The sequence below is a fragment of the Schistocerca serialis genome, chromosome 10, assembly GCF_023864345.2.
Source record: "Schistocerca serialis cubense isolate TAMUIC-IGC-003099 chromosome 10, iqSchSeri2.2, whole genome shotgun sequence".
NCBI lineage: Eukaryota > Metazoa > Arthropoda > Insecta > Orthoptera > Acrididae > Schistocerca > Schistocerca serialis.
The window spans coordinates 167,737,190-167,881,368 of NC_064647.1; the positions used below are offsets into that span (position 1 = coordinate 167,737,190).

Below are 144,179 nucleotides of genomic sequence, written 5' to 3' on the forward strand. Positions count from 1 at the left end.
CCCATACACCTTTTTCTTTCCCTGATTGATGTCTGACAATGTTTGTTCTTTGGCGTCCAACAAGAGAACAACAGCATGTTGCTCCTGGTTGGACACATTTGGTAATAATGTCACCATACTTCACATTTACACATTTACTGCATGTAAATTGGAAAGATGCAAATGCCACACTAATCCTTGGCTCTAAGTTGGTGCTTCATTAACTGAATTGGAGTAACATTACACTGAATATATGCTGCAGCAAAGTTCACAAAGAGATACTTTTTGTTAAATCTTCAAAGTTAACACATATATTTTGGACAACACAACAACACATATAAGTCACTGAGTAAGTGGACCTGTGAACAAGTCAGCATTCGATTAAACACTGAGTCTCAGTATAGCGACCGCTGCTCGGCTGGCCGCTTAGGTGGCGCAGCTGCTGCATGGCTGGCAGACAGCGCCGCACGTAGAGGACGTGCGTAATTGCGCGGCGGCACTTTGAATAATCGGCGAGTCACAACACTTTTCCCCCCTTTGAAATGGTTGCACTGGTCTTGATGGAGGTGTCCTGGAGATGGCTAACGTCCATAGGCGTTGTTTGACTCACCGTAAAGTCTCAAGGAGGAGGCTTCCCGTACGGACGGGAGTGTCCCTAATGATAATGGGTCGAGATGACAGGAGACGTAGGGGGCGAATCTGCTGGGGCCCCATGCACCAATCCGCCCATTGCGGCAAGTCCAGTTGATATGACAGGAGACATGGGCGATGTGTCGGCATCTGTTGGAGGAGGAGGCGAGTAGATGTACTCTGACAGAGGATGGTCCTCCGGTTCCTGCATGGGCACGTCTCCTGGTGGCGTCCGTTCTGGTGCTGGCATCACGATGATGGTGAGAGGGCTGCGTTGTGAGTATTGAGAGATGCCAAGATCCCGAGCATCAGGTAGAGCCAAAGGTGGTGCGGCAGCATTCGGAACAGGCGTTGCTGACACCCGAGGCCGAAGCTGGTCCGAATGACGCACTGCAACACCCGTGTCCGTCTGGATTTCATACAGGCGTCTGCCACGGTGTCATAAGATGCGGCCCGGGCTCCATTTTGGCCGCCTGCCATATCCCCGTACCCAGAGGAGGTCGTCGGCGGTGAACCGGCCAAGTGAAGGCACCCGCGGCTGTGAGGTGGGAGGCTGCAGAAGATGAAGTAGCGTGCGGGGCTGTCGGCCATGTAAGAGCTCAGCCGGGCTGTGATCGCCCATGGGAGTAAAATGGTAAGACGCCAGGAACTGGAGAAGCGCATCATCAGCAGCAGAAGAAGTCAGAAGTTTCCCCATCTGAGCCTTAAATGTGCGGACCAGTCGTTCAGCCTCACCGTTGGATTGTGGATGAAACGGCGGGGCTGTGACATGCGTAATGCCGTGACGAGCACAAAAATCCGCAAAGTCAGAAGAGGCAAATTGCGGACCATTATCAGTAACAAGAGTAGAGGGGAGGCCTTCCAAAGAAAAAATGCAGGTGAGAGCACTGGTGGTTGCCGTGGTGGTAGGTGACGTGCAATGGACAATGAAAGGAAAGTTAGAGTAGGCGTCAATTACGAGGAGCCAATAAGCACCTAAAAAGGGTCCCGCAAAGTCAGCATGAATGCGCTCCCAGGGCTTCTCAGGCGAAGGCCACGGTGACAAAGATGACTTCGGGGCAGCGGCCTGTGACGCACAAGGGCCGCAGGCAGCGACCATGTGTGCAATTTCAGAGTCGATGCCAGGCCAGTACACATGATGGCACGCCAGAGATTTTGTGCGAGACACACCCCAGTGCCCCTGGTGAAGGAGGCGCAAGACCGAAGCACGCAAAGACGCAGGTACCACAACACGCGGCGAAGCATTGTCAGTGGAGAGGAGGATAACACCAACCCTAGCCGTGAGGCGGTAGCACAAAGTGTAGTAGTTCCGCAAAGGATCAGAAGTCTTAGCGGACGGGCGATCTGGCCAACCCTTCTGAATACAGCGTAAAACTCGGGAGAGGGTAGGGTCAGAACCCGTAGCAGCCGCCAGCCTGACCCCAGTGATGGGGAACCCGTCCACAACCCGCTGCTCGGCAACATCCAGGTGGAAACACAAAAGTTCGTCCCTGTCAAATGCCTGATCCGGACCCATGGGAAGGCGAGACAAAGCATCAGCATTCGCATGTTGAGCCGTTGGCCGGAAATGAATCTCATAATTGAAACGGGACAAGTAAAGAGCCCAACGCTGGAGGCGGTGTGCAGCCTTGTCAGGAAGTGACGTTGATGGATGAAACAAGGAAACAAGTGGTTTGTGATCCGTAACAAGATGAAATTTTGAGCCATAGAGGAAAACACCAAACTTATGAAGAGCATAAATGATGGCCAAAGCTTCTTTCTCAATTTGAGAATACTTTTGTTGGGCAAGAACAAGATGTTGGCCAGGTCGATAAGTAGCCAGGCACGGGGCCTGTTTCAGCATAGTCTTTAATTTCCGGAAAGCCGCGTCACATGACGCAGACCAGTGAAAAGGCACGTTTTTATGCAACAGGCAATGCAACGGCTGAGCCACCGACGCCGCAGATGGTAAAAACTTGTGATAGTATGCTATTTTCCCCAAGAAGGCCTGCAGTTCCTTAACAGATGTAGGGCGAGAAAGGGCATCGATCGCAGCAACAGTGTGTTGAAGTGGACGAATACCATCCCGAGAGAGTTGAAACCCCAAGTACATGATTGATGCCTGAAAAAATTGTGATTTCTGAAGATTACACTTAAGACCGGCAGTCTGTAAGACATTAAAAAGTGTGCAGAGATTTTGAAGATGTTCTTCGGTGTTGGAGCCAGTGACAACTATATCGTCCATGTAATTAATACACCCCGGGACAGGGAGCAATAATTGTTCCAAGAATCGCTGAAAAAGAGCAGGGGCGCTAGCAACCCCAAATGGTAAGCGTTGGTATTGATAGAGGCCGAAAGGCATGTTAAGGACCAGAAACTGCCGGGAAGCAGCGTCGAGAGGAAATTGATGATAAGCTTCCGACAGGTCAATTTTAGAAAAATACTGTCCTCCAGCGAGTTTAGTGAACAGTTCTTCAGGACGGGGCATAGGGTAAGTGTCGATGAGGCATTGAGCATTTACAGTGGCTTTGAAATCGCCACAGAGACGAATATCACCATTGGGCTTAGCAACTACAACGACAGGAGAGGGCCACTCACTGGAAGTGACAGGAAGCAAGACCCCTGAAGCAGTGAGACGATCCAACTCCCGTTTTACCCGATCATTAAGGGCCACAAGAATGGGCCGAGCCCGAAAAAACTTAGACCGAGCAGTGGTTTGAGCGTGATATGAGCTTCAAAGTCGTTTGCATGGCCCAACCCAGGAGAAAAAAGGGATGAAAATGTCGTCGACAAGGAATCCAGTTGAGCATAAGGAATAGCGTCAGAGACAATATTGACAGAGTCATCTATGGAAAACCCAAAAACGCGAAAGGCATCGAAACCAAAAAGATTTTCTGCGTTGCTCTGGTCGACCACAAATATGGAAACAGTGCGAACAACGGATTTGTAAGATACCTCAGCATTAAACTGTCCCAAGAGAGAAATCTTCTGTTTATTGTACGTCCGTAATTGCCGAGTGACAGGGGACAGGAGTGGAGAACCCAGCTGAAGATACATCTGAGAATTAATTATAGTGGCAGCAGAACTGGTATCCACTTGCATGCGAACACCTCGACCAAGGATTTGGACAGTGAGGAATAACTTCCCTGAAAGGGAAGAAGTACAATTGACAGACAACACAGAATCAGAATCAGCATCATGTTCATGAACATCGTGTATGCAGTCAGATTTACAAACAGAAGACACATGACCTTTCTTCTTGCAATTGTGACACACAGCCCAACGTTGGGGACAATCCTCGCATGAATGTTTCGTAAAACACCGCAGACATGAAGGAAGTTGCCGGGGATTTTGTTGCAGTTTCTTAGTGGGTTGTTTACGGCTAGGCCGAGGCTGCACCTGGGATCGTACTGTGGCCACGTCGGCCGGCAGGAACGCACCGCACGCGTCGTCGACAGCGCACAGAGGTTGTATTTCCCCGACGTCACCCCACGCTTCTATTTGCGCCCCAGCGGCGTGAGAAATTTCAAAAGACTGCACAATGGAGAGAACTTCATCTAGAGTCGGATTCGCCAACTGAAGGGCACATTGCCGAACTTCTTTGTCGGGTGCCGACCGGATAGTTGCATCCCATACCATGGAATCGGCATAGGATTCTTTGTGAACGTCAGTAACAAATTGACACTTTCGACTGAGGTCGTGAAGTTCAGCAGCCCAAGCGCGATAGGACTGATTTGATTGTTTTTGACAACGATAAAAGGCAACATGAGAGGCTACCACATGCGTTTGCTTTTGAAAATAGACAGACAGAAGGGAGCACATTTCAGCAAAGGACAAAGACGCAGGATCCTTCAAAGGAGCCAATTGCGACATCAACCGATACATTTGAGGTGAAATCCAGGAAAGGAACAGAGACTTACATGGTTGTTCGTCGGTGACATGAAGTGCTGTTGAAGACGTTTTTCATAATCAGACTAGTCTTCCGCCGTCTCGTCGTAAGGTGGAAAAGGAAGTACAGCCAATGACGAGAAACGCCCCGCATTTGATGCCGCGACGAAATCGCGAATCGCCGCTGTTAGAAGCGTTTTCTGTTCAAGGAGATTTTGCAAGAGCTGCTCGACAGTAGCCATGGAACCCTGTGAGTCAACGGTGAAAAGGAAAAATCCCATCTCTGTCGCCAATTGTTAAATCTTCAAAGTTAACACATATATTTTGGACAACACAACAACACATATAAGTCACTGAGTAAGTGGACCTGTGAACAAGTCGGCATTCAATTAAACACTGAGTGTCAGTCTAGTGGCCTCTGCTCGGCTGGCCGCTTAGGTGGCACAGCTGCTGCATGGTTGGCAGACAGCGCCGCACGTAGAGGACGTGCGTAATTGCGCGGCGGCACTTTGAATAATCGGCGAGTCAAAACACTTTTTCATCATGCTCTACACGTATTGAAACTATACAATAACTAAATGAAAACAAACTCATCTAAATAATTCTTGTGTAGTACTGATGGCTAGGAAATGGTTCAAGTAGTCACTTATTCAGTAAGTTCTTATCAACACATTTTACAAACAGAATAGAATGACCTATCCATCAGAAACTGACTGCAGACAGCAGCAGAACTCCTCTAAAAATCAGTTATTTTACCTCTTGGCAGTCTTCAAACATATGAAACATGTACATTAGTTAAAAGCAACACTGACAAAGTCAGCAAAAATGTGAATATCTGAGATCATGTTACAAAACATGAATATTCAGACAATGCATACCTGCTTTTAAAAAAAGCACAATTTAAGCAGCTATACAACAACCTGCCAACAGGTATAAAAAGAACATGAAGTTTCTCTCTTTCTTAACAGGAATCTCGAAGCTATCATCATTGATAATTGCTTTATCACTGCAGCTGAATTTTTGGTCCATGTGTGCACAAAGAAATACGAAGTCAATTACAAGGATGATCTTTGTAAAAGAAAGGAGTACTGATGTAAAATCCGTGTAAAAAATATTTTGTGTTTATACCATCTCTAACTCTGCCAGTCATATACAGATTTTCCAGTTTTGTTAAACTAAAGAGCAGTGCGTGTACCGATAGACCCAAAACTACCAAAATACTATTTGTACAATATTTTACATAACCTTATTATTCATCTCATAATTTCCAGTACACTGAAACTAGTGCCGCATTTAGTTTTGTTTCAAACATTGCTAGTTAAGAGAAATTGATAAATGAAGTTCTTGCAACAGCATGCAATGGTAAAATTAGTGTAAGCTAGTCACTAACTTTCAGAGAATTGGCATAGCTAGTTGTATAGTCCTAATTTCAGGCTTTCCAGTAGTTAGTTTCACTTTTCCAAAGACTAACTACCTTAACTAATATTCATAGTTAAAGTTTAGGCACTGCTGACCAGAGAGTATTCTTATATTAACCAACAGCTGACACAGAGCCCCCCCCCCCTCCCCCCTCCCCTCCGTACAGAACACTGGGGGGGGGATTAACACTTCTGTTGATTTCTTCATGCAGGCATGCCTGACCAGCCATGCCATGGCTAGCTGCCTAAGCATGGCACAGTTGGACAGTTTCTTGGTGCAAGTGGATGAGTGAGGTGTGATTGCTGCTAGTCAGTAAAGATGATATTGTATTAGGTGAAGGGAAAGTTATTGTGGTTGTCCATAATGAGATTGCTTATCAGCACTGGAGTGGGGTGGAGCCTTAAATGGTGGAAGTAGTGGAACCATAGCTACAGGTGTATCCTGCTATGCTGGCAAATGCTGAAACTGTGGTTGTTTCCTAGTAACTGTGAAAGTGTGGGTTCTGTCTGCTGATAACCAGGTAGTGACAGTACCTGGTCAATATCCTGTGGAAGTCTGTAATGGCAAGAGAATATTCCAGGAGATATCCATTCATTGCACCAACGTTCCCTGTGACATTCTCCGTGACAAGAAGGTCATTGGTTAGTTTAACTGAAATCTCATCATAATGAAACTTTTGCACGTCTGCTCACATTACAAATATGTTGTCATTTAGACTGATGCAAGTACTGTCATCTGTGCAATCAGTGCTATTTACAGATGTATTGGAGGTATTCTGTAGGATCCACATGGGCTCAAGTCCATTGATGGTAACAGTCATCGGTTTCCCATGCAGTAAGATGTTAAACATGTCTTTTCCCCATCTAATCACTCTTGGCAGGCCTGAGTAGGGCAGTTCCAATGCCAGGTGAACAGTGTCATCTGTCAGTATTATGTAGGTTGCAATCCTTTGGAGATTAATGAACAAAGATTTTGTGTGCTTGTCGTGGTATCTTAAGATGAACAATGTGCTGCTTCACCTTGCTGTTGAGCAGAGGAGGTTCTTTCTCTACTGGTGGTTGAGGTGATTTTGTGAAGTACACTAGTAGAATTAGTGGTTTCCTATTAAGGATTTCTGTTAGGATGCATGTAGAATTTCCCTTTATCTGAAAGCATACCTAAAAGTGATTGTGACGCGGCTTCTGCTGGCACATGAGAGCTGTTTTGACTGTGGGGTGCCAATGTTTCACTGGTCCATTACTTTGAGGTTGGTAGGTTGTGGGTAGTTGGAGTATCAATGTTGTAGTATAAGAAAGGCAGTCTTGAATTTGCTCAAATTCCTCTTCTATCACTAACTTTCGAGAACTGACATAGCTAGTTGGATAGCCTTACTTTCACGCTACCCAGTATCTGCTTTCATTTTTCCCAAAACTAATTAACTTCAGTAATATATTTAGTAATTAAGTAATTTAGTAAGGATAATTTCATCATTTGAGTCCATGGAGAGTGTCCAACTAACAATGCTCCCAATAGACTGACTGAGACCACAAATGCAGAATAAGCACACTTTATTGCTCAGCAGCAGTACATAAGAACATGTGTGCTTACTACAGAAGCTCAGAATGAGCTGACTACAAAGACAGTCCTGAAGCAGAGAGCTACACAGTTGATTGGAGAGTTTTAATATATTAGCTGATTCAATTACTGTGGGGTTGCCACAAGATCTTTGGTGAGTTTCAGTACTATGTGTGATATCATGCTTTTGTTGCCCTAACTTTTCTAAATCAGATATACCACCATACGTTAATCCAATAAACATCTAATTAAGAATTTAACAAAATTATCAAAATTTCAAATATGGCAATTTTGGATGAAAGTGGGGAATCCACTATATGAGCATACAGTGTATTACTAAAATAATACCTTAAACTTTAATAATTTTCTAGTCAGATATAATTCAGTTAAATCAGATTATTTTTGGAAACAATAGGTTTTCAAAACCACTAAATATTCACTTTGTAGTTTTATAAACTAAAATGTAATTACCAAAAATCACAAAATATACATATTCCAGTCTATGTATATTCCACACCACCCAGAAATCTTCAGTCTACAGCCAGAAAGGAATCAGTCAACATCTCCATGTCAGTTTGTAGGTTAACATTATGAAGTTAAAGAATTATTGGGAGTCCAGGCTTGGCAGTCATCGCAGTAACATCACATAGTAACTTTGCTGTATTTTGTTAATTTCTTAGTGTAAGTCTACAATGAACAAGCATATGATTAACACATATGTGAAATTTTACACTCCAAACCCACTCAATCATCATTTCTCTGTCAGAGTGTGCATGAAGATCAATACTTCATTCAATGGGTGTGTAATGCACTATTGAAATTATATCTAATTGTCTGTTGTCTCATGAACTGTGATTTGTGGAAATTCAAGTATGTGTTGACAATAGCGTTAAATTTGTTACAGAACAGTTAATGTAACATGTTACCTCTGCTATTAATCGTAAAGTATATGTGCTAGTCTAGTGTTTGTGAAATATAAAAGGAAGTGTAAGCTAGAAAATGTTTAATTTGAATAAATTTGAATATGTGAAAATTTGAAGTCAAGTACGTTGTGTTTGTCATTGAACTGTATCAATTCCAATAAAAGTAATTTCAGGTTATGAGATTTCATTTCTGGTGCAACACCAAGGAATTTTGATCCACCACCAAGTTAGTACCATTACATGTGGTAAATTCTAATCTGTAATAAAACTGTAGTATTCAAAGATATTACTACATGCATTTATGTAAAATATGTTAGTGTATCACTTTCACACCATGTCAGCATATTTGTCAAATATAATCATGGAGGCCCACCTTTTGTACACCATCCTTCAAATGCCTTGTACAAAACTGATTCAGCTACAGAAGGGAACTCAGAATTACTAATAAGACTGCAAAATGCTATTAAAGCACAATAGACACTAAGAACTGTAACGTAATACTCATACAGTTCTGTCATGTAAAACAGTTACTCAATAAGCACATTGAGGTGACGTAAGTCTTGGGATAGTGTTATGTTCATATACAGTTGGTGGTAGTATCATGTACACAAGGTAAAAAGAGCAGTGGATTGATGGAGCTGCCATTTTTACTGACATGATTCATGTAAAAAGGTTTCCAACATGATTATCACTGCACAATGGGAATTAAAAGACTTTGAATGTGGAAGGGTTGTTGGAGATAGATGCATGGGAAATTCAGTTTTGGAAATCATTATGGAATTCAATATTCTGAGATCACAGTGTCAAGAGTATGGGAAGAATACAGATTTCAGGCATTGCCTCTCACCACAAACAAAGTAGTGACCAACGGCCTTCACTTAACCACCAAGAGTGATGACATTTGGATAGAGTTGTCAGTACTAAAATACAAGCAACAATGCATGAAAGAACTGCAAAAATCAATGTGGGCTATATGACTAATGTATCCATTAGGACAGTGTGACAAAATCTGGCATTAATGGACTATGGAAGCAGATGAACAATGTGAGTGGTTTTGCTACCAGCAAGATCTCATCTGCAGCACCTCTCCTGGGCTTGAAAGCATTTTGGGTGGACCTAGATGACTGGAAAACTGTGGCCTGGTCAGACAAGTCCTGATTTTACTTGTTAAGAGGTTCAAAAGTGGTGCAGACCCCACAAAGCCATAGACCTAAGTTGTCAACAAGGCACTGTGCAAGGTGGTGGAGGCTCCACAATGGTGTGGGCTATGTCTACATGGGATGAACTGGGTCCTCTCGTCCAACTGAAGTGACAACTGACTGGAATTTGTTATGTTCAACTAACTGGAGACCATTTGTAGGCATTCATGGACTTTATGTTCCCAAACAATGATGGCTTTTTTAAGGATGATGGTATGCCATATCACTGAGCTACAGTTGTTCCTGATTGATTTGAAAAATATTCTGGACAATTTGAGTGAATGCCAAACATGAATCTCATTGAACATTTATGGGACAGAATCAAGAGGTACTGGCAACAGTTTTACAATTATGGACGGCTATAGAGGCATCATGGGCCAATAAATCTACAGGGGACTTTCAATGACTTGTTTGAGTCCATGCACTACACCAGGCAAATGGGAGTCTGACATGATATTATGAGGTATCCCATGACTTTTGTCACCTCAGTGTCTAATAGTAAGCTACAAATTTATCTGTTTATCAGTTCATTCTGTGAGAAACTTACTGTGTTTTACCTCCGATTTATATTATTTCTGTCAAATGTAAGATGAAAACAATAAAATAATGTTACTATCTGGATCAAGAACAGATTCTCTGAATTGTCCAAGACACATCTTATGAGAAGAATAAATCCATTTCAACAACTCTTATTTAAAACATTTTTGGTTGAGGAGTACAATCAGAACATGTTGGCAGTTTATTAGCACTTGATTTCAGGACTTTATATTTGCTAAAGTACTGGCTTTGAAGCATTACACATTCTGTTTATTGTCTGAGATACATATTTACATCTTATGTCACCTTCTAAATTTCAATGAAGTCATTCACTCAGGGCTCTCCTCCTCACTGCTGGAAACATTAGGCAGATGTTCACATAAGCCACTACTGCTGCAGACAAGACCAGGACCACACAGTGTGTTTCCTTGAAGGAACTTGCGACACAGCTGTCCTTCATCTAAACAAGCAAATAGAATGCCACTAAGATGTGTGCATTAGAGCAAGGCCTTGGTCAAAGCAGGTAAGATGCTTGATGTCATTAAATAGTTATTTACATGTTCTGTGGAGCACAACTGCAACCTCTTGTTATGGAATGAGCCAGTTCTGAAATTATAGTACAGCTTCTTGCCAGAAAATATGCCAACATATATGAGTTTTTTTATTCCTTTCTCTTTATATATCTATTTATTTTACACACATATGGTAATTTATATTTAACTATGTTCAGTCTCTCTCTCTCTCTCTCTCTCTCTCTCTCTCTCTCTCTCTCTCTCTCTCTCTCTCTCTCTCTCCTTTTGTAGTATTAAATATTCAGAACCTCTACAATTGAGCAGGAGTTGTTGAGCAGACATGATTTCAGTTTTGGTTTGAAGTTAATTTTATTATTTATCAAATTATTTACGTCTCTGAGTGGGTAGATGACCCAAGATTTTTATCACCAAATGCCTCACTCCTTTCTGTGCCACACGAAGGTTGAGTGATGGATAGTGCAAGTCATTTCCCTTTTTAGCAATATATATTGCCTAAAAAAAGTGTAGCACCCAGAAGATATGGTTGGATGTCAGCATAACATTGTAATCTTATGCTCCATTGATGGATATGTAAGTGACTGTAGTTGCATTTCTTTGTGACTTGTAGAATGGCCACCAGAATGCTTTAGTGTTGTCTGTGTTTAGTGTTATTGCCAGGCCTGGTATGGTGTATAAGGGGTGTGTTCAATCTCAGATACTGAGTGAGTCATATATCAAGTGATAGCTGTAAAAGACATGGAGTTGATGCATATTTGTGTGAGGCAGCAGTATCGGCAATTGAAAGTGTGTGAAAGGGGCCTCAATTCAATTCAATTCAATTCAATTTTTATTATCACATAACATGCCTTATACAATCAAAGATTGTGACATAGGTGACTTGTCAGTTTTTACACTATATATAACAATACTAAAAATACAACAAACTAATAATATACATGGTGTAACATCTTCAAAGAGGTATTTTAATTACAATTATAATGCATTGTTACCATTCATGAAATCTTCTACACTATAGTAACATTTATCTTTCAGATATTTTTCCAGGTCTCTTTTGGTGCCTTTTACATTTGGGTCATCCATATCTTTCCATATTTTATTTACAAATTTCATGCCCATATAGTATGGGGTTTTTTCATATGATTTTAAACGGTGGGTAGGTAACATGTAGCTCGTTCTATGTCTTGTATCATATTGATGCAAGAAGAAGTTGCCCTCAAAAAGTTCTGGGTTTCTTTTCGTGAAAGTGAGAGTTTCATAGATGTATATGCTTGGAATGCTCATTAGATCCAGTTTTACAAATAAAGGTTTGCAGTGTTGCTTTGGTTTTGCTCCCACCATTGCCCGGATGATTCTTTTTTGTAGTCTAAAAGCTCTAAGTAAATTTGTTTTTTCAGACCCCCAGAAAATTATACTATACCTAATGACTGAAACAAAATATGCATTATATACAGTTTTTCTTACAGCTAAATCAGTAATACTATACAAGATATTCATAATATATACAAGGCTATTCAGTCGACCTAGTATGTTGTCCACATGGCGACTCCATAACAGGTTTTTATTGACTAACACGCCAAGGAATTTGACACAGTCTGCAGTCTCTAATTTTTTGTCCATATACCTTATTTCACTTATAGACTGTGCAGATTGTTTTGTGGTAAAATGAACAATTTCTGTTTTTGTAAAGTTTAATGTTAAGTTATTGTTTTTGACCCATGCCTCCACTTCCCCAAGTGTTTGTTCAATATGACGAATTAGGTCTACCTCATTTTTACAACAGACTACGGCTGTTGAGTCATCTGCATAGAGGATAGTATCAGACTGGACCTGACATGGCATATCATTAATATAATATAGAAAAAGCAGTGGCCCTAATATTGAGCCTTGTGGAACACCTAATTGAGTGTTTTTCCAGCCAGAGAGAAATTTCTTGCCGTTGATGTTAATAAGTACTCTTTGTTTTCTGTTTGCCAAGTATGATGACATCCAGCTAAGAGATTTGCCTTGAAAACCATAGCGTGCCAATTTTTGGAGAAGCAGGTCATGATTTACTGTGTCGAAGGCTTTGGACAGGTCACAAAAGATGCCTGACACACACATTCTATCATCAAGACATCTGCTGACTTTTGTGACTAATTCATTTATTGCATGGATTGTGCTGCGGCCTTTTCTGAAACCATATTGATTGCCTAAGATAATGCTGTTAGATGAATTGTGATTTTCAATCTGATCACATGCAGCTCTTTCAAATATTTTTGAGAAAATTGGTAACAGTGAGATTGGCCTATAGTTGCCCAATTCATCTTGTTTGCCTTTTTTGTGTATGGGCCGAACTTCTGCATATTTTAATCGATCTGGGAAACATCCCTCATCAAATGATTGGTTGATTATGAAAGAGAGTGGATATGCAATACTGTGACGGACTATTTTTATTATTTCAGTGGGGACCTCATCCCACCCCGCAGATTTTGAATTTTTTAGGGACATTATGATTTTGATGACATCTGAGATGGAAACACGAGAAAACTTAAAACATGTGCAATTGCTATCTGTCATATTGGGCTTTGTATTTGGTGGTGAACAGTCACCAAATTTGTTACAGTTTATGAAAAAGTCATTGAATGATTCACAAATGGCACTGGGTTCTGTAACAGCTCTACCATTTATCACTATTTTAGAAGGGCATTTTCTCTCTGCCTCACTGCCAACTTCACTTCTTATAACAGACCAAACAGCTTTTGATTTGTTTTTTGCATTTGAAATGAAGTCGTTATTTGCAGTACGTTTTGCTAGTTTAACTATTTTGTCAAATGTTTTTTTGTATGTGCTTACATACTTAAGAAATTGAGGGCTTTGATTTACTTTTGCCTCCATATGCAGTTTCCTCTTAGTAGTACTAGACACTCTAATTCCTTTTGTTACCCAGGATCTACTTTTTTGGGACCTGGTCCTCACTGTTACATAAGGGAAGCATTCATTGAATATACCCAAGAATTCACTTAAAAAGTTATTGTAATTGTCACTTGTGGAAGTGTGTTTGCTGACTGTCCACTTGGTTTGGCTTAGTTTTTTGCAAAATACTTCCACATTTTCTTGACTGAAATTCCTACATCTTTTTGTTGTGCAGACTGAATTTTGCTTCGGTAGTGATACAAATAGTGCTTTATGGTCTGATATTCCTAAATCTAGAAGAAACTTTTCTTTTACATAATAATTATAACTACTTACAATATTGTCAATACATGTTGCAGAGCTTGCTGTAATTCTTGTATACTGATCGAAATTGAGATTTAGACCATTTGTGGCTACCAGGTTCTTTAAGTGTGAAGAAAATCACGGTGGATCCCCATTTGATCAGTCAGTTGAACGCAACAGTATCCAGATTTGTGGGGTAATCAGATATGACAGCGGTCTGAAGTCTGACTGCACCATTAAGTGAGGGTCTGTAGTTTGACTGCACTGTTAGGTGAGGGTAGGCATACTTGTCATTGAGATTCGACCAACTCTGACCGTCATGAGAGAGAATTGCCATATTGTCAACTGAGCACATTGTTAGCCATTCACAACTGTGCCTGCTATCCAATTACAAGTAATGAGCTCCTGACAATATTCTGTCACCTCCCACCATTGGTTGAGTACTAGAAGTAGCAATACTACGGAGCTGCCATCCTGGCTCACATTAACACCACAACACAAACTACTGTGTCTCGAGTGGTGTAGTGATTAGGAAATGTGGACTGCTGACGAATGGTGTTGCATTAATCCCTAACATCCCAAAATCCCATGTGATCCAGTTCAGAACAAAACAGTCAACATCGCAGGAAATTAAAATAAACTATAAAAATCGAAATCTGGAAGACATGGATTCTGTGAAATTTTTAGGATTAAACCTAGACATGAATTTAAATTGGAACAAATATGAGGAATATCTGGTAAACAAACAATGTAGCTTTGCATTTTCAAGGGAAATATTGGAAAATGCCACTGACATGGACACAAGCAAAATTATGTACCATAGATACTTCCAGTCAGTTATAAGGTATTGTTTTGTGTATTGGGGAAATTTGAGCAACTTAATATGTGCACTGAAACTATAGAAAAGAATTATTAGGAACGTGTGTGTTATGCATCCATGGAAGTCATGTTGTCCATTATTTAAAAATCTGAAATAATTATCAATTCCCTCCCTATGCACCCATAATATTAACATTCTTTTGTATAGTAGTTTAGCATTATCCTAGGAGAACTGCTTACATCACACTTATAATACAAGAAATAAAGAAAATTTCATGCTTCCTGCTCATTGTTTAAATTCATATGGTCAGACTTCCCAGTATATGGAAATGAAAACTTACAACATAGTAAGAGCCAAGAACATTCTGAGTATGAACCTAGATTCACTGAAAATCAACCTACATGATACTCTGCTTCAGTGATGCTACTGCTCACTTGAAGATTTCATGAACAACGAACTGGATATCTGAGCAGGATGCAGCTTATTAGTTGTCTTGTTATGTGAATACATAAAGGTATTTTTCACAAAAAAGTTATATCTATGTCTAAATACAACTCCATTTTATTAACTATAGCTTTATATGAGTAAATTGTATTAACCATATTTTGATGTATCTCCAGTACTCGAATCAAATGATTACCATATGTATGTTATGAGAGAAATAGATTGCAATTCACAAACCACAACTGGAGGAGTTGAGAACAAAGTCACTGGGTCTGGATGGAATCCCAGTCAGGTTTTTGTAATGGATCATATTATTTTTTTTTCTCTTGTTCTTTTCTTTAATAAGTTATTTTGTACCAGCGATAATATTATTTATCAAAAATGTGTATTATAACCATACATTAAAGCAGTGTTATTAAAGTTATTATGGAGACGCAGTTTATATACAACTATTTATATAAATAACTGCCCCTGTTCATCATTTTGCCCATGCCAAGAATCCTGCAAGAGGACAGACAAGAGGAATTTGCATGAGCAGGGGAGGGGAACTCCAGTAACAGCATTGGGGGGAGGGGGGGGGGGGGGGTAGTGACCAGCTCTATGCACAATGGTGATAACGAGAAGTATGTAGATTTAAATGATGAATGTTGACCTTAAATGTATTGAATGTTGAAGGTCTGTTGATGCAGGGTGTTCAAAAAGACTCTCCACAGTGCTGTATGATTGTTAGCCGTGCATGTCGCATGATTGTTCATCTGCTGGGTTACTTCTCTTCAAGTGGACTCTCCCAACATTCCACTGTTTCATTTATATTAGCCAGCATCAGTAGTATCATTGGTGCATTTCATTATGTGTTGACATGAACATTTAAGTTTAGTTTTGTTGTTTGTTTGTTTGTTTGATTTTTGTAAGTGTTAAAGTGCTAACCATTGAAGATCATGTGTTTTTAGTCAAACAAGTGTTCAAAGCTGGTGGTAAATACACAGTTTCAGTTCATCAAACATGTAATTCAGTTTTCCCAGAGACAACACTCCCACATCACAAAACTGTGCAAGATTTGACTAACAAATTTTGAGGTACGGGTTCAGTGTCACATACACTGAGAATTAGTTGTCCTAGTGTTCTGTCTGAGGATAAACTACTCAATATTTCTGATAAAATGTCTATGAGTCTGAACAAGTCAGTAAGAAAACTCACCCAGGGAACTGATATTAGTGTCAGAATAGCCCACACAGCTGTAAGGAAAAAATTAGGACTTTTCCCATACAAAGTGACAGTCGTGCAAGAGCTGAAAAATACTGATTATGGCAACAGACTACATTATTGTCAATGGTTCAAAAACTTTGTTCAACAAAATGGAAGGGATATTCTTAATTAAACATTTTTCACTGATGAGGTGTGGTTTCATTTATCTGGGTACATGAATACACAAAATTCTCATATGTGGAGTACTGCAAATCCATTGTTTATCATGAGGAACCACTTCATTCTGTGAAAATAGGAGTTTTGATTGCAATTTCTAAATGTCGGATTGTGGGTCCCATATTTTTCAATGAAACAATAAATGCACGATACTGCAGTCATATTCTGTATCCATTCATAGGAGAACTTGTTTTAAGTGAAATACTGAACGGTTATTTTCAACAAGATGGTGCAACTGTGCGTACAGCTTGCATTTCAGTGTCACTGCTTGCTGATGATCGCATTATTTCGCAGGGACTTTGGCCTCCAGGATCACCTGACCTAACACCACCTGACTTTTTCTTCTGGGGTGCAGCAAAAGCAATTGTGTATAAAAACTGTCCAAAACCCATCAATGAATTGAAAACTGCTTCTGTTACAGAAGAAATGTTACAGCTTGTGTTTAGAAACATGATTAGATAAATTGAATTGTGTACTCAACAACAGGGGGGCACTTTCAACATTTAATGTGAAAATTTGTAAGTAAAAATGAATATTCAGTAAATTAATAACTTGTATTTCAATGAGTTTCATTTTGGTATATTCACTACGGCATATGGCACATGTGGCTAACAATCATATGGCACTGCAGAGAGACTTTCTGAACACCCTGTATTAGTGCCAGTTAAATTTCACTTTGGATATGTGTACCTTCCAATTTCTTTCACTTACTCTTTCCAAATTCTTTTTACTAATTCAAGCAGCAATTATTAATCAGTTTCCATTATATATTGTATTTTATGCCTGTCCCCTGTTCTGCCACTATTCATTTTTCAAAGAATACTCTTTGGCATTGGCTCCTTACCTAGCTTGCATTTATCATGAATCTCTCACCCAGTGCATAGTCTAAGCAATGGGAAAAAAGTGCAGATGACTTCTGTGTATATGAAGGTAAAAAGAATATACCTAGAAAATTACAGGCCAAAATCCTGATCATTGGTTTGCTGCAGAAGCCTTGAACTTATTTGCAGTTTGAATATAATAAATTTTCTTGAGCCTGAGAAGCTTATGTGCACAAATCAGCATGGTTTGAGGAAGCATTACTTGTGCGAACTCAGCTTGACCCTTTCTCACACAATATACTGTGAGCTATGGATGAAAGGCAACACTTATATCCATATTTCTAGGTTTCCAGAAAGCATCTGGCATGGTGCGATGTAGAAGGCTGTTAAAGAAGATATGAGCACATGGGACAGGTTCACAGATATGTGACTAGCTCAAAGACTTATAGCACCCAGTATGTTGTGCTAGACAATGAGTGTTCAACAGAGGCAAGGGTATCATCTGGGGTGCCCCAAGGAAGTGTGACGGGACTACTATTATTCTTTATATACATAAATGACTGGCAGATGGGATGAGCGGCAATCTGTGGTTGTTTGCTGTTGATGCTGTGGTGTATTGTAGGGTGTTGAAGCTGACTGACCATAGGAGGAGACAAGATGACTCAGACAAGATTTCTAGTTGGTGTGGGAGCAAGCTTTAATGTAGAAAAATGTAAGTTCATGCAGAAAAGCAAACCAATAATGTTTGCATACAGCATCTAGTATCCTGCTTGACAGTCACAGTATTTAAATATCTAGGTATAATTCTGAAAAGTGATATGAAATGGAATGAGCATGTGAGGCTGTGATAAGAAAGACAAATGGTTGACTTTGATTTATTGGGAGAATTGTAGGAGAGTGTGATTCATCTGTAAAGGTGACCACCTATAGGTCTCTAGTGAAACCTGTTCTTGAGTACTGCTTGAGTGTTTGGAACTGTACCAGGCCAGATTAAAGAAAGACATCAAACCAATTCAGAGATGGGCTTCTAGATTTGTTTCCTGTACATTCAAACAACACACAAGTGCTACAGAGGTGCTTTGGGAACTCAAATGGAATTCCTAGAGCGGAGGCAACACTCTTTTCCAGGAACAGTATTGAAAAAATTTAAACTGGCATTTGAAGTGGACTGCAGAATGATTCTGCTGCCTCCAACATACATTGTGTGTAAGGGTCATGAAGATAAGATATGGGGAATTAGGGGTCATATGGAGGCATACAGACAGCCATTTTCCCCTCATTCTATTTGCAAGTAAATGGAACAGGAAAGGAAATGACTAGCAGTGGTGTGGGGTACCCTCTGCTACACACCATAAGTTGGAATGCAGAGTATCAATGTAGACATAGGTGTAGATGTAGAACCGATGACGTTTCATTTTGTTTCCTCCTCCTCTTCTGGGTGTTACACTTCTTTTGTCATACAATATATTTATGATACTAGAGTTGTTTTCAAATTGAGTGATTGTTGACTACATATTTGACCTAAACATGAGAGGGGTCAATTGTTTTGCGTATTTTCACTTCTATTGTTTTACAGAACTGTCTGTTCTGGAAGATCAGCTAAAGAAATGAAAATGTCTGTTTAACAAAAATGAGCTGTAAGAATATTGTGTAAAGTAGGTAACCATACTCTTGCTGAAACATTTTTATGGATGTTGGAATTCTTGCACTCATTTCCCATTACATGTATTCCTTAATATTTTCTGTTGCCAATAATAAAAATTAGTTTTAGCCACACTGTGAGTTAGACAGTCACAATGCAAGACACAAAGCATACAGCTTGCGACAAAGCAAGCTGGGACCTTTATACTTCTTCTCTTGCTTTGCCATCTGCCCCCTTAAAATTACTGTTAACATATATGAGTATAATCTGCATTTTCATAAAAGAAAAAGGTTGGCCCTCAGTCTTAAAAAATATAGTACCACATCTAATTTTGTGCTTAACTTTGTGTGTGTCATCAATTTACTAATTTATTTTGACTATTCCTAGTTAATATCTTCTGTTATAGGGTAAAATCAGTAATTGTTTTGTAATTTAAACTCTAGTGTTGAGTAATAAACAAATATAAATTCTGTATTAATAGTAAACATTTGGAATATGAAACACTGGCATTCCTTAAGTATTTATTTGGATCTATTAGAAAACATGTTAGCAAATCCAGCCCTTAATTAATTCCAAAGTAATTACTAGGTTTGTCAAAAGTCGTGTTTGTATATTTATATCTGTTAACTAAACAATGGAAATCCAGGATGGAATGTAACAATACCAGAGAAAGAAAGTTTCCACTCACCATATAGCGGAGATGTTGAGTCATGATAGGTACAACAAAAAGATTCTCACAATTGTAGCTTTCAAAGGCCTTTATGGCCAAAAGCTATAATTGTGTGAATCTTTTTGTTGTGCCTATTGCAACTCAGCATCTCTGCTATATGGTGAGTGGCAACTTTCCTTCTCTGGTATTGTTATATCTGTTAATTTCATGACTTAAACAAATAATTCACCTTAGTAGAAGAAACTGTTAAAAAGATGGACTTTTTCTATATATTCAGTTAATTTAATGAGTTATGTTTTAATTGTAATTTCTGAAACTTAAACATCAAACAATGTGTAGTTTCAGTAGCTATTATTGTGATGATATAAAAAGGTCCAATTTTTGGTCTCGAGTCAGTCAGTCCATGGCCGAGTTTCAGACGAGGGACTCGAATTGGTTCGACCAACAACAATTTATCAACTTAACTGTGAAATAAGTGTTACACGAATAGGCCTTATGTTAAAACAATGACAGTGTCTGTTCAATATGTACTGTATTACTGTGCAAGAACTGTGAACTGTGTGGTTCAGTTTCTCCTGCTCATAGATATTCAATAGTAGCAGTATGCTGATGTTAACCTGCAACCTATTATTGAGGCTTATCGAAAGTTAACCAACAGTGAACTGGCCTTATTAACTGTGTAAGATTGTGGTGTTGTGAACAGGGAAAGTAACGAACTGTGAAATGCAACTGTGCACTTGTTGGTTACATCATTTACAGGAGTCAGCATTGAACTTCCACCACCTTTCTTCAGCCAGTATAGCAATGCAGTATGTCGACACTGAGGACACTCAATGAAGAAACACTAGCAACAATTTTACAAGGGTCATCCACAAAGTAAGTTCCATTTCTATTTCTATCCACAGCAGCACTATGGTTGCAGTTCCGAGCATGTGCAGCAGTTACTCTGACTCAAGGAGGAGACATGTATGCCATTTTCAGATTGCTGCTGCCGATGTGTACTTTGTAGTGCTTATTTATAATGTCAGCCATAATTGAAAATGCCACCACATGTGAAATCAGATCTGTAACCCATTTTCTAAATACAAAGAAAGTTAAACCAAAGCAAATTCATCAGCAAATCTGCAAGGGTTATGGACAAAATGCTATGAGCGATTCAATGGTTAGAAGAGGGGTCAGACTGTTCAATAAAGAATGTGATCAAGAGAAAGATGAAGAACGAAGTGGATGCCCATCTGTGGTTACTGATGAACTGGTTCACACAATTGAAGAGACGATTAAGCACAACCATAAGTTTACACTTAGTGCCCTTGCTATGGAAGTTCTGCAAATCTCATGATCACTAATTCATGAAATTGTTACTGAAAAACTGAAATTTCGAAAACTTTGCTCATGATGGGTACCCAAAATTCTTACTGAACAACAAAAAAAAACAATAGATGGGCAGTGCACTTCAGTTTTTGACATGCTACAATGAAGAAGGAGATGGTTTTCTTTCTTGTATAATCATGGGGGATGAAACTTGGGTATCGTATGACACCCCTGACACAAAACGGCAATGACGATTAAGCCTAAGCAAATCTTGACACCTTGAAAAGTCATGTGCACCATTTTTTGGGATAAAAAAGGCAATTTGCTGATTGATATCTTACCATGAGACCAAACAATCTATGCACGTGGTTACTGCGAGACCATTAAGATATTGTGTCACGCATTACAGAACAAATGCTGTGGATTACTGTGAAAATGTGTTTCCACTATAGTGCCCAATGTTACACTGTGAATGTGACCAAGCAACTCTCATGGGAATTTCACTGGGATGCGTTTGATCATCCTTCATACAGCCCGGACCTCACTTCTAGCGACTTTAATCTCTTCTTACACCTAAAATCTGTCCTTGGTGGTAAACATGTCAATGATGATGATGAGCTGAAAGAACATATTACCACATGGTTGAATCACAGGCAGCAAACTTCTATGAAGAAGGCACACAAAAACTTGTGCCACACTATAAGTGCCTACAAAATTTCAGAAGCTTTGCAGAAAAGAGTTTAAAAGTTGTAGATCTTTCTAAAATAAACATTTTTTCTGTATCTGTACATGTTTGTTTTGTATAACCAAATGGAACTTACTTTGTGGACATACCTCGTATATTGTAGTTTTAATTGGGATTCCTTAACTCAGTCAGTAAAAATGGAACTCATTGTATCACTTTGTTCTCCATCTCTCTCCTGTCTGTCTGCTCTCTAACCATTAAAAATGCTTTTCCTCAAGAATGGGCAGACATGTCTAGTTCAAATCTGTGTTGTATACTAAGGTCTATAGTCCCTTGGCAGTATAAAAAATTGAAGCTTCAAAGTTAATGCACTTAAAAGATACAGCCATTCATATCACATATTTTTATATGCACAAACTCACTCATAAAAACCTACAGGGTGCTTCCCATTGGCCTAGAATCATGAAATTTGGCAAGAACCAAAAGAAAATAATCTGATAAACGTATTTTGTAATTATATCACACAAAAAAATATTTTCTCATTTATTATAGACTGTCTGTCTGTCCGTCAGTTATGACCCCATTTTCTCAGGAACAGGTAAATGTACCAAGTTAAAATTTAGGTCACATACTAAGATCTATAGGTCCTTGGTGGCATAACAAATACAAGCTTCTAAATCAATGTAACCAAAAGATAAGCCTAAATATGTCACACATTTTGATACTCACAAACTCACTCATTAAAATCTATAGAGCACTTCCTATTGGCCTAGAATTATGAAATTTGGCAAGAAGTAATGTTTAAAAGTACAACCAAAGGAAAAATGTTGATTTGTGATTATATCACATGAAAAAATATTTTTTTTTGCCTTCATTTATCTGATTAACAGTAGCTACCAAATGGCAAAGGAAATTTTTTTTCTTTTGGTGATATTAATACAAATCAAGACTGACATTGGATAACAAAAATAGCAAAAGAAATATTTTTTTCATATGATATAATTACAAATTACCATTTCTTCCATTGGTTGGGCTGTCAAAAATTCCTTCTTGCCAAATTCATGATTCTACATCAACGGGAAGTGCTTTATAGGTTTTAATGAGTGTATTTGTTAGTTTGTGACATAAATAGTCTTCTCTTTTGGTTGTGTTGACTTAGAAGCTTATATTTTGTTTTGTTTTCAGCTCCTTCAGTTGTTGAAGGAGTTGTGAATTATGATTTATTCATCTTGTAACACACATATGCTAATCATTTGATTGGAGTACAAAAGACATGTTAAAATGTGATTTATACAGTTTCATTGATATAAAACTATACAGTGCACAGATTATGTATATAACATTTTATTGTCTTTTGTTAATGTATACCTTGCCACATTCCACATTCCTGAAACTGCTCCTTCTTTTTGGGAGGGGGGGGGGGGGGTCTATGGAACACATTGAATGAATGACAGTACTTCTGAGTGTGTCTGTGCGTGTGTGTGTGTGTGTGTGTGTGTGTGTGTGTGTGTGTGTGTGTGAGAGAGAGAGAGAGAGAGAGAGAGAGAGAGAGAGAGAGAGAGAGAGAGATAGGAGGGGGAGTGGAGGTTAAAAAGACAAAAGAGAGGGGAGGGGTAGGTGTCCATTTTCTGAACTGTTATATGTACTCATGCGCCACCCCCCCCCCCCCCCCCCCCCCACTCGCCACCCACCTGCCCAATCACCTCCTGAGGAATCTTTTCCTCTCCCCACTTTTGTCTGTATTATCCATTAAAGCACTGTGTTACTTACTCAGGTATTTCCAGCAAACGTCACAGCAGCCACACTTCTTGATGATGCCAGAGGGACAGCTGGGTGGAAGTGTGGGACATGGCTTGTCACACTCCAGCGTAGCACATGCCACCCAAGGAACTTCCTGTTCTGGAGTGGATGTTGTTTGATTATCTTCAGCACCTGCGTGGGTGGCTGTGACCAGGTAACCAGCCAGTAACAGTAAGCTTATGTGGAAGGGTGACATCTGTAACCTGACAATATCAGTATGGAATATCATCCTGATAGAGACTTTAATTCTGTCCTCTGCTTCTTCCACACTGTGAAATCTAGCATGTGGAATATCTCCAATTGAAAGGTTTGGTGCAAGAGGGGGTAACTGTAAAATTCACATATGTGTGCAGTAAAATTAGTTGCATCTTTGATGCAAGAATGAGGTACATCCACAGGAAACTGATCGTAGTATGTGTGGTTAAGTCTTTACTCCCTCTTACACATAGCATTGTGAGGTGCTAGACCAACAATGAGGGCTAGGACTTGTCAAGCTTGCAGTTTTGAATATAAAGTAAATGTGAAATGCAAGAGTTTCAGAAATGTATGCCTCTTTATATGTTACCATATAGAATAGTGGTGTTTAATACTATATTGTTTCTTTTTAGATTAGGATGGGACCAGAGGAATTTAAGCTATGCAAAACATGATTCAGTCTACTATATGAGCTTGCCAAAAACATGTGTAGAGTTCATTGCAAGTTACATAGCTGCAAACATTATACCTCTATATGACATGAGAGATAAGCATGAAACCAGGTCCAATGCGATTCTGGAAATCATTAGACAACAGATAGACTGTCATGTTTAAAGTTTTCAAAAAGTACATCCCAATACTGCAGGAAAAGAGTAATAAATGTTATTTGTCTCCTGAGTTTAATGTGAGCAATATGTATGACACACGTATGAAGAAATATGAGCAAAACCAGCACATTTTGAAGGTAGAGGATAAAAGGTATAAACCTATTGTCTTGTATAATTACTACTGCATTTACTTTCAACAGAACTTTCATTATGCATTTGGGAACCCTTTAATGGACACTTGCAGAATCTGTGACACAACTGCAAATCAAATGAAATGTACTGAATCTGAGGAAGAAAAGAAAAAACTTGCAGCTGAGAAAGAGTTGGATCTTAGAAAAGCTGAATGTTTCTGCAATGCACTGAGAGATAAATCTGGAGAGACATGGAAGGAGGCTTCTACTGAAACACTGTTTATTGACTACCAGCAAAACATGCCACTACCCAGGTATCATCTACTGATGCATTTGACAGTCATTAACCTTAGGGTACACAACTTCTGTGTCTTATTCTATAAAGTCAAGAATAAGACAGCACAAATTTATATGTATATGATGAATTGACTGGGAAGAAAAGTGCAAATCAGGAAATCACTGCTTTGAGAATATACTGAGAGGAGATAGTAGGCATCTATACCTATTCTCAGACAGTTGTTGTGTCCAAAATAAGAATATGGCACTAGTTCAGTTATTATTTATGCACGTTAATGTTGGCAGACTAGAAATCATTACCCACCAGTTTCCTGAACTGGGTCATAGTTTTATGGCCTGTGATAGGTAATTTGGTCTAATCAAGAAGAACACATACAGAACAGATACGATTTTTCTGTCACAGGAATATTAGAAAATAGTGAAAAAGATGCCACCATCAAAGTCCCATGTAATCAGCATGAACACTGCTATGATAACAGACTTTGTGAGTCATCTAAAACCTTACTTGCTAAAAACATTTAAAAGTGATACCAAAGATAGATTTCTAGTGTCTATTTTTTGAGAGTTTTGTTACATTCACAATAGTGACATGACAGAATGTAATGTATCTGCAAGCATGTCTACCTTCACCTAGTTCAGGCTGCTGAAAAAGTCTCAGAATATTACCTTCACTGCTCCATATGTATAACAATAATGTAGAATATAGAAAGTAGCTTATTTGTCTCATAACATACAGTTACAAATCAAAGATTTTTGTACTGGAGACATGTAAATTTACTTTAAAAAAAATTTATAGTAATTGACATATCTAATGAGGCATTTCTGAATTTTTAGATATGAACAATTAACAAGAATATACATAACACTTATGGTAATTTTGCATCTTGCATTACAATTTATACAATATATTAACAATTTATTATACAATACACAATCTTTACAGTTTCTTTTCTTTTGAAATTGCCAAATTGTCCTGCATGAATTCTTCAATTGAATAACAATATTTTTCCATTAGTTTATTAAATAACAATGTTTTTAGTGGGTCAAACTCCATATTTAACAGTTTTGTGTTATTTAATTTATTGTAAATTTTTAATCTCTTGTACAATGATGTTTGGGTGTAAAGTTTTAAATTATGAGACCGAAGTTTGAAACTGTGTCTGTGATGAGTACTGTAATTGGGGTTGAAATGAAAATTGTCAAGTGAGTTTTGATTTTTATACATGAAAATAAAAGTTTCATTGATGTGCAAAGAAGTAATGGTTAGTATTTTTTATTTTTTTAATAATGGGTGACATAATGCTCTTTTTTGGACTAAACACATTTCTTATGATTCTTTTTTGAAGAGTAAGTAATCTTGGGCTGTTCATTGAGTTTCCTCAGAAAATTATTCTGTATCAAATCTCTAAGTAGCTGTGGTAGACTACCTTCCTGGTGTCCATAAGTGTGGAACCAGATAAGACATTCATCACATAAGCTAGGTTGTTTAGTTTGTTAGCTAAGTAGTTTACATGTGCCTATCATTTTAAATTTTTGTCAAGATTTAGGCCTAGGAATTATACATAACTTGCTTCAATCATTTCCTGATCACCATGCACTATTTTTATGGGAGACGCTGATGTTGTTTTAGCACTGAACTGTACTAATTGTGTTTTTGTGACGTTAAGTTTTAATCCATTATGCTGAAATCATTATTGTAGGTTTCCCATTACATTTTCCGCAGTACCATGAATTTGTTCTAAATTGTCATTTACAGTTAAAATCAAGGTGTCATCTACAAATAAAATGGAGTGAACATCAATTCTTAGAGGTAAATCATTTATGTACGGCAGGAAAAGATGGCGTTGTTGTTGTGGTATTCAGTCCAGAGACTGGTTTGATGCAGCTCTCCATGCTACTCTATCCTGTACAAGCTTCTTCATCTCCCACTACCTAATGAAACCTACATCCTTCTGAATCTGCTTAGTGTATTCATCTCCTGGTCTCCCTCTATGATTTTTACCCTCCACGCTGCCCTCAGTACCATGCTGCCCTCCAATACTAAATTGGGGATCCCTTGAAACCTCAGAACATGTCCTGCCAACCAATCGCTTCTTCTAGTCAAGTTGTGCCACAAATTTCTCTTCTTCCCAATCCCGTTTGATACCTCCTCATTAGTTATGTGATCTACCCATCTAATCTTCAGCATCCTTCTGTTCTCTTCTTGTCCAAACTATTTATCATCCATGCCTCACTTCCATACAAATACTTTCAGAAAAGACTTCCTGACACTTAAATCTATACTCGATGTTAACAAATTCTCTTCTTCAGAAACACTTTCCTTTCCATTGCCATTCTACATTTTATATCCTCTCTACTTCAACCATCATCAGTTATTTTGCTTCCCAAGTAGCAAAACTCATTTACTACTTTAAGTGTCTCATTTACTAATCTAATTCCCTCAGCATCACCTGATTTAATTTGACCTTTCTTTCAAGACACTGTCCATTCCATTCAACTGCTCTTCCAGATCTTTTGCTGTCTCTGAGAGAATTACAATGTCATCAGCGAACCTCAAAGTTTTTATTTCTTCTCCATGGATTTTAATTACTACTCTAACTTTTTCTTTTGTTTTGTTTACTGCTTGCTCAATATACAGACTGAATAACATCAGGGATAGGCTACAACCCTGTCTCACTCCCTTCCCAACCACTGCTTCCTTTCATGCCCCTCGACTCTTATAACTGCCATCTGGTTTCTGTACAAATTGTAAATAGCCTTTTTCTCCTTGTATTTGACCCCTACCACCTTCAGAATTTGAAAGAAAGTATTCCAGTCAACATTGACAAAATCATTCTCTAAGTCTACAAATGCTAGAAATGTAGATTTGCCTTTCCTTAATCTATCTTCTAAGATAAGTCGTAGGGTCAGTTTTGCCTCACATGTTCCAACATTTCTACGCAATCCAAACTGATCTTCCCTGAGGTTGGCTTCTACCAGTTTATTGTACGTAAAGAATTCATGTTAGTATTTTGCAGCTGTGACTTATTAAACTGATAGTTCGGTAATTTTCACATCTGTCAACACTTGCTTTCTTTGGGATTGGACTTATTATATTTTTCTTGAAGTCTAAGGATATTTCGCTTGTCTCATACATCTTGCTCACCAGATGGTAGAGTTTTGTCAAGGCTGGCTCTCCCAAGGCTGTCATTAGTTCTAATGGAATGTTGTCTACTCCTGGGGCCTTGTTTCGACTTCGGTCTTTTAGTGCTATCATATCTCTCATTTCATCTTCATCTGCATCCTCTTCCATTTCCATAATATTGTCCTCAAGTACATCGCCCTTGTATAGACCCTCGGTATACTCCTTCCACCTTTCTGCTTTCCCTTCTTTGCTTAGAACTGGGTTTCCATGTGAGCTCTTGATATTCATGCAAGTGGTTCTCTTTTCTCCAAAGGTCTCGTTGATTTTCCTGTAGGCAGTATCTATCTTACCCTTAGTGAGATATGCCTCTACATCCTTACATTTCTCCTGTAGCCATCCCTCCTTAGCCATTTTGCACTTCCTCTCAATCTCATTTTTTAGGCGTTTGTATTCCCTTTTGCCTGCTTCATTTACTGCGTTTTTATATTTTCTCCTTTAATCAATTAAATTCACTATTTCTTCTGTTACCCAAGGATTTCTACTAGCCTTCATCTTTTTACCTACTTGATCCTCTGCTGCCCTCACTACTTCATCCCTCAGAGCTACCCATTCTCCTTCTACTGTATTTCTTTCCCCAATTCCTGTCAATTGTTCCCTTATGCTCTCTCTGAAACTCTGTACAACTTCTTGTTTAGTCAGTTTATCCAGGTCCTATCTCCTTAAATTCCCACCTTTTTGCAGTTTCTTCAGTTTTAATCTACAGTTCATATCCAATAAATTGTGGTCAGAGTCCACGTCTGCCTCTGGAAATTTCTTGCAATTTAAAACCTGGTTCCTAAATCTCTGTCTTACCATTATATAATCTACCTGAAACCTTTCAGTATCTCCAGGCCTCTTCCATATATACAACCTCCTTACATGATTCTTAGCTATGATTAAGTTATGCTCTGTGTAGAATTCTACCATGCAGCTTCCTCTTTCATTTCAACACCGATTCCATATTCTTGTACTATGTTTCCTTAACTTCCTTTTCTTAATGTCAAATTCCAGTCACCCATGACTATTAGATATTTATCTCCCTTCACTATCTGAACAATTTCTCTTATCTCACCATACATTTCATCAATCTCTTCATCATCTGTGGAGCTAGTTGGCATATAAACTTGTACTACTGTAGTAGACGTGGGCTTTTTCACTTCTTGGCCACAATAATGCGTTCACTATTCTGTTTTTAGTAGCTCACTTGCACTCCTATTTTTTTTATTCATTATTAAACCTACTCCTGCATTACCCCTATTTGATTTCGTATTTATAACCCTGCATTCACCTGACCAGAAGTATTGTTCCTGCTGCCACCAAACTTCACTATTTCCCACTATATCTAACTTTAACCTATCCATTTCCCTTGTTAAAAATAAGGCCCTAAAATTGAGCCTTGTGGGACCCCTGTACAAATCTTTTTCTAGTCCAAGAATGATTTTTTTCCATTTTAATTTAGAATAATTCTCTGTTTTCTTTCTGACAAATAAAATTTGAACCACTGCAATGCCCTGTCCACAATCCCATATCTCTCTGACTTGTGTAGAAGTAGCAAGTGATTGACTGCATCAAAAGCTTTGATCAAACCACAACATTTTTACTCTTGTCTAAAGCAAAGCTTACCTTTCCAGTGAATTCCCTGATAGCATTTATTGTATTTTAATGCTTTTGAAAACCAAATTGATTTTAACTATAATATTGTTTTCTTTATGAAAGTTTTCAAGATGTTTTGCAAAAATCCTTTCTATCACATTAGTAAAAACTGGCAGGAGGGAAGTAAGGCAGTAATTTCCCATGTAATCTGGTGAGCCTTTGTTGAACAAGGGTCATATTTCAGCATAATTTAACACATCCGGGATACATCCTTCCTCAAATGACTGATTAATAATTTTAGCCAATGGATGAGAAATAATGTTATAAACAGCCTTGACTACAGTGGTTGGAATTTCATCCCACTGAGCTGATTTCTTTTTTTTTCAAAGACACAATAGCATCTTCTACATCTTTTGAGACAATTCTTTTGAATGTTTTAAGGCTTGCATTTTGTTTTATGTTTACAAAGTTGACATCTACCTTGTCCTGAACAGCTGTGATAGCTACTTCTGATTTAGCCACATTTATGAAGAAATCATTGAAACAGTTTGACATTTGAAAAATGATCTATAATTATATCATTTTTAATTTTTATTTGGACAATTTCTTGACACTTGTTCTTTACTCCCAACTCGATTTGCCTTTGATTTATTTTCTTGCTTACTAATACATAGGTTGTTAGCCAATTTTTTTGCTGCCTGTACAACTTTTTTGAATGTATTCTTATATCTCTTTACATTCCCCACAAAGTCAGAATTTTTGTTATTTTTTAACTCATTATGAAGCTGCCTTTTCCTGGCACTAGAAACTTTTATTCCTGGTGTAATCCAATTTATTTTATTGGCCATTCTTTGCTGCCAGGCTCGAGGGGGAAAAGTTTCTTGAAAACATAAGGAAACAATTTAAGAAAGTTTTGAAAGCTTTTTCACTTGACACACTATTATCTAGAGGGCAGTTTGTAGTTCTTAGTTTGTTATAAAATATATTTACATTCTCTTTGCTAAAGTTCCTTTTAGAAGCTGCCATTGAAACTAGCAATACTAAGAGGCACAATGGCACTGATGGAGCAGTACATATAATGCATTGACATGTGGTACTATGCAGCACGGAAGTGATATTACATGATGGAAGTGAAGATTACACTGACTCTCTTACAGAAGACAAATGCAGTGCATAAATATTGAACATTCAACTTGCTACGGTGACTATATTTGTGTTGTTTTGTTTGTGTATTCAGATTCAAAGAGCACAAGTCTTTATTCTACGCTTGCTTGTTCATCTTCCAAATTAATGATTTAAATAAAGACACATTTCAAATATTTAAAAATATTAATATTTTGGTGGAAGTCAAAGATAACTCCATTTTAAAATTATATTAATATAAATAATACTAATCAGTCTGAACTTTTCAATTGTACCCATGCATTACAGCCTTAAAGTGGGGGCTTTAAGAATATATCTCTCTGAACTATTCAAGAGAATACATTGATTAGTTTTGTGTCTCTCCTGAAAAAAATGCTAAAATGGAGTTGCCTTTCTCTTGCATCAGACCCTTCAGCTGCTTTTGCATCACTTTAGGAGTAAATAAATACTTTTTTTTTCTTCTTACATTTTAATTTTGGGCAACAGTTATCTAAAAATATGTAAATTACTTCATACACTATTTTTCCCAAATCCTTATTATTTGTACAGGTAGGAATTTTCATTTCACTTATAAGTGTATAGAATCATGTGCTCCAAAAATCTCAAACCCACTAATAAACTGTTGCTGGAACATAGATCTACACTGATTTAATATGCTGTGTCCTGAATTTAGAAATCTGTTTGAGTTTACTTGACAAGTGGAAATTTATGAACTGACTGCATTTTCTGTAATTATTATTTATTTTCTGTTATTTAAAAATTCATTGTAGCTGTCACTAGAAAATTACATATCAGTTGAAATTGGCAGATAACAGAAAATATACAATACTTACAGTCAAAGGCAAACATTTTTCTTATTTATAAAAATGTACATAATGTGGTACCTGATGAAATGGAAATAATTTGAAAATTATTTTAATTTTTTATGTATAAATGTACCAATCAATATTGCTTGAACTTTGCTTAAAAAGGGAGAACATGTTTAGTTACTATTTAAAATGGTGTATGAATTACTGAAACATACAGGCAACGTTTATTTATTATGTTAACAGCAAAAAAAAGGTAGCACAAACTGTGCAAAATAAGTTTGAACACATTCATATCAAAATCAAAGCAGATCTCAATCAGTATACTGTAAACTGAGGTAATGTGAGTAAAGTGCTCGGGAAATTATTAATGGCACCATAAGCGCAAAAGACAAGCTAGATCCACGTGAGTACCTCCACCAAACAGCAACAAAAATTACATGATGAGTGAATTATTTATCCAGTATTTTTAAAAGATTACCAATAACCTACTGCCATGTATCACTGTACCACTACAACCATACTTCCAGCAACAAACAGGTCAATTTTTCCAACATCCAGTAGGTGAACAAGAGGTATTAAAAATCTTAAGAGCCACAAGATCTTCTTACTCAGGCAGAAATAATTGTATCTTAGATTGCTTATTTGAGAATTTTTCGGTGGAAGTTGCCACACTCATACATAATGTGATAAACAGTTCAATAAACAGAGGGTGTTTACCAGAAGCTTTAAAGACCTCAAAGATAATTTCAGTCTTCAGGAAAGGAACACACATCACATAAACAATTATCATCATGCTTCTAACAGCTATATTTAAATTGATTGAACTAACATTAACAATGAAAGCAGCATTTCTCAGTCAAATGGAGTTGTTCACCAAACATCAGTTTGAATTTCATAAAAACAGTAGTGTTAATTATGCACTTTTCTGTTTCCCCAATAAAAGTCTTAAATCCTTCAACCAAAAGGAATTTTTCCTCTAGACTTTTTACTGTCTTTGATGTCATTTATAATTCACTGGTGCTTCAGAATCTACATTCATATGGTTTCAGAGACACAGCAAATCTACAAGTACATCTATGCTCTACAAACCATTGTCAAGCAAATGGCAGAGGATATATCCCATTGCAGAAGTTATTACAGTTTTCTTCCCATTCCATTCACGTATCGAGATTGTGATGAATGGTTGTTTAAATGCTTCCAAGAATGCTGTAATTAATCTAATCTTGTCCTCACAATCCCTGTGTGAGTGATATGTACAAGGTTGTAGCACACTCTTAGAGTCATCATTTAGAGCTGGTTTTCGAAACTTCATAGGTAGACTTTGTTGGGGTAGTTTACATCTGGCTCCAAGAGCCTTCCAGTTCAGTTTCTTCAGCATCTCTGTGACACTCTCCCACTCAGGGTTTATACGACCCGGGACAACCGGGAGATACAGGAAAAACCCAGGAATTTTTTCATCCGGGTGAAAATAGGGAAAGCCCCAGGAATTGTCTAGAATTTCGGGAATTTTTCATTGTTATAGTTTTCAGTTAAATTTTTGTGATTTTGACTGGTAAGAACCAATACACTAACAAAGGATATTACTATATCCTGCTACTGCTGAATAATACTGTACCAACAAAACATGAACGAGAGAAAAAAAACGAAAAAAAACTTAAGTTGCAAAGGAAATGTGCCGTATACAACAAAACAGTGCTCATACAAGCGTCTGCCAACAGCAAAGTGTGCCTAAGGCTTTAGGAAGACTATGCAATGCTTTATAACAACAAATTGCCTCCAATGAATGTGACAAGACAACTGTTTAAATTAGATTAGTTTGATCTGTTGCGGGCGGGCTCTTGGGCATGCGCAGTTGAGTCATGTATGAGTAATGCCTTCTCCTGCTTCTGGTTACAGAGGTGTGGCTGGGTGCCACTACTTAATATTGCCCCAGTTCGGAAATATAGTAAATCGGGGCTGATGTACAGAGCAGTCTGAGTTGAGGTGGGGAGTCTCCACGTGACCTGTGAATTTGTTGTTTCCTTTTCGTTAATACTCTCATGTTAAATGATAAACAAATAGATTGTTGTGGCGGGGAGCTATCAAATGAATTAAAATACGTTAGTATGATTACAGAAGGCTAAAATATGCTATTAGTTCCAGATTTTATTTCCACCTTTCTGAAAGTCAAGAATTAATCTCGTTAGAGAACAATTTGGCTTAAAATTAATCTTTTCTGCTGAGGCAGTCAATTTATTTGAAATGAAGTGTTTAATTTCACATGAATGGCTAGTTTCAACTATTCGCTGCATTTCAAGTGCATGTATGGCATCATGGCATAATAAAGAACCAAACATGAGATAGTACAGTTCTGGTACTCCAAGAAAATTTACATACGAATGTGCATTTTCAGCCGAATTCCGCATTTTAGTATGGTTCACGAAATTCCGGTGCTCTTGAAGTATCGTCTGATGTCTTGTTTCTTTTATGACATATATAAGATCTTTTAATGTTTTACACATACAACATATGGGCTTCCTGCGTCATCGTAGCTGTGCAAGTGCAATGACGCCTCTTATCTGGCGCTCTCTTGCAACTGCTGAAACGAGCCTGTTTCTAACAGGTCACGGGAAAATATTGCGAATGGTGGTTTGAAAAGCATTACATTAAAAGCAGATTTCCTTTTATGCAAGATGAACTATGTGTGAGAATGTACGATGAATTTCTTAAATCACAAAGCGTTTGACTCTCATTTAAAAATCAACGACCATTTAGAAGAATTTCGAGCCCAGAAGATCAGACTTTTATGTCGTTATTAAAAATTCTACTGGCACATTTGTGTGATGTTCTTAAAGTGTAAGACGTGCAAAAAGAGATCAGCATTATACGTGGAAGCTTAGCTTCTCTTCCAGCTTATTAATCTTCGAGACCAATATTATATGTGAATACTATGTATATTAATTTAAACCAATAACTTTTCTTATTTGTGTGTTCATGCTACTGAAGAGTGATCTTGCTATTGGCTTACTACATCACTTGTCATCTGCTGCCATCAGCTGGCGAAATCATGTGACATGAGCTATGACTGTCTTACAAAAGTGCATCGCAATCTTGATTTCAAAGTTTCGGAAGTAGCATGCGGTGTTTGGTGGAATTCAAATTTATACATTCATAATACCAAAATATGCAGTGTACAAGCCGGCTGAAGTGGCTGTGCGGTTCTAGGCGCTGCAGTCTGGAACCGCGAGACCGCTACGGTCGCAGGTTCGAATCCTGCCTCGGGCATGGATGTGTGTGATGTCCTTAGGTTAATTAGGTTTAACTAGTTCTAAGTTCTAGGGAACTAATGACCTCAGAAGTTGAGTCCCATAGTGCTCAGAGCCATATGAACCATTTTTTTACAGCGTACATGTTGCAGCACATCAAATGTCTTTCAAAACGTGTTTTCCCCCCTGAGTTCCATTTTCTAAAGTGCCGGCAAATTCTACTCCGGTGTATAGGCCTAAAACATTAACATTCAAAGGATTGATGAGTTTTACTGTACTGAGGAAGAGTATACTGTCACTTAACACAGAAAAAATGTATTTTCAGTGTGGGGGAAAGTGTATTTTTAACCGGGATATCCGGGAAAAATCCAGGAATTTTTTTTCCTTGTCCACGTATACACCCTACCACTGAACACACAGACCTGTAGCCATTTGTACTTTTCTTCTGCATATATGTTCAATATCCCTACTTAGTCCTATTTGGTATGAGTCACACACACTTGAACAATATTCTAGGACAGGCCACATGAAAGATTTATGACATATTTTAGTCTGACTGAATTTCCTCAGTATCCTGCCAATAAACCAAAGTCTGCCACCTGCTATAGCCACAGCTGAGCCTCTATGATTACTGCAATTCATTTCTCTAGAAACTGTTACACCAAGCTATTTGTATGAGTTGACCAATTCCAACCAAATTCATGGTTTCAATCCTATCTCATCAACCAAAGGCCCTAACATTCACCAATCAACTTCTATTAAACCTCCCCAATACCTCTTCTGTGTTACCTGTAGATGATACAAATTTGTCCTTTCAGTCTTCTGCAATAAAAGTACAAGATTAATGAGACAGCCAGTAGGCTCCTCTTCTGGCTACAGGAGAGTAAGTTGTTGCTGAACACAAGCAAGACAGTTAATATATTCTTCTGTCCATTCAGAAAACATCCTGCCTAAATGGAGCCCTTAAAAATTCATGGTATAGAAATTAAACAAGTAACAGAGACATTTTTGTGGGTGTGGACTGATAGTAGATTTCAGAGCAGAATTACGCCATGCACTCAGAATTCTCAAGCAATCATGTGATCTAACATTCTCAAAACTGGGTATCATGAAGTTAAACACTCAATAGTGACATATGAGATCACTTTTTGGATGACTGTTCACAGAAATAATTTAATAATTTCCTTGTAGAACTCATGCTAATAAAAATAATGAGAAAATACTAATGCAGCTAACCACCAGTCCTGCACTGATGAGCTAAAAACACGACTACCTGCTTAATAGGTGGTTTGTCCATTTTTGGAACAAAATACATCACTGCTTCTGTATATCAGGCATCCAACAGTTTGTTGGTAGGCTTGTGGAGGTATGTGCCATTAGATGTCTTTGAACAGATCAAGTAATTTTTGTAAATAATGGGCCGCTGATTTTTGCATGCAGTGATGGCGGATGATAGTGACCCAAATGGGTTCCGTTGAATTTACATCAGATAAATTTGGTAACCGAGACATCAATGTGAGTTCATTGTAATGATCTTCAAGTGACTGTAGCATGATTCTGGCTCTGAAACATAGACAATTTTACTGCTGAAAGATGACATTTTCGTTGGGGAAGACATCGAGCATGAAGTGATGCAGGAAGTTCACAGCAGTCAACATGTCTTCAATTACTACAACAGGTCCCATGCAAGTGGAAGAGAATTTCTCCCATAGCATAACACTGCTCCCACAAGCCTGTGTCCATGGTGCACCGCACGTTGTGAGCCAACATTCATTTCAGTGACGGCATATGTGTAGATGACAATCGGCCTACTGTAGCAAAAATGTGATATACTGAAAGAGTCAACATATTTCCAATGATCAACAGCCAAATCCCAATGGTCTTGGGCCCATTGTAATCATAATTGATGATGTTGTTGGGTCAACATTTAAACACATAGGGGTGGTCTGCTGTGGAGCTCCATGTTCAACAATGTATGATGAACAGTGTACTCCAAGACACTTGTGCATGCACCATCATTGTGCTCTTTCAACAGAGATGCCACAGATCTCCATCTATCCTTCTTTACAGAGCAGATAAGTCTCAAAACCACTCATTCTGTGAATAAACGTGGACATCCAATGATTTAGCACCTAATCGCAGTTCCATTGTCCTTCTACCTCTTTCTGTAGATGCTCACGACAGTGCCACATGAACATTCACCCAGGTTTTCTGTTTTTGAGATACTCATTCACAAGCTCTGCCTAATAATAATCTGTGCTTTGTTGAAGTCCCTTATCTTAATGGATGTCCCCATTTGCAGCCCACATCTTTGCTAGGGTGATCCCTCATCTGTGGCTGCTCCACTTACATACTTCTGTTATGTCACATGCACACAATGCCACTGTGTGGCATCCAACATCATGGTGTGCAGTGGTTATAGTATTTTGGCAGATCATTGTACTATAAACTGTGTTTTACTTATGCAGAGTAGGATAGAAAAGATGATCCAAAGGCTGAGGACAAAATATTAATCAGAAGTCATGTTGTGGAAAAAATATGGCAACCTACTCTTCAACAAACTACTCCTATCCACTAGAAACAAAAATGAAAACATTTAGGAACACTGTAAAGAAAATGCTACATTTTGTATTCTGCTGATGAGTATTTTAAGGCAAACTTGCACTGTCTATATGTCCTCATTTGCTCCCTCACAAAATTAAGTTTTTTATTTTTCATAGTTTGTCAGGTAACAGAACATGTAGACATCAGAATAGGAAAATTAAAAAATATCTGCATCATATGTAGAACATAATACATACCGCTAAAATGTTGTTGAAACACATCTAAAGTTTTCATTGTAAACTTAAAATGGTATCTCTCCCAGGATTTATATTAGGCAGTCACTTCTGCAGAAAAGCACAAAATTGTGATGACAGCTGTACCTACATTAAAAGTGATGTAATATTTGTACCCATTCAGTTCCCAGAAGATATTCCCAGATAAAGAGATCCAGAAATACAAGAACTTGAAATATGAAATGTGAATATAGCCATACTTTTGTTAGTACAGGACCCATAGTAGGGATACAAACACTTTGCTACAAAATTTATAATCTCTCCTTTACAAGTTAACAGAAAAAAACAGATGTCTGATTCTATGTGATGACTTTAATATTGATTTTTCCGTTTAACCTAAGCAATAAACTGAATGACTGAACCTCCTCTTCATATTTAACATGAAACCTACATTATAAACAGCAGCACATGTAAATAACACATGAGTTCCAGAATACACCACATATTTACTTTTGTTCTTATGAAATAGGTTTTGGGGATCACACTGTATGAATGATACCACCTGCCTGGTTAGCCGAGAGTGCTAATGCACTGCTTCCTGGACCCAGGTAGGCCTGCCGGCCCCAGATCGAATCCGCACAGTGGATTAACGATGATGGCCCGTCTGCCAGCTAGCCTGGATGTGGTTTTAGGTGGTTTTCCACATCCTACTAGGTGAATACTGGGCTGGTCCCCATGTCCCACTTCAGTTACATGACTCACAGACATTTGCAAGATGTTTACACTATTTCATGATTTACACTAGATGCAGGCAGCCAGGGTACACTGATTCCATCCCAGGGGATACCACAGGGTGGCAGCAGGAAGGGCATCCGGCCACCCCTTTAAATTAACCATGCCAAATCCATTGTAACTTTCCTGATGCTGTGGCAATTGTGGCACAAAGATGAAAAGCAAAAGAAAGACTGTATGAATGATACCAAGAAACCAAATCATTCTGTACATCCCAATGAATCATCAGTAACTACTGCTAGAAACTTCAGTGTTCAAAACATAAATTCACATAAATTTGGTAAATTATTAAGCGCCTTCCAATGCTATTTTGAGTTTTGATTTCCACTCAGAGAAAGTAAAATCATAAAAAATAATACAATAGGTAGTTTGATCACTCCATGCATACAGGTTTCAAAGAAGGAAAAAATATTTCTCAATCATGTACACACAAGCAAACTGAAATCATTCCAGAATTTGATGTTTATTTTAAAAGATACAAACAGATCTTTAAGAAAATTATCAGAAAGGGCGGGGGGGGGGGGGGGGGGGGGAGGTGGAACATTGTCAGGAGAGAAACTGGCAACACACAAGAAAATCACTGCAACATTAATCTGCTTAAAGGTGGAAACAAAATAGCTGAGGTATTTAATGCATGTTTCACACATGAAGCATGTAATCTGACAGAGAAACACCAAAGAACAGCTTTTGAAAACAGAGACCAGCCCAAAACTTATTTCAATGCAAGAACATTCTTTTTTTTATCCAACAGATGAAAAGGAAATACTGAGATAAAATAAAAATTTTCTTTGGGCATAGACAATTTGTAACAGTGCTAACTAAGCCCCTAACTCATCTCTGCAACTCCTCATTATTTAGAGGTGTTTTCTAGAAAAATTAAAAATGGAGAAGGTAATATTTTACAAAAGGCGCATTACATTCAAAGAGAAAAATATTATTGTAGTAAGTACCCCACACGGAATCAGGAAATATAAGAGAACAGACATTGACAATTTTGATTTTGTGAATGAACCCTTGACTGCAGTAGACCAGAAGGAACATGTATGAGCAATATTTCTGTGCCTCAAAAAATCTTTGATATGATAGACCACAACTTACAGCATTGAAAATTTGAATATGTAGGTATTAGGGAGATGGTACATGAATTAGTGACATCATTCCTCAAAAGCAGAAAGCAGATAGTAGAAATCACATACCAGGAATAGAACACTATTTATACCTACCATTATAAATGAAAATAAATTATGTATGATGTGCCTGAAGGTTCAGATTGTGCTAAGAGCTGTTCCTGATATTTATCAATGACTTAGGCTCGTCCAGCAACTACCAGATGGCTACAACATTTGTAGATGACCTGAATGTATTGATAAAAGGCAAAACTGCTGCAGAACTGCAATGTAAAATAGTAAACTGCAACTCACATTTTGCAGAATGGTTTACCACTAGCAATCTTGTTGATGATGCAGAGATAACTGTCACAGTGGACCTTTATACCACACAAAACAAACATTTATTAACACTCCCCTCCCTATATATCTCTTTGGTAAACAATTATAAATGGTAAATTTCACAAAATTTCTTAGAAAACGGATTCAGGGAAACATGAAATGGAACATACATATCATTTACATAAGTTAGAAGATAAGCATGATTTACTAAGCCATAAAAATACCTGTACTGGGTGTACAACAAAAGAAACAGTAAAAATGTGTGTTATACCCAAGCAGAATAACTGTTATGATATGGGATAGTGGGCAACTTGCCAATTAGAAAAAGCTGTTTCACAGTACAAAAAGAGGATGATAATAGTGATTGAAAATGCAATTCTCAGAAACGTCTGCAAACTGTATTCAAAATACTCCAGATACTAGCACTGACCTGCCCATATACTCATGAGGTATTACTTATGTTAACAAAATTTCAGAGGCCAAAGAAAACTTAGTTCGTAAAACTCAAGCAAATCAACAGGCAAAAATTGGATCTTCACAGTGAGTATGCAGACACAACCGTCAGACAAAACGGACCACTGCAAACTGGGAAAAAACTTTACAATAAACTTCCCCACTGCATCAAGACAAAAAAGAAATATAAAAATTCAAAATGGCTCTAAAAATACTTTTGCAAGATAGATACTATTTTACTGTAAGTGAATATTGTTGGCATAAATTTAAACTATTTCCCTCTTTCTTTTGTGTGTATAAATCACTTTTGGTGTATAAACTGTACTATTATGTTAATGTTTTATATTATACTGTTTTATTGTACTGTGTACATGCTTAAAATTATTTATGGTATTGAATTAATTTTACTGTTGAATATCACTTATTTAAAACTGTGTTTTAAGGTACAAAAAGCCATATTATATGTCAATGATTTAATGAAATGATGCTTAACAATTTGCATGATAATATAGCAGCTACACTGTTATCTACAACCACCATTAAAAGACTATGCACTTGAGTGTATGTGAAAACTTAGTGTATTAAATAAAGATTTTATCAGTTTTACAGACACACATTTTATCAATTTTACAAACAGACATGTAGTTAAAATGTTGCTGCAGTTCTCAGTGAGGGGTAACCTACCGTAACATGTGGTACAACTTGTTACTATAACAATACAATCCCTCATGCATTACTTTTTGATTCTTGTGTCATATTATGTTGATTCATGAGAGCAGCAAAACTGTTCAAATGCAAGGAGAAGGACATCTAAATTAAAGTATATAAACACGAAATAAACTTTCCATTTGCTTGGTCATACAAGGTATGTTCGAAAAATTAATTAACTACATTTGAAAAAGCTTTATTAACAGCGTCTGTACAAAGGGTTGATATTCTTGAAAACCCCATCCATGACCATAAACAATTTTTTCCACCGATTCTTACATGCCCGTAATGTTCTCTCAAATGCCTCAATAAGAATACCCTTACTGCAGTTGTCACAGCCACTTTGATAGCCCGATGCTGTCAAAATTGTGTAATTTGAGCATGTTCTTGAACTTGGGGAGCAAGAAGAAATCTGCTGGAGTAATGATCTTGATTATAGGGTGACTGCAGTACCTTTGCCATTTTATGCTTTGCTGGGAACTCAAGGATGGAGAGAGATGTGTGACTGGGCTCAGTATCATGAGGCTGCAATGAGATAGCAGCAGTGTCTTTCCATGCATCAATGACCCTATTCCACAATATTTCCAGAACTCCTATGTAGTATGTAGCATTAAAGGTCTAGCACCGAGGTACAAACTTTTCAAGACCCCACACCCTCGTTGTCGAAAAAGACAATTTAAATCTGCTCATACCAATCTTATTCTGCACTACTACAAAAATGATGGATTGCTGCTCACTGTAAAGATGAACCATTGGGTTGCAGACAGGTACAACAGAAAGACCGCCACACAATACAGCTTTCAGCCAAAAACTTCATTACCCAATAAAACACACACACTTTCATAGAAGCAAGCACACCTCACACATGACCACTACCAATGACAGCTCTGATTAGAGCTGTCATAGCTACCATGGACAGCTCTGACCGCAGCTGTCAGTGGCAGTGGTCATGTGTGAGGTGTGCTTGCTTCTGTGGAAGTGTGTGTGTTTTCTTCAGTTATGAAGGTTTTGGCTGAAAGCTGTATCGTGTAACGGTCCTTTTGTTGTATCTGTTCTAAGCCCATTGGGTCATCTTTACAAGCAGCAATCTATCCTTTTCGTAACACTGAGGGTGTGGTTCTTGAAGAGTTTGTGTGTTTTCATGCTGAATAAGACTTTGGCCGAAAGCTATAATGGGCAACTGTCTTCCCCTGAGCCTATCTGCAGCTCCACAGGGCCTCCCTACAGTGAGCAGCAGTCTAACCTTATTCTGTTTTGAGGGTGACAGGGAGTGTCATTTGGCACACTGAACTTCATCTCTGGGTTATACTGAAATGTCCATGTTTCAGCACCAGTAATTTTCCTTCAGCTAACTCATGATCAGCATTCAACTGGCCTTTAGCTAATTCATAAATAGTTTGGGGACCAGCTTAATGCACATCTTTTGCATGTTCAATTCCTATAAAATGATATGTGATGCACAATGGTTTTTGGGACACTCAGAGTGTTAGCTAACACTCTTTTGATGGTCAGCATTCAACAACCCACACACATGAGTCACAGTTTCATCAGTTTGACTAGTTGGTGGCCATCCATAGTGGGGAGTCATCATCCACCCCTTCCTGATGTCTCCCTTATAACTTGCACTTATGGAAGACAAGACTCCTTGTTAAGCAGTTTATGACTTTCTGCAGCTTTTTTGCTAAGTTTTGTGCAGAACTTGATTGTCTAACATTGTTTGAAAGTACTTCCAATACATGGCCTTCAAATAGAAGTGCTCTAAATTAGCAAACCTGACAGCACCAGTGCTTGGAGCAGACTGACCTAGTGTGTAGTGTAAAGCTGAAGGTTCCCCTGTCCCCTGCTAACTCAAATGGCCCAAACATAGTGCAATCAGTTGGGAAATGGCAAAACAATATATTTCATGACCTTTTAGACATTCTGTATAACAGAATTTATTCAATAATTCATGCATCATGTTCTATAAACCCCAAATAAGGCAGAGCAATCTTGTAAGGTTTTGCATTAACAGAGCCATTGAAGACTACTATTGTAATCTATATTAAGAAACATTTAACAGTAGTCTAATCTGTGCACACTGATAATCACATTTATTGCTTTAAATACTTGTTAGAAATGCAGTTACTTCAAAAAATTGGCCATTATGCTACTCAACTGCTGTTTTTAATCCTATTTTGCGGTAAACATTTGTGTAGCTCTACTGATTTCAGTCAACACTGTCAGACTGTATGCTGGAAAAGCTAAAAGTGTGTAATGTGAATGTTAGTATTAACTGGAATTTACAAGAAATGAATGACTTGGAGCATATGTGTGAAAATTGCTAGAGACTTCTAAAAAAGTTTGGTTATGAACTTTACACTATAACCTTATTGCACACTTTTGTGAAATAAATACTTTTATGCCTTATTTAAAGAGCCACTTAAGATTTAGCCATAGAATGATATTGAATGATTGTAATAATATTGAATGATTGTATGCTAGTTATGCTAGGAGTACTGTACTCAGGTCAACACAAAGAGAGAGATTTTTAAGTTCAAAGCAGGCAAAACTGAGCTCCTTTTGTTAACTTATACTTTTGCTGGTGCCACTCCAGTATGCCTCCCTGCTTTACCATTGGTATGAATATTGATTTATCAGCAGAAAATGTGTGTACTACCAGATATTATAAAAATATCTTACCACTCCATGGATGTAGTTACAGAAGAAACAGATATTGTCCTGCAACTACACAATCAGCAGTGCACATGTGCAGATAAGACTTTGACACTTTGGCCTGACCTGCACCTTTAGCCTCACTCACATTTCAAGTGTCACAAGCCATAATAGATCAATACAGCAGCTGATGCATATGATATTTGTCAACAGTGTGTCATAAATTCTCTATTTTTTTTTTTAAAAAAAAGCAAAAGAATACCTCATCAGGCATTACTTCTACAACAAGTCTAAATACTTGCACTGAGGAATGTAAATTCTGCCCAACTTTAATATTTTTATCAGATAGCTCTTCATTTTGCAAGTACATAGACAGCTAATAGTGGTCTGTGTGAAGTTAAAGTGCTGTGTTTGAAGTATTAGATAATAATAGCAGCTGAGTAATATAGCAGGTGAAGCAATAGCTTTTTTTCAGAGTAGCAAAATGTGTAGTACTAAATTCTACACAAAACCAACTGTTCACTATGGAGTGAATTGAAAATTGGATATGTCAAAGATTCTACATGCCAAATCTCACATTTGTCAGGAGATTAAGAAAAACAATATATCTCTTTTTGTACATAAATAATTTGAATCCAGAACATTCACCTTGCAGTATTGTTCTGTATCCAGAAAATTGAGAAAGTATTCTGATGGTACAGAAAAGAAAAGAATATTTATTAACCTCATTCAATTACCTTTGTCAAAGTTTACATTTGGACCAAGTTTTATAAATAATAAATTACATATACAGAAAACACACAGTAAATAATCAGTTTATTTAAGAAATATAAGGTTTTATCATCACTTAGACTAAACAAATTATATGATGATTAGTGTTTATGAATTCTTCAACTGAGTAGTATTCATGGTATTTGAGCCAAGTTTTAATATTCTCTTATATTTATTTAGTGGTACTGTACAAGCTGAGTCTGGTAACTTACTGAAAAATGCTTAAGCAATTATAGTTATTATGGACTATGGACTAGAGCAAGTCTTGGGAAGAAAAATCTGAGTAACTGTTTCTGGTATTGTGTACATGCACAACATATCTCTTGTTGATTTTTTTCATATATTCTCTAGTAAAAATTATCAATTATATATGTTCAGTTTATGCGCTATTATGATGCTGAGAGATTTAAAGTAGTTTCTGCAGGTGCCTGTGGGTGTTAATCCTACTACGCATCTGATTGCTTTCTTCTGTTATCTAAAAATATATTTAGTACCTAGTAGCCCAGTCAATGAAGGAAAATTAGGGGAAAAAATTGTGTAGTCACAAATTTTTGCACCATGCTAAGGGGGAGTGTCCTGAAAACATTAAAAATTCTGAGTGGTTGGCTGTGAACATTGGAGTTAATGGTCATTTAAAGCTCACTTTTTTATGTTCCTATCAAATGGCTCAAGAACTATGGCTCCTAGTGAAAATGTTCCCTAGAAAAAAATTAAACTATTTTAAATTTATACAAAATGGTCCTATTCATTTCTCCTCTAGACCTAGTAGCTTCCATGTTGCAGGGGATGGAAAAACCACAGATAATTTATAAAAATAGTCCTTTAAGGGGATAAATTGGTGTTTATTGTTAAATTAAATGCTTAAGAACTAATAAATATGTGTGTCACATCTAAGTGCACTAGAAGTATATTAAGGAATAAATTGTGTTATGAGGGTGTAACAAGGCAGACAGACACTCCTGGGGAGTGGGCAGGGGGGGGGGGGGGGGTGAGGGGGAGGTCCACAAAGTGTGATAACATAATACAAGCACTAGAAAAGCATAAGGGCAGATTCTACATAAATCACTGTACCCTGTTGTACACTGTTGGAGGAAAATTGAGTTTTGTCATTCTGTATGGCAGTTGTAGCGTTCTTCCAGGAAAGGCAACTTCCCACCAAGCGTGCTGCTTGCTCTTCAGTTTACAGACGGACTATACTTCACCACCTTTTCCTGTCCAGTTCTCTTATGTGAGTGGACAAAATAATTTGACTGGGCTTGTTTTTATATAATTGAGTTATTTTCAGTATATTAAGTGACCACTTTTTTGCAACTGTTAAGACAGCTTTCATGTAAAATACATTTCCGTAAACAATGGCCAAGAAGTGCTAAGTCATAAGTGTGATGTCATCAGTGACATGTGTAGTGTTGGTGGGAAAGTGGTTGGATTGATACTCCATGAATGTGTGGTAAGTGAATCAACTCATTGCAGCCCACTTTGAAATGCCAGCAGTTCCTGCATGGAACCAATTTATGCAGTCTATCAGTAACAGAGTTAATGATGAGAGAAGTACAGTAACTTTCTGATCATCCATTAATTCACTGCCAAGTGACTACAGTGCAGTTATGTAGCTTTACAATGTGCTGTCAATGAAAGAAACAGCAAGAGACCAGCCTTGGCAGCCAGAGACTGTAGTCATGTGTTTATGAGTTGCGTGTGTGTGTGTATGTGTGTGTGTGTGTGTGTGTGTGTTTGTGCTTTTCAGGAAGGGGTTTCAGGCCAAAAGCTTCTTGTTTGATGATCTTTTTGTTGTTCCTATCTGCACTTCATCATCTCTGTTATGTGGTGGGTAATAGTCTATTGTTTTCATAATTTTGTCATTATACTATCCCGATTTTTCCATTGTTTAAAAAAACAGAATGTTACATATGCAATTGCTGAGCATTGCACTGGACACTCAATGGAGTATGAAAAGACAACAATTTTGGCCACAGCAACATCCTTTTGGGATTCCATCATAAAAGAATCTGTGGAAATTCACAGACCGACAATCTTATCAACCATGACAATGGCTACCAGTTAGATAATGTGTGGAACCCCGTCATCTCTAAGATCTGCTCCAGATGAAGACGTCAGAGTACTCCGATGGCCGCGGCAATTGACAATGCCGAAGACAGCTGAGTTCAGCAGATCCACCAGCGAGGGCGCTGCTGGTGGGCGGTGTGGTTCGGCTGTCCATATGATTTTGACACATGTGCAGAATACTCGTTGCACGCTATATATTACAGAATGGAGGGCATCATTGTCAGTCTTTGATGCCTCACCTGAGGATGGCTGGCAGTTGTCCAGTCGAAATATTGTGGTTGGAAGCTAACGACAACCGACTGCAAGCCCAAAATCTTTTTGAATATTTAGTTCGCTGGGAAAATTTTAAATTTCACAATGTTACTCTTATCAGCACAGAACCTACTTATGTAATTTAATGATACAGAATCATGATCTGAGGATGGAAATACTGTGACATCACATGATTCTTCCGTAGTATTGAAACTGACAAAGATATTATCAAGACATACTTCATCTCTTGTGGGCCAATTATTGATAAAGTGCAGATTATACTGTCTAAGAAGATTTTTGAGCTCAGTTACACTATGTTTGGCTGCTGTTACATCAAAATCTGCATTCAAATCTCCACCTATTACAGTGTCATAATGTAACCATTTTGTCTTTCTAAATACATTTAACAGCATGTCCAGTTTTTCTAAAAATACACTAATCTACCCTTAAGTGATCTGTATAAGGCTACTATCACTAACTTAAAATTGTCACTAACTATACCAGTGGCTTCAAAATTCAGTTCGCCACACAGCTAGTCTTGATCCAACCTATTGATGGAGTGGCTGAGGGACTGGTTAGTATACAATGCCACACCACCCCTTTTCTATGGTAACCATTTTCTATTTTATAGTTAAATTTGATAGCTCTAAGTTCACCTCTGTTACCCAGTGTTCACTTAGAAAAAAAAAATCAAATTTTTTACAATAAATTCTTTGTCTTTTACTCCTTGAACATTCAGACAGCAAATTTTAAGAACAGAATTGTTATTGTCTTTAGAATGAACAGTTTGGTTAGGAGCCATAATATCTTTTACACTACCTATTTTATGGGCTTCTTCATCTTGCTGTGTTCCACTAAAAAATCATGTAAATGGAGAGGAGGCACTGTTTTCTGCTTACCCACAACAGTTTATACTGCTTCTTCTGCTGTAGTTCTCTTCCTTTCTTTCAGCAGGGATGTAGTTATTGTTGCTGGTGTAACTTCTGCTGTGGTTTGTGGAAGTGCTTCTATAGCTGATACATTTTCTACTACTGCTTCTGATGATGCCAATGGTAACAATGATGGTTCCCATTCTGATGCTGATATAGGCCTAATTTCTTCTAGAGATGTAGCTAGAGATGTTTATTCCTCATGTGTTGTTGGTGGATTCTCAATTTGTTTTGTCATTGGCAAGTTATTTACTTGCAAGAGGAGATGTCTGTCTTGATACAGTTGTTACAAATCTAAATAGTTGGGGCTACAAAGTAAGTGTGGTTGACACTATGCTTGAAAATCACAGTGCAGTAATCATGAAGTTATGGGCAAATCAGCAAGTATTCAACAAATTTCCAACCGGCATTCAAATTATGTCTTCAGAAGTAGGGTTATTAAAAAGAAAAAATTAGATGATTTCAGAACTGCAGTGTCTTCTACAGATTAGCATCAAATGTATGAAGAATTGACACCAAGTGATACATTCACTTCCAATTTCCAGGCTCTTAATGCCAAATTTGATGAAAATTTTCCACTGAAACCCAAGAGATATCCACTTACCAAATCAAAATACATACAGAAAACTTTCAAATTAAAGCACTAGTGTACCTCTAGATTAGCTAAAATAAAATGCATTGCTCAACTACTAAATCATAATTTGTGTCAAAGCCACTGAAGTAATTGATTTTAAGGACAGATTATACTGCAGTTATTTATAAGCCAAAAGGATTTACAGAATGAAGAAGAAAAAGGAAGGGAGTAAAGCACCAGATTTATTGAAGAAACTCACAATCCTTGCAAGGCAGCATGGGGTCTTGTTAATGAACATAGGATAAGGCTCACCTATTGCTTTAATCCAGAAGAATTTAATGAATATTTTATAAACACAGTGGAAGCACAGTAGGTGAATTTCCTGACTTCAGAACAGATCCTGCAGTTGCTATGAAATTTGAAAATAAACGGAGCATGATAATGTGGAAGAGATTGTACCCAAAGGCATAATAAAAATAGTAAAAGACTACAAAGACTCAGAGAGCCCTGTACTACATTAAAAACTATAATCTGTAAAATTGCTCAGTCACTGTCAGCAGTAATAAATAAATGCTGCCACACTGGGGAATTTCCAGACTTCCTGAAAGTAGCATGCACAGTAGCAGTTTAAGAAGAAGGGTAATCCAAGTGAAGTGCCAAGTTGCTGGCCTATACCTATAACAATAGTGCTAGCTAAGGGGATGTAGTCCATAATGAAAGCTTAGTCATTAAGTTATTTTGAAGGAAATAACTTTTATGATACACAGCACAGCTTTCGGAAGGGCTGGTCAACTACAACAACAGCACTTGACTTAGTTACAAATATAAGTCATGGTGTTAAAGACAAGGAGTCTATAGCATTGGTACTCTGTAACCTTGGTAAGTCATTTCATGTATCCCACATAAGGCCATTCTCAGCAACCTAAACTCATATGGTATTGGAAGAGCTGTTCTACAAACACTTGAGTCCTACCTAAATAACAGATGGCACATTGTGTCAGTGCAAAAAGCAGAATCAGGGATTCATAATTGGGCTCCTGTTGTTCTTAACTTTTGTTAGTGACATAGGTTCCAATTGGCACACCTTGAAGTTTGCAGATGATACAACTTTGTTCTCAAAAGGGAACAATGTATTGCAAGCTGTTCAACAAGCAGAAGTCCTATCCACTGAAGCCAAAGCCTGATTCATCATGAACAAGATGCAAATTAATGAAGACAAAACACAGGGTATGGTATGCAGTCTAAGTGATATTGGAGCACTAGGTGACACAGCAGCTGTTAAGTTTCTGGATTTTTTCATTGATACCAAGTTAACCTGGCAACAACACACTGAACATGTATGTTCCGAACTCTTGTGAGTCCTGTAGCCCTTGAGGAAACTAGAAAGTGTTATACCACAGTAGTCCCTAACAGTATACTATACAATGTTCCAAAACCACACCTGCTATGGGCTGTTACTGTGGGATCATTCTGCAGGCTGCAAGAATGTGCTTTAGTTGCACAAGAAAGCACTGAGGCTCTTATCAGAAGCAAAGAAACTGATCACTGCAAACCAAATTTTTCCAGATTAGGAGTTTTGACTGGTTTTAGCCAATATATTTTCACTTGCCTTATTCACACAAAGACAAATTGTGAGACATACAGAAGGAGAAATGAAGTTCATCAACACAACACTCACTATAAAGACAGTATAGATAGGCCAAGATGTCAATTAACTAAGATGCAGAATAGCTTCCCAATGGTGGCTCTAAAGTTATTTATTGCTTTACCTAAGGACATTCACTCATTACCAGTTGAATAATTTGGAACTATAATCTTATGCATACTAAAAGAGCAACCTTCATACAGTATATAAGAATACTTCTCTAGTGACAGAACATTGTCTAACTGAGCTGTAACTCAGTTCCAATGAAAACAGCAGCAACTCTGCTATTTTACTGCACTGTGTTCTAATATCAATTGCCTTATTGTTGTAATGTATGTTGTAATCTAGTTCTTAAATATATGTTTTATAGTAGCCACTTTAGTATCACAGTTTAACATGCCCGGTTCGCCATGCAGTCTAATGCACTGCTACCCGGGCAGAAAGGCATGCTGGTTCCTGGCATGGATTCACCCAGCAGATTAGTGTTAAGGTCTGGTGTGCTGCCCAGGCTGTGGGTGGTTTTTTAAGGTGGTTTTCCATCTGACTCAGCAAATGCCGGGTGGTTCCCCTTCTTCCACCTTAGTTACACTATATTGGCAATTGGTGCGCAAACACTGTGTCCATGTACACACACACACCACCATTACTCTACCATGAAATCATTTGGGATTACACTCATACGGTGTGAGACATTCTCAGGGGGGTCAACTAGGGGCTGAACAACACAATAACCCTGGGTTCGGTGTGGGGTGGTGGTGGGGTGAGTGGACTGCTGCAGCCTATTGTGGGGTTGTGAACCACTGAGAGCTACAATGGGGACAAATACTCTTCATTATTCCTAGGTCCTCAGTTCAGTACAATACAACCACAGTTTAAATGTAAATGTAAACACTGTTTGGCCTTTTACATTGCCATGACAATCACCAAGTTATCAGTTAGGATGAATAGGCATAGGCAGAGGCTGTACACTAGCAACACACAATATCCTGTTGCAGTGCATGCACTATAACATGACAGCCATGACCTTGGTGCCATCTGCATTCTTTTCCCAGACACCAGTTTCTCAGAACTCCACAGGTGGGAACTGGCACCACAACATGTCCTTGGTTCTCACCACCCACCCAGCATTAATTTATGTCAGTATCATTGGTCTCAGCATTTCTTCAAATTAACAATTCCTTTCTTCACTTCTTTTTAGGTTTTTACATCTGCCATTTTCTTACCTGTCTATTTTTTGCCATCTCCCTCCCACCTTTATCACATAAAATGCACTTAGCTATTAGGTCTTATTAACTCATGTATGATGTTTCAGCAGTAATATCTCTGTCTTGCATATTACCTTACTCTTCTCCATTATGTTCTTAGGTTTGCAAATCTAGTCCTGTGCAGTCCCTAACAGCCTAAACAGTCTATCTGTCCTTCACATCCCACCAGTATGTCTCCATGAGCTGGACTTCCGGGTGACTTTTCTGAACTCTATCTATCTTCCTAAACCTCACCAGTCCTTTCCATCATCCCTCTTCCTTCCCCTTCAACCCTTCTGCCAGAAGGAGCCACTGATTCCAAAAGCTTGCATATGTAATATTTTTTATAAGTGTTTTTTACTGCTGCTGCTTGTTGAGTAGCACTTTTATCAATCCAATTACATTACAGTTTAAATTGAAATATTTTTTAAATTTTGCTGTAGTAATATTATCGTAAACTTGGCATTGTCTGTCCAGCCATGGCTGGAGAATAGCATAGAACTGGTGAAACATTCTTAATATATTCTTGCAAAGAAGTAACTTCATACTGTAAAGAATTACTGCTACACTATTTAGTCATTCATTGATTTCTCAACACCAATTGCTAGACATATTATTATCTGACATCCGGATAGTAATAGTGATGTTTATTTTGAAAAACTTCCCATTTGGTTATCTAAAAAACTGAATCTCCATACACCCATAAAGACTGCAGTGTTGAGCTGAGAAAAAGGATAAGATGTTAAAAAATTAGTTCATATGCGTGTAATGAAATGTCAGAGGGATTTCATTATTTTCACTATACTCACTGTGGATAACAAACTGAAACTGTTATTTAAACTTCTAATTAATGTGGGTATAATGAGCAACCAGTCACTTGTTTTCTATTTTGATATGATCTGTTGTACCATTAACTAGTTTTCAAGCCACTGCAGGCTCATCATCAGATGGAGGTGTAACAGTATCATTATCTGGACCACATGCATCTAGATCAGAGCCAGCCACAGTGTGTCAAACTTCACTCACACAGGGTGTGCAGGCCACTTGCAGGCCAAGGCCCAGCCTGTCTCGTCTCTCCTTAGTCCTTCTCAGAAGTATGCAGAACAGCGTAATATTTCGTTTAGTAATGTGGTGTGGCATTTTCCAATGAGCACAACTCTCTTTAGTTTGGCAGAATCCTGATGCCAGCACTCTTTACCATTTTGTATTTGTTGTGGCACAAAGGTTGTTCACAGTCCCAGTGGCTGTCTGCACAAAAAGAGACAGTCCAGCAATATATTGTTACAAGCCTTTAAAATGAATAGGAAAGACAGAAGAGAGGGATGAGAGTTGTCAATATATACTACACAATTGCATCAGTGGTATGTACTGCAAATTTCCAATGGAACGACATTAAAATAAAATGCAAAAAGAATATAAAGATTTACTTGACAATCAAAGAGCAAAAAATTGCAATAATTGACAGAGGGATTCATCGTTCGGTACATCAAGAAGCACTTTGTGCTAAAGTTGCAGCATGGAGCACATGAAAAAATTTATGATGTGAATAGTAAAGTTTCTGCAGGTATATGCATTATTCTACTGTCAGTTGCAATAGTTTTTGATGGAACTGAACAAAGTACATGAAGACGTTATATATTACTGCAAAGTACATTGGCTAAGTAAATGGGAAATCTTTGAATGAGTTTTCAGTTTAAAACTTGCTATTCTTCAATTTATGAAGGAAAATCAAAATGCCGTATGACTAGGGCCTCCTGTCGGGTAGACCATTCGCCTGGTGCAAGCCTTTCGAGTTGACGCTACTCCAGCGACTTGTGTGTCGATGGGGAGGAAGGAAAAAGGAGTGCAGGAACAAAAATTAGAACATCTGGAATGGATTGCAGACCTCTCATTTTAAATGGACTTGACTGCAAACTGCCCACAGTAAGCCAATACAAGGCGAGAAACAACTTCTTTTCAATTTAATGGGGATGCATTACAACAACAAAAAAATCACTTTATAGGGGGAATACATTCTGACGAACGTAGACCAGTTCCCTAAGATTACTGGTATTTATGAAAACATGAGGTCTGAATCGTTTGTTTTGGCCTTGAAAGAATTACAAGGATAGTTGACCAAACATTTGGAGGACACTGCCTATCTTACGTGTCTTTTCAAAACTGTTTTTCATTTCAGTTACAAGTGCCCCTGTGCATGCACAAGTGTAACTGACTGATCTGCACAGATGTAACTGACTGATCTGCAAGGTAATTGCCATTTTAAAGGCAAATCCCTTTAGTGTTTGTTCAGGCCATGTATTTTGCTTTCCTAAAGTTGAGTTTTCATGTCTCTGTGATAAGGTTTCCAATGCACAACAATATTTTGATCAATGCGCACATGTGTGTGTGTGTGTGTGTGTGTGTGCGTGTGTGTGTGTGTGTGTGTGTGTGAGTGTGTGTGCAGGTGTTTGAGAAAGACTTCTTTTTTTATTATGAAACTAATAAGCCACAATTACATGGTGACCTGAGTGCAAAAATATGTGAAATTGTCTGCATCCATCCTTATGTTCACAGTTTGTACCAGATAAAAACTGTATGTTGTCTTCAGTGCAAAAATAAAATAAAATAAATAAATAAAAAAATAATAATAATGAAAATTTGCCTTTCTTTTAGATCTATATTGTTGAGAAATTTGAAATATAAAATAAAGTTCTATGTAGTGCAGTGAAGGTCTATGCAGTGCAAATACATTGCCATCTGCATGTCTTGTGTGGTGTGTTCGAAGTTTCTGCTGTTTCTCCTCCTCACGTTCAGACCATGTGGTATGGTGGTAGGGGAAGTGTGCAGTCAGGCTGAGCACTGTGGTATTTGTGCCACAGCATGGCTTGTGAGCTGAATTGATGGCCACCACTAGCTGTATGCTAGCTCCAGTATTTGGATTACCAGGCTGTGCATCGGATGTAACCCTTTAACACCTGGCTTCCTCCTCCAGTGGGAAGATCCATCACTCTGTGCCACTTTCAGTTCAGCAAATTTGGGCAATATATTGATATTAGGGCAGCCATTGGTCTCGAAGGAGATCTCCCCATCATCCTCCCTGATACTGATTCCAGTTACAAGAGTGGTGAAATTTTGTGAACTGTTAGTTCTCATCCCTAAATTGGTGGGGAAGGGAGGCAGACTTTAATGCATTACAAACTGCTCCACATGCAGGGACAGCCTTTGTCCCTACCCATGACATTGGCATGCTGACTTTTCACCAGGGCACCGATGCCCATGATGTTGAGTGCCCCTCACCTCAAATCATCATCATCCAGTATTTGGAAGGAAAAAGATTTGTGTTTATGTGGCATCATGACCCTAGTGCCTAGCTGCACATGATACAGATAGTGTTCCTGCAACATATCCACCTCATTATGAGACTACAGTGGCTTGAAAATTAGTTAACGATACAGAATGTAAATCATATTAAAGGACAAAAATGCAACTGGTTGTACAATATACCCACATAAACTACCAATATTGATGATTTTTTTTGTGTAAATGCACACACACACACACACACACACACACACACACACACACACACACACACACACACACAAAATATGCTAAATGTAATATTTCATGGTGAATATCACATGCCCACTGTTTTAAATTGTACTCTATGATTATTACATCTTAAAATGTTCTCAGATGCGTGCAATCCATACCAAATAAAATTAACAGGGGATATTGAATATATGTACAAAGAATGAAATCACAAATAGTCATAAATTTGGTTGACGCTTAGGAGAGCACAATGGAATAGTTGAAAAATTAAACTGGCAGATTCTCAAAGATAGGTGGAAGCCTACTTACAGAGTTTCAGGTACTAGTGTTAAGCGATCCATCTAATAAAATACTGAAACCCCCTTCACATCACTTCCACAGGAACCCCAAGATAATTTTAGACTGATTACAGCATCCCCAGATGCACCTAAGCAATCACTCTTTCTGCACATCATAAGTGAATGGAGTGCAGAGTAGCGATAATACAAAGTTCAATGTGATGTACTATCTGCCAGTCACCACTCAACAGTGAATTTCAGATTATGGATGTGGAACAAACTCTCAAAAAGTAATGTTTCAGGTTTCTGTGACCAGTCGTAATCATATATCTACATTTTACTTAATATATATAAATCATTTTAAATTAATTGAGAGATATTTCTTTCATTATTTCCATTGGCTTATTGCAATCTTTATGTCTCCATCTATTTACACTGCCAAGCTGGAATGCTGAACAACAATGTGTGCAACATTAGAAATCAAACACAATAGCTCTCAAATTGGCAACAATAGCTCTTGCAACTGCAGCAGCATTTTACTTGTTTGTATTTTAATCTGAATATGACTAACTCAATGCTACACGTATTATGTAGAGTTCATTTAAAACTGTCAGATGTACATTATTATACCTTACTACTGCTATATCAGTGTAACCTCTGATGGGAGGGTAAAGTGGCACACTTAAGTCAGCACAATACAATCTGCTTTAGCACAGGCAGCAGCTTCTTGTCTCACAGCCATAAGCATTTCTTTGTAATATCTGCTCACATGTGCCACAGTGCTGCTGATATAAAGGTGAGGCAGAAGGCAAAATCTCTTCACATTAGCCACTGAATAAGTAGATTTCTCATAGGAGCACAAACAACAGTGCCAGAAATACAGCAAGGTGAGACTTATCAAACATGGCTCTGATTTCATTTATTTATCTATTTATTTAGTCTGATTATATGAAGTACAATGTACTAGATGATGTAGTAGGTTTCCAAGGAAAAAATATTTATGTCTATTTGAGCATATACTAAAGTGGTATTGTTAGATATTTTGTAATAAATCTGTCAAATGCATTGCTATTTAGTATAATTTTATAGTTAGTTAGTTTCATGTTGCACAGATCATTTGTGTGATAAATTGTAATGATGTGGAAGGTTTAAGTTTACATTCACTTAGCAAATTAATTTCTGAATATGGCTACATGCTGAACATCTAACTGTCAGACATTTTACACCTCTGGGTAAGTGACCAAAAATTTTAGTTGCAGCACTGTGATCAACTACTTAAACAGATGTCTGCAAGATGACTGTGGGTGAGCTCCATATGTTACTCTTACAGCACATTTTTGAGCAATGTAGACTTCCTTTCTTAAAAGTTAGTTACCCCTTCATATTTTGTAGCAATTTCCTGAACACTTTGATTTGCATTTACAACATACATGTCTGGCACATGCTTGTCTGTTGATACAACTTCTACATTCATACTCTGCAAACCACTAAAAAGTGCATGGCAGAGGGTACTCTACATTGTATCACAATATTAAGACTTTCTTATTTCATTTACACACAGAGCATGGGAAGAATAGTTCCATAAATACCACTGAGCATGCAATTGTTTTGTGGTCCCTACAGAAGTAACATACATATAGCTGTTGTATATTCTTGGATTCCTCACTTAATAACAGTTCCTGAAACTTTCTGAGTAGGCTTTCTTGGGATAATTGGGAACTATCTTCAGTCATCTGCCTAGTCAGATTTTTCAGCTTCTTCAGAATGCTGTCCTACCTATCAAACAAAGCTGTGAACATTGGTGCTTTCCTTCTGTTTCTCCTATTTGCTCAGGGTCCCACACATCTGAGCAATATTTTAAGATGGTTGCACATAAGCTGTCTCCTTCAGAGACTGTATTTTCCCTGTATACTGCCAATGAAGTGAAATCTACTGTAAGAAATGCAAAACACAAATGCTAACTCTAATGCAATTTATTTACCAACCAGTTTCAGACCAGGACCATGTTCACATTAGTAAAATATGCAATTATAAAACCAAAATTACACATCATACATTTTTTGAAATCTAATTTACATAATTTAAGCCAAGCCAGCTGGTGAAAATTACTGCAAATGAAGACATTAAACTGAGCCAGTTTAATGTTTTCATTTGCAGGGATTAGGACCTGCATTTCACAGAGTTATTGCATTCAGAATTCTTCTGCTTGACTTAAATTATTTATCTTGGATTTCAAGAAATGTATGATATGTAATGTTGGTTTCATAATTGCATATTTTGCTACTGTGAACATAGTTCTTGACTGAAAGTGATCAGTAAATAAACTGCATTAAAGCCAGCATCTGTGCTACACATTTCCTACATTATATGTATACTGATACCTGCCAATAATGTTTTAAATGAAGCCTGCAACCTTTGTGATTGTTCCATTTCATTTCCCTGCAAACTATTACATCCCGGTACTTGTGTGACTTGACTGATTACAAATGTGACTTATTGATATTGTGGTCGTAGGATGTGATTTTTTTTTTTTTTTTTTTTTTTTTTTTTTTTTTTTTTTTTTTTTTTTTTTTTTTTTTTTTTTTTTTGTGAAGCACACAGTTTTTCTTTTCATTCAAAACAAGTTGCCAGTCTTTGCACTATTTTGAAATATTATCAAGAACTGACTGAATACTTGTGCAGCTTTTTTCAGATAACACCTCCTCACAGATAATTGCATCACAAAGTATCTGAGGCTTTATTTATTTACTTATTGGTCCTGTGAATCTAGGATTGAACAAAGATATTAGATAATTTGTTAGTTACTACACATGGTTCTTGTAGTTTTTTCCCACATTAGTTTAGCAGAAGTTAATATTACACAATTTTTTATTATTAAATACACTTTACAAAAACAATCTTAACTGGTTCTGCAGTTTTGTTTTTCTCCATTACTGTATAGAAACAGTGCTCCACCAAGTAATCTTCCACTGTTGATTTGAAATTGTTTCTGTTCTTCATTACTGTTTTGTATTTTGGTAATGCATTATATAGTTTGATGCCGGGATAGGGTATGCCTTTATGAATGGTACTGTATTTATCTATTAAACATGTTGTGCAGAAGCAGTGTACACATTGGTTATGTGCTATGCATGGACTGCTGCTGTTTTTCTTTTATAATAGTTGCATTTTCTAATATGTAAAGATATGAAAGTGGTAGCAATTTATTTTTCTTAAACAGCAGCTTGTGTGATGATCTTTGGTCTACCTCTTCCACTAGTCTAATAACCTTCTCCTGTAATCTAAATTATCTCAGACTTGCTCCACAATTTCCCCAAAATACTAAATCTTAATTCAACATTGAGTGAACATAAACAAAATATATGGTCCTGAGCTTACCTTGTGATATACAGTTTCTTAGTACTCTTATTTGGATACATATTTTGCTCAGTTTTTGTTTATGTCTATCCCATTTCATATTCTTTTGTATCCATATACCGAAAAATATTGTATATTCTGTTTTTCTTTCTTTTCCTTTTTTTTATGGTTTGTCCATTTATTTTGATATGTGGATTAGTTGGAATCCTCTTCTGGTTGGTGAATATAACTAGTGCGAAAGTTTTTTTCATTTTATAATCAAGATGTTTGCATAAAAGTATTCAACTACATTCTTTGTGACAACCTTAATGATGTTGTTTTCAGAGGTTTATTTGATAAAAAGGAAAATAAGAACAGGATTAGACCCAAAATTGGAACCTTGGAGAACTCCACAATTGACCATTAATAAATCTGACTGATGGGCACTGACTGCCCCCTTTACATTGTGTGTTATCTCTATGAGCCGTTTTGTCATGGAGGTATGATTTAATCCAGTTATATGCTGCTCCCCTAAACCTCAATGCTGATTGGTGATATCAAATACACTACTGGCCATTAAAATTACTACACCAAGAAGAAATGCAGATGATAAATGGGTATTCATTGGACAAATATATTATACTAGAACCGACACGTGATTACATTTTCACACAATTTGGGTGCATAGATCCTGAGAAATCAGTACCCAGAACAACCACCTCTGGCAGTAATAACGGCCTTGATATGCCTGGGCATTGAGTCAAACAGAGCTTGGATGGCATGTACAGGTACAGCTGCCCATGCAGCTTCAACACGGTACCACAGTTCATCAAGAGTAGTGACTGGGGTATTGTGACGAGCCAGTTGCTCGGCCACCATTGACCAGATGTTTTCAATTTGGGAGAGATCTGGAGAATGTGCTGGCCAGGGCAGCAGTTGAACATTTTCTGTACCCAGAAAGGCCCGTACAGGACCTGCAACATGCGTTCGTGCATTATCCTGCTGAAATGTAGGTTTTCACAGGGATCGAATGAAGGGTAGAGCCACGGGTTGTAACATGTCTGAAATGTAATGTCCACTGTTCAAAGTGCCGTCAATGGGAACAAGAGGTGACCGAGACATGTAACCAATGGCACCCCATACCATCACACGAGGTGATACGCCAGTATGGCAATGATGAATACATGCTTCCAATGTGCGTTCACCGTGATGTCGCCAAACACGGATGTGACCATCATGATGCTGTAAACAGAACCTGCATTCATCCAAAAAAATGACTTTTTGCTTACGTGCACACAAGTTCGTTGTTTAGTAAACCATTGCAGGCGCTCCTGCCTGTGATGCAGCGTCAAGGGTAACCGCAGCCTTGGTCTCCGAGCTGATAGTCCATGCTGCTGCAAATGTTGTTGAACTGTTCATGCAGATGGTTGTTGTCTTACAAATGTCCCAATCTGTTGATTCAGCCATGCAGATAAGATGCCTGTCATCTTGGCTGCTAGTGATACGAGTCTGTTGGGATCCAGGACGGCATTCCGTATTACCCTCCTGAACCCACCAATTCCATATTCTGCTAACAGTCATTGGATCTCGACCAATGCGAGCAGCAATGTCGCGATACAATAAACCACAATCACGATAGGCTACAATCCGACCTTTATCAAAGTCGGAAACTCGATGGTATGCATTTCTCCTCCTTACACGAGGCTTCACAACAACATTTCATCAGGCAACACCAGTCAACTGCTGTTTGTGTATGAGAAATCAATTGGAAACTTTCCCCATGTCAGCATGTTGAAGGGGTGTCGCCACCGGCGCCAACCTTGTGTGAATACTCTGAAAAGCTAATCATTTGCATATCACAGCATCTTCTTCCTGTTGGTTAAATTTTGTGTCTGTAGCATGTCATCTTCATGGTGTAGCAATTTTAATGGCCAGTAGTGTGCTTTTGATAAGCCTATTAATGTCATTTGCCATGTCATGATATACAGTGAAAACAGGAAGTGTCCCACATACTCCTCTGGGGCATGCCTGATGATGTTTCCACTTCTTTCAATGACTATGCCCTTCCTGCCAAGTAATCCTCAATCCAATCACAAAGTTTGGTTGATATTCCACATAATTATACTTTTGCAAATAATTGTTTGTGTAGTATCAAGCCATATGTTCTTGGAAGTTGGGGAATACTGAATCCATCTGACCAGCTTCATACATGGCTTTCCTGGTGTCATGTGAGAAAACTGAAAGGTTATAACTACAAAGCAGAACTGAGGTCTTTGGATAACTAATACATGCCAGAGTGGCAGGTGAGATTGATATCTATTTGCATGCTTAACAATTTCATGTAGTGCGTCTCTCTTGAACTTTACTTCTGGTCTCTGAAAATAATTTTTTTGTAAGATTAAGGGCTGATTATAAGAAGCTGTTGACCATAGATTGATATGTAAAATAAAGGAAAGGAAGCACTCACTACATCAGACTGATGTGTGGAGCACAGAAATATTTGAAAGGAAACACTGTTTATGGTAGCTTTTGAGTTTTTGCTCTTTTTCTGGTAAAGGTACACTCATTCACACACACAGACACCCAAATGCGCACTCCTCTGTGGCCACAGTGGTGTGGTCTCACTGTGGCCATGGGAGTGAGTGTTTGGGTGTCCATGTGCTGTGTACCGTAAGTAAAGTGTGCTATAAAATAATGTCTACTATAGAAAGAAAGAGAGCTTGAATGCTAGTATGAATAGTGTTTTCTGTTACATGATTCTATACTCTATACACCAGTCCATTATATATGGGTGGTTGCCTTTTACTTATTTTAGATATTGTTCCATCCAGAAATTTCCATTATTGTTGCACTTTGATCTTAGATTAACATAGAAAATAACCTCAGATCAAGAATTCTGTGTTGTCTAAAAATTAATCTCAGACTTGGACTTAAGTCCTCTTTGGCTGGTGAAATTTCAGAGATCAGTCAAGCTCAACAGTAATCATCAGTTTACAACCTCACAAAATTGAATAACACTTATATTTTATGCAAGTATGAGTTAAAAAGAAGTAACAGGAAATAATAAAGAATTTGTTCTCAATATAAAAATGTTAAGTAAATATGTGAATACACCAACCTCACACTGCTGAAGCTCAAAAAAAAAAATTTTATTTGTTCAAGTCTGTATGGTTAGGGTATGGAAATTACTGCCTATGTAAATAAGAACTGCAGGTAATAACTGGTCTCATAACAATTCTTGAATATGACTCGTAACTAATAAAATTAGTTTAAGACACTTACAGCCACTTAATGACAGACTAAGGAAGGGAAATTTGAAAAATAATAGACAATACTGACTGACCACTGCTTGTAAAAATGCTCCCTAGTGTTGAATAGTAGCAGTAGCATTTTAAGTATTCAGTTTTTAACTACAGAACAGCTGCTTAAACTACTGACTGACTGACCACTGCTTGTAAAAATGCTCCCTAGAGTTGAATAGTAGCAGTAGCACTTTAAGTATTCAGTTTTTAACTACAGAACAGTTGCTTAAACTACTGTGGCAACTGCAATCATGTTGCTGGACAGAAATAGTAGTATGAATATGTAAGCCAACAAGTAATCATCTATTCTGGTGGTAAGATATTCAACAGGTTCTCATCTAACATAAAACAAGAAATTGGGAATACCCACCATGTCAGAAAAAATTGGAAATAAACTTCATTAGCCACTCATTCCACAACTTATGTGAATATTTAGATTCAGTACAGAGGAGTCTGCCTCCGTAGCTGAGCAGTCAGTGTTGGTGACTGCCATGAGGAGGACCCAGGTTTGATTCCAAGTACTGTCAAGGATTTTTCCTTAGTGGAGGGATCAGTACAGCACGTATTCAGCTCTATAATGGCAATTGACAAGCTACTTGACTTAGTGATAGAGGCTCTATCATGTGAAAAGTCTACAAAATGGCTGGGAGAGTGGTGTGCTCACCATGTGCCCCTCCATACCACAACTGTATGATGTTTCAAAGCAGAGGATGACACATTGGCAGGTAGATATCTTTTGGGCCTTCATGGCCTGGATGAGGAGCTCATATTTATACTGCTGCTTACCATAAAAAGAAGACAATACAAGTTGCAGATAGGCACAACTAAACAATTAAAAGACACACACATATAGCTTTTGGCCATAACTTTCATCAGTAAACACACACACACACACACACACACACACACACACACACACACACACACACACACACACATCCATGAATCCAAACCACACTGGGTATAAACCAGCAAAGTTCTATCACATGTATTGAGTAATTATAAGAAGCATCTACCTTTAATCAATAGTTGTACACTCTCCTTGAGTACACACACAAAGTCACGATGACCAGGGGTACCCAACGCAGAGTCAAGCATGAGCTCACCCACACTCAAGTTCTAGTCAGATACAATATGCAGTACTCAGGATAAATACAGGTAAACAGAGTCATAAATATCTTTGATTGACGACATAATTGAGTACCTTGAGGACCAAAATCAGTGTATGAAAGCAGACACATATACATCTTGTTATATTGTCTATAGCAGTAAATGTCTTCCACACTATCGGCTAATTGTCCATTCAAACTAGCCTACATACATAAAGACCTAGAAGATTCATTTAAAATTGAATGAAAACATACTGATTTAAAGTTATATAATGTGTTGGGAAGTCAATCCCCCTACTTGAAAAAAAAAATTCATTTATGTGAAATAATACTGTCTTCGGCAGTCTTGGCTAACAAGTTACAAATCTCAGTCACAACAGTGATGTAGTTGGCAGATGCTTGAGTACATTACCCAGCACCTATGATCTCTTGGAAGTTGACTGGTCCAGCATGTTACAGCCACACAGCAGTGTGGGGAGTGGGTCTGCCCACACCTTTCAGTTTCCTCCCTAGAGTTCTAATCACATGCTGGAATAGACAGGAAATTCCTGTCTAGCATTCACATCAAATCCTGAAACATCATATGCTGTCCAACACCTTTTTTGGATCACATGGCATATGCTCTCCCTATTTATATCCCAAAAGCAATTATGTAGGATTTACATCAGATAAGATTTTAAAGTGTTCACGTAGGAGACATTAATAAACAGAGTTAAATGCAAAAAAAAAAAAAAAAAAAAAAAAAAAAAAAAAAAAAAAAAAAAAAAAAAAAAAAAAAAAAGTACTAACAAGGTGATTCACACAGATATACTAATATATTATTCCTAATTTTTGCAGTACAAATTATGAACATTGTTCCATTTCAAAATTGTAAAAGGATCTGCTCATTTAGTCTCATGGTATATATCTATGAAATTCTAAAGCAAAAATCTGTTACAAAACATAATTACTTAGTGTATCATAGATTTTCACTCAGTCAGTAGATAAGACAAAACTTTAGAAATCACATCATCTTACATACTACATTCCTGACAAACAAAACACAATTATGTAGTTGCATAAAGCTGCAAATAGATTTAAACTCAGTCAATAGATAAGACAGAACTGCAAGAATTATATCATCTCACATACTAAATTCATGACAAACAAAACACAATTATATAGTCTAATGAATCTACAAATGTAATGTATATTTTCTTGTAGACTAGGAGCCATTATACATCCAGGTTCATAGGTCTTGTCCTCTATACTAAAACTTAACAGTACTTGACATTTTACATACTTTCTTTGCTTACCAGTTGCTCCTCCTATCCTTACACATGCAACAGGCATTTGCACAAAATTCTTACTATACTGGATCTTGTCTCTAAATTGTTCAGATATACCACAAATCAAGCTACCTGCATCAGTCCAACAGTTCCCTTCCCACTGACCAATCTTAATCTTAATGTAAAGACACCCAAAATCTGAATTACCATCTCTGTTATTAGACACTTCCTCAATTTCATTGAATGCTACATCCACACTGACTTTACAGGGTTTTATCCACTTTACTGGTATCAAGCCATTACTTTGGTTACTCATGTTGTCAGGTAAAGATTGAACACAGTGAATGGATTCCATAGAACAACTAACATCACTTATTACAGAAGGAACACAAAACATATTACTGTCAAAATTACACTTCCTAATAGATCATCTTTCACTTCATTCCACCAATATGGATAAAAATTTTGACTAACCACAGATAACTTATTATAGAATGCACATTTATCTATGTTATCATAAATATGGTTCCAAACAAACTTCAAGAAGTTTTCACCTTTATTCTTTAGGCTTACAGATAACTCATCTTTACTGTCTGGATCATTACTCTGCATGACATTAATGAAAAACTGCACTGACTAGATTGGTATTCCATGACTCTCACTTATATCATCACATGCAAATGCATCACTAACCTTATCTGTATTATCAACATCATTCACAAATAACTATGAAACTTCATTATTTTTAAACTCTAAAAATACCTGATGCTCATCATCATCATCATATTCTCCCAAAAGTACTTCACCAATAACATCATTACTAACACAAGTCTCATCTCCATCATAGTCACATGCCTCACCTTAAGCTACTAGTCTCAGACTTACCAACCTCAGTTATTTCACAGCTCTCATTTACATCTACATCAAAAATACCACCTCATTCATATCCCATACAGTCATCATCTGATTTACATACATCAATAATACTGTTTTCTGACCAAGAGAAGGAATCATTAGTACATACTACATCAAAATTCTCATTACTTTCACATTCTGGTTTGTGATTAGCACCTACATTACAATAATTAAACATAGTCTCCCAGAACTTTTGATCAAACATAAATGAGAAATCTGATATTCCTTCTGCTCAACTTTAAATACGTGTGTCATATAATTTACACTATTATTGTTGTCTCCTTGCAAGTGTAAATTAGGGATCCTGTGCTTGTTGTGTTTCCTCACCCCAAAACTATGGACCTTCATTGAGGGGGACTGCTGTTTTCTGAGTAGTTACCTCTATGATTGTTTCTCCTACTAAATTGCCTATGGTTACCCCCATTATTCCTATTCTGCTGATGCTAAAAATTTCTGTCTCTATTAACATTTTGATCATGATAGAAGTTACCATTATCTCTGTTTCTGTAGTAATTCCCATTGTGATTTCTGTCATTTTGATTATTATGGTACATACTTCTTTCTACTGCCCTATCAAGCCTATCAACATATTGTAAAAATTGTTCAAGACATTTATCAAGTCCATGTATTAAATTCCACTACAATCTTTCTGGTAATCTCCTTTTGAGTGCATCAATCAAAGTCATTTCATCAAATGGTTTGTCAAGGTGTGTTACTTCTTAAGTTGATTCTTACAAAACTGTTTCAGAGTACTGTCCCTATACCCATAATTATGACCATTCAAAAATTCACTATTAATTCTTCCTTTTCAGCTTCTGACCAAAATTTATTTAAAAAACTTTATTTGAAACTTTGATATGTTTTCCACTGACTTAAATTTAAATTTACCCATCACAGAGATTTTCCTTGAAGACATCTTAGAGATTTTCCTTGAAGACATCTTTTAACAAATTTAATTTTTTGACTGTCACTCGAACCTTGTCTGACAGGAAACTTTTGATAGGAATGTTGGACCATGCAATACCACTGTTTGAATACAGATTTCTGTAAATGCAATTTTCCTGAACTGCTGAAATTTTTTGATCTAAAACATTTACATTAGTTTGCACATTGTTTTCAATATTTAAAATTTTTTACATAAACTGCTAAAGTTTTGAAATGATAATTAAATCAAGACCCTAAGCTGTTGACAGGCATTGATATACATCAACGGGAACAGTTGAAAATGTGTGCCCTGACCAGGACTTGAACCTGGGATCTCCTGTTTACATGGCAGATGCTCTATCCATCTGAGCCATCAAGGGCACAGAGGATAGTGCAATTGCAGGGATTTATCCCTTGCATGCTCCTCATGAGACCCACATTCCCAACTCAATGTCCACACACTACATTCGTAGTGCCCCTGCCAATTACACTCATTACTCGTGACAGACAACCTTACTGAATCCTGTAAGAGTTATGGTAAAGCATGTGCATCGAGCACAGAAGAAGAAGGTCAATGGCTGGTTAGCCTTAACTATATATGAAGATGCTATCTGTTCTTTTGGACTAGTTAAGGCTAACCAGCCATTGAGCTGCTTCTTCTGTGCTGGATGCACACGCATTGCCCGAACTCTTACAGGACTCGGTATGATCGTCTGCCGCGAGTAATGACTGTAATGGGCAGGGGCACTATGAATGTAGTGTGTGGACATTAAGCTGGGAATGTGGGTCTTACAGGGAGTGTGCAAGGGATAAATCCCTGCAGTTGCACTATCCTCTGTGCCCTTGATGGCTCAGATGGATTGAGAGTCTGTCATATAAGCAGGAGTTCCCAGGTTTGAGTCCCGGTTAGGGTACACATTTTCAACTGTCACCAATGATTTATATCAATGCCTGTTGACAGCTTAGGGTTTTGATTTAATTATCATTTCATTCTAAGAGAGATGCATGGTCACCAATGGTATCTGTTCTTTTGGACATGTCTGAAAGAACAGATACCATCTTCATATATGCTAAAGTTTTGTTCAATTTTTTTCCATTACAGCCTTCTGTTCAACTCTGAGTCCTTAACATTCTTCATCTGTCTTCCAGATTCGACAATAAACTCATTTTCCAAAACAATCAATTTATTTTCTAAGACATCAACTTTTTCATTCACACATTTTAAACCCTCTGACAATTCGTTTTTTACCTCCGAAACCTGATTACTAAGTTGGTCTATTTGGTATTGTACCCTATCCATTTTACTATTGTTTTCAGTTTTCAGGCCATTCAATTGTCATTGTAGCATAGTAAATTTTTTGGTTAACTGGTCATTAACTGAACTAAATTCTCTATTTTGCTCTGTCTCCATATCCTCTAGTTTTGCCAAAATCAACTGAAAAATATATTTTACTATTTCTTTGCTGACTACAATTTCACTTATTTCAAACATGTCCTGACTGGATCCCACAGCTTTCACTTCTGCATCACTACTACCCTCATCTCTATTCATTTTGTTAACAAGAACAGGGGTCCAAAAACAAATTAATTTCACAAATAGTTTGTACTTATCTTTCCTTTTTGATGTCCCTCATTGTAGTTGTAAAGTCCTCTTTCAATTGATGTGGGCCATCATTGTTGGTAGTGCCTCATCACTGCTGATATGTCTTTATTGGGCAGTCCTCAGTCTTCTTTCTTCAAGTGATTAGGAATTCATTTATACAGGAACTGCAAATTTCACAACTCTTCTTCTGCAATAGACAAAACTTCATTATTAGTGAACTGATCCTGTATGATGCCACCACTTGTAATCTTACCCTCCCTCACATCATTTGTTGACTGTCACTTACTTCAAAATTAAACTCTTTTAATAAGCTTGGAGAGGAGTAAGCTTCACAATAAACTTTTTTACTTATCTTCTTTTCTCATAGTTGGCTTCAGTCCTTCACATCTAGGGGTTGATTCTTGAGGCTGAAATTTTTGACATTGTAGGTTCAAAATGAAATGATAATACTGAAGTAAGCCTGCTCCATAATTTCTGTTTCTGTAATTTTTTTTATTCTATCACATATTTCTATATCACACTGTCTTTACAATTTCCACTTCATTATCAAAAATTACATCATTATTGCCAAACATAAAAATTCAGCCAATCACATAAGAGGCATGCCCACTATTACTACATTCTGTGGTACTAACAATATTCCAAAGAGTTTACAAAATTTATTGACAAATGACTTTCTATTAATTTCTATGATTCTTTTATATATGAATCTAGAGATAAATTTAATAATTAGCATCATATCATGGAATTAATAATAGGAATTTTAAGTGTGCTGAATATTTCATAATTTCAAATGTTTCTAAATAATTTGTAATTTTAACTGTACTTACAGAGTTAGTACATATCGATTGTAACAAAGAAAATAAAGAAATTTCTTTTTCTACATTTTAGTCTGAAATATACCACATTATACACAAAATCATATGAAATTCTTTAGTTAAACAGCTGAGATAATATTAACTTGTTTAAAAGGTTGAAAGTATTTTTGGTATCAATAACCTCTGTTGAAGAAAGGTACCATTAGAGGAGAGTGTCCCTTTACAACATGCACAGAATGTACAAAATTAGTGCATTTTTCTTCTTTCCATTCTGTTGTATCTTATGCAATAATGTTCTAGGGAGTAAATCCAAAATTATGTTCTTTGCAGATGATATAAGCATAATTATAAATGATGACAGAAAGTCTTTATCCACTACTACTGAAAAAGTTCTAAAGTATGTGCAGCAGTGGTTTCATGCCGATAAGTTAACAGATCGTTAAAATAAAACAAATTACATGCAACACAGTAAAGTAAATGAGAAGGATGACCATTTATTATTGGGTGATCAGGAAATAGTGAAAGTACAGTCTACAAAGTTTTTGTGCATGCACACTGATCATGACTTGAGATATACAGACTGTATCATATACATAACCCACAAACTCAATTTTGCATTTTTGCACTAAGAATAATTCCTTGAGTTGCAATTTTCTTATTTTCATTGTATTGTACCTTATGAAATAATGTTCTGTGTAACAAAATCTTTTTTGAAAGACACTTTTAAATTACAGAAAAAAACATTTAGAATTATTACACACAACTCTCCACAAACACACTGCAGGCCATTATATGTGCAATTCAAAATACTTGCACAACCATCTTTGTACATATTCAAAAGTGTACCATAAGCAAGAACACAGTCGAGTAATTCACATATAAATTCAGATTTCCATAACTACAATGCAAGTATCAGTAAGAACCTACATGTAGAAAGAGTAAGAAAAACAAAAGCTCAAACATGTGAGCCATTATGGAATAAAGTTGTATGATGCTCTGCCAATCTGCATCAAGGAAATTGAAGAAGAGGGAAAATAAGTCAGAATTAAAAAATTACCTGTTAAATAAATGTTTTTATAACCTGGAGGAATATTTTGAATCTGTAAATCACTAACAAACTCTTATACTGTACTTTCTTCATTGTCATTTCAGTCATACTGTTCTCACTGTAAATTTTATATTTTGTTTGTATGATTATTTAACTGCAAATGATGTGCTTCTTGAAGTATACTGCATGCATATCAAATCATGGTGTACTTGTTCAGAGAGTATATATGAGACCAATGCATTACATCTACATCTGCAACTAGATAGATACTATGCAAGCTGCCATGCAGTAGATGGTGGAGGGTACCTTGCACTACTACTAGTAATTTCCTTTTCTGTTCCACTTGCAAACAGAATGAGGGCAAAATTGCTATCTATATGCCCCTGTATGAGCCTTAATTTCTCATATCTTATCTTCACGGTCCTTTTGGGCAATGTATGTTGGTGGCAGTGGAACTGTTCAGCTGTCAGCTTCAAATGCCAGTTCTCTTATCTCAAAACTGTTTTCGAAAAGAATGTTGTTTTCCCTCCAGTGATTCCCATCTGAGTTCCCGAAGTACCTTCACAACATTTATATGTTGTTTGAAACTACTGGTAATGAATCTAGCAGCCTGTCTCTGAATTGCTTCAATGTCTTCCTTTAATCTGACCTGGTACAGATCCCAAATACTCAAGTAGTGATCAAGAATATGTTGCAACTGTTTCCTACATGCACTTTCCTTTACAGATGAACCACACTTTGTTAGAATTCTCCCTACCCTTCTCTACCAAGTCCTCACATGCCCTTAGTTTCATTTGATATCACTTTGCAAGGTTATGCCTTGATATTTAAAGTATGTGACTGTGTCAAGCAGGACATTACTAATGCTGTGTCTGAACATTATTGGTTTGTTTTTCCTACTCGTCTGCATCAACTTACATTTTTCTACATTTAGTGCTAGCTGCCATTCATCACACCAACTAGAATTTTGTCTGTCATCTTGTACCCTCCTCCTACATCATTTATGTACATAAAGAACAACAGTGGCCCTATCATACTTCCCTAGCACACTCCTGATGGTACCCTTGTCTCTGATGAAACTTGCTGTTGAGGACAACGTACTCGGTTTTATAACTTAAGAAGTCTTTGAGGCACTGACATACCTGTGAATCTATACCACATGATGATACCTTTGTTAAGAGCCTGTTCATTGAGTCATTTTAAGACATTATAAAATGTTAATTTCATATTTATTATATTAACTTGTATAGTTGTGCTAAACATATGCTGTATGGCATTATGTCAGTTCCTATAACATGTGAGTGATGTGAAGGATGTTAATAAACTAAACTATATATATTTTTGCTCTCCTTTATCTGATGGCTAGTAATTGGGTATATGTTTACACATGGATAATGATACCAGTGTCCTAAATCTAGTGGTGTTTGTAATTAGCATGGCCTTTAGGTTGATTAATTAGCTCATGAACTCCTGATAACCAAATGAACAAAATAAACACTAAAGTTAATTTAGAGACACCCTATGTCAATATCTGAGGTTTTTGGATATTGTACATGACATAAAAATAATAATATTGAAGATATTTGCAAAAAATAGAAAGGATGTTTTGGAGGGAAGTAAAACATTACAGGGGGGAAGAATCCACCTACTTGATTGCACACTGCCCTGCTTGCAGATGTTCCTGAGACCTGTGTGTCTAGTGCTGTTGGTTGCCTGCCTCGCTGTGGCCGATGACAGTGACGACCTCCGTGACTCACGCGGCGACATTGTGCAGTGCATCCCACATGAGTGCAACAAGCCCTGCACCCCTCCACCACAATACTGCCCCTCAGGAGTTGTAAAGAACTGTGGTTGCTGTGATGTATGCTGGATACACTTGAGTAAGCATTGTACTCTCTTAATAGCTATGGGGACAATTTTTCTTAACATCTAAAAAAGACCATTAAAAAAATTTATATTTTGGCAACCGTTTCACAATGCATACACAGGGTATCCCAGAAATGTTGTAACCAACTTCAAGGCATTGTAGAATGTGTCTCTAGGAACAAATTGAGGACAGGAACCCATTCCCGGGAACGTCATCTGACAACTCAACAGAAGACTGAAGTTATAGGCACTGGTGCCTACCGGTAGGTCACCCCTTCAACAGCAAACATGACTTTGTACACTGATGAACTGGAGGCACAATGTTTTGTGATGTCATTTGTTATCCAGTGGTCTTGATTGATTGCCACAATTACAAGTGGAGAAGATGGAGATAGCTGCTGCATAGAAAGGCCATGAGTTTGATGTTCTGTTGCCTTGGTGGATGACAGTTTTGGCAACAAGTTTCCATCTGCAGTTTATTTTTCTCCTGTAACCATTAAAAATCTGGAATTTTCAGCACTTAAGAGAAAAATAATTTGCAGAGTGAAAGCTGTGTCCAAAACCATCATCCAATAGGGCAACGGAGCATCACTTTCATAGGAGACAAGGCCTTTCTATGCAGCAACTAGTGCCATCTCCTCCGCTGATGATTGTGGCAATCAGTCAGGATCACGGAATAACTAATAACATTGCACAACGTTCTGCCTATGGTCTGTCACTGTACTTGCTGCAGAAGGAGTTGCCTAGTGGCAGGTGCCAATGCCTGTAACTTTGACACTTTGTAGCATCACTTAATGAAACTTCTTGACAGATTAAAACAGTGTGCTGGACCAAGACTCGAACTCAGGACCTTTGCCTTTCACGGGCAGTGCTCTACCATGTGAGCAACCCAAGCACTACTCACGATCCATCCCCACAGCTTCAATTCTGCCAGTACCTCATCTCCTACCTTCCAAAATTCACAGAAGCTAAGATGGTAGAGCACTTGCCTGCAAAATGCAAAGGTCCTGAGTTCGAGTCTCGGTCCGGCACACAGTTTTAATCTGCCAGTAAGTTTCATGTCAGTGCACACTCCACTGCAGAGTGAAAATTTCATTCTGGAAACATCCCCCCAGGCTGTGGCTAAGCCATGTCTCTGCAATATCCTTTCATCCAGAAGTGCTAGTTTGGCATGGTTACAAGAGAGCATATGTGAAGTCTGGAAGGTAGGAGATGAGGTACTGGCACAATTGAAGCTGTGAGGATGGGTTGGGAATTGTGATTGGGTAGCTCAGATGGTAAAGCACTTGCCCACGAAAGGCAAAGGTCCCAAGTTCAAGTCTCAGTCTGACACACAGTTTTAATGTGCCAGAAAGTTTCATGTCAGTGCACACTATGCTGCAGAGTGAAAATTTCATTCTGGATCACTGAATGAAGTTCCCAGACATGGGTTCCTATCTTCAGTTACTTCCTTGAGACACCTGCTACAGCCCCTTGAGGTTTATCACAACATTTCTGGGACACCCTGATGTCCTTCATCACTATGGGTCCTTGATTTATGATCGTACACACCAGTACACCATGCTAGTAAATCTGATGGAAATAAATAACCACAGACTTTGAGACGTGGTACAGCAGAACTTCATTTTTTGCCAATATAAATGTTGTGTTTACACTTTTAAAACGCCCAGGAAAGCTTTAAAATTACGTTTTAAGAATTCTAAATTTCAACCCCCCACCCTGGAAGGTCAAAGTAGTGGAACCTCTTTTTTTATAAATCAAGCACTGGTCATGACCAATATTTTACTTTTTTAACAAAGACTGCAAAGCATGTATATATTTTTAGGACCAAAACATCTTCTACAAAGGCTTTCAATGGCTTAGCATTAGTACAGGCAATAGAGAGAAACACATATGTTCAAAAAGCTGCTAACCAGAGCATATAGGTAATGTGGTGGAGTTTCTGACTGAATTACATAGCTTTCTTTTTGCAACTCTTCCTACTCCATTGAAAATCTTTACAGAAACTCTTAATGTTTTAGGATATTTTACAGTTAAAACTACGCCTATAATAAAATAATATTGGAAAAGAATGGCAGACTGTCTTGGAGAAAAAAGTAATTGACTTACAATTGACTTACATTCCTTCACTTTTATATTTTATTGGCAAAATTGCATGAGCTTTCCACACTGTTGTTAGCAGTTTCAAGTCAGTCTGTCTGTTGACAGTTAGAAAGGTGAAAATGTAAAAAAGAATAAATTTATGCTTAAAGACAGATACTGCAAGCTATAAAATGTTATTGTTTTCTCTCATTATGTAATTACTTGTTAGCTATGATAGGTTATACAATGATTCTTTGTATCCCCTTTTGACCTACTGACAGTCAGAAGACGACTACTTACAGTCAGAAGCTGGTAATGTCATTAATGTGAAATGCGATAGTGTCAAAAAATACAAAAATAAAAGAGATAATAATATTCCACAGTGCTGTCATTTCATTTTCTTTCATGTAAAATGGTTAGAGGTTGTCAGGACCAGATCTTTAGCTTACGGCAAATAATGGAGAAGTGTTACGAGTGAAACAGGGAATTGTATCTATGCTTTATAGATCTAGAAAAGGCATATGACCGGGCTCCTAGGAGGAAGTTATTGTTGGTTCTACGAGATTATGGAATAGGAGGTAAACTTTTGCAAGCAATTAAAGGTCTTTACATAGATAGTCAGGCAGCAGTTAGAGTTGACGGTAAATTGAGTTCATGGTTCAGAGTAGTTTCAGGGGTAAGACAAGGCTGCAACCTGTCTCCACTGTTGTTCATACTATTTATGGATCATATGTTGAAAACAATAGACTGACTGGGTGAGATTAAGATATGTGAACACAAAATAAGCAGTCTCGCATATGCGAATAACTTAGTTTTGATGGCAGATTCGATTGAAAGTTTGCAAAGTAATATTTCAGAGCTAGATCAGAAATGTAAGGACTATGGTATGAAGATTAGCATCTCCAAAACGAAAGTAATGTCAGTGGGAAAGAAATATAAATGGATTAAGTGCCAAATATGAGGAACAAAGTTAGAACAGGTGGACGGTTTCAAGTACTTAGGATGCATATTCTCACAGGATGGCAACATAGTGAAAGAACTGGAAACGAGGTGTAGAAAAGCTAATGTAGTGAGTGCTCAGCTACAATCAATTCTCTTCTGCAAGAAGGAAGTCAGTACCAAGACTAAGTTATCTGTGCACCGTTCAATCTTTCGACCAACTTTGTTGTATGGGAGCGAAAGCTGGGTGGATTCGGGTTACCTTATCAATAAGGTTGAGGTTACAGATATGAAAGTAGCTAGGATGATTGCAGGTACTAGTAGATGGGAACAATGGCAGGAGGGTGTCCACAGTGAGGAAATCAAAGAAAAATTGGGAATGAACTCTATAGATGTAGCAGTCAGGGCGAACAGGCTTAGATGGTGGGGTCATGTTACATGCATGGGAGAAGCAAGGTTACCCAAGAGACTCATGGGTTCAGCAGTAGAGGGTAGAAGGAGTTGGGGTAGACCAAGGATAAGGTACCTGGATCCGGTGAAGAATGATTTTGAAGTAATAGGCTTAAAATCAGAGGAGGCACCAAAGCTAGCACTGAATAGGGGATGATGGAGGAATTTTATAAGGGGGACTATGCTCCAGACTGAACGCTGAAAGGCATAATCAGTCTTAAATGATGATGATGATGATGATGTAAAATGATATGGAGATACATGATGACTGTCCAATTTCTCTGATGAAAAAAAGAAATAGATGTAATGACAAAGGACATTAATGAATATATATTGAGAAACAATTGCCAAAATACCAAGGCTGCTGAAGAGAAGAGGTGTCTGGGATGTTCTAGACCCAACACCATATACAACTTTTAAAACATGCTCCTGTTTTGGGAAATACTATTCCTGTCATTTCTTACCCCAAAAGTTGATTCCATATCTTACTAGTAAATGAACATGTGCAGAATAGATTACTTTCCTCATTTTTGAATTGCCTGTAGTAGTAATTAAATATACCAATCAAATGTTTGAGGAATTGAATGATTGACTAAAAATTGTGGGTCATGTCCATATTCTGTAAAAAACACACATATATACTTTCCTTTGTTTATTGCAAATTACACAAACAGCACAACAAGTATATCATTTTATTATATTTTCTGGAATATAATTAACATTAGAAAATTGCAGTTACAGTGAAAATTATCTTCTTGTGATTGCTTTGCCAGAAAGAAACTCACATTTGTTGTCCAGCAGCTGGGAGTTTGAGGGAAAGTAGATCATGTCCCCATCAAGGGCACTCATTGTGTGAAAGTTGTAGGCAAATAGGTAAAATTGACGGCATTACACAATCACAGCTTGTCGTTCTTTAGCATGACTGGAGCTGCTGATTTACTGATCTTCACCTTCAGCAACATACCACTTATCTCCTTCTTTAGATCCATCCCATTATATTATACTCAGGTAGAGGGAGGTATGTTAAGGAAGGGGTTTGTTAAGGCTTCTTTTAGCTTTGGATCCATGATTTTTCCCCATTCTGGATAGAAAAGCATAGGCTCTAGGATACCGTACCTGAGATCAAAAGATGACTCACCTATCATCTAGCAAATTCCAAATTTTCCTAGCAGTTAAGTCAATCACAAACTATCTGAATTTCATTAACATGTTAAAAGGTACAAACATAATATTGGAAAGGAAGGGAAAAGACATGACGGAGTCACATCAAGTAGTAATATTAGTGGAGACACTTTTAAAATAAAACACACGAATATCAAAAAGCATGGGATGTCCCTAAGGGAGGTTAAGAGTTTGTCCCTACTCTCTGCAGGTGAATTGAAAGTTTTAAAAATAATTGCAGCACCAAAAAATAAAAATTTTAGGGTTAGGATGGAAAATCAGCAAAAATGGTACAACACAGTGCTAGATATATTGCAAAGCAACTGATTTTTCCTATAAATTTAAATTTGTTGAGAAAAAAGGAGTATTCCCAAAATGTTTAAAAAGGAGCAAAGCATTTCCAGCATTTTAAGAAAAAGATAAAGGAGATCCAGGAAACTATTGACCCATAACAATCACAACAGTTCTTTCTAATATAGTAGAAACAGCAATTAAAGATAGAACTATAAACTTCAGAGAGAAACAAAACAACTTAAATTAAGCACTATATGTGTTTAAAAAGAGGAGATTCACTAAGACTGCATTGTCAAATTTCACAATACACATTGTTGAGGGCCTTGTCAAAGGAGAGTATCTTACTCCTTTCAAAAGCTTTTGATTGCCATAAAAATTTTGTAGAGAAACTGGACTGCTACAACATAAGAGGAAAAGCCATGGATATTATAGAAACCTCTGTTGAAAACAGACAACAGTATGTTGAAATTAAACATCAGTGTGGAAATACAGAGAAAAATGTCAACTCTGATTTTGTGCAGTTAAACATGGAATAGCTCATGGTTCAGTATTAGAACCTCTCCTCTTTATCTTATGTATAAATGATATGCCCACTGCAGTAAATGAAAAAGTAATTGCATATGCCAATGACACAATTTTATTGGTATAGAGTGACTCAGTACAGGATATGGAAAAGATAGTTGGTGAGAACATGCAAATGGCAGTGTGGTATTTCTTGAGATAATGATTTAATGATCGACAGAAAGAAAACAATATGTACAAAATTTGCAATAAAGAAAACTAACTGCCAAGAGGATTTTATTCTGAACATTGAGGATGTAGACTTAGAAGAAGTGGGCTGTGTTTCCGGGAACAGAGGTGGACAAATTTCTGACATTGCAAAAACCACACTGATATGATCTTTTCTAAAACAAGTACATACATATACTTACTGAAAACAAAACTGTGCTATATGTTGAAAATGGAAAAGTTGCTAAAATTGTGCTACAAGATTATTTTCCCATGCATATTGTACCATATACCACTATGTGGAGGAACAGCAGATCTATACATTCAGAGAATTTTGAAACTTTAAAAGAAAGCCATTAGATGCATAGTAAACTAACACTATGGGAATCCTGCAAAAACAAATTCATAGAATTTAAAATATTTGCTGTACCAAATTTGTCCATACATGAGACAAAACTTCTTTTAATGGTAAATTGTACAGCACTTGTAAACAAGATTTTCATGACCACAACACAAGAATGAGAGAAAATTATCATGCCTGCAGTAAAAGATTGAAAAAAATCGATAGGGACCCTGCAAGTGCAGGAAGGTTATTTTATAACAGACTGACACTTTGCATAAAGAGTGAAAAGAAAGTCAGAACATTCAAGTAAACCTCAAACGACATCTCATCTCTCAATGTTAGTATAAGGTGAAGCAATACTTGCAGGTGAATCCATGAACAAATGTCATTTTAAAGTTGGGAATGGAGTAAAACACTTTCTTTTTCATTTGGAAACAAATTTTGACAGAAGGAAAAAGAATAACAGACTGTAGTGGTGAAAATACAGTAGATAACATACAGACCAACTGTATTTGGTGCAAATATGATTTAAATGAGTTTTCACTATGTATAAATGTGTAAATGTCTGCCTGTGTAGCTAAGTGGTTAATATGGTTGACTGTAATGTAGATGGCCCAGGTTTGAATCCTGTCCAGGTGGGAGATTTCATCCACCCAGGTGCTGGATGTTGTTTTGTCATCATCATCATCATTCATCATCACCAACCTGCAAGTCACTAAAGTGGTGTCTACATCTACATCTATAAGGGGCATTAAAAAAGAAATAAGCTGGAGGATAATTACAGAAACCAGTATCTGTATGTTAGAAGTATTGACCCTGGCTGTTGAGACACTTGTCTCACTATGACACAAGTTGGTGAATGGCTATCTCATAAAATTCCTGGGCCGGCGATGTTAACCAATTCTGCACACACAGCTGGACATCATCATCCAAGGTGAATCATTATGCTGACGTTCTTCTTTGACTAAGATGGTCCCCTTCACTTCCTGCAGCATGGGACAACAGTGAATGCCCAGCATTACTTGCAAACCTTGATCACTCTTTGCCAAGAAATCAAATCAAAACAACCAGGCAATCTCACCCGTGGGGCCATTCAGCTCTACAACAATGGAAAGCCTCATATGGCCAACACAGTCATGGCACTCGTGCAAAAATTCAAATGGGAGGTTCTTGGCCACCCTCAATGCAGTCCAAACCTCTCTGGTTGTGATTACGCCATTTTTGGCCCCCTTTAAAAGGCTCTGAGGGGCAAACAATTCACCTCAAATGATGATGTCCAGCTGTACATGTGGAACTGGTTAACATCACAGCCCTGGGAATTTAATGAGACAGCCATTCACAAGTGTCTCAACAGCCAGGGTCAATACTTCTAACATACAGGTACTGGTTTCTGTAATTTTTTTTTTATTTTTATTTGGTATGCGTATTTCATAGATCCATACATGCGAGTGATTCGCCTGGATGTGGAATGTGTCAATACAATTGTACAAATACAATTGATTCGATAGAATAGTAATATAATACAATGATATAAATATTAATAAGTGTCACTTTTTCTCATTTACAAGCTGTCATTTAACTAGTATAGCAATTCTCAATATAACATTATAACTATAACATTAACATAATATTGTATCATCCATCTAATAACTAAGAGACTAAATACATCTATTATTAAGGGAGGGCATTACTTCTGGAAAATAATTCATCTAACGAGTAGAGTGGATTGTCAAGCAGGTATTTTTTTAACATACCTTTGAACAGCGTTTCATTTTCTCTTGTATATTTAATATAATTAGGCAATGCATTAAAAGTCTTTATAGCAGCATACTTTACTCCCTTCTGTACAAGTGTTAAATTTTTTAGTTCAACATGTAGATCATCTTTACCTCTAGTATTGTAGTTATGGTATGAACAATTTGTTTCATACTGAGCATAGTCTTTATTAACTACGTTCATCAGAGAGTATATGTACTGACATGTTGTGGTCAGAATACCTAACTGTGTAAAACATTTTCTACATGAGGTTTGTGTAGGAACCCCACACATGATTCTGACTGCTCTCTTCTGAGCAGTTAAGATTTTTTTTGAGGCTGGTGAATTACCCCAGAATATTATGCCGTAACTCATTAATGAGTGAAAGTACCCAAAGTAAGCTGATTTTAAAATGTTGATGTCCCCAAAATGTGTAATGATTCACAGAGCAAAAGTTTCTGATGAAAGCCTTTTTAGAGTAAGGGACACATGCTCTTCCCAGTTGAGCCTACTGTCAATGTGAACCACCAGGAATTTAGTGGTTTGCACCTGTTCTAGTTCCTGGTTGACATGAGCAATTACTATATTTTCTAGAGTTTTATTTTTTGTGTGGAACTGTATAAAATTAGTTTTTTTAATATTAACTGAAAGAGAATTAATTGAAAACCAAGCTGCAACTTCTCTGAGTATATCATTAATATCAGTCTCCAGATCAGCAGTAGACTTACCATCTATGACAATGCTTGTATCATCAGCAAACATTGTGAATTCACAATTTTTAGTAATGGACAGGGGTAAATCATTAACATATATTAAAAAACAGCAAGGGTCCAAGGGCAGATCCCTGGGAAACTCCATGCTGAATTTTGCCCCATTCAGAATCCACTAGATTAGAAGATCCTTTGTTGCAGCCATTTATAACCACCTTTTGTTTCCTGTCTTCAAGATATGATTTTAGCCAGCTACCTATAGGCCCTTTGATTCCATAATGATAGGCCTTCTCCAAGAGTATCTTGTGGTTTACACAATCAAAGGCCTTGGAAATATCACAGAAGACACCAACTGGTGGCTTCTTACTATTAATAGACTCCAAGACATCATTTGTGAGTGAATATATGGCATGCTCTGTGGAAACCCGTTTTTGAAAACCAAACTGTCTGTAGTTAATAATATTAAGTTTATCAAGATGTGCCACAATCCTGTTATACACTGCCTTTTCAAGAACCTTTGAAAATGTTGTTAAGAGAGAGACAGGATGATAATTTTTGACATCTGTAGCATTGCCAGACTTGAAAAGAGGTCTTACAGTGGCATATTTCATTCTCTCTGGAACAACTTCCTCATAAAGAGACATGTTGCAAATGTGAGCAAGTACTACACTTACATCATTACTGCAGGCTTTCAACAGTTTACTAGAGATGTTATCTATACCTGAAGATCCTTTACTTTTAAATGAGTGAATTTTTTTTTTATTTCATTAACAGTTATGAGTGTTACATTTATATCATTAAAACATTGTGGGAGGTTAAGTTTCAGAATATCTGCAGCTTCCCTTATGTCACCACTGCAACCTATTTGAGAGGTGACACTTAGAAAGTGGCTGTTAAATGTGTCTGCTATCTGTTTACTATCAGTTATTTCCAAATCATTAATTTTTAGGACAGCAGTTTTTTCATTGTCAGATGGTTCAGTACCTGTTTCCCTCTTTATTACACTCCAAATCGTTCTGATTTCATTGTTTGAACAGTTAATTTCAGATTGTATGCACATACTTTTAGATTTTTTAATGACTTTAGTTAAGATTTTGCAGTATGTCCTATAATATTTCATCTGGAGGGGATTATTGGATTGTCTGGATATTATATATAGTTCTCTTTTTCTCTGGCATGATATTTTTATGCCCTTGATGAGCCATGGTTTTTTGCTTGATTGCCTGTTCTGTAGTCTACAGACCTTTTTTGGAAAGACATTTTCAAATATACCTAATAATTCATCAGTAAATAAATTATATTTTCTATTAACATCATTTGCAAGATAAACATACCTCCAGTCAGTCTCCCGAATGCATAATTTGAATTTTTGGATATTTTCCTCATTCATGTTTCTAATGGTTTTCCACTGTGCACTAGCTTTGTAATTAGGCCTCTGGCTCATTTCTTTTTGAATGCCCCTTATACATCTACATCGATACTCTGCAAATCACATTTAAGTGCCTGGCAGCAGGTTCATTGAACCACCTTCACAATTCTCTATTGTTCCAGTCTTGTATAGCGTGCAGAAAAAACGAACACCTATGTCTTTCCATACGAGTTCTGATTTGCCTTATTTTATCATGGTGATCATTTCTTTCTACGTAGGTCAGTGTCAACAAAATATTTTCACATTCAGAGGAGAAAGTTGGTGATTAAAATTTCGTGAGAAGGTTCCTCCACAGTGAAAAACACCCTCGTTTTAATTATGTCCACCCCAAATCCTGTACCATTTCAGTGACACATTCTCACCTATTTTGTGATAATACAAAATGTGTTGCCCTTCTTTGAACTTTTTTAATGTACTCCATCAGTCCTGTCTGGTAAGTATCCCACACTGCACAGCAGTATTCTAAAAGATAACAGACAAGTGCAGTGTAAGAAGTCTCCTTAATAGATCTGTTACATTTTCTATATGTCCTGCCAATAAAACACAGTCTTTGGTTAGCCTTCCCCACAACATTTTCTATGTGTTCCTTCCAATTTAAGTTGTTTGTAATTGTAATTCCTACGTATTTAGTTGAATTTATGGCCTTTATAGTTGACTGATTTGTCATGTAACCAAAGTTTAATGGATTGTTGACTGATTTGTCATGTAACTAAAGTTTAATGGATTGCTTTTAGCACTCATGTGGATGACTTCACACTTTTCATTATTTAGGGTCAATTGCCAATTTTTGCATCATAGAGATATCTTTTCTAAATCTTTTTGCAACTTGTTTTGATCTTCTGATTACTTTATTAGTCAATAAATGACAGTGTCATTCGCAAATAACCTAAGTCAAATGAAAAGACTTGCAGTAGTTGGCCAAATAGCCATAGAGGGGGTCTCCAGACCAAAAATGCCATTCAGTTATTTTGTTTCAATGTCTAAATATTTTCTGCATTATGGGTAACATATATGATTGAAAAAATTAATTTTCAGTTTTTGTTCATGTCTTAACATCTTCTGCAATATGCCACAAAATGTAAAATTTTGTAGACTTTCCTTATGTCTGCAAGACTGTTCTATAAATTAATGTAGCTATCAGTATTTATCATCACTGTGTACTACTCTCAATTATCTGTTCACATTATTATCACAAAAACTTGTTTTTGTGTAACAATGACAAACTTCTAAGAATTTTTTTAATTCTGTATAAGACTAGCAACATGACATGTCTAATATCATTCTAAAATATTATTTATGGGTAGAAAAATAAAATGAATAATCCCAATGATCAAATTTTACCCCCTCCTCTCATGTCACATAAGCACAGCAGCTTTCTCACTTACAATGTCATGAAAGTAGAATTTCAAATCTATGCATACAGTCAGATATGATATTGGGTAATTTGTTTGTTAATACTACAACCACAAATATCTGGTCATACCTAGAACCATGGCCACGCCTGTGTCTCTTAGGACATTGGTATTTTTCTGTTCAATTAGCCATTATCAGTCCTTTACTGAGGCTACTAATGAATTTATTCTTTGAAATGATGGATATTTTATTTATTCTTTGAAGTGCTGGATATTTTATTTAAAAATTAACGAAAATATAGTAGCTATTCACAAATTATGAATTATTATTAAGAAAATTTACACAAATTTCTTGGGTGCCTTACTGGCTAGCATCACATAATGAGCACAAATTATAGTCTTTTGATGTGCATTTATTACAGACAGTTTGCTTACACTTATGACATTTTACAAATGATTTGTTTCCAATGCAGTCAGACTTTACATGGCAGTGTATTCCCTTTTCTTGTCTCTGAGGGATATCTTCAGGGGTGGCAAGAATCTTCTTGGTTGCTATGTTTTTTTCCACAAGCTACTCTCACAGCTACAGTATGAAACCCTGTATTTCAAATTTTTCTTATTTGGAGGGTTGTATGGTATCCATGAATTTATCCCATGTGAATCCAGTAAGTTGCAAAATGTGTGAGCAGGTCAAGATCTGAATGGTGCTTCAACTGACTATTTGTGAGCCATTTCATTGATTGTGACCAGTCCATATTTAGGACAGTTATAAAATGTAATTGTATCTGGCTGCTTTTTCAAACAGTATCAACTTTCACACAAGGATGCATAGTGCCAATAATCAGTACTTTCTTGCTGCTATTTCCCTGATAAACAGTCAATGTGATACCATTTTTCTTCAACAATACTGTGCTATTTGACCATTCTGTTGCCTTCTTGACGGAGACTGGTATTTCCCTGTAAGATCAATTTATGTTGCCACAATACTTGTCGAATTTGCTTTTGCGGTTTCAGAGAGAGTCCAGGAGACAAAAAAATTGTCATGTGTGACATTTATTCCCTTGTTTGAGTAAGGATGCACCAATTTTTCCACAATTAAGTTGCTCATTGCTCAACCTAGTCACATCTTTTCCTAGATAAATGGAAGCATTCACAATATATTTGGAATGGCCATCCAGTACTTTTGCCCATATTTGTCTGGTTTTGAGTCAATGAACTGTGTGAACCTGCAGTGGCACTTTGAAGGAAAAAGCTGTTCATTGATTGCTACATATGCACCTGATACATAGCTACATTGTGCATTCACAATAAACTCATACCACTTTTCTGTACCACTTTTCTTCCTTCAGTTTGATTTTGTGGATCTAATGTCAAATCTGAGAGAATGCATTATCTCTCTGAATTTATCATGAGCCATTGCTGCTTCATGAAATTATTTCCCCAGTACAATGACCACAGTGAGCCTACTAATAAGCCCTTAGCTCCTAGTGCACCATGGACAAACAATATAGCTATAAAAAATTCCAGTTCTTCAACTTTAATAGTCCAGATATCTCAATCCAGCACTTGATGTACTTTGGTCTCAGTGCATTTTGCAACATGTTCCAAACTTTTGTCCATTATCAAAAGATGCCAAGCACGATAGCGATCTCATCCCATTTCTTTGAAATGGCTTACATGTACCCTTGACAACATCCATACAATATTTATTGTCAACAGATGGGTAAATAAAATAAATAAATATTAACAGAGGATCCCCATGGTCTTTGAATTATCAATATGTGCCTGCTGAACAATCACCTGGTCGTTCCATCTGGAGCTACAATATCTCGACCTGAAAGAAACTGAATAGTCCACAACATTGGTCATTTCTGTATCCATTGTAGTCCAGACAACACCCATGGCCATGAGTAGATCTAGACTGTGTGGGAGCTGTCCCTATAAAAGTCAAAGGTTAGTATCAAAATACATAGAGTGCATTCACAAACACGCCTTTATAAATCTAGTGTTGTGCCTGCAATAACTCAAGAAAGCTCCAACATATAAACATAATTATTGCAAGAAGAGTGTGTCTTTGCAGCTTACAGGTAAACGTTAGTGTATAAGTTCACAGCATTTTTATTTCACACATTGGTATTCCAGTTGCTACCAGTTTATTTATCAACTGTAGTTCTATTTGTAGTTCATTGTTCCTATTTGAATTCGCATATTGTCATTTTGTAATTTGGAGATAGTGAGTGGAGCTGTGGATGCTAGAAAAAGGAGTGCCAAGTGGAGAAATTGGAACATTTCTGACATATCCTTCTGTTTGAGCTCAATAGAGGAGTGACAGCAGTGGAGGCAGCCAGAAACATTTGCTCCATGTATGGGAATACTGCCATTGGACAGAGCTCAGTAACAAAATAGTTTTCTCATTTTAAGAAGGATTATTTTGATATTAGTGACTCTCCCCATTCAGCCATTCAGGAAGACTTTCAGGGTTCGATGAAGATCATTAAAACACATTTCTCCACAATGATCCATGTCAGTGTACTTGAGAATTGGCAGATATTAAGCTCGAAATTTACAAACCAAGAAAAACCTGAATTTCCAAAAGCTGCTTGTAACATGGGGATAGATCCAACAGATGAACATGAAATGTCCAAAGTAGCAAAAGCTTGAAACCTAAAATGTCAGCAGGAGTAGATGAGGTGCCTGTTTATATCATAACAATGACAGCTGCACAAATCACGAGGCCCTAGGCTTATGTAGCCAGCTTATCATTTTGTGAAGGACCGTTCCCGGAAAGAATGAAAATGCCAAAATTTAAGCCAATATTAAAAAACAGCGACAAGCACAGGGCAGAAAGCTTTTGGCCGATATCCCTCCTTCTAGCATTTTCCAAAAAATAGAAAAATTAAGAAGCACAGAATGAACAAATATCTAAATGACCATAAGTTACTAAACAGAAATCATCAGGCCTTCCAAGCAGGTAAAAATACAGAAACAACACTAATGTGCTACACTGAACAAATAATCAAAAATCTAGAAAAAGACAACAGCATAGTAGGAATAAATTTAGATCTCTCCAAAGCATTTGATACAGTCAATCACAGCATTCTTTTAGGAAAACTGGAAGCATCAGGTATTCATAGGACAGGAAAAACGTGGTTTGAATCTTACCTACAAAACAGAACACAGATTATAGGACTGATATCAGATTACTCCAACTACAAAATAAATTTAGTATCAGATGCAAACAAAATGGAAATAGGATTGCCGCAAGGCAATATTCTAGGTCCCTTATTATTTCGTGTCTACATAAATGACTTTCACAACTCAGATGGAGCAGCAAAGGCCATACTATTTGCAGATGACACTAGTGTGATAATAGATACACCAGAGCAAATGCTACAAACAACTACTGATCAAGTAATAATGAATGTCCACACTTGGTTCAATGCAAACTGGTTGACATTAAAAACAAATTAAAAAATTATATGCCCTTTGGGAAAACATGTCAAAATGTAAATCTTGATTTCTTGTTGGGTGACAAGGTCATAGACAGAGTAGCATCAACAAAATTGCTGGGGATTCATGTAGATGAAAATCTTAATTTTAATTATCATGTAATGAAACTTGTGCAGAAACTTAACTCAGCCTGTTTTACTCTTAGAATTATTGCAAATGTTTGTACTGACAAGGGTGCCAGGATGGAATATTGTGACCATTTTCAGTCTCTTGCAACATATGGAATAATATTTTGGGTTCCACCACTTGCTGTCTAAAACAAATCTTTCTGTTACAGAACAGGGCTATCCAAATAATAACACACTGTCATCCACAGACACAATGCAAACCCTTATTCAACATGCTTAAAGTTCTGACAATACCATCCTTATATGTATACAAATGTGATTCATATCTAAGGGCCCACCTTGCAGATTTTCAGACAAATGCCAACTTGCATAACTACAATATTCGAAATAGCACAGCACTCCACACTCAGCGACCAAAAAGGACCCACACACAAAGGCATGTGAGCCATATTGGTGGAAAACTCTACAACATACTGCCAGCCAACATGAGAAAGTTAGAAGATGAAAACAGCTTTAAAATAGAATTTAAAGAATTTCTCCTTGAACAGTGTTTTTACTTGGTAAATGACTACTCAGGTCAATTCTGATAATGTTTCTGTTAAGGAAAACTGGAAACCCTGTCTTTCATCCCCTAAAGTTTCTGTTAATTTTTTAAATCTGATGGACAGCTGTTGAGTGTGGTAAAATCATTACTGAATTACTGTAATGAATATAAGGGCTTCCGGCTTCTTGTTGTTGTTGTGGTCTTCAGTCCTGAGACTGGGTTGATGCAGCTCTCCATGCTACTCTATCCTGTGCAAGCTTCTTCATCTCCCAGTACCTACTGCAGCCTACATCCTTCTAAATCTACTTGGTGTATTCATCTCTTGGTCTCCCTCTATGATTTTTATCCTCCACGCTTCCCTCCAATACTAAATTGGTGATCCCTCAGAGGCCTCAGAACATGTCCTACAAACCGATCCCTTCTTCTAGTCAAGTTGTGCCACATGCTCCTCTTCTCCCCAATTCTATTCAATACCTCCTCATTAATTATGTGATCTACCCATCTAATCTTCAGCATTCTTCTGTAGCACCACATTTCAAAAGCTTCTATTCTCTTCTTGTCTAAACTATTTATCATCCACGTTTCACTTCCATACCTGGCTACACTCCATACAAATACTTTCAGAAACGACTTTCTGACATTTAAATCTATACTCGATGTTACAAATTTTTCTTCTTCAGAAACACTTTTCTTGCCATTGCCAGTATACATTTTATATCCTCTCTACTTCGACCATCATCAGTTATTTTGCTCCCCAAATATCAAAACTCCTTTACTACTTTAAGTGTCTCATTTCCTAATCTAATTCCCTCAGCATCACCCGACTTAATTTGACTACATTCCATTATCCTTGTTTTGCTTTTGTTGATGTTCATCTAATACCCTCCTTTCAAGACACTGTCCATTCTGTTCAACTGCTCTTCTAAGTCCTTTGCTGTCTCTGACAGAATCACAATGTCATCGGGGAACCTCAAAGTTTTTATTTCTTCTCCATGGATTTTAATACCTATTCCGAACTTTTCTTTTGTTTCCTTTATTGCTTGCTCAATATACAGATTGAATAGCATCGGGGATAGGCTACAACCCTGTCTCACTCCCTTCCCAACCACTGCTTCCCTTTCATATCCCTTGACTCTTATAACTGCCATCTGCTTTCTGTACAAATTGTAAATAGCCTTTTGCTCCCTGTATTTTATTCCTGCCACCTTCAGAATTTGAAAGAGAGTATTCCAATCAATATTGTCAAAAGCTATCTCTAAGTCTACAAATGCGAGAAACGTAGGCTTGCCTTCCCTTAATCTTTCTTCTAAGATAAGTCGTAGGGTCACTATTGCCTCATGTGTTCCAACATTTCTAAGGAATCCAAACTTTTATTTATTTATTTATTTATTTATTCTTTGCCCATGGACTCCAGTTGAAAATCCAGCTGAGTGTATTGGGTGTGTCATACAATAGCCTATTAACATCAAACTTGATTTCATTATATATAAATGAAACAAATAATTAAACAGAAATAGTCCACAATCATACAAAGGTTTTACATGTTTCACATTATATGTACACACAAATCCAAACAACATACAGAAATGATAATTGTTAAAGGTACATTGCAGTAATGATATATTTCAACACCATCTTAGTATTCACTCAAACTGTATATACATTTCTCTGTGAGATATAGTTTCAAATGATTTTTAAAACATTTTAGATCTGTTTCTTTTTTAATGATTTTGGGGAGTTTATTAAAAAACCTTTTGCCTGCTTCTTCTGGGGCAGTCATAGACAGTTTTAGATTTCTGTTTATCATGTAGTAATTTTCATTTCCTCTTGTACCGTGTTTGTGAACATCTTTATTTAGGAGGTGTTTATCACTTGACCTTACCGCCATTATGCTTTGGTATATGTACAGTGAATATACTGTCATAATATTATAGTGTACAAAAGCTTGCCTATAGCTCTGTCTTGGTGGTATTTTTGCAATGCACTCACTGCCATTTTCTGAATTGTGAATATTCCTTTTAGGTAGCCAGCTTGTGCATTTCCCCATATATGAACTGAATAAGACAAATGTGGGAAGACAAGTCCATAATACATTGATCTGAGGACTTTATCATCCACAGTCTTAGCTGTTTTATGCATGATGAAGATCTGTTTGTTTATCTTTTTACACAATGCATCTATGTGCTCACCCCATGCCAAATGTTTGTCTATTATAGTTCCTAGAAAATTTGTGCTGGTTACTTCTTTAATAGTCTTTCCATTTATATTAACATTTATATTATAATTTTCACTATTCTTGGTCTGAAATACTACATTCATTGTTTCAGACTGATTCATAAACAGGTTGTTTTGTGTTAAATATTTATTTGCATTTTCAATAGTCAGGAGTGCTTCCTTCTCAAGCTTCTCCTTTGTGTCAGCTGTGCAAATGATTGTTGTGTCATCAGCATACATTATACGTTTCTGATTTATATAGCTAGGGAAGTCATTTACATAGAGTATAAATAGTATTGGCCCAAGCACAGACCCTTGCGGCACACTGTGTTTAACTGTTTGTAATTCTGATCTGTAGTTTGTTATATTTCCCCCACTAGTATGTCTGATTTCTGTGCATTGTTTCCTATTTGTAATGTATGATTTAAGTATGTCATAGCATTTTCCTCTAATTCCATACTGATATAATTTCATCATTAATTTTGAGTGGTTCACACAATCAAATGCCTTAGACAGGTCCATAAAAATCCCACAAGTCTTTTGTTGCCTGTCAAGTGAATTAAGAATGTGGTCAATTATATCTGTTGATGCTGTTTTTGTTGACTTCCCTTCTCTGAAACCATGTTGTGATGAATGCAGTATACTGTACTTTGTTATAAAACTTACAATTCTATTCTTTATTATCATTTCATAGATTTTAGCAAATGTTGAGATCAATGATATTGGCCTGTAATTTCCTAATTCATCCCTGTTCCCTTTCTTAAATATTGGCTTCACTTTACTTACTTTCAGTGAATCTGGAAATATACCTTCTTCTATCGCAGCATTCAGCATGTGTGTCAATGGTTTTAATATACATTCCCTGCATTCCTTTATGAGATGTGATGTGACACCATCCAAGCCAGATGAATGTTTAATTTTAAGTTGTTTTATTAGGTTTGACACTTCTGCATCTGTTGTAGGTATGAAAACCATAGTATGATTTGTATGTGGGGGGTTTAACAATTTACTTACTGCATTTGTTTTATTTTGACTTATTAATTTGTCTGCTACAGTAATATAATATCTGTTAAAAGTATTGGCTACTTCAAGAGGGTTTGCGATGCTTTTCCCACTCATCAGTGGGCAGATGTCCTCTGCCCGATTTGTTACTTTTCCTCTCTCTTCATTAATGAACGACCATAAACCTTTTGAGTAGTTCTTTCCCTTATCTATAGACATCCTGATGAATGATGCTTTAGTTTCTCTGATAAAACTACAGTACTCTTTCTTTTTTATTTTATACAGTGTGTTGTAGGCCTCAGTATTTTTTGTTTGGAGAGGTCATAATACACTCTCAGATTATTTCTGGCATGGATTACTTCTCCAGTCACCTAGCTTTTCTTTTTTTGTTGCTGTTTGACAAACCTTTTACTAACAGGACATGTAACATCATAATAATAATTGAATAAAGAATAAAACTGGTTCCATTTGGTGTTTGCATCTTTAGCTGCATATATTGTATCCCAGTTTTCTGCCTCTAACATCTTTTTTAGCAGATTTATGTTATGTGGGTAGTTCTGTCTTCTCATCTCCCATATCTTTTGCACTGAATCACTAGTCTTCATATTTATGTCTATCATGATTGCAAAATGGTCTGCTAATGTGGAGTTTATTACCTGTGTGTCACAATAGCATGTAGGAATATTTGTTATTACATGATCAATAATAGTTTCACTATGCTTTGCTAATCTGGTTGGTTTATCTATTCTTATTTTTAGATTGTATATGCACAATAAGTCCAGTAGGGTCTTAGTATTGTCTGTATTTTTACTCGTGTCTATGTTCAGATCTCCTATAATGATCAAATAAGTATATGTTTTTGAGAGGTGTTGGATTATATCTTCCAGCTGTTCAAAGAAGGTTTTAATTATACCATTTGGTGATCGATACAAACCTAATACTCAACATAAATTCCCAGCAATTTTAGTTTCCAGTGCTGTAGCTTCAAAGATCAATTCTATATCATATTTTGTTATATTTATGGCTTTAGTTGATTTATAGTTAGAAAAAATGGCAACCCCACCACCTTTATAGGAAGTTCTGCAAAAACTGGCTACTTTCACATAATTCTTCAAGTTGTATATTCCTATGTGATTTTCTTTTACCCCATGTTCTGTAACTGCTAGAATGTTTGGCCTATACTCCTGTAATATTACCTAGAGTTCCTCTGTTTTATTGTTTATGTATTGAACATTTTGGTGAAGTATTCTAACAGTTGGCTTTAAATGTAATAGTTCCCCTTCCTGTAATATACTAAGTACTTCACTTGCTCCCTTTGCTTCTGGTACTATGCAGTGATTTTTTTCAGTTTGTGTCATTAAACCTGGATCGTATCTTTGTCTGGTGTTTATATTCCTCTCACTATTGTGACACTGGTATTTAAGATGGACAGTTTTACTTACATCTTTCTCCATGTTCTCTTTCTGCTTACTCGGTACCATAAAAAATCCCCACTTAGTGTAACAGGTCTCCTAGTTCTCAGGCATCTGTCTTGATTGGAAGCTGCTTCTGCTGTTGATCTCCCAGGCCTCAGGTACCTCTTCTGTGTGGCTGCTTTTGCTGGTGGCTCCTGTCCTCCCCGACTTGGTGACTGCCCTTCTTTGTTAGCTGCTGCGGCTAATGACCTTTGTATGTTTTCCTCACATGCATTTTCATTGCCTTGAGGTAGTATTATGGGGTCTGCTGTTCTGAATGCTGTTGCTGATGACGACAGCTCTGCTGATGATTGTGGTGATTCTGCTGCTATTGGTTTATCTGACACTGCTGCTGAGAATATCTGAGCCTTTGCTGCTGCTAACTTATCTTCCCCAAGGTCAGCTTCTATCAGTTTTTCCATTCGTCTGTAAAGAATTCGCGTTAGTACTTTGCAGCTATGACTTATTAAACTGATACTTCGGTAATTTTCACATCTGTCAACACCTGCTTTCTTTGGGATTGGAATTATTATATTCTTCTTGATGTCTGAGGGTATTTCACCTGTCTCATACATCTTGCTCACCAGATGGTAGAGTTTTGTCAGGACTGGCTCTCCCAAGGCTGTCAGTAGTTCTAATGAAATATTGTCTACTCCGGGGGCCTTGTTTCGACTCAGGTCTTTCAGTGCTCTGTCAAACTCTTCATGCAGCATCATATCTCCCGTTTTATCTTCATCTACATCCTCTTCCATTTCCATAACATTGTCCTCAAGTACATCACCTTTGTATAGACCCTCTATATACTCCTTCGACCTTTCTGCTTTCCCTTTTTTGCTTAGAAATGGGTTTCCATCAAAGCTCTTGATATTCATGCAAGTGGTTCTCCTTTCTCCAAAGGTTTCTTTAATTTTCCTGTAGGCAGTATCTATCTTACCCCTAGTGAGATAAGCCTCTACATCCTTACATTTGTCCTCTAGCCATCCGTGCTTAGCCATTTTGCACTTCCTCCCGATATCATTTTTGAGACGTATGTATTCTTTTTTGCCTGCTTCATTTACTGCATTTTTATATTTTCTCCTTTCATCAATTAAATTCAATATTTCTTCTGTTACCCAAGGGTTTCTACTAGCCCTTGTCTTTTTACCTACTTGATCCTCTGCTGCCTTCACTACTTCATCCCTCAGGGCTACCCATTCTTCTTCTACCGTATTTCTTTCCCCCATTCCTGTCAATTGTTCCCTTATGCTCTCCCTGAAACTCTGTACAACCTCTGGTTCTTTCAGTTTATCCAGGTCCCATCTCCCTAATTTTCCACCTTTTTGCAGTTTCTTCAGTTTTAATCTACAATTCCTAACCAATAGATTGTGGTCAGAGTCCACATCTGCCCCTAGAAATGTCTTACAATTTAAAACCTGGTTCCTAAATCTCTGTCTTACCATTATATAATCTATCTGATACCTTTTAGTATCTCCAGGGTTCTTCCATGTATACAACCTTCTTTCATGTTTCTTGAACCAAGTGTTAGCTATGATTAAGTTATGCTCTGCGCAAAATTCTACCAGACGGCTTCCTCTTTCATTTCTTAGCCCCAATCCATATTCACCTACTATGTTTCCTTCTCTCCCTTTTCCTACTCTCGAATTCCAGTCACCCATGACTATTAAATTTTAGTCTCCCTTCACTACCTGAACAATTTCTTTTATCTCATCATACATTTCATCAAGTTCGTCATCTGCAGAGCTAGTTGGCATATAAACTTGTACTACTGTAGTAGGCATGGGCTTCGTGTCTATCTTGGCCACAATAATGCGTTCACTATGCTGTTTGTAGTAGCTTACCCACACTCCTATTTTTTTATTCATTATTAAACCTACTCCTGCATTACCCCTATTTGATTTTGTATTTATAACCCTGTATTCACCTGACCAAAAGTCTTGTTCCTCCTGCCACCAAACTTCACTATTTACCACTATATCTAACTTCAACCTATCCATTTCCCTTTTTTAATTTTCTAACCTAACTGCCTGATTAAGGAATCTGACATTCCACACTCTGATCCATAGAACACCAGTTTTATTTCTCCTGATAACGACGTCCTCTTGAGTAGTCCCCGCCCAGAGATCTGAATGGGGGACTGTTTTACCTCCGGAATATTTTACCCAAGAGGACGCCTTCATCATTTAATCATACAGTAAAGCTGCATGCCCTCGGGAAAAATTACAGCTGTAGTTTCCCCTTGCTTTCAGCTGTTCGCAGTACCAGAACAGCAAGGCCATTTTGGTTATTGTTACAAGGCCAGATCAGTCAATCATCCAGACTGTTGGCCCTGCAACTACTGAAAAGGCTGCTGCCCCTCTTCAGGAACCACATGTTTGTCTGGCCTCTCAACAGATACCCCTCCGTTGTGGAGTAAAGCCTTAGAACAAACAGTCTATGCAGTTACAATACTGTTAGTATAAATGCATAAAAGGTTATATTACTGTGTCTTGTATGACCAAGTATTATTCTTTGTACATTTTTTGTAGAATTTTGTATGTATTATTCTTTGCGCTATTTAACGTAAAATTTTGTATGTTCCTTTTGTACTAATTGTCTCCCATGAATTTACGTGTACTTTTGGACAATATACATACAATATTTATTGTCTATGGATGGATAAATAAATAAATAAAATAAAATAAAATAAATGTGATGAACTGTGATCATTCCACCATCGTGTGACATCTGGCATGAAATGGGTAAGTTCCAAAAATCATGTGTATGGGTACCACATGCTCTAAGCCACAATCACAAAAAACAATGGATGGCTATACATGCATCTCTGCTTACTTGTCTCCAATTGGCTCATGAACAACATCAACCATTACTATCCAGTATCATTATTGGTGATGAGAAATGGTGCCTTCATGCTAATATAAGGAAAAGAAAGGGCCCAAACAAAAATGCAGCTCCCCATACAAAGACCTGCAAGCATCCACAAAAGGTAATGTTATGCATTTGGCGGAATAGCAATGGTGTGGTGTACTATAAATTGGTTCCCCAAGGTGCAACCATCACTACTGCCATTTATGATTAATAACTGAGATGTCTTCTGGATGCAATCCAAGAACAGTGACCAGGAAGACAGTGTGAAGTGATGCTACTCTGTGATAAATGACAGAAAACTCTATACAGGAATTGGGTTGGGAAGTTATTCTACACCCACATTATTCACCTGATCTTGTTCCCTCAGATTTTCCACCTTCTGTGCTCTCCATCAAACAACCTTCAAGAAACTTCTTTTCTATATGAAAATGTGGTCCAGAAATGCCTTGACAAATTGTGTCCCCCAAAATCATGTGGTTTCTACAGTCATGGAACTGAAAAGTTGCCACAGCATTGACAGACTGTTGTAAACAGTGAAGGAGAATATATTATTGATGACTAATGTCTCTGTTATGTGAACTTATGGAAAAATACTACTTATGCACCAACCTAATAAAATGACATATAAACATGCTTACTTTCTTCAGCATTATTCAATATATCATCATGTGGTGTAACATCATTTTCTGATGAAGAATCTAAAACTATAGGTTATGGCAATTCTTCCTCAGATGAAAACACCAGTGGCTAACCCTTAGATTCATGAACCAAAATCTCACTTCAGCCATTTACAATGTCCCCTGTTCTGTTCTAAGGCATTTGGCCATAATACTTGTGTATTTTACAAGTACTGTTTACATAGTTATGATGCATTACAAAAACTGTATTTCATGGGACAAAGCACTGTTGGTGTGATACTTGTGTACATTTTCAGACATGTTCCAGTATGATCTTCCTCCCCTCCACTGCTAGAGAACTGCTAAGGTAGAGACATTAAAGTGAATTTTGAGTTTGCTGGTCAAAGGTAATCTAAAAATAAACATGAAGCTATATGAGATATTAAATCACTATACGCACTGCATTTTCCCTTGGTTTTAAGTGAATCTGGATTCTTCTCTTTTAAGGTTTCCCAATAAAAAGTAAAGTGAAGTGTGTTCAGTAATTATCTAATTTGATAAAAAGTCACAGAAATTCAGCAAACTAGGCAACAATGGAAAATACTGAGAAACCAAAGAATTGTGGAATGGGTTACAAATGATGCAGCTGCAGCTGTTGTGTTAATACCTTTAACAAGCTGAGACTAAATGAGAAGTGTTCCCATAAAATCTTCATTCTTTGCCTTTCTAAATCTCTCTCTTTCTACCCGTACTTTCAGACATCTGGTTATCAATTTAAAATCAACCACATATTTGCCAGGCATCCTTTTTTTACACAATATTAAAATCTTCATTAAAATTTGTCTGTAGTCCCATTCCTTAATGGGGCACACTGCTCTACCCTTGTATTTTAACTTAATACTTGGAAGACAGATATTTTATGCATATTGTGTATTTATTGACTCAAATTCCTTAAACTCATCTCCACAGCAACCTGGAATTCCATGAAGAGCACTCAGGTTTGACAAAACTTATGTGTTTTTTCTCATTACATTGAAGAAAGTAATTTACAATGAAATATATCTACAAAATTAAATTGGATAGTTAGTACAAATGCAACACCAACATGTAATAAGTCTGTATTTATTAGAGACCCTTACAGACAGTAAACTCAGCAATGAATGGCAGACTGCACATGGAATGATTGTGGCAGCCCATCCAAACCAAGTTCATTTTCCAGATGAATAGCAGATTAAATATCAATGTATGATTCAAAAATGTCAAAACTAGACGTGACCCACTTTCTTACTCAGGCATCCAAATCTACATGATTATGATGTTTTACAAACTATTTGATGTTAGTTTTCTAATTAAGTTCTTTTCCATACATAATTATAAGTAAGCTAAGGAAAATGTGGGAGGTAATAAAAGCAATGAAAGAGGATAGATTGCTACTCACCACATAGAGGAGGCAGCAACTGACACACAGGTACATTTAAAGTAAGAGATAGAGCCAGGCATTTGATCTACTTTTAAATGTTCTTTAAATGTGCCTGTCTGCCACTCAGTATCTCTTCTGTGTGGTGAGTACCAATTTATGATTGTAATTAAATCTACATGAAATTTTTATCATATGTATATTCTTTTGTTCTGCACAGAAAATGGAGAAAGGTGCCACAAGGAAGTTCCCGAAAACACAATGTGCGGGCCACATTTAGTGTGTGGTTCTAGAGATGTGTGTGTGCCCCTGGCTAGAGAAAATGTGGAAGATGATGAAGACAGCTCCGACAGCTTGAACAGCTCTGAGTAAGACCCTGCATACAAAAATCAATGCCGTGCTTGCACGTAACTTCTATAAGTTTTAATATTTTTCAGGAAGATGAAGTTCAATGTAACTTATAGATAATTTTGAAAATAAACCATTATAAGTATTACGTATTTCTTTTGTCTTAGTATATAAATGCAAGATATACACATACTGATGTACTCGGACTGAGCACTATTATACAAGTTTATACAATTTTTTTGGCCTTTTCTGTAGTTTCTTGTAGCATTTTCTCTTCATACATGTTATAATGTATTTTTTAAACACTCGTCTGCATAATACACATCTAAACTCTCCACTTGGTTAATGAAATCTGTTGTTGATACATATTTTATGATGAAACACATGTATTGCCCAAGTATTGTTGCTACATGGCTCTTTTTCTGACAGCTGTGCTCCAGCTGTTATCCTGATGGCTGGTGCGTTGTAGAATAGGTTTGTTGCCTTGTCTTCTAGTCCATAACATTAATTCTTGATACGGTCCTGTGTAAGGTAGCCAGTGTTGTAATCCATGAAATAGGTCTCTTTCACAATCACATTTGTTAATTTGTGATGGCGCTGTTTCTCCTGCTCCTCATGCCCTCTTCATGAATGCATCCTCACTTTTTCTATTCTTTTCACATTGCTGATCTATAAGTTTTTCCCATATGATCTCTGTTCCATACATTACAACTGGCACCACTTCCTCTGTATAGTGTCATCTGTGTTCTTGTCAATAGATTGGTTATGTTAGGGGTATTATATGAAGCTTTGATGGCAGCTGCTGCTCTTTCTTGGATATGCATACTGAAAAATGTTACAGATAAGTGTAATGTAGCTACCAGGTATTTGTATTTCACTAGTATTTGCAGTGTTTCATTGTATAGAGCTATACTGACTTTGAATGATGTTGTTCCTCCCTTCCTGGATGTCAGTTGAACAGTCTTCTCTTGGTCTACCTGTAGGTCAGTTATCATTTCCCAAGTTCCTAGATCTTGACAGTGCCTTCTGTAAGTCCTCTCTTACTGCTGATCCAATCACCATGTCATCTGCATACAGAAATATTTCTGATTTTGAGATTTCTTCTATTATGTTTGTCACACCTGCTGTGTAGATGTTGAACTCATAGGGTCTTCTTGGATAGCTCCATTTGGCTATACAATTTTCTCTGAAACATCAATACTGTTATAATGTAGTTTATTTGGATCAGATTTTGCTGAAGGCATGCCTTGATTGCTCTCACTAGTGGGCTGGTCTCCCCCACCCTTTCCATCCTCCCTGGTCACTTTCTTCAGTCTGTCTATTAATTTTCCTCTATTTGTTGAGTTGAACACTTCCCTGAGATCTACAACACAGATTGTGTAGTATAGTATTTTACCCCCTGTACTGTGCTCCTGCCCTTCATAGAGCCAACCTAGCATTCCAGGATGTTTCCCTTGACTGAAGTAGTCTTTTGTTGAGTATTTTTGTGAATATTTTGAAGGAAAAGCTTTCTAGCCCTACACCAATGATACATGTAACATATGGTGAGGAAATAATAAATAGACTGGAAACTTCAGAATTCTTAGGTGCCCATATTGATGAGAATTTACAATGAAAAATGCACATTTTGTAACTCCTAAAACAGCTTAGTTCAGCCACATTTTTACTGAGAATTATTGTAAACCCTGAGGAGAGACAAATCAGTAACTTGGCATATTTTGCATATTTCCATTCAGTAATGTTATATGAAATAATATTGTGGGGCTACTTATCTTTAAGAAACAAAGTCTTCATTGTTCAACAATGTGCTGTAAGAATAATATGTGGTGCACCAACAATCTTGTTGCAGACATCTGTTTAAGGAGTTGGGCATTGTGACTAATGATTCACAATATATTCATCCCCACATCAGGTTTGTTGTAAATAACCCACTACAGCTCAAAAGAAACGAAGATGTATGTAATTACAATACCAGGAGAAGAAACAACATTCATTACTCCACATTAAGATTGTTTTTAGCACAAAAACAAGTTCACAATGCTGCAACTAAAATTTTGGTCACTTATGCAGTGACATAAAATGTCTCACAGACAGTGCAGTAAAATTTGGGAAAAAGCTGAAAAAGTTTCTCCTTGACCATTCTTCCTATTCCCTGGAAGAATTTCTACTTGTAGCCATATTTACAAATTAATTTACTGTATGAATGTAAATTGATTCATTCCATATCACTACAATTTATTGAGAAAAATGATCCATGGGACATGAAACTAACTACTCCCCTCCCATTGTACAGGACTTTATTGCTGATGTTTCCCAGTTTTCAAGAATTATTCCCGTCTGTAGGCACTTGTTCATGAAGTCCCTCCATAGTTTCTCCAGGCTGCCAGTGGAGTGTTACATGTATATGCTGTCTGGACCTGCCACTGTCTTGTTCCATTCTTATTTTATTGGCTTTTTTTTTATCAATTCAAATTTGAGTGCAATCTCCATTGCTTGGATTTCATATGCCTTGTATTTTTTCTGTTCAATTAATATTTGCAGGATATGTGTTTCCTGCTTCTCGACATTAATTTCTCCTTCTGTGGGTGAGACTTACTTCCTCATTGCTATGAATGGGCCTGATTTATCATTTGTTGCTAATCTCATTGCCTCTTTGTTGATATATTCCAGTCTTTTCCTTTTATTATAGATTTGTATTTCCTTTTTTCTGAATATGTAGCTAAATCTTCCTGTTGTCTCTGTATTTTTGCTATGTGTAGTGCCTGTAGGGTTTCTTTTCTTTATCTGCAGCACCCTCAGTAGCATGATTCTGGTGGTTGGCTTCTTCTTTTGGTTTTTTGTGGCTCTGTTTAATACTTCTGGGGATATTTTTCAGTGCTTTTTCTGTTTTGCCTTTCTTTTTGGTCCCTTGGTGTCATCTTTGTTTACCTCTGCTATTTCCCGTTGTATTTTTGTGGAATATGTTTGGTCCAGTTGCTTCTTTTCTCAGTTGTGATGTGCTGATGTGGAAGCTTGGCATTAGCAAGATATATTTCCATATGGGGGCTCCTGCTGGGGACCATAATTATGTATGGTTTTTTAAGTTTCCTCCTTTATAAAACACTAAGTCAGTAGCACTGGTTATATCCTACATATGAAGGTATTTCATTTATATTTTCAAGTCCAAAACCTTCCTCATCTAGTGTTTCTACCAATATGTGTGCATTAGCATTCCACATATTAAATCTACAATTCAGATCCCTGGCTAGTGTAACATTTATGCCATATTTCATTTGTTCAGTAGCTTCCAATACCAAAGTCACTATGTTTCCAACTGGTAAACCTGGGTGTGTATATATATGCCTATTACTGTTATTGTGGCAGCTTTGATTTTCATCATATTTTCCTCTTTGACAACTCTTTTGATGTTCCTGATTCCTCCTCCAGGAGGAAGACGACTCGCTCTGTTGGTCTCCTCTCCTTGACATTGCTATTGCATGCACGGCATTGAAGCCTTGAAGTTCTTTAGCTTCAGAGAAGAAGTCTCTGTGAATATTATGACATTAATTTCCTCCATTATCTCATTTCATACCAGATGGTTATAATTAAACTTTCACTGCTTGATCCGATGTAAAACTATTTAGTGTACAGAAGCCAACTTTATAAGAATGATTTTCAGACAGTGTGATTTGTGCTGTTAGTAGTGTTGATGTCATGACTTACTGTTAGGCACTGGTACAACAACGTAGGGCTGAAACACAAGCATCAGTGTGGATTACACTTGCAGATAGCTGATATGGGTCTGGACAAGGTGAGCTGGGCTTCACTTATATAGCTTTGTTATCAAAATGACAGCAATACTGCTGTCACTCCACAAGTACTGGTTTATTAAAGGTATATGGAGAGATCATTTTCCAGCATCATGACTAAAGAATCTGGTTTGGAATTTCAAATTAACTGGCAATTTGGAATTGCTCCTGGAGGAGGGTGATGGCCGATGACATCAAAAGTTGCTGAAAAAGTTATTGTTTCCACAGCTGAGAATGCTGGATACGATATGCTGTCTTCAAACAATGTACAAGCTGTGTATTGACAGCTGAACATTCCACAGCCCATTATACAAAAAATGCTGCTAACAGTTGCAGATTGGTATGTCTAGTGTGGTTCCAGGCTGTCAACGATGCAAATGGTCATCACATTGAGCAATGTTTGTAGCCTAGTATGTAAACATGGCACACAATTAACAAATGCTACCCTTTCCTATGGAAATTAAAATGAGTTTCTTTCAATGATTTATCCATTATTTCTCTTCCACATGTCCTCACAAATGATCTCACAAACTTTTATTATCCTACAATCACTTGTTTTTCATGGAGGCCCTCTCAAGTACTGAAAATTTAATTATAGCTACCCTGTATATAAGGGAGTGCATATTTCGTTCTGTTGATCATTTTCCTTGATATCCTGATACATTACCCTGACAGTCGCCTATAACTCCATTCTGTGACGGTTTGCCCTTTACAAGCATAATCTGTTAGCATCAAGCCACTGCAGTCCACACCCAGCATTGCCTTCTCCGATGATAATTGGGTATTCATCTTTTTCAGCTTGGGTAAATCCAAATGTTTCAATTGCTTGTTTTGTTACTTTGTCTCAGGGTTAGACTGATATGTCCAGCATTCATCCACTGTGATCAGTTGGCTGAAGAAGTCATGTGGGGTGTCCTGACACAGCTGCAACATTTCTGCTGCTGCAACGATTCTGTGGGCTAGTTGAATGGATGTAATGAGTTGCGGAATCCATCGGGTGGTGACCTTTGTCATGTTCAAAAGGTTATGCATGATGCTGAAATCTGATTTCTCTTGTTCTCTGGTACCATTTCAATAGTGATATGCTGGTCTCAAGTAAAGCTAATCACTACTCCACTTTATCATTGCAATGTTTTCCTTTGATGCTGCATGTTTCTGCTATGTTCATTCTAATCAGGATCCCCCTCCACCAGTCAGTGTTGCCAGCTGTCAAGAATCAAAGAAACACAGTCCGTAATGGTCACAGTACACTTACTTTCTGAACATGCCTCATAACTTTGGGTCACAACGTTTTGTTTTGACTCCTCTAGGACTTTGTTGTGATCTCATCATGTTCCAGGACTGTAGATGTGTACCTGAAAACCAACCAAAAAGTAAATATGTAATTTTATTTTTGAGATGATAATGAAAACTTTATGACTTTCTTCATAAGTTTAATATGCCATTTCTTGTTATACCTAAGAGGAATTAAATGTAAAATCAAAACACCTTCAGCCGCCTAAATTTCCACTCATCATTTTATTTTGGCAACCAGTTTCAACACTATATTACACCATCTTCAGGTCCCCTGACCAACACGTAGGCAGAACCCCACCTCCAGTCCAGTCAAAACAGATACCAGAATTCAGTGACTGGTATCTGTAGATTTCTTCTTGACACAATAACTCCTTCAAACACAACTTGAACAGTTGGAAAATGTCGTTTGAAGGGAGGTAATGACTGAAATTTGGTTTTCTCGTCACTCTCCTGACACTGTGGATCTCGGAATATTAAATTCCCTACTGATTTCCAAAATGGAATGTCCCATACATCTAGTTCCAACTACCATTTCATGTTCAAAGGCTCTTAATTCCAGTCATGTTCCATCAGAAACCTTTTCACATGAATGCAAATGACAACTCCACCAATGCACTGCCCTATAATACCTTGTGTACACAATATTAATGCCATCTGTATATATGCATATCACTCTCCCGTGACTTTTGTAACCTCAGTGTATGTACTCCAGGCCATGTGCAAAATATATATACCCAGATACATTGAATTCAGATACATTGAATTCAGATGGAATAAAGCTGCCGCGGTCTCTTGCCATCTGTATGTGTGCATATCACTCTCCCGTGACTTTTGTCACCTCAGTGTACATACTCCAGGCCATGTGCAAAATATGTATACCTAGATACATTGAATTCAAATGGAATAAAGCTGCCGCGGTCTCTTGGAGAGGCCGTGCACTTTTAGTTCCAAAATTTGTTGACAAATAGTGCGAACTTGACTATTGTAGTTTGCCATGCAGTCAACTGTTTCCTTACATTTATGACCTCTGTTACACTCATTAGAGGTTTGTGTGTTTAAAGTCATGTTCATGTGAAGATCTGAGCTTGTTTTCTTATGAGTTTATGACAACATCTGATATGGAGACAATTATGACTTGGTTGGCCGCAGAAAGTGATGTCAGATTGTTTGGTGAAGCATCTAATAGCAATTATCCTGAATACTTTTGCTGAGAGTTCTGATTGTGAGTCCAATGACTCTGATGAAGGTGGACTAAAAAATAAAAAAAAATAATAAGATGTAACCAAAAACATGAATTATTTTACCACAACCTGTAATGGAATTGCTGATCATGTGAAAATGACTGGAAGATGTGATGAATTGGATTTTTACCAATTGCTTTTTGATGACCCAGTTTAGGAAATGGTTGTCACCTTGACAATTTGTTATGCTGTGCAACGAATTATTCAGAGCATTATCAATGAAAAATGTACAGAGGAAGAGGAGGAGGAGATTAGTGTTTAACGTCCTGTCGACAACGAGGTCATTAGAGATGGAGCGCAAGCTTAGGTGAGGGAAGGATGGGGAAGGAAATCGGCCATGCCCTTTCAAAGGAACCATCCCGGCATTTGCCTGAAGTGATTTAGGGAAATCACGGAAAACCTAAATCAGGATGGCCGGAGACGGGATTGAACCGTCATCCTCCGGATGCGAGTCCAGTGTGCTAACCACTGCGCCACCTCGCTCGGTCTTGTACAGAAGACAACAGACTACAACAATGAGTGGACACAAATAATGATGAGATGCTACATTTTTTTAATTTGTTTTGTGGATTAATTTGGATTGAAAATCTACACTCAAAAACTACTGGCTCAAGAATCCACTATACAAAAGTAAGGCTTTGTCCAGGAACAGGTTTGAGCTCATTTGAGTATGTTACATTTTTTGGACACTTCTAGCACAAGCAAAGGCAAACTGTACAAAATTTCACCTTTACTTTATCCAATACATGATAAATTTTATGAAGCACATTTTTCTGGTGAGAAAGTGTGTAATGAAAAAACTATCTACATCTACACACATACTCCACAAGCCACCAAATGGTGTACTGTAGAGGATACCCTGTAGTGCTACTAGCCATTTTCTTTTCTGTTCCTCTCACAAATAGAGCAAGGGAAGAATGATTATCTATACATCAGCATACAAGCCCTAATTTCTCTAATCTTATCTTCATGCTCCTTATGCAATATGAATGCAGTAGCTGGCAGTAGACCTGTTCTGCAGTCAGCCTCAAATGCCTGTTCTCTAAATTTTCTCAATAGCACTCTTCAAAACACATGTTGCTTTCCCTCCAGTGATTCCCATCTGAGTGCCTGAAGCATCTCCATAATACTTGCATAAGGTTCAAACCTCCATTAACAAATCTAGCAGCCCATATCTCAATTGCTTAAATGTCTTCCTTTAATCTGATCTGGTGTGGATTCCAAACACTCAAACAGTAATCAACAATGGATCACACTAGTGTAATTTATATGGTCACCTTTGTAAATGAACCACACTTTCCTAAAATTCTGGCAATAAACTGAAGTCACCCACCTGCCTTCCCTACTGTAGTCCTTACATGCTCATTCCATTTCAGATTTCTGTGCAGTGTTATGCCCCAATATTTAGTCAATATGAGTTTGTCGAGCAGCACACTATTAGTACTGTATTTGAACATTTTGGGTTTCTTTTTCCTATTCATCTGCATCAACATACATTTTCCTACATTTGGTGCTAGCTGCCATTCATCACACCGACTAGAAATTTTGTCTAAGTCATCTTGTGTCCTCCTACAGTCACTCAATGATGACAACTTTCCATACACCACAGCATCATCAGTGAACAGCTGCACACTGCTGCTTACCTTGTCTGCCAGATCATTTATATGTAAAGAAAATAACAGCAGTCATACCAAACTTCCCTAGAGAACTCCTGAGGATACCCTTGTCTCTGATGAACACTCGCCATCCAGATGCACGGTGGTGCTCTTTAGGGGAGGCTGGGGTTTTGTCAGTATATTCTAGGAGAACATCATAAATATAGTCTTAAGCTATTCAAGCTGTGGGTTCAGAGACGTTACATTTGGCATCTGAAAGTGGATGCTGGGAAGGGGATTGCTTCACCGATTATGACTTTTTTCCCATGTAGTGGTGGAGTTGATGGGTCGCAATCTGTATGTTGACAATTAGTACATGAATATCACATTAGCCCATGGAATGAATATTCAGTGCACCTCATTGGTACATTCACGATAACAGAAAGCAGAATCCAATTAATGTGGTGAAATGAGAGGTCAAGAAAGGTGTAATGCTATGTAAGCAGAACAGAGTAACACATGTATAACTGTAGGAAAATGGAAGGGCAAGAGAGATGTCTTGTTTCTGATCACTAAAGAGGTTCCAGAAACTGTAGCAACCACATCAGGGAAAGGAGCAACCAAAAAACTATCCTCAGTTTTGGAATACAGTGCCTCAAAATGCTTCATAGATGTGTCAGATCAAATGCCATCTTATGTCTGAACTTTGAACTCCTCAAAAATACAGCAACTGTCAATGTTAAAGCTATCTCCCAACAAGTAATTGACAAAAACATGCACATAACTGAATTTTGAGAGATAGCTGCAATTACATTGATAAACACTGGAAACCCCAAAGGATAATCAAGAACATCAAATTCACAGAACAATTTATTGCAAGAGACAGGCAGCAACAAAAACATGTGCGCATTCAGTCGCTGAAGATACTCTCAAAAATTTGGTCGAGTTGAAGCTATAAGGAAATCTCTCTGGTATTAATACTCTAAGTATTGTCCAAAAGTAAAGCTCATGTGCTTGGAATGTTTTTCTTTTCTTTTTTTCCACACTTGTAAAGTATTATTAATTAACTCAGATATGCCATTACATCTGTTGCGAATTTGTAAACCAACCTTTTGAGGTATTTACCATTAAGCATTTATATCAATTTTGCTCTGTTCTTCCAAACAATAAGTGTCATTAGCCTGAAACGCTGAAAGCAGTATTGATTTGTTAATTAAAGTTGTGCATAATTCCTATACACATGGCCTAGTAGGAATGATATTGAAAAAATTAACTTCACATGTAATGTGTCTAACAAATATACAAACTGGAAAAAATCACATGATACAAGTCCAGTAACCAATGTGTTAAGCAAACACACCATTTTATTTATTTATTATCTCACATTTTGAAGGTGATACAAAGCAAATCAACAGGTTGAAATTTACAACACACAGTTGCCGAGAAAATAACAGCTATAAATAAAATCACACATCTACTACCTAGTCAGCCATATATAGGAGCATAAAGCTCAAAGTATTCAATGCTGGCCAACATGTTTTCTTTAAAAAATTTATATCATCATAAATTTTGTAGTCTTCTGAAATTGACAGATTAGTCTGTTAAAATCAGTAAGTGAAATAAATTTCCTAATTGTTTAACTGAGAACTGAATTTGGTTCTGAAACGCATAACATGTTTTATGATTTTAAACATACTAATATATGATTATTAGGGTAAGTATGATATGAAGTGTTGGCCTGAGGTATCAGGATGCAACATTTACATGCTTATATATGTTTTGTAACAAGGAAATTTCACATAGAATTCCATTTATTATAATGATTCATATTCTGTCATTAATTTCATTCCAACTTTAGAAAGTATACATATATCTCTGCACTGGTTTGACTGTGACTAATTGCTTCTTAGATACAAAAAATAAACAAGTATCATTTTGTAATTGCAGGATAGTTTTTGTAAGGACTGAAATTGACATTCTGTTTGTATCGGACTACGACTGTGGTTGCCCAGGATACTGCCCGCATTGAGGCTGATCCCTCACCTGTGGTAGAGTGGGAGGTCATCTCGAGGTGTGGCAGGGGGTGAAAGACATTCCGGAGGGCTGAACGGAAGGTCTCTCCAGTTTGTCTGACGAACCGGTTTCAGGCTCTGTCTCAGGCTGATACTGATCTTCGGCCTGACATGGCTGCTTGTCCTGTTCCAGAGGTTGCCCCTCAGTCTGCAAGATCTGGGCGGTCGCAGAGGGTGGGCTTACTGGTAGTTGGGAGCTCCAACGTCAGGCGCGTAATGGGTCCCCTTAGGGAAATGGCAGCAAGAGAGGGGAAGAAAACCAATGTGCACTCCGTGTGCATACCGGGGGGAGTCATTCCAGATGTGGAAAGGGTCCTTCCGGATGCCATGAAGGGTACAGGGTGCACCCATCTGCAGGTGGTCGCTCATATCGGCACCAATGATGTGTGTCGCTATGGATCGGAGGAAATCCTCTCTGGCTTCCGGCGGCTATCTGATTTGGTGAAGACTGCCAGTCTCGCTAGCGGGATGAAAGCAGAGCTCACCATCTGCAGCATCGTCGACAGGACTGACTGCGGACCTTTGGTACAGAGCCGAGTGGAGGGTCTGAATCAGAGGCTGAGACGGTTCTGCGACCGTGTGGGCTGCAGATTCCTCGACTTGCGCCATAGGGTGGTGGGGTTTCGGGTTCTGCTGGATAGGTCAGGAGTCCACTACACACAACAAGCGGCTACACGGGTAGCAGGGGTTGTGTGGCGTGGGCTGGGCGGTTTTTTAGGTTAGATGGCCTTGGGCAAGTACAGAAACGGCAACAGCCTCAACGGGTGCGGGGCAAAGTCAGGACATGCGGGGACCAAGCAGCAATCGGTATTGTAATTGTCAACTGTCGAAGCTGCGTTGGTAAAGTACCAGAACTTCAAGCGCTGATAGAAAGCACCGAAGCTGAAATCGTTATAGGTACAGAAAGCTGGCTTAAGCCAGAGATAAATTCTGCTGAAATTTTTACAAAGGTACAGATGGTGTTTAGAAAGGATAGATTGCATGCAACCGGTGGTGGAGTGTTCGTCACTGTTAGCAGTAGTTTACCCTGTAGTGAAGTAGAAGTGGATAGATCCTGTGAATTATTATGGGTGGAGGTTACACTCAACAACCGAGCTAGGTTAATAATTGGCTCCTTTTACCGACCTCCCGACTCAGCAGCATTAGTGGCTGAACAACTGAGAGAAAATTTGGATACATTTCACATAAATTTTCTCAGCATGTTATAGTCTTAGGTGGAGATTTCAATTTACCAGATATAGACTGGGACACTCAGATGTTTAGGACGGGTGGTAGGGACAGAGCATCGAGTGACATTATACTGAGTGCACTATCCGAAAATTACCTCAAGCAATTAAACAGAGAACTGACTCGTGGAGATAACATCTTTGACCTACTGATAACAAACAGACCCGAACTTTTTGACTCTTTAAGTGCAGAACAGGGAATCAGTGATCATAAGGCCGTTGCAGCATCCCTGAATATGGAAGTTAATAGGAATATAAAAAAGGGAGGAAGGTTTATCTGTTTAGCAAGAGTAATAGAAGGCAGGTTTCAGACTACCTAATAGATCAAAATGAAAATTTCTGTTCCGACACTGACAATGTTGAGTGTTTATGGAAAAAGTTCAAGGCAATCGTAAAATGCATTTTAGACAGGTACGTGCCGAGTAAAACTGTGAGGGATGGGAAAAACCCACCGTGGTACAACAACAATGTTAGGAAACTACTGCGAAAGCAAAGAGAGCTTCACTCCAAGTTTAAACGCAGCCAAACCCTCTCAGACAAACAGAAGCTAAACGATGTCAAAGTTAGCATAAGGAGGGCTATGCGTGAAGCGTTCAGTGAATTCGAAAGTAAAATTCTATGTACCGACTTGACAGAAAATCCTAGAAAGTTCTGGTTTTACGTTAAATCAGTAAGTGGCTCGAAACAGCATATCCAGACACTCCGGGATGATGATGGCATTGAAACAGAGGATGACACACGTGAAGCTGAAATACTAAACACCTTTTTCCAAAGCTGTTTCACAGAGGAAGACCGCACTGCAGTTCCTTCTCTAAATCCTCGCACAAACGTAAAAATGGCTGACATCGAAATAAGTGTCCAAGGAATAGAAAAGCAACTGGAATCACTTAATAGAGGAAAGTCCACTGGACCTGACGGGATACCAATTCGATTCTACACAGAGTACGCAAAAGAACTTGCCCCCCTTCTAACAGCCGTGTACCGCAAGTCTCTAGAGGAACGGAGGGTTCCAAATGATTGGAAAAGAGCACAGGTAGTCCCAGTCTTCAAGAAGGGTCGTCGAGCAGATGCGCAAAACTATAGACCTATATCTCTGACGTCGATCTGTTGTAGAATTTTAGAACATGTTTTTTGCTCGAGTATCATGTCATTTTTGGAAACCCAGAATCTACTATGTAGGAATCAACATGGATTCCAGAAACAGCGATCGTGTGAGACCCAACTCGCTTTATTTGTTCATGAGACCCAGAAAATATTAGATACAGACTCCCAGGTAGATGCTATTTTTCTCTACTTCCGGAAGGCGTTCGATAGAGTTCCGCACTGTCGCCTGATAAACAAAGTAAGAGCCTACGGAATATCAGACCAGCTGTGTGGCTGGATTGAAGAGTTTTTAGCAAACAGAACACAGCATGTTGTTATCAATGGAGAGACGTCTACAGACGTTAAAGTAACCTCTGGCGTGCCACAGGGGAGTGTTATGGGACCATTGCTTTTCACAATATATATAAATGACCTAGTAGATAGTGTCAGAAGTTCCATGCGGCTTTTCGCGGATGATGCTGTAGTATACAGAGAAGTTGCAGCATTAGAAAATTGTAGCGAAATGCAGGAAGATCTGCAGCGGATAGGCACTTGGTGCAGGGAGTGGCAACTGTCCCTTAACATGGACAAATGTAATGTATTGCGAATACATAGAAAGAAGGATCCTTTACTGTATGATTATATGATAGCGGAACAAACACTGCTAGCAGTTACTTCTGTAAAATATCTGGGAGTATGCATGCGGAACGATTTGAAGTGGAATGATAATATAAAATTAATTGTTGGTAAGGCGGGTACCAAGTTGAGATTCATTGGGAGAGTGCTTAGAAAAAGTAGTCCATCAACAAAGGAGGTGGCTTACAAAACACTCGTTCGACCTATACTTGAGTATTGCTCATCAGTGTGGGGTCCGTACCAGATCGGTTTGACGGAGGAGATAGAGAAGATCCAAAGAAGAGCGGCGCGTTTTGTCACAGGGTTATTTGGTAACTGTGATAGCATTACGGAGATGTTTAATAAACTCAAGTGGCAGACTCTGCAAGAGAGGCGCTCTGCATCGTGGTGTAGATTGCTCGCCAGGTTTCGAGAGGGTGTGTTTCTGGATGAGGTGTCGAATATATTGCTTCCCCCTACTTATACCTCCCAAGGAGATCACGAATGTAAAATTAGAGAGATTAGAGCACGCCACGGAGGCTTTCAGACAGTCGTTCTTCCCGCGAACCATACGCTACTGGAACAGGAAAGGGAGGTAATGACAGTGGCACGTAAAGTGCCCTCCGCCACACACCGTTGGGTGGTTTGTGGAGTATAAATGTAGATGTAGATGTAGATTTGTGAAATAAACAAACAGAAATGTTAGGAACATTTTCCAACTAATACTTTTCAAAACATAAACAGCTTTATAAGAAAAACATTGTTAGCAAGCATATTTTATGAATTTCAATACTAAAAGATAAAAGCTGTGTAAAACTTTATGTCACTGAGTGAGAGGGAAGAATTAATGCATAACTGAAAGATGACAGTCTGTGTGCCCCAGTGAGGTTTTGATTGTAATCCATAACTTTTCTGTTTCTAATAGTGGGTGGTGTAGGAAAAATATACATAAGGAGTGATGAATCAGCCATGTGAGTGTCAGTTTTCCGACAGTTTTTGTGAGCCAGTTTTGTTATAGTATTATGCAATAAATGTGATTTTGAAAGAGGATATCATGTCTCCCTGTATTTCCTGAAATTTCTCTTACCATTACCAAATCAATAGTCACACTGATAAGAACTCAGCAAGCAGCAGCACATTTTGGTGGAGCAGATAACTTACAAATTGTTTTACAGCTACTACAGCATTGGAGAATGCCGAGAATTGAAGATATTTCAGAGTGCAGGAGAGATGGTCTATGAGGTTAGGATAGATGGTCAATCATGGCCTCAATTAAGGAAACATCCTAGCATTTCCTATAAGTGATTATGGAAAATGACAGAAAACCATAATCAGGGTGGCTGGAGAGAACACCACCAACCTTCTGAGAATGAGGCATTGTCTTAATAGCTGCAGTTCCTCATTTGGGTAGTCCCTATTGTACAATGTTCCTTGATTTACACACAATTTGCTTCAGGTAACATGTATTATAAAACATAGTTCCTTTTTTCATCACTGCACCATTTGGTGACTCCTGGACTGTGATGATGCTCTTGTGGCCCTTGCAGCAACTTTAGCCCATTCAAAAAGCTGACTCTATGCTCCCACATATCCAAATATGTTCCTCAGTACACCATAAAAACTGCATCAGCATCCTCCTGTGGTGAGAAAAATGTTGAAGTCAGGCGAATGACAAGATATTACTGTGATGCATTTTTCATCTTAACACGTGATGTCCCTGTGGAAACAATAAACAGTGATCATGTACTGAAATGTGACTTTTTTTTGTAGTTATCCCCTTTATTTACCCACTGCTTGGAGTCCTCTAAGTAATTTTTAATTCTGCAGTATGCATTACTTACAAAGAACGTTTTAGGCACCACCTTAAAAAGATATATTTTAGTAATCTTTTACATTTCCTGTACCAATTTATTGTAAAATTTTATTCCATGACAGAATATGCTGTTTAAGGTCATTTGTTTATTTTCCTGGAGTAAATGTAAGTCCATCTGGCTCTTGTTCCAGATTATGTATAGAAATATTAGTGAAATACTTATTAATGTTTTCTCTGATATGCAGGTAGGATGCATAATTTTTTTAAATAATTCTTTACAATGACATCAGTTACTATTTCCGCTATTATTCTTATGACTCTTTTCTGCAGTTTAAAAACTGCATCCATGTTTTGTGCCATTGGACCCAGAAAAGAATACTATAGCTAAGAATAGAATGTACATGGGCATAATATGCCACTACAAAATTTTGGCTATTACAAACTACTGCTAAAACTCTTAAGATCATGACATACTGATGACATTCTTTTTGCCAGTACCTTTGTGTGTTCATTCCATGTTATCTGACAATCAGTGTTAATACCTAAAAACGTTGGGTTTGTTACACACCCTATGGATCTGTCATATATGCTTAATGTGACAGAGTTGTTTCACCACTTTATTCTGAAATGTATACTGTTATTGTTTGTATTCTTTGTGTTCAACCTTAATTTATTACATTACAATACCAGAAGGAAAAAATCACAGTCATTACTCCCCATTAACGTTGTTTTTAGCACAAAAAAAGGGGACACACAACGCTTCAACTAAAATCTTTGATTGCTTACCCTGTGATATAAAACATTTGACAGACAGCAAAGTAAAATCTGAAAACCAACTGAAAAAGTTTCTCCTTGACAACTCATATTTCAAAGAAGAATTTCTATTATTGTTATGTGTAAAAGGTGGTGGGCAGGAATTACTAACTCACATCTGTATATTTAAAAAAAATCCTTGTAAATGTCGGCACGTAACCATATTTACATGTTAATTTGTGATGTGAATGTAAACTGACTCATTCCACACCATTACAATTTATCGTGCAAAATGATCAATGTTTTTCTGGCATAACCACAAGCACTGGCACAAAGATGAAGAATGCAAGAGCAGAGAAGGCTGTGAGACGACGTCAGGCAATAGGCCACTGACTAGGACGGCACCACGACAGGAGCAGCTTCTGCATGAAGAGAATATAAGTGCTGCTGCCACCAGCCTTGACATGACAGTAAAGGAGTAGAAGATGAACACTCATAGAAACCACACCTTAGAAGAGAGCACTACGATAGCCATTATTAGTGATCCGCGAACTGTGTGACAAACTTGCACGAGCATTGTGTATAGCAAAGGACACTGACTGTTTGCATGTTGCCTGTCGCTTGTGACAACTCATTGTAAATCCAAAGTGAAGTATTGTCAATCTCCTTTACTGTAATAAAAACTATTAATGTGATTTGCTTGAATTGTTGTTGTATACGTTATTCGAGAAAGCAGCATCCTTTAGGCACCCTATACGAGACGTGTGGGTAGGACCCCACTCGTGGATCATGAAACTAAGTAAGTAATAAACTAATTAACTTACAGCCTAATTTCAAACATCTTTGAGGGTTTCATTTGTTTTCTGTAATAGGAGTTCTGGGGTTTTATCGGTGACTGTGATGTTGCTGTCATCAGCAAACAGAACTTTTTCTCCATGTCTTACATTGTCTGGAAAGTCAATGATACATATTAAGAACAGAACTGGACCCAATACACTACCCTAATAATTGTTTTACTTAAAAACTTATCATCACCAGATGTGTGAACTATCTACACCTTCCGCACTCTGTTCTCCAGGTAGGACTAGAACTACTCATTCGCTGTACCTCTTATACCTAGGGCTTTTAGCTTGTTTAGTAGTATTTTATCCTGGAATAAACAGTTGATAATATATATATAATATATATATATAATATATATATAATATATATAGAGGGAGACCACGAGATGAATACACTAAGCAGATTCAGAAGGATGTAGGTTGCAGTAGGTACTGGGAGATGAAAAAGCTTGCACAGGATAGAGTAGCATGGAGAGCTGCATCAAACCAGTCTCAGGACTGAAGACCACAACAACAACAACAATATATATTAGGGTTGTAATTATATCTGCTGTCATTTGCTTGATAGATAATTTGACTTCTGATCATGATAAGTGTACTTGGGTGCTTTTAATTTATTTTATAACCTTTGCCAGTTCCTCTTCTGGTAACAGTTTCAAACATATTGAGCAGCTTGAGATTTCCGTCACCGTGGTCATATACTGGAGTAACTTACAACATCATAGGCCAACTACATTCACTCATTCATGCCAGAATGAAGGAATGAGTCTAACTTCCCCCAACTCCCATTTCTGTCACTCCCCATAAAAGACTCAACATTGTCCAGGGGATTATTTTCCACTGCAACTTTCTCTTGTAGTCTGCCGATGAGGTCCATGCCAATTTAGAACAGCAGGGTGTTCACTTCATCCAGTGCATTGATAGGGGACCCAAAGACAATAAGGGTTGCTACTGGTGCCTTCATCTTGGTCTTTGAGGGTGATTCATTGACAGGAAAGGTCAAGTGATGGTTTACTGATGTGACGTAAACCCATACATCCCTGCCCCTATACGGTGCTATAAGTGCTGGAAATTTGGGCACATGTCTTCCCGCTGCAATTGCAGTGCCCAAAGTCGAGAATGTGGACATCCACTGCATCCAAATAATCTGGGTGCGCCTCCTCCCACTTGTGTCAGCTGCAAAGAGCACCACTCCCCCTGCTGGCCATACTGCACAGTACCTCAAACGGAATGGAAAATTATGAAGTACAAGACCCTGGACCGCCTAACTTACTAAGAGGCTAGGCGTACATTAGAACGATTGCAACCCATTCGCTTATCACCTACAAATGCTGCAGCCATGTCGACTTCCCCCTCACTTATGACTCTAGTCCCGCAATCTCTGCCACATACAGTGGGCACCTCCGGGCCGTCCAAATGCATCCGCTCCCTTGTTGGTTTGGGGCAGCTCTTCTTCCATCACTCCCAAAACACCTACTTCAGGAGCAGTAACCCCCAAAACACCGGGGACATCAGTCCCCTCCCCAAAGCTGGAAAGGCCACAGCCTCCTCCCTCATGGAAGGGGTCCCTTGGGGCTCTCCCTTCAAAGGCCTCCACTAACGCCACAGTAGACACTTGCCAGTGGCTGAAGCAGCCACAAGCTGAAGGACACAGGGCTTCACAGCCTTCCTCCGTGCCTGAAGCTGCTTCAGAGAAGTCCTCCCAGCAAGCACCTGAAGAAAAGCGAGAGAGCAAGCAAACGAGGAAGAAGTCTAGCAAGAAATAGGACCCTCTGGTGGCCCCAACACCACCACCCCGTACCAGTCCTGTGTCTGAGGACAAAGTGGAGATTTTAGCATCCCCTGAGGACCTGGATCTCACTAACATCTCATCTGCAATCGCAATGGATACAAATACTCAACTAGTGGCAGCAGGTGATGCTGGGGCATAACCTGACTCCTTGGTCACTACATGCCTCTCTCGATTCCAGAAAGCATCACGATCCAGTGGAACTGCGGCGGTTTTGTCTCCCACCTGGCTGAGTTATGACAACTTCTATGCATCACACCTGCTTTTTGCATTGTCCTTCAGGAAACCTGGCTTCCCACAGTTTGGACCGCCCCCCCGTGTGGCTATTAGGGATACTACAAAAACTGTCCTGTCTGTGACAGACAGTCAGGTGGAGTTTGCATCTTTGTTCTTAGACCTGCCTGCAGTGAAACTGTGCCCCTTCAAACACCTTCAGAAGCTCTGGCTGTCAGGGTCAGGACAATGCAGAAAATTACCACCAGGGTCAGGACAATGCAGAAAATTACCACCAGGGTCAGGACAATGCAGAAAATTACCATCTGTAACATCTACATCCCTCAGATGGTCTAACGCTTTGGATAACGATTCAAGTGTGAAGTAGATATACTAACTTACACTACTTTTACGAGATGACTTACTTGTTGTCCACAGCCGATCTTCCTTGCTGGCTTCTGGAATCTCTTTAAACTTCTTCTCCAAAGACTGATGCTAGGTACAGGAATGTTTAAAATTCTCCCTCTACTTGTGAAATCAGTAGATACTCGAAGGTTACTTTTCATCAACTAATGATATATTAAAACTTCATACAGAACAAACTTCTCCCTTCTCACACAAACATGTAAGTCATTCGTATCACCTCAAGTCAGAAACAAATCTAATTACATCCACAAAAGAGTTGGCTTAGTAACCATAACTCTATATCACAGGATTCATGAAATATGTCTTACCTCTAGCAAGGCTGTAATAAGAGTTTTTTTTAACTGTTCTTTTTTCACTAACAATAGCCACTGACACTAATATCACAGAGTTACATAAATACATCCATGGACTGCCCAACAGGTACTTGTCAGTGTCGTTCAACCGCCACGTCTATATTCTTACAGCAACCGAATTTAAACCTGCACACACAGACATTTGATGTGCAGTAGGTAGGATTCCACTCCCTCACACTCATTTCTATAATATCATGTGTTCGAGACAGCAGAAGGCTGAGTGGTTCTAGAATTTATGCAGAAATTTTTGAAACACTACAATGGTGATGCACTGCCCCAGGTATTGGCTGCACTCATTTCACAACTCTCTCCTCCTTTTCTCCTTCTGGGTGATTTTAACACCCATAATCATTTGTGAGGTGGAACCAAGGTTACTGGCCATGGCAAAAGATGTTGAGGACCTACTAACTAAACTCGACCTTTGCCTCCTAAGTACAGGTGCCCCCACACATTTCAGTGTGGCACATGGCATATATTCGGCCATTGATCTCTCTGTTTGCAGTACTGGCCTTCTCCCATCTATCCAATGGAGAGCACATGACGACTTGTGTGGTAGTGACTACTTTGCACTTTTCCTGTCCCTACCCCAGCATTGTCATCTTGATGCCTGCCCAGGGGGCTCTTCCCAAGGCTGACTCAAACACTTTCACATTCGCTACCACTGTTGAATCTCTGTTGCATGCCGCCATTGATGATATGACTCACACCATCACTAATACCATTATTGCCGTGGCTGAATCGGCAATCCCTTGTTCCTCTAGTTGCCCCCCAGCAGAAGTCTGTGCCTTGGTGATCGTCGTAAATCGTTGTGGCAATTAGAGACCGTAGGTGGGCCCTCCAACATCATAAGCACCAGCCCTCCCTGGAGTACCTCATTGCCTTCAAATAGCTCCATGCCCAGGATCACTTCCTCATCAAACAAAGGAAGCAGGAGTGTTGGGAACGCTATGTCTCCACCATTGGAACATAAACCTCCTCCTTCCAGCTTTGGACCAAGCTCCCCCGAATTTACGGCTATCAAATCCCTGCAGGTGTACCTGGAATTTCCACAAATGAAGCTGTATCTGCCAATCCAGACATAATTGCAGAGCATCTTGCTGAGCATTACGCTTGCATCTCTGCATCTGCAAATTACCACCCCTACCCTTCATCTCCTCAAACAGAGGGTGGGAAAACAAAACCTCTCTGTTGCTCCCTGCCACCCTGAGCCATATAATGCTCCCTTCAGTGAGTGGGAATTTCTCAGTTCCCTTGCTGACAGTCCTCACATACCCCCTGGTCCAGACCACATCCACTCACAAATGCTGAAACACCTGTCAGCGGATTCCCAGCACCATCTCCTTCCCGTCTTCAACTGCATCTGGAGTGATGGCGAACTCCCGTCGCAGTGGCGGGAAAGTACCATCATCCCAGTGCTAAAGCCTGGTAAAAAGCCAGTAGATGTTGATAGCTATTATCCTATCAGTGTCACCAATGTTTTGTGCAAGCTACTCGAACATATAGTCAGGCAGTGGTTGTGTTGGCTACTTGAGTTGCAGGGCCTTCTGGCTTCATCCCAGGGTGGTTATTGTCAAGGGTGCTCCACCATCGACAACTTGGTGCAGCTGGAGTCTGCCATTTGATTAGCCTTTTCCTGGTGCCAACACCTTATTGCCCTCTTTTTTGATCTGATGATGGCCTACGATACCACTTGGTGACACCATATCCTCGCTACTCTGCATGAGTGGGGTCTCAGTGGCCTGCTTCAATTTTTATACAGACCTTTTTGTCACTTCGCACTTTCAGAGTCCATGTAGGTGCTTCCCACAATGCACCCCATATACAAAAGAATGGGTTCCCACAGGTCTCGGTCCCGAGTTTCCCACTGTTTTTAATTGCCGTCAATGGTCTCACATTAGCAGTAGGATTGTCAGTATCTCCCCTTCTATATGATGATGATTTCTGTATTTCCTTCTGCTCCTCTTCTATTGTTGTGGCTGAATGCTGGCTGCAGGGAGCTATATGGAAGCTGCAGTCATGGGCCCTCAGTCATGGATTTCAGGTTTCGGTGGCTAAAACTCATGTCATGCACTTCTGTCAATGTCACACTGTCCATTCCCATCCAGAACTTTATGTCGATGACCAATTACTAGATGTAGTGGAGACTTACTGCTTTTTGGGATTGGTATTTGATGCCCGCTTAACTTGGCTTCCCCATCTTCATCTGCTTAAGGACAAGAGTTATTCAATGCCTGAGACACACCGACTGGGGTACTGATCTTCCTACACTGCTGCAGCTGTACAAAGCCCTTGTACAGTCCTGTATTGACTATGGGAGCCTGGTGTATGGTTCAGCATCACCCTCCGCACTGCACCTGCTGGACCATATCTACCAGTGTGGGGTTCGGCTCACGAAGCGAGCCTTCCAAACAAGCCCCATGAACAGCCTCCTTGTGGAAACTGACTTTCTTCCATTGTGGCTTACAAATTATACTGCCCACATTCATAGTTCACCTTGCCATCCAAGTTACCTTCTCCTTTTCCCTAACATGGCGATCCATCTGCCGCAACTGTGGCCCAAAACTGGGAATCCCCTCACCGTCTGTGTCTGGTCACTTCTTAAAGAACTTGACATTTTACCCCTGCCACCATTCCTGTGGGTCCACTTCCATACACCTCCATGGTCCATACCTCAGCCACGGCTTTGGCTGGACCTATCCCAAGGCCCAAAAGACTTCGTTCCACCTGAGGCTCTCCGTCAGCAATTTCTCTCTCTTCTCAGTGAGTACAAGGGCTCAGAAATAGTCTACATCAAATGATCAATGATTGACAGTCCTTCGGCTTCGTTTATGCTCATGCTGGACATACTTAACAGTGCTCCTTGCCAGATGGCTGCATGTTTTCACTGCAGAGTTGTTAGCCATCTATTGCGCCTTTGAGCATATCTGCTCCTGTGCCTCTGAGTCCTTTATCATCTGTAGTGACTCCTTAAGCAGCCTACAGGCTCTTGAGCAGTGCTTCCCTCGACACATTTTGATAATGACTATCCAGGAGTCTCTTTATGCCCTTGGAAACGGTGGACGTTCTGCGACCTTCATTTGCACCCCAGGACATGTTGGGATACTGCGCAATGAGCTTGCTGACAGCCTTGAAAAAACAGGCTACCAGTAAACCAACTTCGTAGATCAGCCTGCCGGAGACTGTTCTCCAATCGGTCTTCCAGTGCAACCTTTTTGCAATCTGGAATACTGAATGGTGCACCCTTACTCAGTACCCCAAACAAACTCCATGTTATCAAGGAGACAATGAATATGTGGCAGTCATCCATGCAAGCCACTTGCAAGGACTCTGCTGTCCTTTGTTGATTCTGCATCAGCCATACTTGGCTAACAAATGGTCACTTCCCATTGCAAGAACCCACCTCGGTGTCACTATGGCTCCCATATAATAACTGTCATCCACCTCTTGTTGGACTGCCCAATTTTAGCCACTCTGCAGTGGACTTTTAACCTTCCCAACACTCTATGTATTGTAGATTTAGTTTTACATTTTATTCATGAGAGGGCTTTTTATCGTACCACCTAATATTGAGTACCTGGCCTACTCTTCCAGGCCTCCACTCTCCCTCCCTTTTATGTCTTTGTCTTAATTAATGAATAAAATAAAAAAAATGTGCAGCATTATCATATTGTCTGACTGCCATGGAACGAGTACAGCAGCTATTCCCATGGAAAGAGTATAGCCACTATTATGGCTAGTAGTGAACCTGGTTTCAGGCTTGTGAGTATTACATAACTCAGTGCCTCTCAAATGAGAAATGAACAGTTGTGATAAGCTAGTTGCAGCTGGCAGTGCCTGTGTACTAACTGGAGGTGCAAATGATGTCTATAAGAATAAGTGCAAAAATGCTGAGTCTGTTCTCATGGAAACCCTGTAAAAAATACTGGAAGTGAATTTCACCATTGTTCATGTACACCATATGCATGACCCCATGGAAAACTCATGTGAAACACACAATACTGCAGATGGACAAAATTCTCAAAGCATATCTGGAGAATGTCTGCGAATGCATCTTTTTGTTTATGGAAACAGTACTGTTAGAGATGACTTCACCAAAAAATGGTATCCATCAGAACAGAAAGGGGAAAGAAGCAATGGTAGCTGAAATCCTTAGGATTTTGAACTCTAGTACTGTTGCGGCTGAGGTTGGGTCACACACAGTTGAGGTCGGGCCACTTACAGCAAATGTCAGGTCACCCAGAGCAGAGGCGAGGTTACCTGCAGATGAGGCTGGGCCATCTATAGCAGGCGGATGACTTTACACCAGCAATGGAGGACCCCGCATCAACAGCCGACGACACCTGATTGACAGTGGAAGACACTGTACCAGCTGTTCGTGTCATTTTGCCAGCAGTGGGAGCCCTTCACTGACAGCTGAGGACCTCGTGCCGGCACTCGGAGATCATACACCAGCAGCAGTAGGAGAAGCTTTGCTGGCAGCTGTTGATTCAGCCTCACCGGTAACTGCTTTGGAGAGCACTACAATGCAGCCAAAAGGAAGACCTGCAAGGCACAGAAAACCGCTTGAGGGTGTTTGGTATCCCACCTCAAAATAGCTCAGCTGCCACATTGCCCAGTGTGAGCACAAGTACCACCAGTTCCAATTCTAGTGGACTTCATATTTTAAGCTATAATATCCAGAGTCTGAGGAATAAATATTTCAAACTTGAAGCTGCTGTTAAGAATGTCAATATTGACTGTATGTTTATTGTGGAGCACTGGTTCAGGTATTTTGAATTGGGTTTTGTCAGTATTAATCATCGCAATTTGGCTAGTCGGTTTTTTAGGAAGGATGCAAAAAATAGTGGAATTTGTATTTTTCTTAAAACTAATGTGGTATGTAAAAGAAAGTAAGAGGCAGAAGCTTTGAGTATTGAAAAGCAGTTTGAAGCTCTTGCTACTGAAACGCTTGCAGAGCAGGGTAACATAATAATTATAACAGGTTATAGACCACCTATTGGGGCATAAGTACATTTGCCAATAAATTGGAGTCTCTGCTGGATATTACATTTACTGAAAAAGCCACTGTCATTGTTGCCAGTAGGCTTTTTTGAGTCATCAGTCTTGTGACTGGGTTGATGGGGCCTGTAGTACCATGGAAGTCATTCCCTGATGTCGTAACAGATGTCCTGTCATCCTGTCCCTTCTCCTTGCCAGGGTTTTCCAACTATTCCTTACCTCTGATTCTGCGCAGGATCTCCTCGTTCCTTACCTTATCAGTCCACCTGATTTTCAACATTCGTCTGTAGCACTGCATCTCAAATGCTTCAATCCTCTTCTGTTCTGGTTTTCCCACAGTCCATATTTCACTAGCATACAATGCTGTGCTCCAAACATACGTTTCCAGATGTTTCTTCCTCAAATTAAGGCCTGTGTTTGATATTAGTAGATTTATTTTGGCCACCAGGAATGCCTTTTTCAACAGTGCTAGTCTGCTTTTGATGTCCTTCTTGCTCCTTCCCAGTAATATCACATACATAAGGTATAAAACGGCAGTGCATTGGCGGAGCTGTTACTTGTACTCAGGTGATTCATGTGAAAAGCTATCTGATGTGATTACGGCTGCACAACAGGAATTAACAGGCTTTGAACACAGAATGGTACTTGGAGCTATATGCACAGGACATTCCAGTTCAGAAATCGCTAGGGAATTCAATATTTCTGAGATGTACAGTGTTAATAGAATGCTGAAAATGCCAAATTTCAGACATTAGCCCACACCACAGACAACTCAGTGGCTGATGGCCTTCTTTACAGACAGAGAAGAGTGATATTTGGCATCTACAAAGAGTTATCAGTGCTAAGAGACAAATAACACTATGTGAAATAACTGCAGAAATCAATGTGGGACATACGACGAATGTATCCATTATGGCAGTGTGGAAAAATTTGGCGTTGATGGGCTACGGCAGTGGGTGACTGATGCAAGTGCCTTTGCTAAAAGCATGACATTGCCTTCAGCGCCTCTCCTGGGCTTGTGATCACATTGTTTGGACCCTACATGAATGGAAAGCCATGGCTGAGTCAGATGGGCCCAGATTTCAGTTTTTCAGTTGGTAAGAGCTGATGATAGTGTTTGAGTGTGGCACAGACCCTGCGAATCCATGGACCCAGTTGTCAAGACATTGTGCAGCTGGAGGTTGCTGCATAATGATGTGGGCTGTGTTTCCTTGGAATGGACTGGATCCTCTAGTTCACCTAAACCAGTCATTGACTGGAATTGGATATGTTCAGCCGCTTGGAGACCATTTGCAGCCATTCATGGACTTCATAACCCCAGCTTTTGTACTGAATTGTGTATGGACAAATAAACAAACAAATAAAAGAAAGTTATGCTTGTGTGAATGTGTGTCTTTTTCTACTTTGGAAGGAGGCCTCTGTCCCAAATGCTTCAAATATTTTGGCAGTTTTTTTCTTAGTGACTCAATATGTTCTATATATGGTGAGTAGCACTCTATCCTTTCCATATTGTTGTTATTCTATCATGTACTTTCCATTGTTGGAATTTAATATTGATTACACAACATCCCACTATGTACTTCCCTTGTATTTTTTTCAGCTATAAAAAATGAAACATATTATGTTGCAGTAAATACAGAGCACAGAAACCATATGCCTTGTATTATATTTGATTAATTACTGTGCATAAAATACCTATTAAACTGGAGTATAATGTCTACTCAGAAAGAAAATTAATGTTAAATTTTCGTGGAGATATCTTCGAATAAAGTTGTGTTCTTATCCACACAGTTTACCATTTTTATTCAACTGATTGCATTCTCATGCACTCAAGCAGGAATCTACATAGTCTTTTTCTATTACAATTGTTTTATTGCATTCTTGGCACTCAAGGAGATATCAAAGTACTCCAGAATTTAATTTCAGTATTAAAGACATTCAGCTTGAAACTATGAGATACAGGCAGTTGATGAATTCTCTGCTGTTCCCTTAATATTTCATTATGTGTCAACAATCTCAAGGACTGTTACACAACCTCTAAACCAATTATAGGCCTAAGTGTTAAAAAGCGCACACTCTTCGGCACACATAAATATTTACAGGCTTGCATCTTCAATTTACTCCTATTATTAAGAACAAATAGCTTTGACGTGTAGGTCAAAAAGTAGTCGCACATAAAAATAAGAATCCCAACATCCCTGTAGAGGCTTCAAATAGATGTACACAAGTGTAGGTCTACATTTACCAACTTTACATAGTATTCTTATAGCATGCTTCTGTAGAATAAATACTTTTCTGACTTTAGTTGCATTGCCCCAGAAGGTTACTCAAATGGCCAATACTGAGAAACTATATTAGGAATTCTGCAAGCAGTCCAACGCAATGAGAGAAAGTTGAAAGTGTAACATAGACTTAACTTGATGGGTTGAAATGTGCAGTTGTAAGACTCTTTGACAATCCACCCATGAGAATAAAATACCAGACAGATAACAGATGTTTTTTAAGTTAATTAAAGCTGTTTCATGATAACAGCTCTTCCTACACCTGTACCATACAGAAGTTTTTGAATAGATATACTTAATCATTTATACAGAAAAACCCTTATAAATGGGCAGAACAAAACCACATAAATAGTTTTTTTCACCTTTTTACGTAAGTATTCTCTGTTTGTTTAGTTGACACATTCCATTACATAACATTTATCGTGGGTACGATCAATGGAACACGCAACTAACTGAGCTTTTTGATGAAATTATCCACATTCATTGGGATTCCTAAACTGTCAAATAAAGTGTTTCATCTTTGGTGTGTTCCCCTTTTAGTCTCTCCTCATTCTATTCAATATTTCAGGGGATGACAGTATGCATCAAAAGAATAAAAAAAAAGTCTCATAACCAAAGGAGCTACGTATGATCGCTTGTTCAGAGGAGGCGCTCAACATGATGCCCATTCATCTCAATGCATGTCTCAGCCCTTTTGTGTAAGGACTCATGCATACTTTGAAATCACCCTGATCGGTTCTGGATGTGCTGAGATGCACGGAAGACATGATGGTGTAGTGTCTGCACATTGTTTCTTGGAGTGGCATAGATCAATTGCTTCATGTGTCCCCACAACCAGAAGTCTAGAGGATTTACGTCTGTGGAACGAGCAGGACAAGGTATGGAACTCGTCGAGCAATCCACCAGTTTTCAAATGTCCTCTCAGGAGCCGACACACAATGCAGAGAATGTGTTGGTGCGCCATCAAGCATGAAACACATCGGTAGTCTTCCTGACACGGCACATCCTCCAGCAAGATAGGCAGTATGTTCTTCTGAAAGTGGTGATAATGAGTCCCAGTTAATCTCTGCTGTAACACATACGGCCCTAGTAACCTATCGCCAAAAACACCTAACCATACATTGATTGAGAATCAATCCTGATGCCTTGTTTCTTGAACCTCAAGGGGATTTTCATTGGCCCACACATGCTGATTATGGAAATTTACATTGCCATTTCTTGTAAACCATGGCTCATTAGTAAACAAAATCTTGGAGGCAAATTGTGGATCTGCACCACACTACCACAAGGACCATTGGCAGAATTGCTCTCTGGCAGGATAGTCTTGCAGCCTAGAGGCCTGGATGCACTGAACATGGCACAAATACAACTACTGCTTGTGAGGTACCATCTAGACCAGAGGACGACTAACACCTTCAACTGTTGCTATTCATCACATATTGATTCCAGGATTGTCGTCCACTGCACTTAGAACACGCTCCATTTCAGACATGCGAACTGAAAGAGGTCTTCCACTGTCTACTTTCTTTGGGGCGCTAAGGAACCAGTTCCTGCAAGACGCTCGAACAATCAGCTGAACAGGTTAACAAACGGTATCCTGGATGCTGGAAATCATTCAGTGTAGAGGTTACGGGCCCTCAGATTAACTTCATTTGCTAGACTACAGAATTAAATCATGTCTGCCATTTCCCTTGTGGAATAAAAAGGCTCCATTGCTAGGTTGTGTCAGAATATCAGCAAAAGAGAGAACATACTGTACTGCACCACAAACATCACAATAATATGTACATTAATGTGACCTGCAAGTAGGCTGAACATTATGGTATGAACCTGGAGAAATATACATTAATGTAAACAGATGTAACAAGACTATGGTACTGCAACAGTGGTGATCACATCCGCAATCACATGTTCGTGATGCCTTCCTACTTCACAGTATTCCACCCCAGGGGTTATAATTAACGTTAACTATCGGATAGTCGTCCATAGTAGGATCGGTAATGCATTGTCATGGATACCATCACAAGAGCACCTCCTACGAACATGTGTTCGTGTGTCGTATCAGAACGTATGCTTTGTAGGACCCATGGCCATAATACATTTGTCATTTGTGTCTTGATCTGATGCATACTATCATCCCCTAAAATATTGGATAGCTTTTTTAACACGCTGTATTTAAGTATACTGACACCTCCGACAAACATGACGAGCAGTCATATGACACAATGTAATAAAAACAACAAATTATTCACGTGAAATTGGTACACTGTCTTCCAATCTTTTTTCACTTACAATTATCTGCTAGATTCTCTTCATTCCTTTGGAGTTATGGAGTTTCTTTGTTAAAGTGTTCTCTAACTGCTACATCAGCTTTGTTACTTTTGTCAGTTTTTTCGTTACCTTCTTATTCGATCTTGGACTGAGATTATTTTACAGCTTCTTCCATGTAATTTTGCTCTGGTGCTTTTGGAATTCCTAGTACTGACGTAGAAGATTTGACAAAATTCAACATTGAACTGGCCAGCAATTGGTCTCCAAAACTTTGGCCCTCTGTGTTTTTCCACTTGGACGATGTCTAAAGAAGGGAAGTCCCAGTAGTGACATGCCTGGAAACCAACATCTGTTGAGTCATGGGTGAACTTGTCCTGTCATTCGTAAAAGTAGGCAGCGCCGGAGGAGTTCTCCACGCCTCCTGACACGTTTTCTCAGCCCATCTTCTCAGTGAAGCACGCACTACTTCAGATACACTAGGCTCTATCCGAATTTCATCGCATGTATGGGTCACACACCTGTCATGTCTGTACATTGTGGATAGATTGTGCATACACCAATACTTTTAAATGTCCCTACAGGAAGAAATCAAACGGATTAAGATCCGGTGAATGGGGAGAGAATGCTATTGGAGCTCTTCGACTATAGTTAAATTCTTTTATCTCGACGGTTCGCGCGTACCCGCCCAGACGCGGGAGATTGCTGCGTTGCCAGATTGCCAGATGCACACGCCAAGAGAAGCAGCGCCATAGTATAGTATAGTTCGCAAACTTACGTTAAGGAGGGGGGGGGGGGGAGCGCGCAGTTTATGAAGTAAAGCCACCACGGCCGAATTAATCCTTTCGCTGCTACAGAGACGTGCTCCCTGTATTCCGCGCTGTGCGCGATTTTGTCATCACTGAACTGCCCGCCTGTGCAGACACATCGTGTTCCGACTGCTTTGACACACTTTATCATTCGATTTCACAAAAACTATTTGGCCCAAAAAATTTGATTTTTACACGTGTTCTTGACTGTTACCTTCCTCCCATAAATGACTTAATTTTGTTTCGATGTTCAACGCAGTTATTGTGCAGAATTAGATGTAGTAAACCATTGCATGAAATTTTGAAGAGTCTGCAGAGGTAAAAGTCCATAGCGTATACTTTCGGTATGGTCGATTTCAAGTGCCACTAGAACCTTCAAAAAATTACATTCAAACGAATAAAATTCATGAAGTAAGACACTTCAAAAAATGGTTCACATGGCTCTGAGCACTATGGGACTTAACAGCAGAACAGTCCCCTAGAACTTAGAACTACTTAAACCTAACTAACCTAAGGACATCACACACATCCATGCCCGAGGCAGGATTCGAACCTGCGACCTTAGCGGTCTGGTGGTTCCAGACTGAAGCACCTAGAACCGCTTGGCCCCTCTGGCTGGCTAAGACACTTCAATATTATTTTTAAATAAAGAAAATATTAAGCACCGAACAAGGTTTGAATTCAGAACCTTTCGCTTAGCAGCCAAACACTTTAACCATTACGCTAACCCAGCTCGACATTCAACAGACTTCCTGGAGGACTTTAAAATGTCACGCAACATATCGACAAACACTGTAGGTATGACTATGAATTACTCACTTTTCGTCGAAGTACAATAGGAAATAAACAATTACCGCTGTTTTTATTGTGAAAAAGCGGTTAGTGAGAATGATACAAACACCTTTCCTTACTATCGCCTGAATTAGGAGGCTTATTGCTTGTTTGGTTTAATTAATTAATAGAATATGAAGCAATTGGTATAAAGAATGCTTTTTCCAAACTTTCTATAAAAGAAAGTCTGCTATCAAGACATTGCCTTTGTTCAATTACTTTATTTATGACTGAACGTTTCTAAAACTGAAGACACTCGTCCATGCTCTACCTTGCAGTCGAGCTCTGGTAACGTCTGTTCATTGGCTGACTGTGCTTTGTGACGTCAGATGCGCAGAACGAACCTAAACTCGGCCGCCGTCGTAAATGACGCGCGTAATTCATCACGCATAGAAAGTTGCAGTGAAGTATTTTCGCACGATCCACAGAAAGGAAGATGGTGCGCCATTGTACTTACACTAGAATTGTCGCCTTCCTGCAAGGTTAACCTTGGTGCAGAAATCAGTGACACACGGCTCTTGTTAATCTATTGGGTAAAGTATATAGCCCTGCCAACACCGATTCCCGTGAGATCAGTGACGCTAAGTGCTGTCGGGCAGGGCTAGCACTTGGATGGGTGATCATCTGGTCTACCGAGCGCTGTTGCCAAGCTGGGTGCACTCAGCCCTTGTGAGGCAAACTGAGGAGCTACTTGATTGAGAAGTAGCAGCTCCGGTATCGTAAACTGACACACGGCCTGGAGAGCGGTGTGCTGGCCACATGACCCTCCATATCCGCATCCAATGACGCCTGTGGGCTGAGGTTGACGCGGCGTCCGGTCGGTACCGTTGGGCCTTCATGACCCGTTTGGGCGGAGTGGAGCTTTGGACCAGTATTACCTTCTGTAGGAGTGTGACACTTTTTTTGAGCACTCTGTATTTTAAATGACATCTCTGCAAAAGATATAAATTTATCTAAAAATTGATTTATTCTGGTCGATAAGAACAATTGATCATTGATAAAAATGAAATAATTGTGAGACAACTGTTAATTCATTTGTTACAGCCAGCATTTACATAGCAGAACTTAATGTGAATCAAATTATTACGTGCGAAAGAAACGCAATCTAACTAAGTGCAGAACAGTGTTTCAGAAGTATAGCGAAAAGCATTTTTTAGCGTAAAGGTGCTTGAGTTCACGAAAAAATTTTAATACAATGTTGGAAAGCATTTTAAAGACACTTCCCTGTCAGGTTGCACACCATGTTGGATGCTAGTTGAGGTTGCCGCTAGGGCACGTGTGACATCTCTTCATTTTCTGCGTTGTTGGCACATTTCTTATACTCTCGTTTTAATGTTGCTCCCCCTGCTCTTGCTGAACTGCTGCTTCTGTTTGTCAAACCGCCAGAAATAACTTCATTCCTAAAAATATGGAATATATGACTACTACAAATTTCATGACAAACTGTTGCACGAAATGCTAGTTTCAAGCTCCTTGACGCAATATCAGCTGGAGGCGACTTTAACCTACTGAGTATGGACTGGGACGTCTACGGCTTCATTGCAGATGGTATAGATAGGCAGTCTTGTGAAGTTCTTTTGGAAACGTTACTTTTGAAAACTGTCTTGAGCAGCTAGTTCGACAGCCCACACGCAATAAAAATATTATAGACCTTGCAGCTACGAAGAGGCCTCACCTAATCGATGGCTTTAATATAGAGCAGCGATTAGCGACCATCATGTCCTCATAGCAAATTTGATTACTAAAGTTAATAAATCAGTGAAGGAGATTAGCAGACTATTTCTTCTAGAAAGAGCAGGTACATAGTTGTTGGATCCCACTCAGACAGTGAACTGACATCATTTAGTTCCAGTACGATGGATGTAGAGGAACTATGGGCAACGTTTAAAAGGACTGTAAATCATACTCTGAAGAGTACGTGCTGAGTAAACGGATTAAGACCCATCGTAGTTTAACAAAGGAAGTCGGAAAGTTCTGAGGAAGCAAAGGCTCTTTCACTCTCGATTCAAATGAAAACGCGCAAATGACAACTGGCAAAAGTTAATAGAAATTCGTGTGTCTGTAAAAAGTTCGATGCACGAAGCTTACAGTAACTACCACTGTCATACCTTTGTACCAGATCTTGCCGAGAACCCAAGAAAAAAAATTGGTAAGTGTGTATTAGACTTCTATCCACACACTTCTTGAACAGTCTGCTGTGGCCGTAGAAGACAGCAAAAGTAAAGCCGAAGTTTTAAATTTTGCATTTAAGAAATCGTTCACACAGTAGAATCGTACAAACATACCGTGGTTTGACTATCGAACACATTCGCGTATGGAGGATATAGTAATAAGTATCGCCGGAGCAGAAAAACAACAAAAAGAGTTGAAAGTAAGTAAGTCGCCAGGTCCTGATGGAATCCCAGTTCGTTTTTACGAAGAGTGCTCTAGAGCATTCACCCTTTACTTATCCTGCATTTATCTAGCTGTTTCTCGCGCAGCGCAAAGTTCCATGTGACTGAAAAAAGCGCAGGTGATACCTGTATATAAGAAGGATGAATATAATACATTTTCTTGAGAGGGAAAAGCTTCTGTCCACAAATCAGTACGTGTTTAAAAAGCGTCGCTCCTGCGAAACTAAGGATTCTCTTTTGTCATATAAGATCCTGCGCACCATCGATAAAGGGCAATAGGCAAATTCCATGTTCCTAGTGATGTAACTTGATTTGCACGTTTTGCGGTTCTTCAGTGGATATGGACCGAGAAACAGAGAAACATGCTGTTCATACACAGAGAATTCAGACATTAATTTTTTATACATTTAGTATCAAGCAATAAAAGTAATAAACAACTTTGCTTGCTGTAGCTACAGTGTCAGTTGCTAACAGGAGATCTGAAGGTCGAAATACAGGGTGATTCAAAAAGAATACCACAACTTTAAAAATGTGTATTTAATGAAAGAAACATAATATAACCTTCTGTTATACATCATTACAAAGAGTATTTAAAAAGGTTTTTTTCACTCAAAAACAAGTTCAGAGATGTTCAATATGGCCCCCTCCAGACACACGAGCAATATCAACCCGATACTCCAACTCGTTCCACACTCTCTGTAGCATATCAGGCGTAACAGTTTGAATAGCTGCTGTTATTTCTCGTTTCAAATCATCAATGGTGGCTGGGAGAGGTGGCTGAAACACCATATCCTTAACATACCCCCATAAGAAAAAATCGCATGGGGTAAGATCAGGGCTTCTTGGAGGCCAGTGATGAAGTGCTCTGTCACGGGCTGCCTGGCGGCCGATCCACGCTTCTGCTGGCTATCAAACTCCCCAGACATTAACATTGTTGAAAATATCTGGGATGTCTTGCAACATGCTGTTCGGAAGAGATTTCCACCCTCTCGTATGGGTAGTTGAAGTTCAGGTTTCATAACTAACCTTTTTCGTAGGACTCTCCATACAGTTGATTGTGGAATTTGCAGCCCTCTGCTAGCTCTGCAAGTCTATTTTCCTGGGCTGCGAACAAATGCTTGCTGGATGCGTGCTACATTTTCATCACTCGTTCTCAGCCATCCAGAACTTTTCCCTTTGCACAAACACCCATTCTCTGTAAACTGTTTATACCAACGTTTAATACACCACCTATCAGGAGGTTTAACACCATACTTCGTTCGAAATGCACGCTGAACAACTGTCGTCGATTCACTTCTGCCGTACTCAATAACACAAAAAGCTTTCTGTTGAGCGGTCGCCATCTTAGCATCAACTGACGCTGACGCCTAGTCAACAGCGCCTCAAGCGAACAAATGTACAACTAAATGAAACTTTATAGCTCCCTTAATTTGCCGACAGATAGTGCTTAGCTCTGCCTTTTGTCGTTGCAGAGTTTTAAATTCCTAAAGTTGTGGTATTCTTTTTGAATCACCCTGTACACTGAAGCGCCAAAGGTATGTGTATTCAAATACACAGATATATAAACAGACAGAATACGGCGCTGCGGTCGGCAACGCCTCTATGATACAACAGGTGTCTGGCGCAGTTGTTAGATCGATTACTGCTGCTACAGTGGCAGATGATCAATGTTAAGTTGGTTTGAACGTTGTGTTACAGTCGGCGGACGAGCGACGGGACGCGGCATCTCCGAGGTAGCGATGAACTGGGGATTTTCTTGTACGACCATTTCAAGAGTGTACCGTCAATATCAGAAATCCGGTAAAACATCAAATCTCCGATATCCCTGCGGCCTGAAAAAGATCCTGCAAGAACGGGACCAACGACGACTGAAGAGAATAGTTCAGCGTGTCAGAAGTGCAAGCCTTTCGCAAATTGCTGCAGTTTTCAATGCTGGGCCGTTAACAAGAGTCAGTGTGCGAACCATTCAACGAAACATCATCGATATGGGCTTACGGAGCCAAGGACCCACTCATGTACCCTTGATGACTGCACCACACAAAGCTTTACGCCTCACCTGGGCCCGTCAACACCGACATTGGACTGTTGACGACTGGAAACATGGTGACTGGTCGGACGAGGCTCGTTTCAAATTGTATCGAGCGGATGGGCGTGTACGGGTATGGAGACAACCTCATGAATCCATTGATCCTGCATGTCAGCAGGGGACTGTTCAATCTTGTGGAGGTTGTGCAATGGTGTGGGACGTATGCAGAATCACTCTGACAGGTGACACGTATGTAAGCATCCTGTCTTACCACCTGCATTCATTCATGTCCATTGCGCATACCGACGGACTTGGGCAATATCCGCAGGACAATGCGACACACCAAACGTGCAGAATTGCTACAGAGTGACTCCTGGAACACTCTTCTGCGTATAACGCTTCTGCTGGCTATCAAACTCCCCAGACATTAACATTGTTGAAAATATCTGGGATGCCTTGCAACGTGCTGTTCGGAAGAGATTTCCACCCTCTCGTACGGATTTATGGACAGCCCTGCAGGATTAATGGTGCCAGTTCCCTACAGAACTACTTCACATATTAGTCGAGTCCATGCCACATCACGTTGCGGCAGTTCTGTGCTCACGCGGGGGGGCCTACACGATATTAGGCAGGTGTACCGGTTTCGTTGGCTGTTCATTGTTCAGGGTGTAACAAAAGGTACGGCCAAACTTTCAGGAAACATTGCTCACACACAAATAAAGAAAAGATGTTATGTGAACATGTGTCCGGAAACGCTTAATTTCCATGTTAGAGCTCATTTTAGTTTCGTCCACCTACGCTCAGTGGAGCACGTTATCATGATTTCATACGGGATTCTCTACCTGTGGTGTTAGAAGATGTGCCTTTACAAGTACGACACAACATGTGGTTCATGCACGATGGAGCTCCTGCACATTTCAGTCGAAGTGTTTGTACTCTTCTCAACAACAGATTCGGTGACCGATGGATTGGTAGAGGCGGACCAATTCCATGGCTCCCACGCTCTCCTGACCTCAACCCCCTTGACTTTCATTTATGGGGGCATTTCAAAGCTCTTGTCTACGCAACCCCGGTACCAAATGTAGAGACTCTTCGTGCTCGTATTGTGGACGGCTGTGATACAATACGCCATTCTCCAGGGCCGCATCAGCGCATCAGGGATTCCATGCGACGGAGGGTGGGTGCATGTATCCTCGCTAACGGAGGACGTTTTGAACATTTCCTGTAACAAAATGAAGTCGACGCTGGTACGTTCTGTGGCTGTGTGTTTCCATTCCATTATTAATGTGATTTGAAGAGAAGTAATAAAATGAGCTCTAACAAGGAAAGTAAGCGTTTCCGGACACATGTCCACATAACATATTTTCTTTCTTTGTGTGTGAGGAATGTTTCCTGAAAGTTTGGCCGTACCTTTTTGTAACACCATGTATAATGACAACTGATTCTGCACAACTACTCTATTAACAGCCGAAAGGGCTTTCGTATGGAACCTCAGATGGTTAATGACAAGGCAACAAGTCAACTGAATACCCCACCGGAAAACTGGTTTGGTGTGTCGTACCAAAACAAGAGGAACTCCCCATCTCAACCCACTTCCTCTCATATGTAGCGGTAAGATGACCTAGTGGATAGCCTGTCAAAAGTAAAGTCATTAGTCATTATTGACAGTACGTGTGTCATATGATAGGAATATCTTGTCGACGTACCTATTCTGAAAGAGTGGTAAGTGAGTGAGACATGCCTCCGTACCCGATGTAGGTGTTCATACGAATGTGAATGTGATCACTCCCAAGGAGATCATGAAAACATAATACTTCGTCACATAAGCTGCAACAAATGAACGCACCAGTTTGACAATCACAAAGTTTATCTGTGCTTGCGTCTCTTTGTTCTAACATAGTTCACACCCATTTTTGTTGTTGTTTCCATTTCTGTGAGACGTCTATGTGGTATCTCGCCTGCTCTCACAATTCATCACATTTACTTGCGACAGTAATGTATTCGTACCACGTAAGTCATATTCTATAGTCAAAGTATGGTATGACACCTGTCAAGACTACAGAAAGAGAATAAACATTTCAAAAACTGGTAGAAGCCGACCTCGGGGAAGATCAGTTTGGATTCCGTAGAAATGTTGGAACACATGAGGCAATACTGACCTTACGTTTTATCTTAGAAGAAAGATTAAGGAAAGGCAAACCTACGTTTCTAGCATCTGTAGACTTAGAGAAAGCTTTTGACAATGTTGACTGGAATACTCTCTTTCAAATTCTGGAGGTGATAGGGGTAAAATACAGGGACAGAAAGGCTATTTACAATTTGTACAGAAAGCAGATGGCAGTTATAAGAGTCGAGGGACATGAAATGGAAGCAGTGGTTGGGAAGGGAGTGAGACAGGGTTGTAGCCTCTCCCAGATGTTATTCAATCTGTATATTGAGCAAGCAGTGAAGGAAACAAAAGAAAAAATTGCAGTAGGTATTAAAATACACCGGGAAGAAATAAAAACTTTGAGGTTCGCCGATGACATTGTAATTCTGTCAGAGACAGCAAAGGACTTGCAAGAGCAGTTGAACGGAATGGACAGTGTCTTGAAAGGAGGGTATAAGATGAACATCAACAAAAGCAAAACGAGGATAATGGGATGTAGTCGAATTAAGTCGGGTGATGTTAGGGAATTAGATTAGGAAATGAGACACTTAAAGTAGTAAAAGAGTTTTGCTATTTGGGGAGTAAAATAACTGATGATGGTTGAAGTAAAGAGGATATAAAATGTAGACTGGCAATGGCAAGGAAAGCGTTTCTGAAGAAGAGAAATTTGTTAACATCGAGTATAGATTTTAGAGTCACGAAGTCGTTTCTGAAAGTATTTGTATGGAGTGTAGCCATGTATGGAAGTGAAACATGGACGATAAATAGTTTAGACAAGAAGAGAATAGAAGCTTTCGAAATGTGGTGCTACAGAAGAATGCTGTAGATTAGATGGGTAGATCACATAACTAATGAGGAGGTACTGAACAGGATTGGGGAGAAGAGAAGTTTGTGGCACAACTTGACAAAAAGAAGGGATCGGTTGGTAGGACATGTTCTGAGGCATCAAGAGATCACGAATATAGTACTGGAGGGCAGCGTGGAGGGTAAAAATCGTAGAGGGAGACCAAGAAATGAATACACTAGCAGATTCAGAAGGATGTAGGCTGCAGTAGGTACTGGGAGATGAAGAAGCTTGCACAGGATAGAGTAGCATGGAGAGCTGCACCAAACCAAGAAATGGCATGAAGGAGTTTTGTATACAACTCGCCCACCCAGGAATCAAAGACTATGACCACTCACTCACGACGCTTTTTATTTCACTTCTTGTTCTTGGACCGTTCACTCTTTTTGTTTTACCTTTTTTTCACAGTTGAGTACACCTTCCTTCTGTTTTCATGCATCATCTGTGTTCAGTTTTTGATGAGCTATCGACTGGGCCATTTTACCAGTAAAACTGAGGGGTGAGGGGGGGGGGGTGCAAAAGTTTCGCTTGTTAGATGGTACTCTCCCTAGTTTACCGAGCGAGGTGGGGCAGTGGTTAGCACGTTGGACTTGCATTCTGGAGGACGACGGTTCAAGCCCACGCTCGGCCATCCTGATTTTGGTTTTTGGTGATTTCCTTTAATTGCAAATGCAGAGATGATTCCTTTGTAAGAGCACTGCTGGCTACCATCCCCAAACTTCCCTAATCCAATGAAACCGACGACTTCATTGCTTGGTCCCCTCCCCCAAATCAACATACTACCTCCCTGGTTTGACATGATTTCTTAAATATCTCAGTTTAAATATTGAAAATTATGTATTTCAACTCAATATATGCACATAGACATAAAAGAATTCAAAAGGAAGGAAAGAAAAGTCCTGCTCTGGTGTCCGAAGAACCTTGTTCCACTAATCCCTAAGTTCTTTAGTAGATGCTGGAACGAGGAAAGCTGGCCGCGGTGGCCGTGCGGTTCTAGGTGCTTTAGCCCGGAACCGCGTGACTGCTGCGGTCGCAGGTTCGAATCCTGCCTCGGGCATGGATGTGTGTGATGTGCTTAGGCTAGTTAGGTTTAAGTAGTTCTAAGTTCTAGGGGACTGATGAGTAAAATGTTAAGTCCCATAGTGCTCAGAGCCATTTTGAACGTGGAAAAGATGCAGTTCGGTACAGGGAATTCAGATATTAGTTTATTCTTCACCTAGCATCAAACAGTGTAAGTAATACATAACTTGGTTGCTGTAGTTGCAGCCTCAGTTATAGTACGCACAGCAGATACGAATTTTGAACGCCGCGCGGGATTAGCCAAGCGGTCTCAGTCGCTGCAGTCATGGACTATGCGGCTGGTCCCGGCGGAGGTTCGAGTCCTCCCTCAGGCATGGATGTGTGTGTTTGTCCATAGGATAATTAAAGTAGTGTGTAAGCTTAGGGACTGAAGACCTTAGCAGTTAAGTCCCATAAGATTTCACACACATCTGAACATTTTTGAACGAATGTTGAAATATTTGCAAAGGTTTCCAATTCAGTCAGCCTTCAATACAATGGCTATTCCGTAGGTGGCAAGCCCTAACGGCTGTGAAAGTCGGTAAATGTTATGAAATGGCAAACACACACGAAAATGGACTCTGTGCTTCTGTGATGGAACTTAAGTACACCTACCGCTGCAGCTGCAAAGAGAGGATGCTCGCATCTAATTGGCAGCGGCGTAACCATTCGCAGCAGGCAGCGCCCTAGTGCCGCGGTGGCGGCTGTAGGAAACGCGGCGGCGTGACTGGCGGCCAGCGCGTTTGAAAGTGCAGCGGACCGTATGGCTGCCGAAACCGCACCTAAATTTCCATAAAGCGTTTGGCACTGTGCCACATTGCCAACTGTTTACGAAGGTACAACCATGCGGAATGGATTCTCAGGTATGCGGCTCGAAGACTTCCCAAGTAGCAGAATACAGTATGTTGTTCTCGACGGCGAGTGTCCATCAGAGACAAGGGTATCGTCAGGAGTGCCCCAGGGAAGTGTGATGGGAGCGCTGTTACTTTCTGCACTACTGGCCGTTAAAATTGCTACACTAAGAAGAAATGCAGATGATAAACGGGTATTCATTGGACAAATATATTATACTACAACTGACATGTGATTACATTTTCACGCAATTTGGGTACATAGATCCTGAGAAATCAGTACCCAGAACAACCACCTATGGCCGTAATAACGGCCTTGATACGCCTGGGCATTGAGTCAGAGCTTGGATGGCGTGTACAGGTACAGCTGCCCATGCAGCTTCAAAACGATACCACAGTTCATCAAGAGTAGTGATTGGAATATGGTGACAAGCCAGTTGCTCGGCCATCATTCACCAGATGTTTTCAATTGGTGGGAGATCCGGAGAATGTGCTGGCCAGGGCAACAGTCGAACATTTCCTGTATCCAGAAAGGCCCGTACAGGACCTGCAACATGCGGTCGTCCATTATCCTGCTGAAATGTAGGGTTTCGCTGGGTCGAATGCAGAGTAGAGCCACGGGTCGTAACACATCTGAAATGTAACGTCCACTGTTCAAAGTGCCGTCAATGCGAACAAGAGGTGACCGAGACGTGTAACCATTGGCACCCCATACCATCACGCCGGGTGATACGTCAGTATGGCGATGACGAATACACGCTTCCAATGTGCGTTCACATGTCGCCAAACACGGATGCGACCATCATGATACTGTAAACAGAACCTGGATTCATCCGAAAAAATGATGTTTTGCCATTCGTGCACCCAGGTTCGACGTTGAGTACACCATCACAGGCGCTGCTGTCTGTGATGCAGCGTCAAGGGTAACCGCAGTCATGGTCTCCGAGCTGATAGTCCATGCTGCTGCAAACGTCGTCGAATTGTTCGTGCAGATTGTTGTTGTCTTGCAAACGTCCCCATCTGTTGACTCAGGGATTGAGACGTGGCTGCACGATCCGTTAGAGCCATGCGGGTAAGATGCCTGTCATTTCAACTGCTAGTGATACGAGGCCGTTGGGATCCAGCAAAAGTATCCGGACACCCCAAAGAGAGAGGTTTTTCATATTAGGTGCATCGTGCTGTCACCTACTGCCAAGTACTCCATATCAGCGACCTCAGTCATCATTAAATATCGTGAGAGAGCAGAATGGGGTGCTCCGCGGAACTCACGGACTTCGAACATGATCAGATGATTGGGTGTCACTTGTGTCATGCGTCTGTACGCACTCCTAAACATCCCTAGGTCCACTGTTTCTGATGTGATAGTGAAACGGAAACGTGAAGGGACACGTACAGCACAAAAGCGTACAGGCCGACCTCGTCTATTGACTCACAGAGACCGCCAATAATTGAAGAGGGCCGTAATGTGTAATAGGCAGACATCTATCCAGACCATCACATAGACATTCCAAACTGCGTCAGGATCCACTCCAACAAATATGACATTTAGGCGAGAGGTGAGAAAACTTGGATTTCATGGTCGAGCTGCTGCTCCTAAGCCACACATCACGTTGGTAAATGTCAAACGACGCCTAGCTTGACGTAAGGAGCGTAAACATTTCACGATTGAACAGTGGAAAATCACGATACACAATGTGGCGATCCGATGGCAGGGTGTGGGTATGGCGAATGGCCGGTGAACGTCATCTACCAGCGTGTGTTGTGCCAAGAGTAAAAATCGGAGGCGGTGGTGTTATGGTGTGGTCGTGCTTTTCATGAAGGGGGCGTGGACCACTTGTTGTTTTGCGTGGCAGTATCACAGTAGACAGATGTTTTCGGCGATAATGGAAGCTGTCATCAAGGCTAAGGGTGGGCCAACACCAGCGTTACTGATGTAGTGCGGCACGGACTTGTGAGTCATTTTCAGCCAGGTGTCCGGATACTTTTGATCACATAATGTATGTAGATGTAGATTAGAAAGTTTCATAAAAAGATCTCGATAAAAGCTTACAATAATTTTATAGACGTTGCAGAAGAGTATTTGGCCAGCTGACATTATTATGCATATACACATTGATATATTGTATATCAGCCGGAGGCTGCTCTGAACGCCACAACTACTTCGTTAGACATGCTTCTACTGGAGAAGCTACGCTCTCACTCTCTACAGACCTTTGAACTGGCTTACAGAAACGTTACACAGAACTTTAAAATCATAGGGAGAACTGAAAACCTTGTGATCGTGTGGGTTTGTATGCCATCCACAGAATCTGCTCATGGAGCCAACGTTCTGAGCAGAATGGAAGGAATGTAATACTGAGTCTCTGTTACAGAGGGTCATCAGTTTGACTTTAGGAAATGTTAAAGCACCTCACAGCCAGTGTTGAGTTTTCGTTTGATATTGGAATGGAGATCTAAGAAAAATTAAAACACTGTTATTGAGCACGTACACCAAGAAAACGCGTTAGAGGATGTAAAATGGCGGAAGTGTTCGATTCCCAAAAAATTGTATGTATGCCACAGTGAGAGGTCAGTGATTTACGATGTGGAGAAGAACCCAGAGGGGAGGATAAGCATGGATGCCCAATAGAGGTCTGCTCGGATTAAAAAAGGTGCAAGGCAAGAATGCAGTTTGCCTTCCCTACTGTTCAAGTTACACTTCCAATGAGCAGTGACGGAAATTAAACGAAGTTTCAGAAGGAGTGGAACGATATCACTGTTAAGAGTCACTGATGTCATTTCTTCACTCAGTTAAAGTGAGGAAGAATTATGTAATTTAAGGGTAATGAAAAGACTATGCATTTAGAACATGCGCCGGCCGTTGTGGCCAAACGGTACTGGGCGCTACAGTTTGGAACCGCGCGACCGCTACGCTCGCAGGTTCGAATCCTGCCTCGGGCATGGATGTGTGTGATGTCCTTAGGTTAGTTAGGTTTAAGTAGTTCTAAGTTGTAGGGGACTGATGACCTCAGATGTTGAGTCCCATAGTGCTCAGAGCCATTTTTTTTTTTTTTAGAATATGCAGCAACAGAAGACAAATGAATAGAGGAGGATTAGAAATGATAATAGCGACAAAATGTCGAAATCGGAACCACGTAGCAGCCGAAGTAACTAAATTGCGATCCCTTAGAAGGAAAGTAGCACAAGGAGGATGAAGCAAACAATACATTAGAAGCGGAGTAACACCAGTTGCACTTCTTGACTAAAGACGTCCATTGGCAGGAAACAGAGGACTTGACTTGAGACGAGAAATTATCAGAATCTGTGCACTTGAACGTGAACGCGGTCCAGTCGCATTAATGTGGCAACCTGCCAAAGCGCAGCAAAGCAAAGTTGCAGTGCAGGTCGCTAAGAGGCGCCAAGCAAGGAAGTCAGTGATGCTCTGGAATGTGCCGACACAGGTGTGTAGCCACGCCAACTCCGGCGCCGTGGCCAGCTGCGCTACGTTTCTCAGCTGAGGACCCATGGCGGGAACAGTCCCATAGAGGTGGTCCCATAGACTCTCGATCTGGTTTAAAACCGGCGAGGTTAGTGCTCAGGGGAGTACGGTAAACTCGTCCTGGTGCTCCTCAAACCACGCACGTACACTGCGAGCTGCGTGGCAGGTAGATACCATCGTGCTGAAGAAAAAACAAACTGCCTGTAGGAGTGAACATGTCCTGAAGAATAGTTGAATACTTTTTTGATTCTTTGTGCCTTCCAGAAAGACAGGATCACCCACGGCATGCCACGAAAACAGCCTGCAAACCAGAACGCTTTCTCCTCCAGTCATGACCCTTCCAACGATTGTTGCAGCGCCGTACACACCAACTGCCATCTGTCCGATAGAGAATAATCTGAAAATGCCACCTATTGCCATTAAGTCGACGTACGGTTGCGGTACTGGCGTGCAAATTTCAGCCTGATGAAAAACAGTCAGCGTGGGTGCATGACCCGAGCACCTGCTTTGGAGGCCCACAGGCAACAACGTTTGCTGAACGGTCGCTGTCGAGACCCTGGTGCTTGCCCCTTGCTTCATCTGGGCGTCAGTTGCTCAACAGTCGCACGTTTATTCGCCTATACAGGGTACGGCCAAACCTTCAGGAAACATTCCTCACACACAAATAAACAGAAGATGTTATGTGAACATGTGTCCGGAAACGCTTAATTTCCATGTTAGAGCTCATTTTAGTTTCGTCCACCTACGCTCAGTGGAGCACGTTATAATGATTTCATACGGGATACTCTACCTGTGCTGCTAGAACATGTGCCTTTACAAGTAAGACACAACATGTGGTTCATGCACGATGGAGCTCGTGCACATTTCAGTCGAAGTGTTCGTACTCTTCCCAACAACAGATTCGGTGACCTATGGATTGGTACAGGCGGACCAATTCCATGGCTCCCACGCTCTCCTGACCTCAACCCCCTTGACTTTCATTTATGGGAACATTTGAAAGCTCTTGTCTACGCAACCCCGGTACCAAATGTAGAGACTCTTCGTGCTCGTATTGTGGACGGCTGTGATACAATACGCCATTCTCCAGGGCCGCATCAGCGCATCAGGGATTCCATGCGACGGAGGGTGGATGCATGTATCCTCGCTAACGGAGGACATTTTGAACATTTCCTGTAACAAAGTGTCTGAAGTCACGCTGGTACGTTCTGTGCCTGTGTGTTTCCATTCCATGACTAATGTGATTTGAAGTGAAGTAATAAAACGAGCTCTAACATGGAAAGTAAGCGTTTCCGGACACATGTCCACATAACATATTTTCTTTCTTTGTGTGTGAGGAATGTTTCCTGAAAGTTTGGCCGTACCTTTTTTGTAAAACCCTGTAAACATCTCTGCAGCTGTTGTGCACAACTATCTATGGCCCGTGGTGCACCAGAGTTGCCTTGTGGCAGTTTTGGATAGTACCCTTTTGACAGGCACAGCACACTTAATAATGGCGGTACTCGAATAGTTTACAGACGTAACCGCTTCAGAAATGCTTCCTCCCTTGGACTGAGAGCCAATGATCATGCGCTTTTGGATTTCATATTAACCGCTTTGTTTCCGCATTACAACCTTGAGTGCACTCTTTTCCACTCACTGACTCACTCACTCACTCACTTATAGCACGGACTGATCATCGAGTCCGATGTGGCAGGAGTCTAAGCAGCGAAGCTGCTGTTCCTCCTTGGTAGGCACTGGTGGTATCGATGGCCTCTGGTATGGATGGTCCTCAGGCTACTTCCGAAGATTCTCGAAGTAGGCGATGGCGGCTGCGTCCTCTGGGGCAGATTTTCTTCTGCCAGGACGCCACTCCTCCTTCAGCCACTTCTCAGCGACCTGGTAGATGGGCTCCCAGTCGTCGGGGGTGAAGATGGGGAAGGCGTTGGTGGCTCGTAGCTCCTTCCGAGACACCACCTCGTGCAACAGACCACGAGTGTGGCGGAGGTCGCACGGGCGGTGGGGAAGGGGAGGTGTTGTGTACATAGTTCCGCGTAGTCAGCGTGTACAAACTTTCCCACTAGAGCGCGCCTCACTAAGCACAACAGCGCAGGCGCAGCGCTCGTCTGTCTCCGCACTACGAGATGGCGCTGCCATAGAGATGGACCAAATTCTGCTTCTGCTGAACCGCGTATTAATATGTAATGCAGCCAATGATATTGCTGCTAACGTAGAACCTTTCTCCTCGCGGATCACACTCGCGCAGTGATACCTGAATGCGCGAGGTATTATAACGAGTGTACAGACCTCCAATTAGTCAGTCTGCAATGGTCTGCACCAGTCTGTACCAGTCTGCATTAGTGTACTAGTCTATAACCAAGTTTCAGTCTGCGCCTAATAAGATTACCATATTCCTGCACATAGCCATGAAGATATATGTGAGAATAAGATTAACGTACCAATACCAAAGGAACTTCAAATTGTCAATTGTAAATAGCATCCAGAACCAAGTTAAGTAATTTTTATGCCTGTTATTATTTTAATAAATGTGTGTGAAAATTAATCAAGTTCTGTTTTAAGTTGGTCACCGTCAATCTGCTACTCTAAGCGTGCAAGTGGCATTTCTATCTTCTGACCTAACGGCACAAGATAAAAACGCCACGATAAGACCACGAGACATATTGCTGACACTCGCCTACTTCGTTAGAGCGACAAGTCAAATAATCTGATGGTGTGTGTACTGAAGGTCTTACAGTACGCACACCACAGGAGGCTCGGGCACGTCTGGCGGCTTGAAAGGATATGTATGGGTTGTCCCTATGAGGGTACGACGCCGCCATCTTCTGCACACTGCACGCTGCGCTGATCAGGGAGCGGCAGGCACAGGGGCAGCTCCTCCTCCTCTATCGTCTCTTCCTCGACGTGGAAGGTGACTGGCGGCGCCGTTTCCCCGGTTCGTGGGACTGCCGCCACAGGGAGAGGCACTCCAGGTGACATGACGTCCATCGGCACCCGCGGTGGCGAGACCGTGGACATCAGTGGCGGCGTCCACCCCCTTCGGGCGCACCGCATGGGAGGCGGGCACCTTCTTCTTGAGAGCTCGCAGCGCAGCTCCTCACGCGGCTGCTGGAGCTGGCGATGGACTTCCACGAGCTCTTCTTTAAGCGTGGCCCGTTCGGCCGCAAAGGCGGCTCGGAAGCCGACCGTGGCGTCGTCGTTGGCGGCTTCGAGTCGGCGCGGCTCGCACCCCTCGCCAGTGCGCGGTTGGGGGAGGGGGGGAGGCGGCCGTCATGTCGCGGCGGGCTGGCGGCGTAACTCCTGAAGCTGGGTTTACACTAACAAGTCGCTTGCATAAGTTATTGCGAGCCGCTTGCAGCTTTGTTTACACAGCAGCGCAAGAATTAAGCAAGATTCTTCCGCAAGTTCCTTGGGAGACTTGTGTCAACAACTTGCTGATACTGTTTACATATGCTTTCAGTACCAGTACGAGTGTCAGCCAAAGTATAAAATGACAAGTAAGCGGGTGGGATATGCTGCAGCTCTTGTAATTATAATGAAAAACGTGAAAAAGAAAAACAGAAGTATTTGGGTTAGAGAGTGGATAATAACAAGATCGCAGAATGGTGCCTATAATAACCTTTTGCAAGAACTTATCGAGAGCATGGATACTTTTGAAAGTTTTGCAGAATGTCCTCATATGATCTGGAGTGTTTGTTGACGTTAATGGCGCCCATCATATCAAAACGAGATACAAACTTCCGTACTGCTATTTCAGCAAAGGAACGTTTGCTAGTCATAGCTATAGGTAAGCTACGAATAAAATAGTCCTTTTAATTGATTTATGTGAAACATACAACCAAAAAAGGTTTGAATTTTGAAATCTTTTCCTTGTAGGACACTCATAGAAGTCCCTAATGTGCTTGTTTCATATTCCCGTCAGCGCGATTTCTCTGATCGTATCCGATGTGTGTAGAGCCATTTTTGACGTCTTGAAAAGGGAAAATTATTTGAAGGTATGTGAAAACACAACAATGAAATTAAATTTTTATTGAAAACCTGCAGCCGGCCGGAGTGGCCGAGCGGTTCTAGGTACTACAGTCCGGAACCACGCTGCTGCTGCGGTCGCAGATTCGAATCCTACCTCGGGCATAGATGTGTGTGATGTCCTTAGGTTAGTTAGGTTTAAGTAGTTCTAAGTTCTAGGGGACTGATGACCACAGAAATTAAGTCCCATAGTGCTCAGAGCCATTTGAACAATTTTTTGAAAAGCTGCATTTTACAGAATGATATGCTATGCTCATATAATGGAAAGTGACAAGCTAATTAAATAGAACATGTAATAATTACACATCGTCTTTTTCTAGACTCCTGAAACTACAAGCGAGTGGATGCAGGTGGCAAAGGGGTTGTGTGTTCAAGTTATGCTACTTTTCCTGTGTACTCCTTTCACAGATGTGTCGAATATCGACGAGATTTCATTTAATGCGCTCATCTTCTTCACTCCATCCTTAAAGTCCCGGTTATGCACGTTCCATATTTCGTAGTAGCTCTCCACGGTTTCAACAAAATGTTCTGTATCCTGCTTCATCCATTCCCCTTTCTCCTCCATTTCTGAAATTTGTTTGCACATAATACGTAAGATGGTTGTATAAAATTAAGTCATCACATTAAGTAAAATGTTTAATATGAGTGTTATGCGGACGACACACTTAGTATAACTTGCGCTTCCTACTTGCAGGAAATAGAAATAAATCCTGAAAGCTGCTAGTTACTTGCAGATACTCCTTGCGTGGTGTTCACACTGGAAGCGGAAAACGTGCAGCAAGTCACTTCCGCAATAAATTGCTACGGTCGCAAGTCGACTTGGCGATATGTTTACACTCGC

The 144,179-nt window shown here is 39.0% G+C and overlaps 2 protein-coding genes across 2 annotated transcripts; one reads left to right on the forward strand and one right to left on the reverse strand.

Annotated features, from left to right (window-relative positions):
* Positions 1-10,356: 10,356 nt before the first annotated feature.
* LOC126424787 (uncharacterized) lies at positions 10,357-43,638 on the reverse strand. The gene is made up of 3 exons (XM_050087558.1): positions 43,493-43,638; positions 23,422-23,654; positions 10,357-10,568 (listed from the first exon to the last, which is right to left on the reverse strand). The coding sequence occupies exons 1-3, from the start codon at positions 43,498-43,500 to the stop codon at positions 10,438-10,440; spliced, it is 372 nt and encodes a 123-aa protein (XP_049943515.1). The 5' UTR covers positions 43,501-43,638; the 3' UTR covers positions 10,357-10,437.
* A 1,790-nt stretch (positions 43,639-45,428) lies between these two features.
* On the forward strand, positions 45,429-112,187 carry LOC126425282 (uncharacterized). Its single transcript, XM_050088255.1, has 4 exons — positions 45,429-45,464; positions 70,752-70,956; positions 96,098-96,245; positions 112,031-112,187. Exons 2-4 carry the CDS (start codon positions 70,752-70,754, stop codon positions 112,098-112,100), a joined length of 423 nt encoding a protein of 140 aa, XP_049944212.1. The 5' UTR covers positions 45,429-45,464; the 3' UTR covers positions 112,101-112,187.
* Positions 112,188-144,179: the final 31,992 nt, after the last annotated feature.

Coding starts and splice junctions, on each gene's coding strand:
- LOC126424787 (XM_050087558.1), bottom strand. Junction 10,569..23,421: donor CGTTTGCTGGAAATACCTGA/GTAAGTAACACA, acceptor TTGCTTGTTTAG/ATGAAGGACAGCTGTGTCGC.
- LOC126425282 (XM_050088255.1), top strand. CDS start 70,752: ATGTTCCTGAGACCTGTGTGTCTAGTGCTGTTGGTTGCCTGCCTCGCT. Junction 70,957..96,097: donor TGTATGCTGGATACACTTGA/GTAAGCATTGTA, acceptor TGTTCTGCACAG/AAAATGGAGAAAGGTGCCAC. Junction 96,246..112,030: donor GACAGCTTGAACAGCTCTGA/GTAAGACCCTGC, acceptor CATAACCACAAG/CACTGGCACAAAGATGAAGA.